This window comes from Atheta coriaria, unplaced genomic scaffold (assembly GCF_025399875.1).
Source record: "Atheta coriaria isolate IRGN ID8LTWV9N9 unplaced genomic scaffold, Caltech_Dcor_3.1 hic_scaffold_10_pilon, whole genome shotgun sequence".
Classification (NCBI taxonomy): domain Eukaryota; kingdom Metazoa; phylum Arthropoda; class Insecta; order Coleoptera; family Staphylinidae; genus Dalotia; species Dalotia coriaria.
The window spans coordinates 2,156,989-2,289,329 of NW_027045452.1; the positions used below are offsets into that span (position 1 = coordinate 2,156,989).

General features: G+C 38.7%; 7 protein-coding genes, 3 long non-coding RNA genes and 1 other non-coding gene across 16 annotated transcripts; 8 read left to right on the plus strand and 3 right to left on the minus strand.

Annotated features, from left to right (window-relative positions):
• The first annotated feature begins 552 nt into the window (after positions 1-552).
• On the plus strand, positions 553-659 carry LOC135801555 (U6 spliceosomal RNA). Its single transcript, XR_010550399.1, has one exon. It is a non-coding gene; the product is annotated as a U6 spliceosomal RNA (small nuclear RNA).
• Positions 660-743: 84 nt separating this feature from the next.
• LOC135801064 (uncharacterized) lies at positions 744-12,857 on the minus strand. Of its 4 annotated transcripts, none has more exons than XR_010550281.1 (4): positions 12,782-12,857; positions 9,476-9,738; positions 7,274-7,583; positions 744-7,222 (listed from the first exon to the last, which is right to left on the minus strand). It is a non-coding gene; the product is annotated as an uncharacterized lncRNA (long non-coding RNA). The 4 variants fall into 4 exon arrangements; XR_010550283.1 differs by having other exon boundaries at positions 744-6,342; positions 6,946-7,583; XR_010550282.1 differs by having other exon boundaries at positions 744-5,615; positions 5,704-7,583.
• A 3,401-nt stretch (positions 12,858-16,258) lies between these two features.
• On the plus strand, positions 16,259-19,482 carry Ktl (BTB/POZ domain-containing protein Ktl). Its single transcript, XM_065314272.1, has one exon. The coding sequence runs from the start codon at positions 16,311-16,313 to the stop codon at positions 17,013-17,015; it is 705 nt and encodes a 234-aa protein (XP_065170344.1). The 5' UTR covers positions 16,259-16,310; the 3' UTR covers positions 17,016-19,482.
• Positions 19,483-21,054: 1,572 nt separating this feature from the next.
• Positions 21,055-22,754, plus strand: mms4 (Methyl methanesulfonate sensitivity 4). Its single transcript, XM_065313917.1, has 4 exons — positions 21,055-21,643; positions 21,710-22,218; positions 22,281-22,476; positions 22,543-22,754. Exons 1-4 carry the CDS (start codon positions 21,191-21,193, stop codon positions 22,705-22,707), a joined length of 1,323 nt encoding a protein of 440 aa, XP_065169989.1. The 5' UTR covers positions 21,055-21,190; the 3' UTR covers positions 22,708-22,754.
• Positions 22,220-26,174, minus strand: Rcd1 (Reduction in Cnn dots 1). 3 transcript variants are annotated; one of them, XM_065313916.1, is made up of 10 exons: positions 25,998-26,174; positions 25,468-25,928; positions 25,143-25,404; positions 24,493-25,082; positions 24,089-24,438; positions 23,830-24,024; positions 23,653-23,754; positions 23,371-23,592; positions 22,729-23,307; positions 22,220-22,498 (listed from the first exon to the last, which is right to left on the minus strand). In XM_065313916.1, exons 1-9 carry the CDS (start codon positions 26,052-26,054, stop codon positions 22,775-22,777), a joined length of 2,772 nt encoding a protein of 923 aa, XP_065169988.1. In that variant the 5' UTR covers positions 26,055-26,174; the 3' UTR covers positions 22,220-22,498; positions 22,729-22,774. The 3 variants fall into 3 exon arrangements, with proteins under 3 accessions (XP_065169988.1, XP_065169987.1, XP_065169986.1); XM_065313915.1 differs by lacking the exon at positions 22,220-22,498 and adding an exon at positions 22,508-22,670; XM_065313914.1 differs by lacking the exon at positions 22,220-22,498 and having other exon boundaries at positions 22,508-23,307.
• Positions 26,175-26,466: 292 nt separating this feature from the next.
• Positions 26,467-27,376, plus strand: LOC135800930 (uncharacterized). The gene is made up of 3 exons (XR_010550251.1): positions 26,467-27,036; positions 27,097-27,150; positions 27,208-27,376. It is a non-coding gene; the product is annotated as an uncharacterized lncRNA (long non-coding RNA).
• LOC135800929 (very-long-chain (3R)-3-hydroxyacyl-CoA dehydratase-like) lies at positions 27,374-29,224 on the minus strand. The gene is given in 5 exon segments (XM_065314264.1): positions 27,374-28,332; positions 28,388-28,625; positions 28,690-28,806; positions 28,895-28,923; positions 28,926-29,224. Coding segments are annotated over 5 exon segments (1,119 nt in total). The 5' UTR covers positions 28,984-29,224; the 3' UTR covers positions 27,374-27,655.
• Positions 29,225-30,672: 1,448 nt separating this feature from the next.
• On the plus strand, positions 30,673-52,443 carry LOC135801449 (nose resistant to fluoxetine protein 6). Its single transcript, XM_065314950.1, has 8 exons — positions 30,673-31,260; positions 48,961-49,073; positions 49,232-49,590; positions 50,177-50,433; positions 50,504-50,894; positions 50,948-51,113; positions 51,171-51,651; positions 51,713-52,443. The coding sequence occupies exons 1-8, from the start codon at positions 31,008-31,010 to the stop codon at positions 51,997-51,999; spliced, it is 2,307 nt and encodes a 768-aa protein (XP_065171022.1). The 5' UTR covers positions 30,673-31,007; the 3' UTR covers positions 52,000-52,443.
• Positions 35,127-36,049, plus strand: LOC135801450 (uncharacterized). Its single transcript, XR_010550371.1, has 3 exons — positions 35,127-35,526; positions 35,591-35,702; positions 35,760-36,049. It is a non-coding gene; the product is annotated as an uncharacterized lncRNA (long non-coding RNA).
• Positions 52,444-52,993: 550 nt separating the features above from the next.
• On the plus strand, positions 52,994-65,597 carry LOC135801448 (unconventional myosin-IXa-like). The gene is given in 9 exon segments (XM_065314949.1): positions 52,994-53,267; positions 54,188-56,143; positions 56,942-57,346; positions 57,872-58,156; positions 58,932-59,374; positions 59,377-59,768; positions 59,826-59,872; positions 60,072-60,230; positions 60,842-65,597. Coding segments are annotated over 8 exon segments (6,255 nt in total). The 5' UTR covers positions 52,994-53,267; positions 54,188-54,374; the 3' UTR covers positions 63,597-65,597.
• Positions 65,598-71,608: 6,011 nt separating this feature from the next.
• LOC135800256 (RNA-binding protein MEX3B) lies at positions 71,609-96,836 on the plus strand. The gene is made up of 2 exons (XM_065313425.1): positions 71,609-72,434; positions 91,976-96,836. The coding sequence occupies exons 1-2, from the start codon at positions 72,173-72,175 to the stop codon at positions 93,010-93,012; spliced, it is 1,299 nt and encodes a 432-aa protein (XP_065169497.1). The 5' UTR covers positions 71,609-72,172; the 3' UTR covers positions 93,013-96,836.
• The last annotated feature ends 35,505 nt before the right edge of the window (positions 96,837-132,341 follow it).

Below are 132,341 nucleotides of genomic sequence, written 5' to 3' on the forward strand. Positions count from 1 at the left end.
GTCGTAAAACTTTTTGCACGACGCGGTCACATCCTCTTTCAACAATTTTCACAATGGCCACAGACTTTATTTTCATTAGTTTATTAAGTCAACAAAAATTTCGTGTCACTAAATTAGTTTAAGTATTTCTTAATTGAAAACTGTATAGATAGATGGCGCAATACATCAATTTAAGAAATTTTACCAAAATAAAATATTTTTTAATTATTTTGGTATACCGTGATTATTTATTTTAAATTTTATTGCGTCTACTGACGGTTTCTAACCGTTAGGTAACTTGGAGTAGTGTATAAAATAACCGTTAGGTGGCGCTACACGACTCGTTGCATTTAGTCCAATGATAATTTACTTTTAATTTTTACTGCATTAGTGAATAATAAAATAGTATTACAATACAAGTAATGCTTTAATGCTTATATTTGGTGTAAGATTGCAGAGTAGTTTTGCAAAAATAAGATTGCATATAAAGATATATTGACACAAACTTACAACTTCTAATTGTGCCTCTTACGTTAGTAAGGTATATAAACCCTATTTTGTCCGTTTGCTGTCGTACTCGCTTCGGCGGTACATATACTAAAATTGGAACGATACAGAGAAGATTAGCATGGCCCCTGCGCAAGGATGACACGCAAAATCGTGAAGCGTTCCACATTTTTTGGCAACTATGAAATTTTTACTTCAATTTCGATTTTAACAGGTCAATTCCTTAAAAATCACAAATTCACAATTCAAGTGCACCTATCCTATTAAATCCCGAAAGAACATCGCATTATCTGAATGTGTGCCTCTGTCATTACGTACAGATATAAACGCGTAGCATTTTTATTCAATAGAAGGTTTTAGCCGTCATACAGAAAGCTCTGCTGAAGGAAAAGAACTTAAGAAAAGCGACGGAATAATGAATTCCTTATCGTCTTCTATTCGTCTCTGTACGCGAGCGGCACGCCACTAACTCCGCCTCGGTGACTATCAGACTCTCGGATTCGTATTCCACAATGCTATATAGATTCAGGATACCAGCATGTTTGCCGAGCGCAAAAATTTTCTATTTTTTTCTTTCTGATTCGATAGTTCAGCCGTCAGATGCAAACGGCGTGTTTCCAAACCGCCGTGCACTTGCACTGCCACCCCGGGGGGCTCCACATAGTCATAGAATTGGCGCATACAAAGGCTTCCGATATTCGTATTTCGCATGAGCATAAATTGTGCGCGCCGCTCGGTTTTCCGCCTGTCGTGGTCTTCGTTTTCGACACTTGGCCGAATTTTGATACCGATCCACCGCGAGCACACTTCAGAGGCGTCTCTTAATCCGGAAAAATTTCAACTCTTTTTTAAAAATACACTTGAAAACCCGGATCTGATCACAAAGCGCAAGCTGAATGGTGAGAGGATGGGGTAGGGATGCTGTGTGTGTACCTTGCGCTCCTCTCAGCGGGCAACCAGTGCAAGATAATGGCATATTTCAGTCGGCGCGAACAAAGCGCACCCGGCGAACCTTCGTTGGCGAAATATTCAACTTATTCAACTTTGACATAACGAATCGCCATGGCATGCAAATACCGAAAACCCGAAATGTCCATTGTTAACTTTAAAAATGTGAATCAAGGAATAAAAAAATGATTTTTAACATTTTCAAAAAATCTTAAGAAATGAGTTTAATTCAATGCGTGCGGTGTAAAAACGCGCGATGCAATTCAATTTCACAAATTCTGTACGCGCTTTGTTTCGTACGCTTTTTGTGCGCCCGAGCTCAATTTCCATTTCCTTCCCTCATCGCTCGACTTTTTCGTCGACGCGCGTTCTTTGTGAATTCCAATTGAGCGTTTTAAAAATGCAAATAGAGCGTACCGGTATAGTTAAAAGAATGTGCCTTCGACGGCTAAAAGGGGTGGGGGTAGCTTTAAAGCACCCGCAATACTGCGCCGCAATTTTCGCCCACTTTCATCAGGCATTTCACTCAAATGTAAAACTTGTGCCGAATGGAACGCCAAATAATGAATGCATTTGATCAAGTAGTTTGTTTTGCGTTCAAAATGGCCGACAGCAACCGTCAACTTCGTTTCCATATTTTTTGTATGGAAACTATCGTTGTTGGTTGTTTGGTTTCCGGTCAAAACGACAGCCGCTTTTTTTGCCGCCTGAAAGCGTAAAAAGCGCATTTTACATTTCGTTCACCGACGTTTTTCCGCACGGCTGGCACAAGCCACTACCTTTTCGAAGTCTATTGTTCGCCTCTCGAACGCTGAACACACGTGCGCCGCGAAACGACCGGCCATCAACGCGACAACTCACTCGACGCCGCCGCCGCCGCAGTTTTGACGAGTCGACGGAGCGGTTTGCTTTTGACGCTGGCATGGCCTCCAGCCGTGTATAAAACATTCACGGCGTGCAAACAATTCCGATGGCCCGCTTTGGCTGCGGTTTGTAAACAAGCATTTTTCACGTTTGGACAACGCAAAACAACCAACTTAACGTTTTATTCTACAAGACAACCGAAAATAAAAAATTTTAAAATTTATTGCATCACTTGGTATGTTATCACCTGCTATTCTATCTATCATTCAACCACGCATCAGTCATCAAACACATCGGATCGATTACCCACCCAGCTGCCTGGGGAAACAATCAATCTTTATAAAATCAAATATGGTTAGCAGTGGGTAGCACTATCGGACATCATAAAAAATACAACCCTTGTGTCGATGGCCGGCAAATGATTTGTTACACTTTTAGTGTTTCGAACGGATGTGCGAATATTTCATCCATTGTTCTAAACTTGTAAACGTATGTCATGTCAAAATGTATAACTGGTTGCCTAGCATAAAATTTTGACATTTTTTTCATGTCAAATCGTTGATTTTCACATTTCATGGTCTTTTTATTCTCTGGACGCAACACGAAACGCTTTCCCATACATTTATGTATGACAGCACAAACGCTGAGGAAGAAAAAAAACTTACGCAGTTTGCGTCCGCAGGGAGAACAACGCATGCGGCAGGAAATGAAAAGTCAACGTCAACCTGCCGACATGACAATGTATTATTATACTCAACAAGTTAAATAACTTATATATAAAAATCAACGAAAAGTGAAAGGTGTCCAAAGTGGCGCAAAACAAACAAAACTCAAAGTAAGCAAACAAAGTTACCAAAGTATTACGATGCCGACGACGACGGTAGGTGAGTCAAAAAGTTAAATCGAATTTCATTTCGTGTTCATTTGTTTGCCATGTTCGATACGCCGGAACGTGATGAAACTCTATTGCGTTGATTGCAACATTAGCCGTGGTGCCATCATGGCGCGCATGAGATAAGCCCTTTGTGATCAGCCAGCCCGTCGGCCATAAAGTAGTTATATACGCCGTCGGCGTTCGAGAAACAAACGCGGCGTAACGAGCGAGGTAAGGCCATTGCGAGCCGAGGTTCGAGGCTTAATTAGCGCGGCGAGCGTGACGTCCTATTAGCCCTTTGACCGGCGCCTCCACCACAGCTGGTACCTGTACGTGCGTCATAAACGCAAATAAATAACATTCACCCGGAATATTCATTAAATATAAAATTGAATTGATTCAATAATAACTCGTAATTAATTTCTATTGATTTTGGTTTAATTAACTAATATCAACTATTTGGTAATTTGCGATAATATTAACAGAATGCGCTTTGATGTATACGCATTCCGACTTTAATTAAACTCACACTGCCAATCAGCGTCGCAATACGCTTGAATTTGCATATTGATTAATTAACAGTTTTCACCGAATCGGCGCCTCGCTCGCCCGTTGATTAACGTGATTCATCAGTGTTTAGAAATTTCTATCCAAATGAAAATTTAATTTACGAAATTATCTTATCTAAACAGTTTAAGTTGATAAAACGTATAATAGAGGTAATGATAGTGATGAGGCACGATTAATGCACGATTACATGATTAGGACGGTGGCGGAAACACGCGCGATATGATATCTGGGTTTCCCTTTCGGGTGTGTGAATATTCGGAAATTTTGCAACGAAGAGCAGCCGGTTTACCAACGCAGACGTGTTGGAAACAAATTGATAATCTACTTAACGGCCCATTTACCACTTGCGTGATACCGGAATACCCGAATCACCTAACTTTCATTTAGTTATCTACGCGTACGAATAGAATTTGATATTTTTTATCCCCGGGATTATTCTATGCGAACTTTACTGAATTCTAAATCCGTATAGAAATTGTTATTGACATTTTTATTAGTACACTCTCCCGGAAAACGTATGGTGGTCATTATGGCATTATCGAATTCGGTCTTTTTAATGCCCTTGACCGCCCTTACAACTCTTTGTTTATCCCGAAAACGACGTGGATGAATACACGAGCCGGGAACACGTTTATTTTGGACAATTTCGTGTCTTTTCGAAGCTCCTTTCCGTCGGGCCAAGCTTTCACTCCATTTTCCTCCCGATGCTTCTCAATACGCATCAGCCCACAACGTTCGTTGCTTTTAGAATTCCATCCACTTTCGGGTACGTGGGTTGCGTGTATTTTATTTCGATGAAACGTTGAAAAAGATTTTCGTTTTATTTTTTCCATTGCATTTACTCAACTAATCTCGAAAGGCATTTCGGCAGCTTTTGAATTTAACGAAACGAAACTATTTTATAGAAGATTTTACGTAAAAACGTAATTCGTTGAATGTAAAAATAGTATATTAAGTATCAAGTGACTAAAGTGGAGTTTTTATCCACCACGTGACTAAAACCCGTGACTAAAGTACTTTAAGTCACGGTTTTAGCCGTCCGTATTTAAAGTACCCCTTTTTGTGTCACAAAACCGTGGAAAAAGTCGCAAAAGCCGAAAAAATTAAATTTTCTTTTCTTTTATCGATAGTTGATTAGTCATTATATATAATTTTAAATTAAACCTTTGTTAATGCTTCTCCCAAAGTATTTTTATGCTGAAACTTATACTTAAAGCTGTAGTAAGCAATTTTTATAAATTGCAAAGAACGCAATAAACAACCTCTTGGCTAGCGAAGTATTACGCTCCGAAAACTAAAGAAAAACGATGTAAAATATGCAATATCATCGGAATTTAATCAATTTTTTTCTTGTACCATACCTCACAAGCATCATATTGGCCTCGAAAGAATTTTACGACCTGGTTGAATATAGTGAATATGAACACAACGATTTTCATATTTTATACCTGCACATCGACAGAGTATCATAAAACTAAAACGCGTTATCGTTACATTACACTTTCGCCTGCTATACTCACCTTATAGGCAGGTTATTTCAATATTTGATGTAATCGAAACTGTCTTAGAACAAGTTTTCTACTTAGCGCTTTTTGTTCCTTGGTTTTACGAGTTTTGTTTAACTACACTGAAAATTAATCGTGTAATATTTTACTTGCGGGTGCAATATTTCATTTGGGAAGTGTGTATTTGCTTCTTGGTACTTTGTCGCAAGATGACGGATTAAACTCGGAGAACTCTGCTTTTTTTCGTTGGTACCATCCACGACGACACCGGTGAAAGCGGAAAAAGACATTTCCGCTCCTAAGCTGCTTCCGTTTCCGAAAGAATTAAAGTTTGTTTTTGTCAAGCTTTCCGACGATATTTATTCACTCTGTGAATTTGTAAAGCTTATTAAATTAAACTATTAACAATGATTTACGAGGCCTTTTTTAATTTGTAAATTAAATTTTTATACAAACCCCGCGGTAAGCGAGTTGTTGGTTTGCGTGTTGACCTGTCTCAAGACCCCGTGCTCCGTTTTGCGTCGACAAAATCCTCTTTCCGGCTTAGACCGCGTGACATTTATTATGGTCCGTTTTGGTCTTAGTGCTGAAGCAAAGCGGCTTTCATGCAAGGACAAACGACGTAAATTTCTAATGAACAAAATGTTTAAATATACAAAGTAGGTAGTATTCACGAAAGTATTTTCCAAGATCACTCTTTCACCTCTTAGGTAAAGTTATTAACTAAGTTGTTAATATCTTAACCAACAAAATTTTCAATTTTTTTCTTCTTCTCCTGTAAAATATCAAATTTTTACCTTATTTTACTTACAGACGTTGATGAAGTTAAACTAGTGCTGAGTAAATTACATCTAGAGTTGGTTTCCATTGTCACAATTCAATTAAACACATCTACATCTACATCTTCATTGACAAGGGCTTCATCCGGGAATAGTGGTAAATGTATAAATTGCCGATCTCAAAACGTCCCAATCTGTCCACACTGCTTGCAGCATGCACACTTGAGTCTGCCAACAGAAGCACCATTGATGGTGGTGCATCTGCCCTTGTACCACTTAATGAAACAGCGCATCTGGTGCACTTGATAATTGCAAACTAAGTAAAATATGGATTAATGCATAATACTACAAAGCATTTTTGATGAGGTGATGTTTATGCTGACAGTGTAACAAATATACTTTTCGTCGTCCTAAATATATAACAGAGACGCTTTGTTAAGCCAAAGTTAAAGTTAGTTCTTTAATTAGGTTTTAGCTTTTCGCACGTACGATGCGTGCACGCGGGCCTGGCTCATGTGAGCTCCAGTCAAGTCCCGGATCCTTCTCGCGCTCGACTGAGCCCCGTCCAATTAGCAGGACGTACGCGGAGATCCTCGTGGTTTCTCGCTGTTTCTGTCTCGCTTGAATGCTTTATTAATCGAGCAAACGATCTCTCGGTGTTAATGCGGTTCTCGCCTCTTTCAGCTGCTACTGTAACTGCGCCAACCGTACTCATCCCAAAAACAGGTCTCCAGGCAGGGAAAAATTTCGTATTCAAGGAGCGTGCACGCCCGCCGCGCACACGAACGTGCAGCTTTAACAAAGTGCTTTATCTCTGGCTTTTTTACCACACATGTTGATTAAACTTCATTCATAAGTGACAACAAAGCAGTGAAAAAAAAATATTTACATGACTTACAAATACAAAGGTCATACTTACAAAGGTTCAAAAGTTCACAATGTCAATGATGACGACAACTGGCGATGAACTCATAGGTAGTGCCTATTGTTACCTCTCACAGCGTGTTAGTTTGCAACTCCAACACGGCGCCTAGGGTCAAACATTTGTAGTTGAAAACGTACCCATTGTTACCTTTTGTCCCTCCGATTGTGTTACCATGTCGTTCGGTATCAATGCTAACGTGGTTAACACAACTCCAGCGACACGGAAGGACTGTTTCAAAAGCAGTTACCTTGTCGGATGCTGCACTCTCGCCCTGTCGTACATTTCTCTAATCACATTCGAAACTAACTCGGACAAACTTTACCTTTCGAGTTGGCGCATCTTCTTTCGCTTGAATGTCGTCTGCCCACACATACCTGGACGGAACAAAAAGTGATTTTAAGTACTTTCCAGTTCACTCGAGTTTTTCGATGTTGCGGCTGGTGACCGAAAAGTTTCCCGGGAAAAACGGCCTGCAAAGTCCACGTGGGATTTTAGTTGGTTCTTCTTTGGTTGAGATTGAACACGAGTGGCGTGGTGTGAGGTGAAGAGAGGTTTTAGGTTGCCGGCGTGACAAAACTTTAATGACCATCGACTGAGAGTGCCAAAGAGTCCCTGAAGAGGTCGCTGTTAAACTTTAAACAAAATTGACATTTAAAAACCTCAATAAACAAATTTTCTAGTTAAAAATAACTTATTCAAAGATATTTAAAAAAAATTGGAGATAAAAACATGCAGTATAATCCGTATTAAAGCGTTTCACAACTTTGTGGGTTGAAAATAGGTGAAAATCGCGAACAAATGAGTTTAATTTACTCACTCACTTGAACAAAGGACTCTCCAAACTACAATTCAACATCTCGCTCACAGCGAGTGAAACAGAAAGATCGAAATTGTAATTTATATGCATGAGAATCGCCTGATAAGAAGCGAACACTCCCGAAGTGCAACCTGCTAAAAGCTTTTTAATTAAAACGAACGAACATTGTGTTTTCGCGACACTGTGACACACTCCGCTTCAGAAGTTTGCAAACTTCCAGCGTCACACGATCTTCCCGAGTACATTTTCACTCTAATCTATCTCCTAACAACTGGCTTAACGTGCGTTTGTTCATTTGTTAATGCGCGCGCATTGATCGCGCCTGTTATTGGCGTAATTCGAGTTGTCATATCCGTTTGCTACTTGACTGCGCCGTCGCGTCGACGAGTTGAATTGTAGCTGAATTATGATTAATACACACACATACCACCCCTGCATGTGATAATTAGCACCATTGTCGACGCTCACAATCGAACAAATCAATATTTGAACACAATTACGTATTAGGCGCGCGTGGAAATGTTTGTTACTACAAATTATAATAATGTTTATTTAGGATTATATTTAATCCTATTAATTTCGATTGTTAAGCAAATTTGCAATTATATTGAATTGTTATGCTTTTTTCAAATGAAGGCAAACGAGTCGAGTAATTTTCAAATTATCGGTGAGCACAATAAGTTATCTACATCAAAGAGGAAGTTTATAACTTTATCAATTACGCGGTATGCACAGAGTTTAAATTACATGAATTAAGCATCACTCGTGTACCTCAACGTGTTGTACAAGTACTAGACCGCCGCGTGTGCTGTGTGTTGCATGCATTCGAGTTTGATTGATAGTCGGAAATTTACTTGAGGGAGGTTGAGTTTCTGACATGCTTGCATAGGATCAGCGTCAGACCAAACAACGAAAACGAAAACCACACAGTCTCCTCGGCTAAACTCTAATGTTAGGCCTTTTATTGTTTTTTCTTGTTTCGTGTGTGTATGCGTAACTGGAACCACCATCAACGCAGTTATTAAGGGTTAAAGTTTGACAACATGTGTGTTGAGTGTTGTGTGTATTATGGCACTCTCAGAACTTTGCTTATTGCTTCGAAAATAGTTTTCGGAGTTTCTAAGACAGTGTTGACATACGCGAGGGCGGGTTGTGTGCCCCGATAGAGGGGGTAGTTTATCCTAAAGCCTGGTTGTTGGTTCCGTGGTTCATTATCGTCTCGAGTTGAGCGCAGGACAAACATAAGACAAAGCGCAAATAATTTCGGTCGTCAAGCGTGGGTGGAATATAACTGATAAATGTGTGTGTAGGCTGGAGTGAAATACATTCCAAATGGTTATTGCGATTGTTTTACCTCTACACATGTTCAAACACAAACGTATGCAACCAGTTTAACAATGTTTCATCTGTATCTGTAATTAAAGAATGCAAATTGAGTAATGCACATCATCAATGATTGGAATTCATTCTGTAAACTTGCATGTGCGGAATGTATTGCCGTGAATTCGCTCCGGATTCGTAACAAAAGAGCAAATATTCGACCAGCGGCCAGCCACAGGATAACAATAGAACAACACCAGAATGACGGCAATGTTGACAGACATGTCAGCAAACAAACGTTAATTATCTATCGTTAGCGAACGGAAAACTAAACTACAACTAAACTGTAATGACTATTTCGCAGTAATAGTGGTGTTATCTACTTACCATTTTGACGTTTGGCTTGTTTGATCTTCTCGGCTTGGCTACGCGCACATTTGATGCCGCATGTAATGAGATGTGACGAGATCGGATGACGCCACCGCCAGGTTTCTGTGGTTAGTTGGTTAGTTTGCGTCGTCGCCGCTGCCGTGCGTGAGTAACGCGCGGGCGGGCGAAAATTAGCCGCCAAATTGAGCTCGCAAATTGCCCAATTCGCGAACCAATGAGCCTCCTACCCACGCATGACTGGGCAGCAAACGCTTTCCACACTATAACAACACGAAAACAAACAAAAATCAAATATTAAAAACTACAAAAGCAGTGATTTAAGTTGCCTATATTAAGTGTGAAAGAGAATTAAAGTTGCCTATATTAAAACAGATGAATTTTTCAAAGTTAATTAACTTTTCTAGACAATAAAGCATTATTTTTTGCATACTCAACGCGGAAAACGTAAATTAAAGTGCTGTGCAACTCCAATTTCTACCATTGCGTGATTTATTATTAAAGTTTTAATTAAAACTTTTAATTGGTGCGAGTCGTAGGTATTTTTTTGTTTTCGCGCCCATGAGGTTTAATTTATTCTTCGACAATTCACGCAGAGAAAAAAAACACGAACTTGTTTTAGGACACTTTGCGTCTCGTGAAAGGTCGACATGAAAAAAATTTACGAATTGATAAAGATCTCCCCTTTTTGCGACCTTCAACCCCTCTCGGCGCACTCAAGTCGCGCCATCGTAACTGATTAGAACTCTCTTGTCCTCCGCAGCATAATCCAGCCATCCCAACTTGTTCGCTATACACACCCTTAAACTGATCTTTTCGTTGGCGGCCGAATCCTCCGATGTTTCCTTCGCGCGACATTGTGCGACAACGACGACCGTGAGCGCTGAATGTTGGATATCTGGATAAATTTTCAATGTTTTGTTCGTTTTATGCGCATGGCAGACGGCCAAACATTTTTACATTCCTCGCAGGCGAGACGCAAATTTATGCGCTACTATATTCAATGATATTCGACACGATTGTGGACTGTTTCCGTTCCTTTATCATCCCTTTAGTTCGTCCCGTCGAATGGAAAATTGAAACGAATACGTTTACATGACCTCGCCATGTACGAACAAAAGAAAAAACGTGAAAAAACGTCAACTTAATTTAATTTACGCGTAAAAATCGAAGAGAATCGAATTTATTGACGACTGCAACTTGATTAACTGCATCGTGGGAAGCCTAGCTAAAAATATATTGTAGGTTATCCAAATTAGTTTTATATGCACTTACTGCCCTTGTTCTTGTTTTATTTCATTGATGATACACGATGACAATGTAATAACTTTTGTAATAAATAAGCGGCTCTTATAACATACACTTTGTTCGGGTTAACGACTAATTACGCCTATAATATCAGAAGTAAATCTTATTGAGCCATTACAGCGTCTCTAATACGACCGAACATGGTTTGCGGATGGCCGGAGATGAAACCGTCGGATTTATGGTGACGCATTACTCCATCCAGAGATTGCCGCGATCGTAAGACAAAAGGTTCGGATTTCGACGTTGACGAGCGCAGATTATCGCCGACATAAAGTCACCAAAGTCATTCGAAACTCTTCAGCTATATTACATGCATATTTACGAGCCGAGAATAAAATAAAATCGAACTTTTGATTAACTTTAACCTTAAATTAAATTTAGTGTATACTTGGTTGCCTAGCATGTATGCAACTATATTAAAATCGTAATAAAGTTAGCGGGAGCATTAATGAGTTAAACAGAAACTAGTGACGAGAAAATCTGGAGGCGGCAGCTGGTTGTTGGTAATCATAGTGTTTTAATTGAATGAATCGGATCGATAGAACTGGCGTGGTGTGAGAACCGGCGCCCGCCATCCATTAATTATATTCGTCGATGTTGGGGCGCGACTTAACTGGCTGCGCGCTGGGCAAATGTTATGCACAACAGATTTAGTTTGCAAACGCCCCGAAGTGTCAACATCAACATCACCGTCACAACCACCCCCAAGGGGGCCAAGTTATTACAATACTGCATTATTAAACTTTAACTTTTGATCATGATTATGATCATTATTCTGCTTTAATAAAAAAAAAGAAGAAATTTTTATGCTGCAGTTTCGTATCAAATTCATGAACTCAATTCTTTTCTATTGTTGGGTACACGTGCACTCATGGCATGTTTGTATCGCAAGAGTTCAATTTATATTTATTTCTCAAGCGTCCGACGGCGTATTTTCTAAGAATTTCCTCCCGGCGGACGTCGCCCGGCGAAGAATAACTTTTAAATGAATAAAATTTTATTAAAAAGTCAACCGGCGAGGATATTACATCGCATTCCTGTTGGACATGTCATCATTTATCATTCAACATGAAAAGAATTTAAAAAAAACCTAAAATGATGTCCGAAATCTAAGTTTTTCCGATAAATGCATCAAGAGTATTTTTAAGTAAACGAAAAAATAGTTAATGTTATGCTTAAACTTGTTGATTGAAGCACTTTTTACAATTCGCGGTAAACAATCTATTTTTATACTAAACGACCATTAAAACAAAAATTCAATTAAAACCAAAACTCGTTATTTCCCAATGTTTATGTTTAAACTCGTTTGAAAAATCTGAAAATACTGTAGTGAGTTGATTTCGACAGTAAACAACTAAAAAAATCAAGTATAACAACTCGCATCAATTTGAAACCAGTAAAACTAATCATTGCACATCGAAATTGTTTTGGCACGCATGTGTGCGTGAAGCGATAAAATTGCAATCGTGTGCAATCGCATGAAAATGGGTTTGCACGTTAGCCGCACATGTTTCTATTAATAGCGCGCAATTTCGGCGCTGCATTGATTTCGCGTTTTGGGATGGACGCCGTTCCGTGGTGGTGCGCCCGGGTGCATTAAACATATGTTTAATTAATTGCGCCCGCATACGTGCAGCTACAATGCCCGGAACGACCACTTAATAATATAGAGTGCGCTTTGGGTTCGCAAACAAAGCCGGAAGCGGAAATTTGCAGCTTATATCGGACGCCAGCCGGTCAAGGTATACACACCAATTGGTTTACAGTGCTTTAATTTTGACATAATATTTGCCGTCAATATTTGTGCATGCAAAGTTGCATATGGTTTCTTCATCGGCGAGTTTTGGAATTTGAATACAACTTCAAGATGCGCATGCGTAAAACGCAAGGAACTAATATATAGAACTAATGTTCGTTTTTTTGTGTTCCAGTATTATACTTAACACATTTTTAAGCGTAAAATTGTTTATTCATTGAATATAACTTTGTTTTACTTACATTCGCACTGATTAACAGCAACAAAACGTTTATAACCTGCAACCGACGCAAAAACGCACGACGTGCACGATTCACACATTCACTCTGTCAAATGTCAGTTTTGTTTTCTGCCGCGCATGCGCATCACAAAAAATATTCAAATTTTACATTTAATATCTATTTTATACTAAAATGCGTTTCTAGAATAAAACATAAAATAATAAATGATAGAAAAATATCGTGCGTCGTTGCTTGAACGCAAAACAAACGAACTAAATGAACAGGAAACATTTCTCGGCCGTATTCGAGACGAGGTTTTGTTTGCGTGTTTGCGCAGCTATTTGATATCGTAAAACGCTGCAAATTGGTTTATTAACTCTCCATTCTCCGTTGTTGCGTTTTTATTTTACGTTCCAAGAATAACAAATTAAAAGGTATTCTTCTTCGGTGTTTACGTTCAATTTATCTTTGTTTTCACACTCAGGTTATGCGCAAACGCAAACATCTTGCGTGATGCACGGTGTGTTGCCTAGCACAACAAGAATAAAGAAAAACAGAGAAAAAAATCATAAAAGACATGGAGCGAAACGTTTTGTTTTATGTTTTATTCGTAAATGGTGTTAGCGTTACAAATTGACGGCATTTGTATTTGTTATTTCGTTATTGCAAGCGCACGTGCGTTATGAGTTTCCCAGCTCGAAGACGTGCAGACTTATTCTTCTACCCTGAACGCGATTTTCAACAATTTGTAAGTAAATACTCGTAAATCTATAAAATATAGAAATATTTCATTGCACTAGGCATTAAAATAATATTTTACGCCTGAGTTATGAAGCGAATGCTTTTAAATGTGTTTACACCGTCGAAAAATTGCAATTTCCAAATCCACTTTGCTGGAAGCGGTAGAATGTGCAATTTCGTATACTACCCGTTGATATTGTATCACTCCCCGAGCACTTAACGAGATTTCCGCGAATCGCTTTATTTCCAGATCTTTCGATTCGTCCGCGCAACGAAGCGTACCATTGCAATTATGGGCATTCGCTAGTCACCACTTTTCGCATGTATCTTCCGCACCCTCTCTGCACTTTTCTTTGAGCATGACGAATTCGCTGAAAATTCTGATCATGACGAATGAACTCGGCTTATTTCATTCCGAATTTTCCAATATTCACTGCGAACTTCACAAAATTGTCCTTTTACGCATTTCAGAGCTTTTAAACTGAAAGTCCACTAATGATGCGATATTGGATCCAATCGACACAGGACCGGCTCAAAAAACATTTTAAAAATTAAGAAAATTTTTTTTAAAAAAAATTAAAATTAATGATTTAATTATTAAAGCATTAATTGTAATTTTTTTATTATATAATAGTGGGTTATAATACGGTCCTGTAAACTGGTTTTCCGCTTAATAAATGCAAAACTGCGCTTCATCCAATTTCCCACCGAGTAGATTTGAACCGTATGAAATCGAATTTTATTGAAGTCGACTCATGTGTGCGCTTTATTTTTATCCGCGCTACTGTGATGAATTAAACCTTGCAGAAAACAACTGTTTGTTGCATATTCTGTATCGTTTGAATCATTTGAAACTCGCCGCGCTCGATCGATCGGAATTAAATATAGAAACTGTTTCCGCTTACAAAATGAAACCCTTTCATTTGCTGTCGCGGCTGGTTAAAATGCATAATGCACAATTCTTGTAACGCCAGTAGCAACAATGACGTATTACTCGGCGCGATGGGTAATTGGCCGCAAGCTAAACACGTAATAATGCCGATATTTATTCACACGGCATGTAGGGGCGTGCAGGGAAAGTTATGAAATATTCACAACGGAGTCTAGGAAGTTTTTCAGACCCAAACAAATTGTTGCCGCATGTTGAGCATTGCTTCTGAAATACTTGATGCTTGAATATACGTTGTTAGTGTTAATGAAATATTCACTCCGGCAACTTTTGCTTATTTTTTAACTTTTTTTCGGGGTGCCGAAGGCGTTAAAAGCTCGAATTTAACGTCGCTGAGTCGTGAGTAAATTGCAAAGATTGCAGATTGCAGAATGGCGGAAATTTCTTGCTGCTGGCGATGCTTTACTTTGGCAGCGTGGATTTAAAACATGCTTTAATTAAGGATTGAATTGTCTCGCATTAACTTTGAGGCAAATGAATGTTACAACTTTGTGCAGCAGTCTTTTCTTATTTCAAATGCAATTGCAAATTTTGAGTCAAGTTTCTGTCATTTTAAGCTTTTGAACATAAATGTAAGTTTTTAATTGTATTTTATTGTCTTATATTAATTAAAAAATTATAAAAACTGAATTTTAGCTAAATTGAAACAAAATATTGTTCTATTTCTTAAAAAAACTTGCTTTTTCGACTTCCGCTTTTGAAAACCAGATTTTTCACGGTTTTTATACACAAAAAGTGAAAGTTTATAACGGACAGACAAAACCTTACTTTAGTCACGGGTTTTAGTCACAGGGTGGAGTTTGCGCCTGCGCAGTGGCCTACGGTACAGGACAAGACGCTGACTATGCTCGCTCTTAACTCTCTCGTGATTAAAACTCTCATTTAGCCACTTGATGTTTAATATACTATTATTTTGTTTATTAACACCCAGTATAAAATGTTTTATGTTTTAACTTATTCTGACTGTAAAAGCTGAATTAAATGTAATGTTTCATTTATATTTTTTCTCCTTCCTAACATAAATTACCTTTGTTTTTTCGTGAAAACCTCCAGACCACCGAACCTGTTGCTAATATTCGAGCACTTTTGTAAACAACTCGCGCTCCCAACTGCGCGCGATTGATAAAACGATGCGAAATCGCGTGGAAAAACGATCTCTACCTGTTTTTCTACTCCACGACTTTGCTTTCATTCCAAATGGTCATTACAACTTCAACTCTCGGCGGCTTCATGAAAGAAAATTAAGTTCAAACTGTGCGATAATTTCAGCTAAAGTGTTTCGTTGTAAATTACTTCCAAAAGTGTTTTTTTGTGTTTATAGCCCTGGAGTGAGGTTATGATGTTAAAGGTTTGTGAGATATTTGACGTCGTCAACTGCAATCGTCAGATTTACGCAAAAATCTCTTTGCCGCTGTGCGGTAGCATGCGTTACAGGTTATTTATAGTGCATTTTGGGAAGCAGCTGCGCGCGCTGTGGAGCAGCGAGATGTTGTATTGATCACACAGCCCGCTTTCCCGTTTTCCCGCTTTCCACGTTGTGTCAAGATCACCATCCGCCCGAACCGCGACCGTAGTGAATTGGCGCGTCGGCCGTGCGGCCTTCCTCGTGCGTGCGTACGTGCTGGCCAAGAGGGGGCGGCAAAGAATGCGCTGCATCTCGCGTGGCCGCGACGCGTGTCAGCCGCCCGCCGCTGCACGCGGTATCGGTCGTCGTGAGCGTAAGATAAAGAGTGTAATTAATCGGATGCTGATATCGGGAGAGGGAGAGATGCGCGCGCGCGTCTGGCGCTAGACTCGGCGGCGGCGGCGGCGGCGGCAGCAGCAGGCAGTCAGTGTAGGCCAGTCAGGCGAGCGCGCGAGATGTCGGGCTCCACACCAGGCGGCCTCGGCGTCGTCGAATTAAACGTCGGTGGCGTGGCGTACGCGGCCTCCCTGGCGACGCTCACCAGTCAACCGAATTCACAACTACACGCGTGGTTCGCACCTGGAGGAGACGGCGTACCTAAGGATGCCAAAGGTAGACACTTCCTGGACCGCGACGGCGTGCTCTTCCGCTACGTGTTGGACTTCCTACGCGATGGCACACTCGCACTGCCTGAGTGCTTCCGGGAGCGTGAAAGATTACGACGTGAAGCGGAGCGTTACCGCCTCCAGGGGCTGGTGGACCTCATCGCCGAAGACTCACGTCGTGTACCCGGTTGTATCACTGTCGGATATCGTGGCAGTTTTCAATTTGGGAAGGACGGCCTCGCCGACGTCAAGTTCCGTAAACTGTCGCGTATTCTCGTCTGCGGGCGCGTCTCATTGATGCGCGACGTCTTCGGCGAGACACTCAACGAGAGCCGTGATCCTGATCATGGTCTAGCTGAACGCTACACATCACGCTTCTTCCTCAAGCACTCGTTCCTCGAGCAGGCGTTCGACATGCTCTTCGAGCAGGGATTCAAACTGGTGGGTAGCGCTGGCAGTGGTACAGCTGGAAGTGCCACCGAGCTGAAGCCCGGCGTCGACGTCGAGGAGAACCGCTGGAATCACTATAACGAATTTGTGTTTGTGCGCGAGTAGAACCGCTGCCATCCACTTGTTGTATTTGTATCATAACTTCGACCAAAGAGGCACGGAAGCAAAAATAGAAGAAAGAGGGAGGAAAGGAACTTAGCAACTTAGTACGTAAACTTAGCCAATGAAATCAACACGCGATGCCAACCAACAACAACAACACACACACACACACACACCTATTGTCTCGCATCACGAGGCGAAACGAGTAAAACTAGTCATAGTTTCATAGACATTACTCTAAAGCTAAATAGACGTTAACGGCAACCTGTAGCAAAGGATAATCACATCATTCCAGGTGTTCCACGAAACCGCCGCCCAACAAATTAAACAAGGTTCGTTTCGCTCACATTAATCCTTGATAATCAAAAATTAAAAAAAAAAAAAAAAAAACAGAAGCGCTGAAATCTAGGATTAATGAGAACCTTATTAAATTTTAAGTCGGTGGGTTTACGTTGAGAACACCCTGTATATCAATAGTAGCGCGTATTTGAACCACTTTGATTTACAACTACATTCCGTGCACAATTATTTGCCCGTCTGTCTCTCCGCCGCCACACTCACACCTCCATCACACATCGACGTCTTCCTGAATTATATCGATCAAGCCGTAACTATCGGCGTGTGCTAATGAAAGATTAATTATCATTTATCATTCTGGTGGAGGCGCCGGGCAACAACGCAACACACAAAGCGCAGTCGGCATATTCATCAATATGCGTGTCATAAATAATCGACTGCCGGGTATTGTGCGCTGGTGATGAATAACGCAGGCAGGCAGGTTGAACAATTTTAAATTCATGTTTTGGCTTTGATTGTACACGCGAGAAGTAAAAATTCAATCGGCGAGTGAGTTTTGAAAGAAAATTTAATTTAAACTTCTTCGATGTTGAGCAACAAGTAAAGAATAAAGAACGCGGGACGTGGAGTGTTATTATAATCATAATAACAGTAATGTGAAAATGAAAAGAAATTCAAGACGATATTAATTTGAGTTTGCGTCGAATGCAAATTTAAAATAAAAAAGTTTTCCACTTCAATAGCGCACGCAAAATGATTGAAAATGTAGAAATATATCAGGGTCGTCTTAAAATTAATAAAAAAATATACGAGTTAATATAGCGTGAAGAAATATTAGCGATGACCTCGACTCTCCAAGCTCTCACGTGTGGCGTTATTAAGATGATACATCATTCTTACCCCGCGAGCCGGAAAAACAGACGCGCGATGCTTTTGTTTCGTTTTGCTTGCCTTTCCTCTTGCTCCTTCATCGGGCCAGACGATATTAAACTAACTGGGTGTAACGAAACACATTCTTCAACTTCATATAAAATAATAATAATAATAATAATAAACTATGTCTAACGTATATAAGCAACAAGGTATCAAGTATAAGTATTAGCCCTGTATGATGGAAAAAACACAAAAAAATCACACAAAAATAAAAGCGCCAAAAAAAAACTAATAAAAACCACTGTAGCAACCAAAAGAAGCAAAAAAAACATGGAACAAAACATATTTTTCATTATAATACTTACCTACGTACCTACTTATGACAAGTATTAAGATACACTATATATGAGAAACTGACGACAAAACAAAATGGGTGCTGAAACATTTAATATGATATTCGCTCGGTTATCGTTATCTATAATGATTTTGTGTACATTATTAAACGCAGGAATTGTAATAATTTGTACTATAACTAAACAATGCGTGTAATGCGTGGAGATTTAAATTGCGAGTCAAGAGTACTAAAAACAAACTAATAATATAGAGAAACCACAAATAAAATATACGAATAAATGAAAGTTTTTCTATAAGAAAACCAATAAATCCAATGAAATAAAATGTTCGAATGCATTTTTTGCATTGTACTTTTTAGATAAACATCTAATTTTGTTAACAAAATGTTTCTCTATTACAAATGTTTTTGTTAAACACCTAATTGAATTTATTGAATCATTTAATTAGTTGGTAAGACAATATTTGTTAAAGATTCTTATCGAGTCGTAATTTGTTGAAGTAAATTGTAGTAGTTTACTATATGCAACCAAATATACACATTTTCTTCGACTCGATGGAATGCTGTGCATCATTTGCTAAATGATGACAATGTTGTAACATGTTGTGAGCATGTAAATTCTGTACTGTAACAAACACAAACGATTTACTAGTGGTAATCATTGTATATTATGCTATCTAGTAATGATGAGACCGTAACAGCAACACACTTCTGACCAAAGTAAGCAAAAAGTAATGAATACAAAGAAAAACTATTTAGTGATCTGTATATTATATTCAACGGTTACGAATTTATTGTCAAACAATGTTCATAATCAAATATTGTATTGTTATGTTCAAGAGGTATGCATTTTACTGTCTGAAATCAAAGTGGTAACAATGTATATTATGCATTATACAGATTTAAAGATGATATTATTGTAAATTAATAAAATGATTTTAAATTTCAGTGTTTTTTATAGAAAACATCATTATATATGTATCTCTGGGGAGTCAGAGTTGGAATTTCGTATAAAACGATCCGGATTTCGTTGTCGAAATGTCTCCCGGGTGCGAGGACACGCAAAAAAAAAGAAATCGAAAGAATGTGTCCTTTATTGGAATCAGATTTGAACGGTTTTGCGCCTCACGACGCGACTGGCCGTGATCCAAAGAAGTTTCCCATTGAGATGGAAATCAGGCCGTCCGGGGACTTTGGGATTTGCTACAATTTGCTATTTTGTTATTCACGCGCGCGATCTTATTGCGCGATTTACGTGCATGCCTTCCGACGTTTAAGTCCGACGTGGAAACTTTGGGTTTATCGTCGTTTTCACGTCGGAATTTCGCAATGAATTCAACGAAACTTCAGCGCAAACATATATGCAACACGGGTTGCCTATGTGCTGCACGGGTGGCATAGATCAATTTAAATTATCTCGTTAATGTGCCGTGGCTGTTTCGCCTCGATGTAATTTAGGAATTCGTTTATGTCGGCGTGTGCGCGCGCCCGCCCGCGTTAAAACAAGTTGAAACTTTTACTATCTACGTTAGATGCGCGCGGTTGAGCGGCGAGTACGAGGGCTAAATTGAGCGAACTAAATTACGCCGTGGATTGCACGCGGATTAATCATTTAGTGCTGCGGCGTGGGCATGAGCACGGACGCGTTTGATTCGCTTGCATGCATGGAAAATATCGCGCGGCGATTGCGGTGGTGTCGGCAAACACATGATTGTGTCAGATAACTTGCTTTATATTTTATGGTTCATCCTCCTGCTGTGCGTAATCAAAACTTTGCGAAACTTTCGACGATATTTTCGTTGGAACGTTGGAAATTTTAATAAAATCGCTGTGGAAAGATTTAGTATTAGCTGTGTAGCTTTTGTTTTGATCTTTGGCATATTTATGATGTGTTTACATCAAATGAACATTATTTTCAATTTATTGCCGAGTTTGGTGTTTTACAAGTTTGTATTTCAATTTAATTGTGGTTTTTTTGATGAAATCAAATTTTTACGGCCTTTTTATTTTCGGCTATAAAGATAATAAGGTTTTATTTCTGGCGTATTAAAATTACGGCAAATTTAACAAATAATAAAATATATTTTGAACAACTTTAAACATTTTTGATTAAAAAGTGTTTAATAGTTTATTTTTGATGATGAATTAAGTGTATAAAGAGTTGCCTATACAATTCCGAAAGTTAGAACTTTTTTTAAAGAAATTGTTTCTACTTTCAGGACCAGAGAAATTAATTCTTCATAAAAAGAGTATAGTGATTTTTACAGCTTCCACTGTTTATATGTTTCAATGTTTTACACAAGTAATTCTTTGAAACGCGATCGTAAAATGGAAAACTTACTTTTAGACTTTTAAAGAATTCAGCACAGTAAAAATAACAATAATAGAAAGTGAACTTGACGATCAATTCTATTTGAATTTTTGTTTATTTATAAAACATCTACTAATTAGAATGCGTTCATCGTATTGTAAAACTTCCGAAGAAACACCATTTAGTAAACTTCACTAAATTCATAACTACATACTTGACGTTAGGCAACTTTCATTACACGTAACCTCCTATGTATTTAACGGTTATATTCACAGCTGATACATGTAAACAAATTTGAAACTGAAATCTTAACTTCAAATCAACAATATTTACACATTGATAATTATGGAAGATCCAGACGCTACAATTTTACAAACGAGTGTGGATTTCAACGTAGATGACATTCTTTTGAAATACGGCATTGGGACAACCACTGAAATTGAATCAAACACAAGAAAAACCAAAACATCACCAAAAATTAGCAAAGACAGGCCAAAACTTAAAGTCTATGAACTCTCTTCATCTGAAAGTGAAGATGAATTAAAGTCTCCAATTAAAAAGAATTCGAAGAAGGCAAATCTTAATAACAGTCCTCATTCACCAAACAAAACAAACAAAATTACTAAAAAGAAATCACCTAATAAAGTTGATCCAGCTAGAAAAGCATTGCTTGCCCTAGAAAGGGCACAAAGAAAACAAGATGCTGAAAACAAAAAATTGGAAGCTGCTAAGCACAAAGAGATTAAAAAGATGATGAGTGAGGCCAACAAACAACTAAAACCAGAAGAATGTTTAAAGGTAGCCAAGAATTTCTTACTTTTTCAAGATTTTCTCATACACATGTCAAACTTTCTTCTGTTTCAGTTTGTTACTGCAATTATAGATGAAAACATAACAAACAAAAATACTATAGATCTAACCAGTGCATTCAAAGAATTGGGAAGCAATTACCAGCTGCAATCACAAATAATTCCCAATACAATTACATGGACAAGAAAACTGCACACACATCAAATCAATGATGATTGTGGCACATTAAAACCCATTGTAACAGTTGAAGAACTCCCCGATTTATTGCTCATCCTAACATCTCAGGAGTTATTTGAGTTTATCAAACAAGATAAACTCATGCAGCACATAAAAACAATTGAGTCTATTTTCGTAAACAAATCAGTATCCTTAGGTGTACTTGGACTTGACAAAGAAGTGAAGAACCTAAAAGGCAAACAAGGTTTATCCTACACTGATGTAATGACTGCACTCACTGAAATTCAGATATTTTGCAATTGTTGCTATAGAAATTTAAATGGCCCAGCAGATCTTCTGGCTTTACTTTGTCAGTTTACTAAAGCCATCGCCCAACGACCTTATAAGTAAATATTCATAATCTATTTGTTATAAATTATAACAATTCTTGTTTTTATACTTTATACAGATTGCAACAGCAGGAAAAGTACGCGGCAACAAATTGGTACATGAAGGGCGATAACAAAGACTGCGTGAAAGTCGACAAAAAAGGTAATGGATTGAAACGCCTCTGGCAGCAACAGATAACGGCATTTCCATTAGCACGGTTGGAAACAGCCGAATCAATAATTGAAAAGTATCCCACACTTCCAAGTCTAATGGAGGTACGTTGACTTGAAAATATTCCTATGTACATAAAATTGAAACAATTTATTATTATTATTATGCAGGCGTATGACTTTTCCATCAATAAAGAAAGAGAAAACTTATTAGCTGATATTGAAGTTCGTCGTCATGCTGGTCCGATGACGTCGAGTCGCCGTATTGGTAAAGAAATGAGCAAGAAACTCAATATTTTCTACAATTCCTTAGATGGAGATGCCACCATCAGTTAAACAACTATGTCAAATACTTACATTTATAATAAACATATAAACGATTATTGTCTCTTCTAAAAGCAAATTACAACTGAGAATCGCCGCTCGTGCCGTCAGTTTTCTCAATCGCCTGCTTGATTTTCGTCGTGATCAAGTCCGAAGACATCAGATCTGTTTTGTACCCTGTGGAATCAACCGCTTTACGCATAGTAAACGTCGGCATCTTCTTATGAATTGTATTCGCATCCAACTGGCCTTCGATATCAATATCCATCCTAATTGTTGAAGGCATTGTGGAATATTTAATAGCGGATGCAGCGCCAGGTGGTAGTTTTTTAGTAAGCGGGCGTTTATGTATCGTTGTCTGATGCCGCACGACAGGCGTACCCTGTTTGTTCACAAGTACCAACTTAGGCTGCCCGCCTGACAATCGAATCGGCGGCGGTTGGACATCAGTCAGTAATTGATTATCATCAGCGAAGATAATCGGCAAGTTTAGGATGTCTTGCGATGTTAAATTCGCAGGTGGAGGGAGTTGGGCATACGGTGGGTTTTTCTTTATAATTCTTGGAGTATTTCCCTGTAGTTGTTTCTTGGATGTGATAAATTTGGTTAAACCTGTTACGAAATATTTGGAATTCATGTTTTAGAGTGTAAATTGTGTGAAAAAGTGAAACTTACTAGCACGTGCTGTAGAACTGGTTGCAGATTGTGGCCCAGCAGTCATAACTTGTCCGCTAGTTAAAAGCTTGGAAAGTTGCGAAGTGGCACTACCACGAATAACCGGAGGTGGTGGCGCTGTTTTGTATCGGCCGTCAGGCATCAACACCATATTGGTACCATAACTTGTTTTTATCACTTCAGGACGAGGTCCTGATTTCGGTATAATAATACTATCAAGGACTAGAAATAAAAATTCCATGAAGCATGTCAATTAATTAAAAATTAAATTAATTTTTTTACCTTTCAGTTTCTGGGTATTAGGCGGGATGATTTTCAAGCCTCCAGCTTGTTTTACATGTGGTAACATTCCCGGTGACTGTGAATAGATCCCTTGAAGTTTAGCTATTAAAAATTAAAAAATTAAAAGTTTTAATCACAATTCTAAACCATAAACAGAAAAAAAATGTGTTATAATACCATTTATAACAGTATCCATTGCAGGTGTTTTATTGTGATGGAAATCACCGTCCATAAAACTCTCTGGTGTGCTAGGTGGATTCGGAGGTGTGATAGAATTCGAAGAGGGCGAACTTGGCACGTAATTACCCTCAAACTTGGAGTAGTACTTTGCATCTAATTTACGAATTGTTTTAGCCGTCAGATTTCGACCGACTAGTAACAAAAGAAACAAAAATTTAATTACGAAAGTAAATATAAATATTAAACAATGACTAACCTGGTGCTGGACGAGCAGCTCGAGGTGTAGGTGAAGGTGGTTCACTATCCAGAGAACTACCGTTAGAATTATTGCGTTTACGTTCAGTTTTCTGGCGTTTTGCACCAATTTCCGGTGCGTTTGCATTCGCGTTTTTATGTTTGCGCATCTGAGGTGGAAATGGCGACAGGAGCAAACCACTAACAAAATCATACACCTCCTCAATGATGTATCTGTCAACGATGTGCTGAGTGATGCCTTCAGCGCGTTTCACACGTTTATTTACACGGAGGTAATCGTCAGCGCCTCCAACGACAAGCAGACCTGTTTCCACATTCATACGCTCACGAATATCTTCGAGATTCTCCTGCCTAACAAAAATACCCATAATAAAACATATAGAAAATTGAAATAGAAAAACTTACAATGATGTATGAGCAACTTGTCCAATAACAAACAACACTGGCGCAATTAAATCCAAAAGTTTATCATCAGGTTCCCCACGTCTACCCGCCGATGTATTCACAGAGAAACCAAGGCATATCACACCCAAGACTGCTTCAACATGCGCAACTTGAAGTGCAATCGCCGAACCTGAATGCAGACCAACCAAGAAAATCGCTCGGCCAGTGTATTCTTGTTGCACATCTTGTAATTTCGCACGAGTGGCAAGCATAGCTTGATCGGCGCAATGCACCATGCTCATATTCTTACTGCTAGGATTATTTAACGTCACTGGAACAACAGTGCCTATTTTTGATAAGAAACCCATCCATCTAAGCATTCGCTTTGACTGTGTGTTGGTAGCTAAAGCAATGGCGCTGGGAATGACAACTAACACTGGATCTCCCGGGATTAGTTTCAGTCGCTCTGAATGGGGGACTACCCCAACCGGATCCCAAACGCGTTTCATGATTTTTTGGAGATTTTCTGAGTTTAGACAACTGTGGCGACTGTGGGTATTTGGATCACCCATTAGTTTTTCAACAAAAGTCGGTAGTTTATGACTGAGTGTCTGTAGATGATTTGGTGTTATTAAATTAATAATTAAATAAATATTTAAATGTATTAATACCTGTAAAATGTCTAGGTATGCACCCAGAAGCCATGCGTTGAGATATTCCATGAGGACTGAGTGTAGCCACTGAATTAACTTGACATCCCACATGTATTGAGCCATCAAACGACGAAAACGTTTCACTGATTTCTCAATCACCGATCGACGAAGCGCTGGTTCCGTTGCGTTATCAGTGAATGCAAGACGTGATAATCTATCAGAGTTTAATATCTCAACAATGCTACTGAACATGTTGTGTTGGATTTTTGACCAATTTATCCTAAATTGAAGTGAGAAATAATTCTTTTTAAACTTTCCTTTTAATTGGTGTATAAATACTTACTTAGGTACTTTTACTTCCCAATCTTCAAACTCTTCAGTATCCCTAACACCAACTACATGTTTGTCACACTCATCCATCAGCCCCCTAGCTGCTTCTACATCATAATGTGGAAGTTTGGTATCATCAACATCACAAACATCAATTGTATCCTCCTGGTCTGCAACCAACTTGTCTTTGTTTTCTGCATCATCAATAAATAATGTATTTGCGGGTCGTAGAAAGTGTGAATCTGGTCTCCAATTCCCCGGCCGAGCATAGCAATGCTCCATAAGAATGCTTTTCAACTGAAATGGTGATATTGGTTTTGATACAGGGCGTTTTGGTGGAAACGAAAGAATCACAGGTGTTGATGTTATAACATCGCCATGGTCGTTGTATGCGTTTCGCATCAATTCAGCGGGTGTCGAATTTGCAGGGAGACTAAGCACTACGTCCAGAATTCCTTTCTGAGACGAATTATCCTTAAATAATTCATTTAAACCTAAATTTGGGGAAAATCCTTTGGGGTTATATGAGTGCAAATGGTTTACCTTTAATTTCGCCGGCATATCTTGCGCGGGAGGCACGTTTGATGTGTTAGATATCATGTTTGAAGCTTATTCTTCGATTCTCATTAGTTTTATGAAGGTAACTATGTCGACACTGTTATTTTCGTGATTATTTTAGGAATTTCCTAAGGACGCTTGTTTATATGATGTGTTTTTCTATTAATCAGGTGGGCAACCCACTTTACACCATAGCAACGTTTGTTGTTTGACAGAAAAAACTTAAAATTACAAAAATTAATTCAAAACTTGTTTTACAAGAAATGTCTATGCTCAAAATACATTGTAATTCAATTTATGCATTTCATTTTATTTGATAAAAGTTATTTAGGATTAATTAATTCATTTTTATCAATAATAGTTTTTCTTTCGGATTTATAGAAATTGATTGAATGTTAATGATTGATTCTGTTATTCCACCAACACATGACAGAATCTATTTGCTTGTTTAAATTATGTCAAACTCTCAAGCCTCGATACAACCAATAATTGAACTCATATTTCATGCGTCAAAAGAAAAAACACAATAAACGTTTTCTGTCCTTCAATCCTCGATCCTCGATTAAATCCAAATGTTTATATCGCATTGTAGGTAATCATGCATTAAATCAGAATAATCTTGGCACGCGCAATTTGTTAGTTAACATCAATAAGTAATTGAATAAAAGCGAAATCAATTACAAAACGCATGTACTAATTTCATGCAAATCAAAACTTAAAACTCTGCCAGCTTTTAAAGAATGTATATAAACAAGATCGAATTATGTTATTATTCACATTGTGCATCATCGTGCATTGCAGTGGCACCACTAACCAAAAACAGTTTTAAAATAATCAAAGATGAAGAAATTTGTGCTCATTTTTGTTCTGGCGGTTCATGCCGTTAGATGCATAAGCATGTATCAGTATGTTAACGAGCAAGGAGAACAATGCGTCTGTGCCACAACAGGAGATCCCGACATGTATGATAATCCATCCATTGATCTGCCATCTTCAGAAAGAACTGTTGATTCCTGCGAATATCGTAAATATCTTCACTTATCATCAATATTATTGTACAAACATTTACCAAATGAATAAATAGGTCCAGGGAATGCGGAACACGCATACAATCCGATGATGGAACCCGATGCTGATGGTAAATATTAATATATTTCATTCTTCTGCTTATTGTTTATAATTTTTAATTGTTTAGCATATGCACCACCATCTCGTGGTTCACAATATCGCCGTGGAATGCCGCTTCAACGACGTCAATTTAAGGCTCGCTTTTGAAAATGCATCATTTATTATCTTAAACCTATCTGCTTATCATAAAAATGTTGTGCACAAACATTAAATAAAGCTTTCATTACACGAACTAATCTCCAATCGTTTTACTCGTAATTAATATACAAAATTTATTGAAAATCAATGTTGAACTATTTAACCACATAATTATTACGACAATAGAAAGATTTAAGAATACGCTGCAACTTTATGTGCATGAAATTTTCAATAATTCAAACGTCATGGTTCCTAATTGATTAAATCTTAAAGCGATTTTGCCTGTTTGCAACTCCGAATAGCTGCAACAAGTGACTATAAGGTTTACTGGCGGGATATCTACTGACTGTTACGATTGACTCTTGTTCCAAGTATATTTACTTGACCTTCCGCGATTTCTGCCACTTATTCGGCCCCAACTTCTTCACGCGCATCTTGTACATGTGCGACATTAACGTGTAAATACCAGGCAAAAGCAAGAACAATAAATAACAACGAATTATCAGCGGCAGGCTGAATGCAAAGTTGTAACTGTTAGGCAAGGAAAGCGAAAATTTGCCTGTCTCCTCAAAGTAAGGAATACTGCGCAGCATAATAACACCTTCGCAGACAAAACCCAGCGGATACAATGGAATCCAAATGGTATAACGCAGCCAAGTGATCAAACCGTTCTCTCTGTTGTAGATCTGCGTGATATAGTACGGATAGCGCGTGATTTCGATAACAGACCACACGAAAAACAAGTAGAAGATAACCGGCTTGGTTTGCATGCGTGGCTCGGGGTCAATGAGAATGCAAATCACCATAAATCGGCCGAAAACCTGCATGAATGCCATTATTATGTTGGTTTTGGTGTATCCAAATATTGGATGCAGGACCTCCATGAATTGCAATAATTGGAGGGTAACCATGATGTAACCGACGGCGGCGTAGGTACCCTCGTAAGAGTCGACGCCATCTTTAAGGAAGCGCATGCCTATCACAACTAACACGTACAGGAAGCCAATGTACATGCCGAAATTGTAGAAAGCTAAGTAGACCTTTTTCCAATCCTCTGTGGATGAAAATTATTGTCATTAAATTAAATTAATAGAAATATTGATTATTACCTTTCGAATAACCTTTTTCTTCTTGCTGCAACTTTTTATACACATCAGGATAGTCTTCCCTCACATCTCTAACATCCTCATCTTCATCATTAAGGTCTTCCTCAGATTGCCATTTATCAAAGTCAATTTTAAGCCAAGCAGGCTTGGATGGCTGTGAGGTCAACCTGTTCCACCATGCTTTTGTTGTCTTCTGGATTGTAAACTCCACTTTACGATCCAGTATTTTATAATTGCTTGCCTATAACACAAAACAAAATAATTTCATATTATTGTTCAAAGTATTAATAAAAAGTATTTATTACCTCTGGATTGACATAGTCATTAAAATCTAGACTGAAACCATATTTATGCAGGCCTTTTGCACCTAAACCAGTTGAAAGAAAGGTGATCTTCCTGTCTTCCAGGGAAATGTCAGGGTTCTACACACATACAAACAAATATTATGAAAAGTATTGCGGAATTTACATACTAAATTTAATGTGAATATATTATAGCTATTATTATTACCTTTACATCTGTAAGTTCAATTTTAAAAAGATGTTTTCTTCATTTTGTGCCCAATAAACAAAAGGGCTGAGAGGACTGAAATCCGGCATCGCAGTTTATTCGATAATCAAGCTTTTATTCTCCTGAGCTCTGAGATCACACTGAGACCCGCAACGTAAATTGAAAATATGGCTGTTTTCAATAGCTTGTATTGAAACACGTAGGTATTAATTCTCAACTGTGTACATTAGATAAAAGATTGAATTTGATTGCACTCCACGGACGAAACTGAATGATTTTGTTTTCAGAGGTTAGTTGGCTTATGAGAAACCGTAGAAACAGTAAAACTAGGAAACTTGACGTACGTCAGACATTTTAATAAAAAAGTGCAAAAGTTTATATTTTGTTAAAATAACAATTACGTTTGAATCTGGTGATAATGGTGTAATTTTTAACAGGTAACTGTAAATTAAACTTATTTTTTGTTGAACAAATTTGAGCTTTGAACGTCTGGAATCCTTTTATTATAAAAATATGAATGAAATTATTGAATTTACATATAATTCCAACATTTTATCCATTTATTAATTGAAACATCCAATAGTTTTAAATAAATAAACAAATTCAAATGAATTATAAACTAAATTGGTGTATTGTGGGTTGCCTACTATAAATACTAAGTGAAATTAAAATATACAACGTGAAAATTGTTTATTATTGTAAGTTCTGCAAAATTCTACTCATTTAATTAAATTTCACAATCATTATAATTATTATTATTAATTTCAGGTCAATAATACAATTAATTTTAACGATTTTAACCAAAAATTACATTTTTCACTTACAAATTCTAAGAAAAAAAAAGATTTTCTATTTTATTGTCATTCAAAAAGTATTTTCATCCTTGAAACAATTTCTGCATATTACTTATTATTATAATAATTAATTCTTTCAATAAAAGTGCCCACTGCGTTGAAGGTGAAAAAGTGATCGTGCCCATTTGAATAATGAACGTGCACAGAAAAGTAAGAATAAATATGAAAATTAGTACCGAATGTCTAATTGTTAGTACATATTCACGTGTACAACGTGGCACAAGACACGGCTGAACGATTGCCAAACACCGGAAATCTTAAGCATTGGTTATTGCGTCTGGTGCCAGCACGAAACGCACGAGAGTTGTTCTTACAAATATGAACAAACTCAACGTTGACCAAAGACTAGATATTAAAATGTATGTGGCAACAAATTGCGACAAAACGTATTATGGAATAAGAATTAAAATTAAATATGGGAAGTATGGAAGATATTATTATTATTATGTCATTTCTTGGAAATTTTATGCAAAAATATTTATATTTTAAGTTATTTAACGTTTTTTGACGTTTTTTCACAATTTTAAGCTTTTTCTTGGCATATTTTGCTCAATAATCAACTTCATCTCAAAACACGATGAAAATATTAAAGCTAAACATAAAAATCAATGATTAAGTTAATAAAACCCAAAATAAAACAAATTTATCTTCAGTAAAACGTAAAAAAAATGTTGTTGTTTTTTGATTTGATTTTTATTCTATTTCAATAAATTCGTACCTGAAACATTAATTTGAAACCTCTGACCGTCATTTACTTAAAATCTGCTTGAAAGCGAAAGATGCTTCACCGCAAACGCCACAAACTTTCAATCCGATTACATAAACACGTCTCGCGCCTCGCGATCGAGTCGAAATCGAAAAGGTATGTATTCCTGCGGGGACAAACGCGCAGATAACTCACTGCCTTCTGCCGTGTAAGTATTACCAGAGTATTACGAACGCTCGTATCGCCGAATAAATCGAGAGAGAAAGTAATCGGCCCCACCTGGTCAGGGAACCTCACGCGCCGAAGTGCGACGTGCGCCCGAACACCAACCAGCCACCGCAATTCACAAGAAAACGCGCTTCGACACCAACAGCACACTTCAAACAACGACCGCGTGCTGATAACAACGAATTTTTGATTTTTATTTTATTTTATTCCACAATGTTTTATTTCTGACGGTTGGGAACATTTTAAATATTAGTGAATAATCAGATTAAATCAGTGATTAAATTAAGGTAATAATTTTAAGGGGTGAAAAATTATTTATTTGAAAATGGCGCGGATAACAGCGTGGCTGTTCGTGATAGCATGCGTGTATAGACATGTTGGTGTGTTCGCGAGTGAAGATATTGATAACGCGCCGAGCGATAAAGCGCAAAGTTTGGCGAAAGCCTTGGATTTTTATAATACGGAACTCCTCGCTCAGAATTTCCCGAATATCATCAAGGGTTTGACTGGTGGATGTGTTGAAGATGTGGAAAAATACATTAAAGGATTGAAGAGTACTGAAAGCTGGGCTTTAAAAAGTAAGTTTTTCATTTTTAATTATTTTAAAATTTTTTAAATTGCGTTTTATTGCCTTGGAATTAAAGCAAAAAGAAAATTTTATGCATTTTTTAGTATTTTTTGTCTCTTAAAAATTGCTTATTCTTTTATTTCAAGTAAAAAATTAGTTGTTTACGATTTCGAAGCGTTTCAAGACCGAAAAATTAGTGTCAATATGAGCTGTTGATCATTTCAGCCAGTTAGCGCGGAGAAATCGGGCACCAGAACAATTTTAAACAAATATTAAATAAAAGAAACGCCAAAAGTCAACAAAACGTTGTTCTGTGGTGTTCTTAATGTTCTTCTTTCGCTTCTGCAAGCGCGCGAAGCGCTAATAAATGCTTAACGTTTAAGTTATTCACAAAATAAAAGATTTTACATTTTCGAATGATACATTCATTCATACGATAGAATGCATAACACGAAATCTATTAATGATTATATAAAAGTGTACGCCTTGTGGCCAGGTGCGTAACTCGTAACACTTTATGTTACGCGTATGCCAATTGGATTTACATTTCTGTGTTTTTGTATTTTATATTGTCTATGGTTTATGGTTTATGTTTTACTTTCATTTGTTTTAAATATTTTAATCTTTTATTTAAAATTTACAAATTTTTGTAATTGATAAATATTGTGGATTCTGGTGTTTGTTCTGAGTTTTTAAAGTGCAAGTTGTGAAGTGTGTCGGGTGTTACGTGCGCGTTATTTTAATTATTTTCAAATATAATTTTTAACGCTGTTTGATTAGAAAGCGAAGCGTCACACATGTTTTTCTGTATTGCGATGTGAGCACATAATATTATTAGGTGCGTTTATGTTGGATTCAACTTATTATTGCATGTGTGGGTTTATAAGGAAGAAAAATTAAAATTAAAATTAAAATGGCCTCAGTTATGAGCATGAAGCTTGAGGAAAACAATAATTTTAGCTAGTTTTATAATAATTGAAAAAATAAATGTGGTTAAAAATTACAGATAGGTTTAAAGTACTTTAGTCACGGGTTTTGTGAATTCATAACAAAAACGGTTCCTGAGGAAAAAACTAGAGTACTTTAGTCACGAGCTTTAGTCACGGAGTGGAGCTTGCGCGTTGGAACTTGGCGATTTGTTATGAAATTAATTTCTTTGAATGGCAATTTTGTGAATTCATATCAAAAACGGTTCCAGAGGAAAAAACTAGAGTACTTTAGTCACGAGCTTTAGTCACGGAGTGATGCTTGCATGTTGGAACTTGCCGATTTGCTTTGAAATTAATTTCTTTGAATTGTAATTTTGTGAATTCTTAGCAAAAACGGTTCCTGAGGAAAACAATTAAAGTCCTTTAGTCACCGCCTTTGTTTTGTGCCTCAAAACCGTAAAAAGCAAGCGCTTTAAATGTAGAAGTAGAAAAAATACGAATTTTTGCAAGTTTTTCTCTCTCTGCCCAAATATTCATCAATTCAGTTATATTTTTTAAACAAAATACCCCTAATGTTAATAATATAACCCAACTAATAACATAAAAGTATTGTGAATGAAAATTAACGAATTATTAAATTCAGGCAGCTTGTTATTACTTAACATTTCGTTGACGTTACAGTCGCATTAATGAAATGTTCGTGCCTGTCGGCATTATCTTTGCCCGCTATAATAATGCCCATAAACGACAGTTGTGCTTGTCTACAACTTTATGTAAGTGTTTTAATTGCATTATGTAGGTATTACTTACAATGATAGGCATGCAATGCGGTCTAGTTGTAATTAAAAGTGAAATGGACTATGCCAACACATCATTACATACGAGACATTACACATAGAGTTCAAAGCTTTGATTAAAGCGACAATAAATTAATCAAGGAGTTCAAAACATTTGTTTATAAAAAGAAAGTAAAATGGTGGGTAATTTTGAATAATTTAGTAATTGATTTATCCATTTTAATAATGGATAATTTTATTAACTGATAGTACATATTTTCATTCGCTTTATTAATATTTTTTCGGTAATTATATTATATTGATACATTAGTGACTAACGAATATAAAAGGATTATTAATATATATTGAATAAAACAGTCAAAAAGTGTGTTTAATGGAATTTATTTTTATGTGATCGAAATTATTTACCACCAGAATATTTCTAATTGACAAAAGATTAAATTTTAAACATTTGCGAGCGTTTTTGTCAAAAAATTTTTTTAATTTTTATCCTACAATTATGAATATTATGATTTAGAAAGAAACCTCGCTCGAAACCTTGAGAGCAAATTACATATTTGCAATTACCGGTATGAACTTTCAATGCAACTTGTTACCATTATTGCATTTTATTGAAAGTTGCTTCACATTTACACCACTTCACACCCACTTCAACATTTTAAAATAAAAAAAAATATCGTAAACATCACGTGGCTAAACATTGTTAAACACCCGATTGATTAAACGCTCGCTATGCTTGCTTTCAATCAATCTCGTTATAAACACTTCCGTTTTGCCGATTAATACTTATTATACTATTGCCATCAATACTAATACGGTTGAAGACATTTTATCTTTTATTTGCGGGGATATTCAAAATTTGGACAAATTTTATGCTTTATTGTTGGGTTTTTTTAATAAAATTGCATTAATTTGAACGATTTCAACGATCTAAAATGCTTGAAAATTATTATTATAGCAAAACAGCACGTTTTGAGCTTAAAAAACTTTTTATGTTAATTGTGCTTATTTTTTTTGCTAATTTAACTGAGTTAGAACAACCCTACCCTCTTAAAATCAGCTCAATTATCATTTGGACACTGAAGTGCCGATCAAGCATATTTATTCCAATTACCCAAAACGCCTAAAACTGGTGCTTAACTAAATTTATTCCTATTTTACTGACACCAAAACATTCACATCGCTGACAACAATATCATATTTACATTATACATATTTAGAAATACAAATTTCCTATATTCTCAGTACCTTCCCAACTAACACACAAAATGTTGTTGCAAATCGAACTGTCCCTGAATCTTCTCGTGAGTGTAATAACATCAAAACATTTCCAACCAGACCAATGCATAGCCTACTACACCCCACATAAATACATAAACCTACAAATATCTCCAATGGCGGATAAATATCCAGTCATATTAAACGACTTCACATGCAGTCATGGCTGCCGACAATTCATCGTAGAAGATCCTCCTTTACTCTTAATATTTAAACAATTTTCACCATACCATTCATGTATGATCCAAAATAGAAACACCGACATTAAAGCCATCATAATACTAAAAGAAACAAATATTTATCTACATCAACTTCAACCTTACAATTATGGTCTGAATGTTGTTATAATTGACGCCGTAACAGCACAGGATCATTTTGATATACTTGTATATTCTAATTTGGATCAAAATGTATTTGCGACATTAAACAGCTGGGATGTTAAATCTAAAAAATTTATTTATAACAGTCCAGAGAATAGCATTGATCGATTTTTTGATAATTACTGGAGTAAATATCCTGGTACTATTATAAATATAGAAGTGAATTTGGATTATCCATTATTACACATACACATAATTAATAATAATGTGAATTTTGTTGCGTTGGATATTATTTTCATAAATCTATTTGCTAAGTATCTTAATATATCAACGATTGTTCTGGCAAAAAATGAGTCTATTATACATGCATCTTTTGTTAAACCATCGTTCTTTTTGGCAGCGAGAAGTTCAATTCAAGCTTATAATCCGCAGACTTATGCTGCGACACATTACATTCTAGTGTATTATGTGCCTAAACCAAAGTAATTCCAGTGGTATGCAACACATTTAACACTTCTGTATTAATATAAATATTTTTAGGTTAGAAAATCATTGGTTGCAGTTGGTGAGAGTGTTTGAAGGTCCTTTATGGGTATTAATATTACTTTCAGGTTTATCTGTGGCTGTGTATTATCAGTTCGAAAAGTTTTTATGGAAAAATAGTACGATTGTTTCACCGTTTTGGGCTGTTTTTGGTTTGTTTTTATTGCAACCGATAAGAGTGGAAGAAATTCCGCTGCATTTTCGTTCTCGATCGATTTTTGCACTTGCGATTATCTTGGTGGTTTTGTTTTCTTCTTTATTTGCATCTGGTGTTGTTACTCAAATGATTTCTCCGCAATATGAGCCAGAAATTAAAAATGACGAGGATATTGCAAATCATGGTCTGATTAAATTGACACTTGATGATGGAGTCTTTGCATTGTATGATAGAGATGTCTCTTTATTTGATGTAATATTATCAGTATATTCATACATTCGTATCTTGGCTAAAAATATTTTTTTAATTTTATTAGCGAATGGACGAAATCAACAATTTGTTTAAACTTCAAGACAAAGTCATGGACAAAGTAAAAAAAGGAGAAGAAGGAACTATAATATTTCCTAGTTTTGTGACAAGCAGTGGACGTAAATTTTTTTTGCAAATCTAATAAATTACAGAATTTATACTTTTAATTATTTCAGTTTGTAAAAGTGCTCATATATTCTATAATATGGATTTTCAGCCCATGAAAACCAGAGACAGATCAGGTTATACACATATTCTGGCGAGAAATAGTGCGTATGCGTCTCTAATTCCACAATTCAACATTTATATGCAGAGGGTTTTTGAGAATGGATTGGTTAACGCTTGGGAATTGCAAATATACAGAATTTATTATAAAGTATTTGCAACTTTAGCCTATTTGGACAACAAGCCCCCGCCAAATATACCAAAAGCGTTAAATCTGGAACATTTGCAGGCGCCATTTTGGTTTTTAATTTTTGGTTATATTTTAGCAATTTGTGTTTTTGTCTTGGAAAAAATGTTTGCGTTTTATGTACGTTTGAATAGTTTAATTAATATTACATTTTAGATTTAAATAGTATGCTTTACTTTAGTCACCTACTTTAGTCACGGTTTTGTCCTTACCTGTATGAAAAACAACTTTTTGTGTCTCATAATACAATTACAGTTTTGTAAAATTTTATATGCTCCAACCTCCAACCCGTGACTAAAGCCCGTGGCGAAAGTACTTTACTCGCGCTTTTGGTCATCCGTGTTTAAAATACCACTTTTTATGCTTGAAAACCGTGGAAAAACTTATGGAAGTAGAAAAAAGTTGTTTAAATCAATAACAACAAATTATTAGCAATGTTCAATACGCAATTTCAATTACAATTGCATTTTATTGAAAGTTGTTCTACCTTAACACCCAACAAGTTGTTTGAATTACCTTCGTAATAAATTATATTGTTTAATTGTGATTGTGATTGAATTCTTTCTCCTGCTTAGGTTCTTGCAGCTATTGGAACACGACTTGCGCCAACTTAAAACCAGATTAAAATACTACCACAATCACAATAGTTACTTGTAATTGTTTCATGAATCACATTTAAATGTCTACAATAATTTTCATTTTTTTTCTAAATTAGTTCAAGGTAACACAAATACAAAACGTTTTTCTTTGCTTATGCTGTAATAACAAATTCGCAACTAAATCAGATATTCTAAAGAAAACAAATAGCAAAGGCATATAAATAAATAGAGAGAGTTTGTGTTGCAACGTTTAACATTTAAAATCAGGAAATGCAACTTGCGTAGACGCGAAGGTTGAAAAGTCATTAAACGTACAACATTTATGCAAATAATGCGCAACTTTTTGTCAAACTGTTGTTAGTTGTTCCTAAATAAAAATTCTCCAATTTTCCCACTTCCTTGATCATATATGATGCATGTGATTGCAGTAATTACAAGCAGTGGTGATTAGCGATGCATTTATGCGCAAATTATACGTTTCCATACGCTGCTGCCTCAGTGCTCCGCCGGTATAATTTCCAGTGCAGCGGCTGGTGCACTTGATGTGTCGTTAGCATGTCAGGTCGTCAAGCTGGCTTAAACCTAAGTCAGACTTAAGTTAAGTTTACATGCGTTTGCGGACAAATTCGCCGGCGATGGGCGCTTTCGTTCCTGCTTCGCTCGTTTCACCGACTTGCAGTTGCAACACGATTTTATGCAATTTGCTACTTGACTTCCAACTTCTAACGCTTTTCCCTGACATTTAACTTTATTTCAAGTGTGGGTTTATGCGCAAAGACAATTTTTGCGTTTTTGAAGAAAACTATGAAGAAATTTTAACTAATAAAATTTTTTAGTCGAATATTTTGACTTTTAGAAAAATTTTTTTTTATAAAAAAATATTTTTATTTAAATTTTTTATGTAAAATTAAATTTTCGATTTAAAAATTGTTTTTCTACTTATACCACCTTTTTTCACTGTTTTGAGACATATAAAGTGGTAATTTCAACACAGACGGCCAAGGCAGTGACTAAAGTACTTTATCTACGGGTTTTAGTCACGAGGTGGAGTTTGCGTCTGTGTACAACGCAAAAAAACAAAAAAATCCACTATTTCTTTTGTCTGTTGTAAAAAATCGAAAATAATTTGCATTGTAAATTATCCTGAAGAATACAACAACTTAATTCCACCTTTCTCGAAACCAGAATGCATTTATAACATTTAACTCTCGTATTCTATTTCTAACCGGCCGACAAACGACTACAACTACGTGTTTATGCAGGTATTATGCGACCAGACTACTGGTTCTACTTCTTGTTTGAATCATTCGATTTCATTTTCGTTTGAGCATTGAACCATTTTATTCGTATTCTTGCTTTCTGCCGCATTCTAAGCCGCGCATCGTTATAAAAGTATTAATGGCATTATAAACGTGTATGTAATATTCTTATTATGTCATGTGAAAGTATATTTTATTAAAATATTAATTTAGTAGTATTTCCATTTTAATTTTGATTAATTATTTATTTAATTAATTAATTAATTAATTACTAAGGCTAAGGTCGTAGCAATTGTCGATGTGGTCGAACGAAAGTTTAATTGCCCAATCACAGGACAAAAGATGTGTAGAAATAGTAGAAATACACACGGCTAAACACACAATTGAGCAATTTGGTGGGTTTATTATTCAATTATTTATACACAGTTGCCGCGTGTACCCATTACATCAAATTAATACTACCAAAATAATGGGCTATTATTCGTTGCCAAATAATTCACTCAAGAACTGCTAAATTCTTTGGTTGTAATTAAGGAACGTTGTTGTGGTCATTGTCATTTGCGGTATTCAATTTTATAGATTTTTTCTTTCTTCGTTTTTTAAAACAAATATTTTATTATCAATTTTGCAATTTTGAGAATAATTTCATCGTCGATTTTTGGATTTGGAAAAATGTTTATACTTCCACCATTAAAACCTCAGTTTTTTTTACGAATCTGAGGCACAAGAAGTGATACTTTTAACACGAAGGTCAAACCCGTGACTAAAGAACTTTAGTCACGGACTTTAGTCACGGGGTGGAGCTTGCGCCTGCGCATTTGCAGATAATAATTCAGATGTAGGTAATGCAGAATTCAACCACTAAAACTACTTTAAAAAATTTTGGTATAAAAATCTTTGTGACAAAAAAAAATTAAATAAACTTCATTGTGAGTCAAATGTCAAACAGTGTTATAATATATATGAATTTTGCATTAATTAATTTGAAATATAATAAATTATAAAAAATAAATTGATTGGTTTCGAAAACTGAACCATTAAACCGTGTGATAAATAATGAAAAAAGAAAGTTATCGATATTAATTAATAATTCTTGCAACGTTAGAAGTTCGACTGCACCAAGTCTACTAGAAGCATTTGTGCACTAATGAGAAGACCGGTAAAAAAGTAAAATTTCACTTTTCAAGGACAATGCCGCATGTAATCCTGCATATAAAAAGCACTTTAACATCAACATAAAAAATATATTTACGTTCATCTAAACATCATCTTAATATCGTCTTACTTCATATTAAGCAAGATGATAAATATCAGTTAAGCGAGCTTTAAAAAAACGAAGATTATGAAAATAGAATAGTATTCTATTTTACATTCAAAAAATTACCATTTTATTTCTACATACTTTAGTAGAGGCAGACTAAAAGAAGAAAAAGAAGAAAAAACGTTTATGTAGCAAGAGATACCAGTATAGTAGACACAAGATAAAGTTCAACAACTCAAGTTGAAATAAAAAGTGAAAAGGAAATGTTATAATCATATTAATATTAAAATAAGTATAGATTTAAAGTGTGTCGTGGTGTGCCGGATGGCATGACATTAATACGACTTATACGGGATGTAATCGAACATTGACAATTGTTGAAACATCAATATTTGTAATTACGTTTGGAAAACTATGTTATCGGAAGAGTTCAAACACGTAAAGTTGCGATTAATGATCATTTGCATGATACAATGTCTATTTTATTATTTCATGATTAATTATTGGTTAATGACAATATGGATCATGATTTCTAAATTTAAATAAATCATTGATTTCCACGGTTTTTAAATACATAATGTGGTAATTTAAACACCGACGGCCAAGGCTGTGATTAAAATACTTTAGTCACGAGTTTTAGTCGCGGGGTGAAGCTTGCGCCTGCGCACAACGGAAAAAAATCCATTATTTCTTCTGTCTGTTGTAATAAAATCGAAGTTTTACAACATTCTTAAAAATACTTATTTAACTGCTGTTTTCGAGTTATAAATGTTCAAAAAGTGGCACTTTAAACACGGATAGCCAAGTTTGTGACTAGCTGTGAGGTTGTTTTATAGCTGAATCAGAATCTGGAGCAACAATGTTGCACAATTCATTTTCGATTAATAACTTTTATCTTTAATTGAATTAAATGTAGTAAAATAATTAATAGGATACGACGTTTGCCGGTGCAGCCTGTGCCTAAAGACTGAAATTCAATTTTATTGGATATAAATATAATCAATTATTTCAATTTGTTCTGTATTTCTAGAAAAAAACTAAATTAACAAAGTTTTTCTAAAATTTTAACATAAAACACAAAAAAATAAGTTTTGTCCAAATATAACATTATAACAACTTAACTTGTAACTTTTATTGTTAAGCAATGTTTCTGTAATCACCACCAATTTCAATCTATTGATGGAATTCGATAGTCTGCGACCTTAACACAATTAACACATTTTCATATTGTCGGTTATTCGGTTGTGACACCACCTGACCAAAACTAAACAGCCTGCACCGTCATATTTTTTATTGCAATGATACTAATCCAAGTAAACACTCTTTGCAAATTATATGTCATCACCATACTATTTGTTTATACATTAGTACATATATTATATAAAGCAGAAAGTAACAAGTGTGTCAAAACGAATCACCGAAAGTTAAAAACAAAGCGCAAAAAATAAATGCAGGTCAAACGAAACTGGGACGCAGTGCATAATAAACATAATCGGCGAATATTCCCGATATAGTGCTCGTAGACGAGTGCAATATTCGCATGACTTAAAAGTAATTGAGATTATATAATTTTTAATGTGTGTTGTTGTTGTTGTTGTTGCTTACGCAGGTCAGGCACATGCTTATGCGATCAATTATTTATTGCAGTGATATATTTTTTTAATTTGTTAAAAATATGAAGAAAAAGTAGAGCTTAACTCACTAGGTGTTGAATTTGTATTATAAATAATTACTGCTATCACTATTGCCACACTTCTTCATTAAATGAATGATTATGTACTCGAAGGTAGATGTAAGAGTGAGGAGTTTCTGTAACAAGTTGCTTTTACTATAATTATTTACAACATTACAAATTACGCGTGGAGTGTTATGTGCGTTTCTTTTCATTTTCAAATTGGTAGAGGTTATATAATTTTATTGATTGTAATTAATGATTCAACAAAATTTACTACAACAGGATTTCAATACTGTATTTTAATCACTTGTACAGAATAAAATATTAAGTATCAAGTGATTAAATATGAGTTTTAGTCACGAGATTGATTAAAAACAAGCGTTTAATCAATCAAGTGTTTAATATTGTTTAGTCACGTGATGCATACGCTATTTTTTCTACTTGAAATTTTTGTATTTTAAATCTTTGAAATTTGCTCGGAATTTCACCCCGTGACTAAAGGCCGTGATTAAAGTACTTTAGTCACGGCTTTGGTTGTCTGTGGTTAAAGTACCACTTTTTGCGTCTCAAAACCGTGGAAAAATTGGCAAAATAAAGGTAGAAGTAAAAATTCTTTGTTTTAAGTGAATATTTCTTTAATAAGTAAAATTCTCACTGAGATTACCGTGGCTAAATTAATTACTCATTGAATTATATAATGTATAAAATTCGCGCTGCACAAATTGTGCACAGAGTGCATAACAGAGACCATAATGAAGTGTGACTTGCACGATGCATCTTTACTCTTTCTTTCACTTTCAACGCGGTTTAATCGTGGTAATCCTGTTGTTGTTTTCTTCATTCTGCACATGCAACAAATTCTGTTTGCATCTACTATCAAATGAGAAATCAAAGATTTATTGTGTAGCACTTTTTTGATATTCACGACTTGCATTTTCAAAAAGTCGTCGGTGTATACCATAAATGTCCATAATTTATTGAGCATTGTTCTTGAAATAAAAGATAAAATAAATCACGAAATAAGAAAATATTTTCGTCAATGGTAGAAATCGAAAGCCAGTAGATGGGGGCTGAAATAGCCCTGGTTGTTTACTTATTGCACAATTTACTTGTGGAATTTCGATTGTTGGCATTTATTGGAAGCAATTACGCATAAAATTTTGGAAAGTTTTCGGACGCTTATTTGCGCGTTCCGTGCGAAATCTTCGTCATACTCGAAAGCGTTGGACTGTTGTTGGCTTTCCGGGCGTTGAAATCGCTCACAACATCCTTTCACTTGCACTGTCTGCAATTTTCGCTCGTTTAAACCCGAATTAATTCCATTTCACATCAGCAACTCAATCAATGCAAATCATTTTTTATTGTTAAGGAAAATCGTACTTTGAATGATTCAATCATTAAATAATTAACTGAAAAAGTAATCAACTTTTTGTATTGCTTTCTGAGTATTAAAATCTTGAAAAGCATATTTTATCAGAATTTACAGGATAATTAAAATTAAAATTTGATTTTATTGAGTTCATTACATTATTATTTGATTCTTTAAATAATTTTATCGTAAGCCTCAGTTTTTACAAGGTTTTGAGACACAAAAAGTGGTACTTTAAGCACAGACGGGCAAAGTCGTGACTAAAGTACTTTAGTCACGGGTTTTAGTCACGGGATGTATTTTCCATTAGTATGCAAACGAATTTCAAAGATTTAAAAATGTAAATTGTTTTCAAGTAGTTTGTTAATAACTTTAATAGATTAATTCATAATTTTCTTTCTATCTAAGGGCACCGTGACTTTATATAAATCATTACATTATTAGTTTATACTATGAGATATTAGATTTCCTATAGCAATAAACAAGAAACTCAATAGATGCTTGGTCATGCCACTTTTACTACCTTCCCAACCAATTTAATCGGTTTACTCGTATTTCTTGACGATATAACGCAGTGTGCTTCTGGGCAGTGAAGTTTAATGCGTGTAAACCGAGATAACTCAAGTTTAGCTGATTGTGGCAATACGTACGTGGACTTGCAGACGTTGAAGGCCAATTATCGTGCGTGCTCACCTGTGCGTAAAGTGGCTTTTCAGTCTTTTAATTTCGCAATTATTTGTCATGAGCTTTATGAATGAGTCGCCATGACGCGCGGAAGAAAAAAGTTTCTCTCGTTGTTTCTTGCCACTGTCACTTTTATTATCTACTTGCGAATGTGCTGAGTAACACGATGATTGCGTTAATATTTTGCATTTTAAGGTATGTCTTAAATACATAAAAAAGTGAAAATTATTGTTTAGTTTTTTTGGGAATGGATATTGAATTATTACTGCTTAACATATGCAACACATATGGCAAGAACACTATCTAACTAACCTCAAAATTAATTTTTAATTATATTATCAACATGAATGTTTTAACTTTTATGTAAATGTTTATTAAAAATCTGTAGCTATAAAAAACCAGTTGTGTTAGTTACAACATTTATAACTCTAGAACGACTTGACAGATTTTGATGATCTATGATTTATTGGATTTGTCTCCATCCCGACTAGCAGAATAATTATTAAAATATTGGAAATTGTAATTTAAACAGTGTTAAATAGTAAATAAAAATTTATATAGACATTCAATCATAATTTTAGTTAAATAATTCACTCAGAGATGGCGCTAAAGTGCATTATTGTCATTTCTCATTTATTTACAATAAAATAGCGGATTTTATTGATGAAATTAGCACATACTAGGTCCAAAAAACCAAAAAATAAAAATTAATTACATTTTTACTAAAAACCACGCAAACTAAGTTCCCAACAAGAATTTAATTACATTTTTAAAATGTCTTGCACTTTATTTAATAAATTATCATCGTAATAAGGCCAAATGGCACCAGCATGTACTCGTAAGCATAGCTTTACGTCACAAATCACCTGGTATATCACAGAGAGACCAACACAAAGTCTAGAGTTACATCAATTTGCATGCGTGTGAGTGCATAGTGTATGTATATTTATTAGAATCTCTAGTCGCGTGTTTTACTTTCTTGGCGCGGAGAGCTAGAGCGTAATCACGGCATCGTGTTGTATTATTCCATCTGTTACGAGTTGCGATCTTAACAAGACGAGGCACTCGTAACAGTGATCGCTGAATTCGATAACTGCAAGTACGAGTACGAGTACTCAAAGAAGCAAATTGAAATCGCGGAATTCAAATGAAATCAAATTGTACAATATTATTATTATTATGTAGATATTTTAATCAAATTATATATAAATTATTGGTATTATATAGCAAGTGTAAATATTTATTCAATTTTAAATGTCATTCCTGCTTTTTAAATAATTTTTGTTTTAAATAATATGAAAATGCAGATTTGATCGTTACGTTTTTTATTGTTCATTGGCTTTCCTTATAAAATGTACGCAAAATTACAAAAGAAATTTTTTTAATGTTAAATTGACTAATTTACAGTTTATTGCTTCGTCAGTGCCACCTACCGATGAAAACTAAAACATTAAATATATTTTGAGGTTAGTTTTATCTAAGTTTTGCGTCAAAAGCTAAAAATAACAAAATAAGAAAAATGTAAAACAATGTAAGATAGTATTTTTTACACTAGTGTGAAATCAATTCCCAAATTACACCACACGTTAATACTGAATATTATTACCTACATATTTAAATAATTTCATAACTTGAAGAACACATAAGTGTAAATTAAATATAATTATAATTAGCACAGGAATTAATGAAATACAATGGAATTCAGGTGTGATTTAAAAGCTATTAATTTAAAAACTACTAACTCAAACAATACTTGTAGTTTTGGTTGCATAATGTAATTAATTTGCTTCTGTAATTACTTAATAATTACACCCAAATTATGAGGTTGATATAATATAGTAAAAATTAAATTTAACACTGATAATTAGGTGATATTTAATATTAACTGTAATACTTTCTTACTCTACTCGCACGTTATATCACATAATATTTAATGATGAATGTGTAACCACTGACCAATGTACCGTACTGTAATGTAATGTAATGTAATGTCGAAAAAAATTAAAGAGTTATATTGAGGTTAGGATTATGTTGAGTGTAGACGATTATGTGTATTGAGCATCGTCATATCATCCGCATCGAACGCAATAAATTACACATTACGAAACATTACATATTACGATTCACTAATTTGCGTCAATTAATTAATTAATATCACTTGTTACATGATAGGTACATAATGATAATTAGTATTATGAGATGTGTTCAATTACAAGAGTATATTAAGTATCAAATGGCTAAACGGAAGTTTTTGTTTAATAACGTTTAGCTACATAATGCGCAGGCGCAAGCTGCTCCCCGTGATTAAAGCCCGTGACTAAAGTACTTCCGTCAATAAAATCACCAAATTTTGTGGTTATGGTTTTACCTATTTTGCCTATTGAAGGAAATCACAAATAAACAAATAAAATTATTGGCGTCTTTTCTACGTAGAATATCCTCATACTACGATAAATTATTTAATGACTGTTTAACAAACATATTAGAACCTTATAAAGTGTTTAAGTGCGCAGTAACATTTGCTAGTTGTGCAGATATACGAATATTTGCACACATAAACAAACAAAAACCACATTGTACAATAATTGACAATAACAACAATTTGATTGATTGTTTATCTTGTTGAGTTTCAAAAGAAAAAATACTTAAGACATTTGTTTGTTTGTATGATTTTAATGTTTTTCTATTTCCACCTTTAAAGCGCCAGTTTTTCTACCGCTTTGAGACACCAAAAGTGATATTTTATACACAGATGACCAAAGCCGTGACTAAAGTACTCAAACTAAAGTACGATTCAATTTTAATAGTTCTAAGTAGTTGAAAAAGATTTAAAAAAATCATATTTGAAGAATTATATTAGAATAATTTGACAAAAAAATTATTTTAAGTGAAATTAGTAGAATAAAACGTGAATTTTTACCAAGAATGATTTTAATTGTTTTTGCATATTGCACAATTTTTAAATCCAGCGATAAATAACCAATAACTGTTGTAAACAATAATTACCAACTGTTGGGTGCATGTAGCAACCAATATAGCAACCAAGTGTCATTAACAATTGCATTTCAAATACGTGTTTGGCCTCTTGAGAGCTGACTTCGAGAACGATTGTCTTTCAGCGCAAGGTAAACAAGTTGCTAATGTGCGGTCGAAAATTTTGAAACTCTCAATTTCTACTATATAGTTCAGCTCCCAGTCACTTTAATTAAATCTCGATCACACTCACAACAAATTCAATCAGACTAATCTAATTAGTAATTTGTAATTTGTAATAATAATTTGTTATTAACAACAACAACACGCTGTTACTTTGTTGTTAACAGGTAATTTACGTTTTACAAGCTTGTGGAATTCACAGCGAAGCACAAATCGTAAAATTTACAATTTTTGATGATGAAATTCTGCTTGTGTTATGCAAGACGTGGAAAATTGATTAGACATAAAGTGACGCTTTGAAGTCAAATGAATATGGTATAAAATGTTTATGGCAGCGTAAAGTTCATTAGTGCAAGAGATACAAGAAGTTTTAATTCCACAAATTTATAGGTCACATTAGGTTTGGTTAGGCAACCCATTTAACCGCATCGCAAAAAAGAAGTGATTTCTGAAACAAAACAATAATTAAACTCAAAATAATCATAAAAAACAATCAAAATATAGTTTTTATACAGTTTGCAATAAAAATCATTGATTTGACAAATTATTACGATTAATTATCCATAAAATAAACCACAAAACCACATTAGTGCAAGCAATACAAGAAACATAGTTTTAATTCCACTTTTATGTCACATTAGGTTTGGTTAGGCAACCCATTTAACTACAACGCAAAAGAAGTGATTTCTGAAACAAAACAATTATTAAACTTCATAAAACCATTAAAAATCATCAAAATATAGTAAGTATTCAGTTTGCAATAAAAATTATTGATCTGGCTAATAGTTACCATTAATTATCCATAAAATAAAACAAAAAACTTCATTAGTGCAAGCGACACGAGAAACATAGTTTTAATTCCACTAAATTTATGTCACATTGGGTTTGGTTAGGCAACCCATTTAACAGCAACGCAAAAAGAAGTGATTTCTGAAACAAAACAATAATTAAACTCAAAATAATCATAAAAAATCATCAAAATATAGTAATTATTCAGTTTGCAATAAAAATTATTGATTTTACTAATTGTTATAATTAATTATCCATAAAATCAACCACAAACGCCATAAAACTGCAAGTTGCACTTCGTAAATAATTAAAACGAATACAGACATCATAAATATGATAAACACACTCATCTACAACAGGGTGTAATTACTTTTAGCAATTTTATCGGTACCACAGCGACGTAACACCCGGACATGTTGAATTCTACAACACAAACACATTGCATTTAATGCGTTCAATATTTTAAGTGCATTTACAGATTCCTTCAATTAAGCCTCACATAAAACACACATGAGTCACAAAGTGAGAGGCAATTGTTTAGAATTAAAGTGTTTTTTTAAACATACAAGGAAGATATTATTCTCGTGTAGAAGCAAGTCGATCTACTTGTAAACACATAAGTTTACTTACTTTACTCGTACTCGAAACTTTCTGTCGAAGTAACCGAACTCGATTCGCGACACCGACAGTCGATATATTACGTAAGACTTTCATCTCACGGGAGAAACACTTTCACCGTGTCCTTCGCACTCGCGGTTCAGAATGTGAAATAAATTAAGTTTAACTTGTCTGGACAACAATGTCACAAAGTAAATTTAGGGTGTGGAATAATTTTAAAATGTTTAAATTAATGTTTTAGTCTGTATAACCTGTGTTGCATCATGGTAGGCAACCAACTATACACAAAATCTGTCAATTTAAAACATTTGTATTGTGTAGGTAGTGAAACGTTGTTATTAATCGTTTTTTTGTGACAATTCTGAACGCTTTTTGAACTTGTTGCAACGTGAATGCAATTTGTATGCTCTCAAAGTCTATTGTGTTGGAGAAATTGCTTTTTATTAACAGTCGCATGCCAATCGGTAATAAATACTCGCTTCCTACAAGTATAAATCAACTCTCCTTGCAATGCAATAGAATTCCTTATTTAGCATACAAGATACATGTACATGTTATAAGATGGTACAATATACTGTACTATCACGCAACACGTTTATCATAATGAGTATTATAAACAAATATTCACACATAACATCGTCGAAACAATCGATACGCACTTTTTACGTAAGTAAAATACACTTGAAGTTTATATAAGTAGAATTATTGACGCATTGTAAAAATTATCACTACATTGAGTAAGAAAAAAAAACAAGCATCAATATACACATTTTCTAACCTTACATTTCATAACATAACCTAACTCGTCAATAATTTAAAATGTGGTTGTTTCCTTGAACTTACCGCATATCACAATAAGAATAATAAAGTAAAGTATTGTTTTTATTAAAAGTGTGCGGATAAAACCGAGATCATGTCAATAACCTACTATTAGACGCAGCAGACTGCACCGTTCGTAAAAGCGATTGAGTTGTCTTTTCCGCAGTTTTCATCATCGCAAAGAAGCGGAGCGAACTCGCGGAACATACGCGAAACGAAGTCACGCGTAAACGACCGAGGTGTGGATTCGTTCATCGCGAACGGAGAAAGTGATCCAGCAATTACCGCATTATCGGATTATATATCGATTACCGGCTAAATCTTCAAATACTCGTAACAATTTGTTTTAATATCTGTGTTAAAAAAGCTTTTTATCTGTAGTTTTTACTAAAAATTCAATTTTTTCATTCTGTATCTTGAATTTTATTTTTAAAAAAGTGAGAAATGCTAATAATGCACTTCAGCGCCCTCTGGAGTTCAATTATTTAACTATAACTATGCTTGAATCTCTCTATAAATTTTAATTGCATATTTAACACTGTTTAAATAATAGTATTTGATATTTTAATAATTATTCTGCTATTTGGGTCTAAGACAAATCCAATAAATCATAGATCATCAAAATCTATCCATGCGTTCTTGAGTTATAATCGTTGTAACTAACGCAACTATTTTTTATGTATACTTATGCATTTCATTTAATATTTTCTTAATTTTTGTTGTTATTTTGTTTTAGTGGACGATGCAAGTGGCAGATATTCCACTGGTTGGTTCTGGGGCAATCACTTCTGGACAGGTTCCCAATCCCTGTGTGAAAACATCGCGCCCAAAGGCGGCAGTTTCATTACTGTAAGTTCATCAAAAAACGTTTTCTTTTACCATGCCTTCCGGCTGCATAAGTAAAAGTATTACTTACGGTGAAAGTATCGTATGTACATATTTGTAAAAATCAAGTACAATACGAGTATGTGACATCCTTGACATTGAGTTTTCCGTTTCTTCCGTAGGCGAACGATACAACCGCACGTGTCCAACGCAATGTCGACGGTAAACCCACCACAACGAAATTAAACAATCCCAGTGCGGGATCAGGCTACACACCCGGAAAACTACTTTATACTTCAATTCCGCCATTCAGCGTGTCCTTCTTTATGTTGAGGGTTAATTTAAACTCTAGCTTTACTTCTGAGGAGCGGATTTTACATGTTGGGCTGTGTATGCCTGAAACTTGTAATGATGATGATGTTAAGTTTATTCTCGAGGAGACTTCGAAATTGTCGAAGACGATTACGCTTAAAGTGGAAGCCGTGAGATCACCACTGCATCATTATTCATTGTGGAATGATACAACGTTTAAAATTTTATGGTACGTATGGTAAATTTAGGAATTAGTGATAAGAAAATATTGATTTTGAGTTAAAAAGTGGAAAATAATTCATTGTGGTGTAATTTTTCTTTGGTAATTTAAAAATAGTAATGTAGGCAACTTTATCTGCGTCGATATTAATAAAAAATAGCGTAACTAATTTCTTCTTTAATTTTTTGGACGTATTATGTGCCAATTCTGTCAGTAAAACTCTAAATTTTAATTTAAACAAAAGAAAAATGCGAATAAAGCACTTTAACGCCATCTAGATTCAAATTTTACAACAATAACTAAAATTAAATTTCTACATCAACTTTCATCCCTTATTTTATACCGTATAAGTTATATTTTTGAAACAAAAAATAGCCTATTTTATTTTCCTTAGTCTAAACTACCTCTATACCAAAATTTATCAAAATTGGTTCAGTGGTTTTTGCTTGAAAGCGTCACAAACATACAAACAAACGCAAATTACAATTTAAAACATTCATTTAGATATAATTTTACTATAGATTATATTTTTTTCAATTCTGGTTATAAATTTATGCATACGAAAGCATAAATAATATTTTTTTTCTGTTTTTAGTGCTGTGACTGCATTTGTAATAATGATGCTAACAGTAGGCACATCCTACGACCTCTACCTCAAACACATCGAAGACTCCAAACGTGTGCTCACCATCAACTGCACCACATACACCAACCCCAACAAAATGAACGACAGGATCCTGGACATGCATATCCAAGACAAAACGAAAAACAAGTGCAATCTGTACGTTGTTAATAATAATAACGGACCTGAACCAATGGAGTCTATGCCATTGGGAGAAGAACATCTTTGTTGTACGATATTACTTATCATCTTAAACTTAAACTTTCACATTATATATAATTTCTTATTTGTTTCTTTTAGTGTCTATTTTAAAGGACTTAATTCTTTCATTTTCCGTGCGGATTAACATGAAACACATCTGTGACCGTAGTGTTGGCAGCGATACAATTTCAGTCATCCACGGTTTGAAATCCATCAGTATGGCCTGGGTTATTTTGGGTCATACATGTCTAGTTGCATTCAAATACTCAGATAATATGGAATACCGCAAAGTGGTACAGAAAGAGTTCCTCTTTCAGACTGTTACCAATGGCGCCTTCAGTGTGGACACATTTTTCTTTACAAGTGGATTATTAGTGTCGTTTTTGTACTTTAGGACTAATGCGAAAGGCAAATTGGATACTTTGGGACAGAAAGGATTGTTATCCGGAATCTTTCATTTCTTTGGTTTAATTTTCTATCGTTTTGCGAGGTAAATACTTTTTTAGGTTATAATTCTTTACATAACCATTTCTCTGTGTTTAGATTGACAGGGCCTTATCTATATGTCCTTGGCGTTGTTGAAGTTACCATGAAATGGTTCAATTACAACTCTATCTTTGAACCACCAACAATGGATCACGAAAATTGCCCGCAGTACTGGTGGAGAAACATTTTATACATCAACACGTTATTCCCTGTTGATCAAATGGTAAATTATTAAATTTTAATTCAAAATATTGATTAATTTTTATTATTAATGTTTTAGTGTATGTTATGGAGTTGGTACCTCTCTGACGATACGCAATTCTATGTTGTTGGAGCAATAATGCTCATCTTAGCAACCAGCCATTTTAAAAGTGCTGCAACCCTATTAGCAGTCTTCATGTTCAGTTCCTGGGGCACCACTGCTTACGTCGCTTTCATCAACAGTCATCTTCCATCCACAGATGATCCTCTAGCTCTATTTGATAAAATCTACGATAAACCTTATACTCGCCTGGGTCCATATTTAATCGGGATGTGTGCTGGATGGATTCTGTTCAAAACCAACTGTCGTATCAAGATGTCACGCTGGGTCGTCGCCATTGGATGGACATTAGCATCTGCGTGTTTGTTGTCTTTGGTTTATGGATTATATGAAGCTGATTTATCACCTGTTGCCGGCGCTGCTTACAGTAGTTTGAGTCATTCTGCGTGGGCACTTGGTTTGGCATGGATTGTAATTGCTTGCACTACAGGTTATGGAGGTTAGTACATATTTTAACATAGGCAACTTATTATACATCTAAATATTGTGTGTGATTCTAGGAGTTGCGAATTCAATTCTATCAGCAACAATTCTCTACCCATTCAGTAGAGTTACTTACTGCGCTTATCTCTTACATCCGATTGTGATAAGAATGATGGCGATGAACATGGACAGCCCTCTGCATCTTGGCAAAGAAGTAGTGGTAATTCTGTACCTGGGACAACTTGTCGCTTCCTACGCGTTGGGTTTCATCGTTTCGGTGTCCTTCGAAGCGCCGGTTGTTTCGATGCTTCGTATTCTTTCACGCATCCAGCCGAAACGTAAAACCAACTTGCAAACCACGTAGAAGTTGAAGCAGATTCCCCAACGAGGGAATTTAACACATTGTGATGACAAAGAAACTTTGTAACTTTAAGAAACTAGTGTCTAGCGTTAAACGTTTACCCTTTTTACCTTACATGACTGCGTTTGCTGTATGTTGTATGTATTTAAGTTATTATTACTAATCGTTTATCCTGTTGTTGCATCTTCAAAAAATGTCTTGTAGATAAGAAAACTAGGCGTTGATAAGTTGAATTAAACATAAGAAAAATGACAAAAAGCAAATAAGACAAAAACGAAGCAAATAAAAGAATGTTAGACAAATATTAGACTTTAAAATAGCTCAAAATGTTATATATTTAAGTATTTCGATGATGTAAGATGTAAATGTTACGATAATTGAAGTAGATAATATTTTTGTACGGATATGTTTGCACGATTATAAATAAATGCCAAAATTATGCTGTAATCAAGTGTGAATCAAGTCTGGCTAGTCACAATACCCATTCAATTGAGAGAAAATGTTTATCTCAGTATTTATCAACCACTCGACTATTTTATAAAACTTGAAAACAAAAGGCGTACGTTGGGTTGCCTATATCATGACATATAAAATTATTGTTCCATTGTTTTTCAGTTTTTAATAATTATGCGGATTTACTTTACTACTTTTATCCTTAATTATTAATAACAAACAAAAACTTAATTAAACGCTTGATGATTTATCAATTCAACGAATGTATGACTTGTAAATCGAATGAAACAATCCGCACTTGTTTGCGGACTTGAAATTATAATATATATGTACTTACTCGATGATTATGCACATGCGATCCGATTAAAACATTCAATGTTCACAATCTAACATTACTCATCTAATTTTTCGACTGCAACGCAAGTTTTTGCAACTTGTTTGTGGATTTGCGATCGGAAGTGATTCATAGTTGGCGCGCGCAGGCCCCACCGCAATCAGTCGCACTCGACGTGGATTCGCCCGGCGCCAAGCAAGCGCCCGCAGCGCCCCCGCCCGTCGAAGTCAGTCGCATCGAAAACACGACACGAACGAGAACGAGAGACCCAGCGACATGTAAAAATGGAGATGTGCCCGAAGTGCTCTTCCGATATCGTGTCAACGGGCGGCGGAAAATCAGTGCGTCGATCCGGCGAGGGCGCGAACTAGCGCGCGCGCGATACAGGTACGTCCGGCGGTGGCGCGCCGCGTGTGCAACTTGTGCGGACTGGCGAGGCGGGCGAGCGAGCATCTCGATTGGGCGGATACTGAATATACACACGGTGTGCGAATAGGATAAGTGCGTGGACGAAGACACCGAGAGTCGCAATCGGACGCCGTGAAGATGATGTATTGAAAAGTATACATCATCTTCGCTGGTGGTGTGGTTGGCGGCGAGCGCATCGGCGGCGGACCGTGTACGATCGGTCGTTGTTTATGTGGAGCATGCGAGCGCAGCACGGCGGGCAGTGTCGGCAGGTCGCGGTTTGACATGGCCATTGAAGCAACATGTGACCCAAATAATGACGATTTGACAAGCTTTGAGTTTCAATTCGCTGGCGAGGGTTGCTTTGCCCGGTATCACCACCGATACTGCCCTTGCCCTTGACGTGCCGTTTCGCCCGGTGCGCCCAGTGCTTGGCCCAGCCGTCCACGCAACTTGTTGAACATGCCCACATCAAATGCATAAGTGTAGTGTCGCGGTCTGAAACAGACAGAAACAAGTTATTTATTAATTACTCCAAACGCAACCAGCTAAACTAAGAATTATTTATACATCTTCCAGAGGAATTTGTATTGTAAATCATTGTGATTCCGAGAAGTTAATTAAAAACTAATTCTGAGACACTGTCTGAAGTAGAGAAAAATCATATTATTCCAGTTATCAATTAATTATTACTCATAGACGCGTTAAATTTACAACCACAGACTGTACTATGTGTTTTAGAATTAAATCTACGTTTGACTAGATTGTTTACAATAATATATTTATTAGCTGTTTGCGTAAGTCTGATAATAACAATTTTCAAAAGTATGCAACTTGTGCAACACAAATTTTTATACAAAATGAAAAAAATTGTGTTTGGAGTGAATAATATTAATACTTAGTGCTTGTTTCAGTCACGTGTACTACACTTATGAATTTTGTTTGTGTTTTATATAGAAACAGGCTTCTTAACGTTTGCTTTTGTTTCATTTGCAGGTGGAAGTGTAGTCATGCAGAAATAGTCATGCCAACATAGCATTTCTTCCACTAAAACAAGAAAAAATGTCCAGGCACAAGGTGATAACCAGTGACAAACTACAAGTAAAGACAATTTTTAAATTAAGTGACTGATATATCTAAAAAAATCTCCACAAACACACGCAACCTGCACACAACCTACAAGATGTCCGACAACACAAGGCACATCGTGCAGGTGTACGTGGGGTCGCTGTCCGACCTCTACGAGGCGCTCTCCGTGGAGGCGAGCAAGCAGACGTCCGCCGAGGAGATCGTCACCTGCATCGTGGAGCGGCTCTCGCTCACCGAAAGCCCCACGGCGTACGAATTGGCGGAGGTGATCGGCGACGATGTGGGCGAGGAGTGCAAGGTGCGCAGTCTCGGCCCGCAGGAAAGCCCCGTCCAGCTGAAGCTATTGTGGCCGAAAAACCTCGCCACCGAGAGCCAGTACAAGTTCTACTTGCGCGAGAAGGCCAACGACTACATGTGGCCGGACAACTTCGTCATGGACACCCAGCTAGTGAAAGACTACTTTCATCGCTTTCTCTATCAGCCGAAAGATCGGGAGTATCCTGACCTGTGCCAACTGCCCGACTTGAACGAAACCACGCTGCTGGAGAACCTGCGGAATCGTTTCGAAGCGGGGCATATATACACCTATGTGGGGAGTATTTTAATATCTGTCAACCCGTTCAAGTTTTACCCGATCTACAATCCCAAGTACGTGAAACTGTATCAAAATCGCCGCTTGGGGCCGAATTTACCGCCGCATATTTTCGCGGTGGCGGATACAGCGTATCAGTGCATGCTGAAAGATAACAAGAATCAGTGTATTGTTATCAGCGGCGAGAGCGGCTCGGGGAAGACTGAGAGCACCAACTTTTTGCTACATCACTTGACCGCGCTCAGTCAGAAAGGGTCGTATGGTAGTGGCGTGGAGCAGACGATACTCAGCGCTGGGCCAGTGCTGGAGGCATTCGGCAACGCCAAAACAGCACATAATAACAATTCAAGTAGATTCGGCAAGTTTATTCAGGTGAATTATAAAGGCAATGGTATGGTTCACGGCGCCGTCGTGCAGAAATACCTCCTGGAAAAGTCAAGGATATGTATGCAAGGGCGCAACGAGCGTAATTATCATGTTTTCTATCATCTGTTGGAAGGCGCCAGTGAGCAGGAACGTTCACAGTTGTACCTCAAGAAGGCACACGAATACAACTACCTGAATCGTAGCGGATGTTCCACTTTGGAGAACGTGGATGAAAGCTACGAATTCTCCCGGTTGAAACAATCGATGGAAATGGTCGGTTTCACAGTGGAGAAACAACGCCGCCTGTTTTCCGTACTCAGCGCTGTTTTACTCCTCGGTAATGTTGAATTTCAACCGCGGAAATCAGCGTACCATCATGATGAGGCTGTCGGAATCAAAAATCCCGAAGTGGTTGCACTCATCTCCGACCTGTTGCGCGTGAAACAGGAGACATTGATGCAGGCGTTGACGGCGAAACGCGCGCGTGCTTCCGGCGAGACGCTTGTGATCAATTATCGCCTGCCGGAGGCGATTGCGAGTCGCGACGCGATGGCGAAGTGTCTCTACGGCGCACTGTTCGATTGGATTGTGCTGCAGGTGAATCACGCGCTGCTGTCGAAGAAGGACACGCTGCGAGAGCATCAGGGCTATTCGATTGGTGTGCTGGATATTTTCGGGTTTGAGGACTTTGGGCTGTGCAATAGTTTCGAGCAACTTTGTATAAACTACGCCAATGAGCATCTGCAGCACTATTTTAATCAGCATGTGTTCAAGTATGAGCAGGAGGAGTACAGGAAGGAGGGCATCAAATGGAAGAATATCGATTTTATGGATAACACTGGATGCCTGCAGCTCATTGAAGGCAAAGTCAATGGTTTATTGTGCATCCTAGATGATCAATGCAAGTAAGTGTCAGAGTTTTTATTTTGAAAATGTTTAGTTTGGATTTTATTCGAGTTTTTAGGTTATGTTTTATGAATCCTTTGATTTTTATCTCTCAGGACTGTTCTTGGAACATTTTCTTATGAAATAGATTAAAATAGATATCCAGGAGTTAAATTTCCTATAAAATATAAAACTTTCGTAGTTGTTCCAAGAAATCTTCATCAATATGATATAAAACGTTTTTCTTTTTTTCTTTAGCAGGAATATGTCTCCTGGTTTATTTGAATTAGAATAGAACCTGTACGTTTTATGAGAAAAGTTCTTATCGTTTAGACTTCATCTGAATTTTTGTCGGTGCTTTCAAATCCATTACTCTTCTTGTATTCCAATTTCCGGTACTTGTTCATTATAGCCATATGCACTTCGCAGAAAATTACTTAATATTTTTACAAAGAATAATCCTTTTTATTTATTCAAATAATTAATAAAAATATTAACAGCATATTTTTTAAGCCATTTTAGTGAAATATTATTAATTTCTACGAATTTTATTTTAAAAAAATTCGATTTATGTCAAACAAATATGTATACGGTTGATAATGCAATTTGTATTTCCTTTCCGTGTTCATATAGACTTTTCTCCGACATACCTGTTGATATTCTTGTGTAATTAGCTCATTTCTTCAATATTGATTTATTTACTCACGCCTACAACCTGCAACAGTCACGCTGTCGACCTGTTAAACTGCATTCGCAGTCGAAACAATAGCACGCGCCACATTATATTCAATGCATCTAATCTGGTTGCCTATTTTTAGTTTTCCGGGCGCAACCAACGAGACGCTCCTGCAGAAATTCAATAGCGTGCACAAAGACAATGAGTTCTATCAGAAGCCGCAGAAGAAGGAGGCGGCGTTTATTATTGTGCACTACGCCGGCACCGTCAAGTACCAGGTGACGGAGATGCGCGAGAAGAATCTGGACATGATGCGCCAGGACATTGTCGGCGTGCTCAAAAACAGCTCGATGGCGTTTGTGCGCGAGCTGGTAGGCGCCGATCCTGTCGCCGTGTTTCGCTGGGCCATCGTGCGTGCGTTCTTTCGCGCGTACTTTGCCTTCCAGGAGGCTGGACGTCGGCATCGACAAGGGCGCGTCGATGGCAACAAGAACAACATCCAGCAGAGATACCAAAGGAATCATGTGCCCAACGACAATATCATTAGGTATGTATGGACTTTGTTGTTGTATCAGAATGAATATTAACTTAATTTAATATTAACATGAGCACCATCGCTATTAACAACTTGAGACGATTATAAGATGGCTGACGATTTTCTTTGATATTCTCTAGCCATCTTGTGACAGTTTCCGCTGTGAACCTCACTATAAATCGAATCGCGTAAGTTTGAAGTTGGCCCGCAAGTCGGTTTGGACGAGTTTCGTTAGACTCCTCACACATCTCATCTGTCTATTTATGTTGGCGGACATTTATCGCTGCATGTCGAAAATAATGATATAAATAGCCTTTGCGAGATCTATCGCAATAATTATTTATTTATTCATTTGCATTTGGCCCGTTTGTGAATGCGTTTGTCGCATGCATTTTACAAGCAATATTATTTTATTGGTTATGTCTGTTAATGTGCTCTATTTTCCATCGTATTTGTTTTGTTATAGCGTCAATTATCGCTGATGTGTGTTCTGTTTCGTTTCGTTTGTTATAATTGTTTTACGTTTGTCCCATACAGCAAGCAGCGCAACACGATAGCGTTGAATCGTTTGAGTCGCAACAGCGGCAGCGATGCGGACGCACCGAACAATCACAACCGGCTCTCGTGGCCGCAGTTTTACAATCGCGGCAAGGCGAGCACGGCGAGCAAAGCCGGCGGCAACGATGAGGGGCGCACGCGAAAGGACGCTGCCGTAGGCGGTGGCGGTGGCGGTGGTGGCGGAGGGCCGCACGCGGCCGCCTTCGAGCGCGTGATGTGTCCCGATCAGGCGCGCGTCATGCAGCGAGCCAATCAGATCGTTATGTATGTACTCAACGTTTCTTTAACGCGCGTCGGGCTGCCGGCGGCGGCGGCGGCGGTGGTTGTAGCTGGTAGACACTGGGTGCTGGTCGTGGGTGGCGGATATTTGACGCACTTTGATCTGTTTTCTTGAATCTATTACACGGGTAAAATATAGCTTCGCTTGTGGAGCGCGCAGCGGAGAATAGCTGATAATTTTATGACATTGCACATTTACCTTTCTCACCAGGAATTTTGTGTTTGATGACGTCAAGTTTCCAGTAGGAGATCAAACGGTTTTGGGAATATTTTGATTACGCCTGCCCGAATTATTACATCAATATATCATTTTATAGATTATTTTCTTTGCGCGTGTTTAGAAAATGTGCAGTCATAATAATTCGCAGTTGTTTTTCCTGCGCACACACATTCAATTTTTTTGTGAATTAATTTTGACCGCCCATTCGTTAACAATTCGCATCAGAAGCTCTGTGTACAATGTCTTATGATATTTAGGTGATGCTTCAAGGACATAAAAGCCTTCTTGGAAACGGTGGCGGTTCATCACCTCTTTACTGCTTTGTAATCACATTTATACATAGAATCATCGTTAACTGGTTTTCTTGGTGAATGGTTGTTGTTTTTCTTGCTGGATTGACTTTGTGTGCTAATAAATCTCTCTCTCTGTAAAGGCATGTAAACCATGCATGTAACATTTTCCAGCGTGGTTTTAACTGGGATTTTACTTTGTGATGCAAAATTCTTTGAATCGTTGATCTAAAGTGATTTATTTTCGCAGGAAAAACAAATCGTTTCGACCGCGAGAGCGTGGCCGCAAGGGGCTGAAAAACCTGCAGTCGGTGAAGACGCTTGCCGGTAAAACAGGCATCACCGCTGCCAATCAGGGCCAGCTGGGCAAAGCGCGCAAACAACCGATGACTGTCACCGCTCAGTTCCAGCAATCGCTGCATTCACTCATGGATACTCTCAATCAAGCGAATCCTTTCTTTATTCGCTGCATCAAATCAAATAGTCGGAAGGTCGCAAATGATTTCGACGAGGAAACCGTGCAGAGGCAGTTGCGGTACACCGGTATGTTGGAAACTGTCCGCATTCGCCAGGCTGGATTCAATGTTCGATTAACCTACGACGAGTTTATTCAACTATATCGGATCCTACTGCCGAAGGGGTTGTTGAGTTCGCAGAATGACGTGCATGATTTTCTCGCCACGTTGAATTTAGATAGGAAAACTACCAGCTGGGAAGCAGTAAAGTGTTTCTGCGCGATTCCGTCAAGGGTAAACTCGACAGTCGACTGCATCAGCAGATTATGGCTAGCATCGTGCGGCTGCAGCGGTGGTTTCGGGCATGCCTGGAACGCCGGCGATTCTTGCGGATGCAGCATGCAGCGATTACGATTCAGTCGTACTGTCGCATGTTTTTGAGTCAGCGCAATTTTCGAAATGCTGTCGCGGCGGCCATTAAAATTCAAAAGCAATGGCGGGCGTACGCTGTGAGATCGTGGTATCAGCGCGAAATGAAATGCATCGTGAGGATACAGGCGCAATGCAGAGGCTACTTTGCGCGGAAGGCCTTCGAGGATAGGAAGGAACAGGCGTTATTGCATCGGAAACATGTAATTTTTGTGGATTTATATCGTATTTCACGATTATTCATTTTACTCTTCTTTCAGAGTAATAATATATCAAACATCAAATTGGCATATGGTGATTCAAATGAGTACGTAGTTCTTTTTCTTTTCATAATTTTATATCTATAAAAATTGGTTCATTACATACTTTTCTTGCTGGCAGTGGGTACAAGTCGAAATTAGATATATTAAATGATCAGCCTCACGCCAAAAATAAGTATGTTTTGATACGATTTGGAACGAATTTGTTTTGTTTTCCGGCGAGTTTATTGTGATAACATTTTGCAGAAAGAGTCGAATTCATTCGATGGAATTCGTTTCGGATGAAGATGACGAAGAGGACGATCACAATTTCACGCAGAAGGCGGCATTACGCTCCACTCAGTCATTGCCGAGCGTGACGACCACCAGACAACCTGCACCTTTCAATATTTATAATCACAATAGGTCAGTAAACCATTATTCCACCATTATAAACCGTATTATTCGTTAGTGTCATGGATGCTCGACAGATGGCGCCACCAAAGCAGATTTAATAATTATAATATTTGTTGCTTGACGGATCAAGATTTAAGATTTTAGCACATATTTTAATATACCGCGGGGGATATGGAATCGTTCTCGAAAAGAACCATTTGGTTATTTTAGTTTATGCCGGAGTTTTAAGTTATTTGAATAATACTTCTCTGCCAAGTTCTGATAAAGCACATGAGTATATAAGCAAATCGAAATGCTTAACCGGTTGGAGGTGTGTGTCTGTGATGGCACAGCTGAACATTGATCGCTTTAGTTTGGCAGATCTGCTCAGTGGGTGGCGTCACGTGGTCGATCTAGGAGCCATTGGACTCTACCGATGCCGCAGTTCGGTGCTGTGCTCGCACGGAAGGCATCCAAGACTTCTCGAACGTCCGCCATTTCCAAATTTGGGGGGTTAACGGATAGATTGAATATTTAAGACACCTCCATATACAGGCACTGCAGTTTAGCAGTCTGCCATTTTTTCGTTAAAACAACCCCCAATCATGATTATGTATGAATATGAATTTCTTGTTTTACAGACTTGAAGATATCAAACAGGAAGGTACTGTTTTAGAACAGCCCGCGAAACGGAAATTGGTGAAAAGCGTTGATATTAGCGAAGCTTTTTCATTGGCTCCGCGAAGGGGCAGCGGGAATTCATTAAATACCGCGCATCATACGCGTACATCGCCCTATCAAGACATGAATGTGCGTGACTTGTCGTACATGATGACACGTACGAAAAGCGAAACTGATTCAGACCCGCCTACAACGCCACCCTATTTAGAATATAATTATTTGAAGCACATGCCCGAACGACCCATCAAACATATTGGTGTCATTGTCAATGTCAAACGAGAACCGCGCACCGATTCGAAACTGGTCAGTTTTCCACCCATCCGCCGAAGCAGGGATGATTTGGTGCGAATAGAAAAGGCTACCGAGATTTTGGATAGATACGCGGATTTAGAATTGGAATTGGCACCGGATAAGGCGAAGCAAATACTGGTCGAGACCACGCACATACCAAAACCACCCTCACGCAACGCCCGCACTCAACGGCGGTCGCAAATCGTGCGAAGTTTAGGCGACGACATCTGCGATCCAGCAAGTGTCGATCGGAATCCAAATCTGGGCACCATTGTCGAGTGCCAACAACATAGTAAGATTCTACATGCCAGCAACAAGCTCACCAAGTCCGAGACGGACTTTAGCTACCCGCACACCGCATCACCGAAGCGCACGCGCCCCGGTGAACAATTTCCACAGATACGGCGACGAAATTCCGACCCGGCAACCAAAACGACGATAATCGAAAACCCCAACGGTACGCCCTGGGTTGAATCGAAGACTATCAATGTGGGCGATCATTCCTTCCGGTTGTCACACACGTCCAAGTCGAAGCCGACGGACGACAACTGTTTCTCGTGCAATAAGAATCTGTATCCGGATCCGGGCCACAAATGTCTCGTGTGCAAGAAGACTTTTCACGTTAAATGCATTCAGAATCAGTTGGTTAATAAGATTCCTTGTATAGCGGACAACCAGAAACCGCGGCGGAAACAACGGAAGTCTTCGCGTGCGCCACAGGACTTTGCGAAACACAACAGCAATTTTAAGAAAACCGGCACCTCTGAATTCACCGACCGTACCGATCAGATTATTTCGGACGCTAAAGAACTGGAAGATATGCAGAACTTTATCTCCAGTAAAATCGTCAAAATTGAGAAGCAAGCTGGTGAAAAACCCAGCGAAGTCGACAGACTGTTCAAGCAAGCACTGAGAGAGTTTAAAGATAATCTGGTGCAACTCTACAGCACGGCGAATAAGAACGGAGCCAGCTTTGATGCGTACAGTGTGAAATACAAGGATCTTATTGCGAATTTCATGCAAGCGATGGATACAGTCTGTCAGCGCGAGCAGACGGACAAAGATTTTCCAGTCACAATGGGAGTGAATGCTTTCAGGGGTTTCATGAATGAGTTTATGAACTCACGTGCGGATCAAGAGAAACCCAGCAAGAGTAAGAAAAAGAAAGAGAAGAAGCGAAAACAGGAGGAGCGCACGCTTTTCCACGGACATACCTTCCAGTTGACAATCTTGCAGATTCAAACCGTGTGTGAGATCTGCTCGCAGAGACTGATGTGGCCCATTGAACGCGGGCTAGTGTGCCAATCGTGTAAGCTAACTTGTCATAGAAAATGCTACCTGCGGTGTCAGCGTTGCGTGAAAGATAACGCATCGATTGATGCCGATTCCAATAAACTGTTCGCTGTTCCTCTCGAGTCTTTGCTCGGCGACGATGATAAAATACCCGTTGTGATTGAGCGATTGTTGGCGACGATAGAGAAGTTCTTCCTGTACACTGAAGGTTTGTATCGAAAACCCGGCGTTAGTTCCAAGGTCAAAGAGTTGAAGCAGAAAATGGAAGAGGAGAAAGAAGAGGTTAACTTTGCACAATATCAAGTTCATGTACTAGGCTCGGTATTGAAATGCTTCCTGCGTGAAATGCCCGAACCACTTTTGACTTTTGAGTGCTACGAGAACTTCATACGCGTTGCGGGTATGACCGATGCGCAGGAAAGAGTGTCGACGTTGTATGATATGTTGAAGAAGCTCCCAACCGCCAACTACGACCTCATGGAGCGTTTGATCTTCCATCTTGCACGTGTAGCGCTCCACGAGGAGGTAAACCGAATGAGCGCTGCTTCCTTGGCGATTGTTTTCGCTCCTTGTATTCTACGGACAAACAAGATTGTACCTGCACAGGACCATCTCCATGACATCAGCAGCCAGACGCAGTGCATAGAGACGATAATCTCGGAGAAGATTCGAAAAATTCGTAGCACTTTGGATGATATCGACACGTTGGACACCGCTTGTCAAGCAGCGACAAATCGTCTGTCATCTCTGCGAAGTTCGAAGGTTTTCAGTCCGGATGAATTGTTGCCGACGCAGTCATCACTTGGCCAAGCCGGGAATCTTGTCGACGAGGAGGAGAACCTCTTGCAGAACCACATTCATGACATTCTGAAAGAGAAGGAACATCTCACGTCGACGCTGCCGATGTTGGCGCATGCTACCTCTGATGATGACATGCTGTCGACGGACGGTAGCTTCGACGACATCTTTAGCGGTAGTTCCGTAGGCGCTAGTGAGCAGAAAAGACTGAAGGGCCCCGTAATACGCACCCTCTCCGCCGGGCAATCCATTCCGCCGAAACACCTCGGGTACATGATTGATCAGGCAAAGATTGTTGACGATTGCACTGAGGACGCCCCAATAATGGTGTGAATCCCACGACGCATGCGAATCGCACTCGAAGGTAAACTATTTTCAAATTTGAATAAAAGACCAGCGAACGAACGAACAAGTACTATTTGAGGATTGTAGTGTTGTACATATTTAAATGAGAAACAGTAAAACTAGATATGAACTAAGTGTAAGACTACTGAACAAGATGTGTTTATATAGTATTGTCTATTTTTATGTATAAACACTCAACGTTGTTATTTCACAAGTGAAACACTTTTGGGTGGCGACAACTAATCTATGTGTGATATTTTATTTGCACACTGGAAACAAACATTTACGTTTTTCCTAACAAATACAACAACCATAACCTTTGTATTTCTTGTAAAAATTTATTTTTTCATGACTTTCTACTGTAAAGTGATACATATATTTAAATAGCACTTATATATTATATAAATGGATATATATTTATAAATTCAGCCAGGAATACGCGCGCGGAATGTTTGAGGTCCGTTCGCGTATGGTTTAATTGCAAGAAACGTGTCAAAGTTTTGCGAAATGCGGACTGATTTGAATGGAGAACGCGGTACTTTGTTGTTATTGTTATTAAATGTGATTTTCCCTTCTTATGCTTGTGTTTCGTAAGCAGGGTATTGAATGAAAAAAACTAACACAAAAAATCTTATGACTATTGAACTATGAATATTCTCGCAATATTATTGAAAAAGTACGAGACATAACTAAACTTAAATGAATTAAACGTTGTTAATCAATATATTGTTAAGACACAGGCAAAGCACCGACAAGCAATCGCTACGGAATGGACGTTTCTATTACATAGGTATTTATTAAACATGATCGGGAGTCTTTCTTTTTTGTAACTGGAAGTCACTGTAAACGATGTGTGAGGATTGAAAACATACTGTTATAATACTCAAGAAAACCCAATAATGTATAAACGATCATTTTCCCTCTCTTCATTAGCAATATGCATTCTTCTTCTCCATCATCACAAAACAATGCGACTTGTTTCGGTTGGAAAACGTGTTCATGCTATCAATTTTTCCACTCAGACAAGCTTGCGCCGCAGAAATCAATCAATATGTTTAAAAGTGTATCATTAAATTTAAAGAAAAAAACACGTAGCATTTAAGTTTGACGAGAAGGAATTATTAAGTAAGCGTTATTTATTATATTACATATATTAACTCTAATTTGTTTAACTGTTATTTGCTCACACGGTTCAAGACGACGACGACGATGCGAGGAGGAGGTGGCGAGATGATTGTAAATTGTAATTTATAGTTTTTAAGTCGGAGCAAAATTCGTTTGAGCGTGTTAGATGCCGATTATGTTTACTTTAGAGAATGATACTTAAGTTTTTACACGATACACATTATTTTACCTGCTAACTAACCCGCTACGAATAATCGAATTACTAATTGAACTGACAATGTTACATTAACAACAAATCGTTTTTAATTTGCATTTTTTGTTTGTATAATTTTCAACACACATTCGACGCTTGCACGAGATATATATTTATTGTTGCGTTAATGTTAACGTTTGAATATTAACAACTATTATAAAACACATTATTACATTACGGATATAATATTACTGTGAACTTTAATATTTTGACTGACTGGCGCGACGTGGAGCGGACATGACGTGTTTATTTCGTTTTTATCGTATTATCACTTGTAATAAGCGCGGAAGCACACACGCGAATTATGAATACATCATATGAAAGTGAATCAACTAAAAATCGATATAAACAAACTTATTGAATGTTTAACTTTAGACTTTATTGTTGTGCGATGACTATGATGAAGGGCGCGCTCGCGCGTGCACCCGGGCAAATTTTGAATGAAATCTAAATTTAAAAAGCAAACAAATATAAACTTGAGTATATTATGAAGAAAATAAAAATGAAAATATCTATTATACCAAATGTTAAGCGATAATTAAATTGTTTATATTATTATAAATGAATATGAATGTAATTCAAGACCTTTGTAAATATACTTTTTTCATTTATTGAAGAATTTTACTATTACCTTTATGGTAGAGCAGGATTTAGTGCAAAAAAGTTTCTCTACGGCTTGTTTTTCATTGCTTACACCTAATTAAATGTAAGCATTTAAGTTGAAATAAATTAGAATCAAATTTAAGGGTTTTTAAACATTAATTTGGAGTTTTTAGCGTAATTTTGACTAATTTTTTTGCACCGAAAACATTAATTAAGTGTGTTGCCTACATTAATGTTTAAACCGAGCTGAATATTAAGGACAAATCAGAAAACAAAGCATTGAGATTGATTCTCATAATTATTTATAATTATATTTTTGATTGGAATGGCGCATATTACAAAATTAATTTTCTTTTTAATTTATTTTTTGAAATACATAACAGAAATTCAAATTTAGTTGTATAATATATGTGTAGATGGCGCTGCATGCACCAATGCCACATTAATTCGCGAGGAACCACAACACACGTTGCATATATTGATAGGTATTTCATTTCATTAAATTTTTACTTACATGTTACAATTAATCATGTCTTAAGTAAATTGTGCGCCGTCTGTAACTTGTTACACATCAATCTAATACCGTTAATCATCCTGGCGTCGCGAATATTACAACATCAACCGTAAATACGGAAGGCGCCGTCTTCAGAGCGCCAGGAAGAACGGTAAGCAGATAAACTAAAAGAATTACTCAATAATAATTCGTTCTGGTTAAGTTACCAAAATTCATTTAAAATTAATTTCTTGATTACAAATACTTTCGCCGTGTGCATTTTTTAATATACTGAATAATAAATAACTGTATCTTGTTAGGTCAAGATTGACATTCAACATTCGTGCGAACCACGTGATTTTTGTTCTAGATTTGCATTGCTATTGTAATAAACTTGATCGTTTTTCAATGTTAGCTTGTGTGCAAATTTATTGCAACGATTGCGCAAATATTTGCAAATGTGCGGTAGAAATGAGCGAACGCGTCAAATGTACCCGCGTATTTGTTTTCGCATAGATTCTTGGGCAATATTCAATATAAACACAGGAAATGGGTTTTTTGTTGTTGAATATGGTTATTATAATGTCGCGTCGTACGTCGCACATTACGTTATTACCTCGTGTTGGATAAAAACGACTGGCACGAGGTCGCTACGAGTAGAATGCTGGAAGTCGTGAAATACACCAATTATTGACATTTTAAAATGTAATTGATTATTAATTAGTATTAAGTAGGCATTAAATTAAATTTCTATCATTTTTATTTGGTCCATGATGTTTTATTTAAGTTCTGGGTTATCTTAACAATAACTTAAATATATTTATTTACTTTTGTAATAATTTAATGTTCTAGCGCAGAGTATGCAAAATAATTTCATTGTACTTCACTTTTTATTCAAAAATCTAATTTGTTTTATTGCTAATATAACAAGACCGCTAACATTCGTTGAAGAGTTGTAAATATTCACAAAAGAGAAATTTATAGTTTTGCAGGTAAAAGTGGTACTTTTAGCCCTTTACCTGCCAAAATAAAATTTTAAATATTAAATACTTACCTATAGTAAACCAAGGACGCATGAAAGACTTAAAGGGAAAAGAAGTTTTGAGGTTGTGAATATTTTGCATAGAAACAAGTTGGGTCTGAATGACGATGCATTTGCTTAGTGATATATTGACGATTTGTCACGGTAATACGCATTTGAAGCTTCTCTATAAGTTGTAAAATTTAAACTGTCCTTTAAATCTACACTTTCCTTCCAAAAAGTTTTTAAATACGTAAATTTTTACAAATGTTTTTGCTAAAAATGCTCATTTGCTATGCTGATAGCTGTAAACTGAAAAAAACTGTTAACTTGATTTAAATTTCCATGTAAATGTCAAATTTTCAACTTTAATTTAAATTTAATTATTTTTACGTAATGCTGAAAATGTATGTTTTGTATCAAAAATTTCTCACACTTTTCACACATGATTAACACCACACACCGCGTAATTTAATCCCCTTTTCATATCCTGCCGGTTTGGCAGCTTCACATTCACCAGATTTTAAAATTTCGTACTCGCAATTTTTTTTCTTTATACACACAAAAAAGATACGTGGACAAAGCAATCGATTAACGAAATTAAAGAAGAATCTACCAAAACGTCTGCAGCCGCTTTGTTTGGTCCTCAGTGGCCGAAAAAACACATTCCATAATCGGGCGGAATTAAATTCAGCCAGCAGAGCACACAGAGTACACAGCAATTTCAATTACAAGCGAAAATTCGGGTCGTCCTTTTCTTCGTTTTCATTCTGTGTGCTGGGTGCTGGGCCTTTGATGTTGGCAGCATAAATGGCGATTCGATTCATTGCACCGGAGAACCGGACTCATCCGATTCATCGAAATCGCTTTCAATCTTTTGCTCTGCTCGCAAATCTTTAACTATTTTCCTGTGTTTAGTTAACTGGGCTATTTATGTGTTACTTATGGAGGGTTTCTGATTCTACCTAGATCTTGCTCTAGTGTTGTTTGGGGACCAGGTGTTCAACTATTGGTGTGATTGTCAAATGTGGAGAAATTTCTAGAAATAAGTGAATTTTGAGGCAGAAAAAAATTATATTTTTTTGTTTCCAAGTTCCTATAACGTTTTATTTTAATTATTAAAGTAAAAATGTTTTCTTTATTATATTTTCTTATACAATTCACATATTCTGTTTATAAATTGAATACTTTTGATAAAATTTCTTAATTTTACTCCTCGTTTCATGTCATGTTACCATCTTCACTCTACGCCAACAAAATGTGCTTACTGATCGAACATGCACGCTCTTTACATTTTTCGCTGCGTACTTTACCTTACCTGGAACCTTCAGTTTGCTTTGGAGCCTCGGGTGTCACACAGGTATTCAACGCGGTTTGAATGAGGTGATACCTCTCGCAAGTCTTCGGCCCGTTCGGGGTCTCCCTACGGGCCGCCAGCAACCAGGGGGACAAAAGACGTTTTGCATTACTCCGAGAATATGAGAATTGACGCTATTCCGTTGCGGGCCCGCACCTGGCCTAGCTATTTAACATAACACTGAGGCGCTGCGCACAGAGGCGCGCGTTGTTGTAATCGTCATAATGAAAACGTTCAAAGCGGATCGGCGCGGGAAGAAATGAATAGGAAGCGAGTGGAAAGCTGCGGAAACGAGCAGACACAAGATGTGAAATCACGAAAACAAAAATCATGTTTTTAGGCAGTTTAACGGTGTAATTTTAATGTAGACAACCCAAAACACAAAATAACACAATTTAATAGCTCAAAATCTACTTTAAACAATATTTTTCCATTTCAATCATGGACTTTGTCTTTACCATATTGAACAAAATCGCAATTGCGATGGTTATAAATATAGTTAGAAGTGTTTTGTGTTTACACACCTTCAACGTGTAAAAATCCCAACTAACAAGTTGTCGCACTCATTCGCAGCAAAACGTGTAAAATGACTACAACGCAATAACTACATTCCAGTTGTACGTTGACGAATATAATATTTAAAAAAAATCATTGATAAGTTTAATAGAATCAACATTTTTTACTCGATAAGGAAATATTTGAGAAAAATGATCCACCGCGTTGCGTAAGTAGTTTATCTGAAAGTTTGCAATGTTTACACACGATTTCCGTGTTTGCGACCCACAAGTCCTCAGCTGGCGAAAAGCGAAAAGCATCCGTTCGCGCGAGAACAGATTAGAGGTGCACGTGGTTTCTTGTGCAAACAATACTCGTGGATCGCTGAACGTAAACACTGCCAACTTGAGGTAATAGTTAAAAACTATCATAAACTACAAAATTATGTATGTAATAGATTGTTGGGTGTAGTATAGTATGGTGTTCGACTAGGTAGTGCAAACAAAACGTTCATTTACAACTACATTGTGCGAACTGTTAACGAACTTAAAATTATTCACCGCCAAGGAATGAGGTTTTGCGTTGATTCTTTTGCGCTACACGAGCTCATGTGATAGCAAACAAAAATTGCACAGCTGTTATGAATGAATTGTTCAAATGTTGGAATGTAGTTAAGTAAAAATAGGAAAAATTCCGGAAAACTCGGAATTTACGTAATTACTTTTCCAAAAACAGAATTTTAATGACATCATGTGCTCATGCACTTTATTTTTATTAATTATTATACCTAGTATTGTTGAAACTTTTTAAGTTATTGCATAAAAATCGTATAATAAAATAATTGTTAATTGAATCTACGCACTAGGCACGTCAGACGCATTTGTTTTATGTAGTAGTTTTAAGTATAAATAATTTTTGAAGTTTTTGACTTTGGTGCTCACCAAGCGTGCCCAAAGGTCGACCAACGCGAAGACTATTCATGGTGCAACTCACTTGAACACTCACGCATTCGAGTCGTATAATCAAAGATGTTTCTAATTCTAATTAAACGCCGAGGCGCAAATGCGAAGTAATTAGGCAACCAACTAAACACAAACCTTTGAACTTCATCATTCATAGACAAATTTCAAGATTTTTTTTATAAAAAATACAATATTAATATGAAACAAAATGTTTATGGACTTTGTTTCTGTGAGTTACTTTCGCTGATGACAAATTTTGTAATTAATATTACAACTAATCAGGATATTGGAGAAGTTGTAACAAATACGAGTACAACCAACCGGAATTTGTTTATTTGTTAGTCAAGAGCAGATGTTAACACAACCGTTTAATCTCGAAATTGATATAATTCAAGGTGCAATGTGCGCCAACGATTGAGCATACTGCCTAGGCATTAAAAAAAATGCTTATTTGATCCAACAAATACTTATTATGCGTCACATGTGTTTGAGTCAGCAATATTAAAGATTTCGTTACATCCTGACAAATAACATGAACATTCACACAATAGTCATCATTGCAAAAACAATAATTTAACTTCTTTTGATGAATTTGACTCGTATATTTTGATTGAAAACTATATTAATGATTACACAAATTCTGGCTGACAAAACGACAAAAATGAAGCAATTCCATGGTGATAGTAATCACCACAAATCGTCCTCGTAGCGCAGTATTTGATTATGATATGAGCTGGAATTCATATCTCAACTGAACCGAATTGTGGGTTACCTAAAACGCAGAAAGCAATGATAATCGCACCGAAGTGATAACGCCACACAACGAAAACAGTCTATACGATGTGAAATTGTGGCTTCTTGTTTATTCCTGTGATTACAATTATTTATTGCGTAGAAAGTGACAAGTTAAACATTTATCAACACTCTCTGATGCACAAAACGTGTAAAACACGTTTAAATCTATGAATAAGTTTAGGTTATCGCTCAATTTTTAGTTAAAAACTATAAAAATACGCTTTTAAAACAAATACGCTTATAAATTAATATTTAGAGGTTATGATGGTAATCAACACGCACACAAATGAGTCAATAGTGACGAAAATTTTGTTTTAATTGATAAAATCGTGGCTTTTGTTTGATCAGACGCGCCTTGAGGGGACCTCTGGCATGGCCTCCACAAACGGAACCTTGTTATGCGTGTGAACCTTTGTGAAATTGTGTGAATTATGTGAAAATGTCGCAATAGATTGTTACAACGTTATGAGTAGGTAATATTGGGGAGAGTTTATTAATAGTTGATTGTAAATAATAATTTCGTTTAATTTTTGTTTAGTTTTAAATGTTTAGTGGCTGTTTGTTGGTGTTTTCCTTATTAACGAATCGGAAGTAATCCTAACTGGCGCACCGCCGGCGATTACCTAGAGCACGTGTTCGGCGAGTTCGCGCCGAGTTCACCGCCACAGTGCCCCCCAAAATTCGCGCCGCGCAGCACGGCGTCAGGCCGGTCGACGGCCGCGCCGGAAACGGTAGGGGAAACAAGGCGCGAACGCCGCAGCCGCAGGCCGCGCGCGCGCTGGATCCCCACCCGTCAGGCGTGCCAACCCGCGCGCGCCGATTCAAACTTCCCGGGCCGGCTTTCCGCACTGGACGCGCATGCGCGCGCCGGCCCGGCGCGCCGTATCGCCGTGCACATGGCATACCGGCGGCGTTCACGCACGCCGAAATTCAGTCAGATACAGGCGGGCAGGCTGAGCGCATCTGCTTTGCAACCACTACACAATAAACACTTAGTAACCCTTATAAGATATATTAAAATACTTACGATTAGAAGAAGAAGCAAATATTTATAATATATTTTTGTACCAGTGAACCGTTTTTAATACTTAAACGTCGTTTTTATGTATTTATAAACCACATTATAATACGCATAAAAGTACATCAAACATCCGAGCGTGAAAAAAAAAACCACCGCATTGGAGAATACGCAATCATTGAATGAAAAAGCAGCCGTGTGCGCACCGGAGTGTCGAGAAGCAGGCAGGATAATCACGTATCGCGGACAGTTGTTGTGTGCATCTCCTTCGAGTATTCCGGGCACCTCGTGCGCGTGTGTGACAATTGACAAAAACGTAAAATCAAACAATTTTTCTAACTCTAACCTAGCCATCGCAGTGTGCCGCGCCGCGCCGATTCCACAAACAGCTGAACGTCGCACCGACGCGTTGAAAAAGAAGCACGTTGCAGTTCATCGCAGCATGCCTGGCAGCACGTTCACCGACATGGTCATCGGCGACGACCGCGCGCTCCAGCTCGCCCTCGAGCTGACGATGATGGGCTTAAACGACCCGCTCGCGAACGTCACCGAACCGGAGAGTCCCACCGACCCGCTGGGGAACTTCGTCAATCCGCTCACCAACCTCGGCCTCGACGAGGTCCGCTCCAAGAAGTCGCAGAACATGACCGAATGCGTGCCGGTGCCCAGCTCTGAGCATGTGGCTGAGATCGTCGGCAGACAAGGTGAGTGATAAGAAAACGTTTTTGTATTTTAATCAAGTGCAGTCGAATCACATCGAAAATACGACGTGATCACACTTGTTTTGTTTGTTATTGGCTTGCATTAAAACAATTGCAATATGTCCATCATCGGCAAGGTTGCTTATAATAACTCATTATTGATTGCAATTACGAACGCGTAATGCAAATGCATTTTGTATCGTTCCAGGCGCCCTTAGTAATAATAATTAATTATTCGAAATTAGAATTTTTCATTTAACGAAATCGTTGGAGTGAATGACATAGGAAAAACAATTTCCAGGTTTTTTTTCTCACCGACACTTATTATCCTAGCTGGCTGGTTGTGCGTGTAACATAATAGAGACGGCACAGGACGAGACGCGGGTACATTTGATATTTGCGTTCGTTATTTGATCTCGTATGCGGTGTGTGGTTGTGTGTGAGTTTTGCGTGAATTGCACCGGCGAATGGTGTGTAATGTGCGAACTAAGTGCATGTAAAGGACATTTGATATCAATCATCCGCAGGATGTGCGCAACAATGGCATAACTTTGCGAAATTTGTAAATTATTTATTATTATTAAAGATGTTGTTATTTTTATTTTTCGCATAAAAACAAATGGTTGAATGTCCGCTGCGGAGTTCGGAAGCGCAAAAAGATAATTTAAAAAGTTAATTTGCGCTTGTCTACGAATTCTACGACAATAACAATACACACAGCGCGCTCGTAATTATTGCGAAGTAATTATTGTAGAGTTTACTGTCCGTGAATTATTTGCCTTTATGATGATTATTATTATGCGGCCATTATATGCGTGCATTACTACGAACGTTACGACATATTTATCACGCTTTTGTTGCGTTTATTTCATTGCCAATCGGTTGTAGGTACACGCTGCTATTGTTTTAGTTTGAAGTCGTCGTAGTGGAGTTTGTGAAGAGGAAAAAATGTTTTACTTGTTGTAGGGTTATTTATAGGATGGCACCGGTTTTGAGCGCGCGCGCGCGAGTCGGTTGGAGAGAAATGTGAGGCGCAATCATTTCGATAATAGTTTCGGTGCATCATCATCAACAACATCATCATAGTCGGCAAAAATGCGCGCAAAATTATAAATGCAAAACGTGCATCGATGCTCTCTGTGTGTGTGTGTGTGTTTGTTGGTTCGGTTTGTACGCGCGCGCGCGTGGAAAGGAGCAAAAAACTCGGCTTGCACTACTAGCGTGAGTTCAAGGCTATATGCGCTCCTTACACTTACAATTCGCGGTGGTGTGCACCTTCTCCTCGGGGCCTCTGGGGCTACGAAAACACACGTAAATGAGGAATAACAATAATCATCTATGCGACATTGTATCACTAGAAACTTTCTTCTCTTTTTTTTTTTGGCGAAAATTTCATTTTTATTGATTGATGATTAATTCGTAATTCAAGATTAAGATGTGGCACGTGCTCTGTGTGGATGTCTTCGTCGGAGGATTTGTTATTCCCGTGCCAACCGTTTTTATCTATAGCCCACCTTGGTCCTTTTTTTCTTCTTCTTCGCTTTACGTTCTTGTAGTTTGGTCGTTCGCATTCGGAAAGTGCATTGTTCTCGTAATGTAATCTCGTGTTTTACGAGCTTAGCGCGCTGCGCTCACGCTCACGGCTCGCGATGAAGAAAAGGGGGATTCCCTTTTCAACGTTTCGGCTTTTCAGCGTTTGTAACTGCCAAAAAGGCGTTGTCAACCGACGAAATTAAGCCCTCGTCCTGGCGCTACACTCACACACACATATACACACACTCGACTGGATCAAAGCAATAACAAAACAAGCCTACCAACATGCACGTTGGTAAGTTGTTGGTGTTTTGGTCTAGGCGAGTGACTCAGTATGCGGATATTCAATGGGGGACGCGATGTGTGTGTGTGTGTGTGTAGTCAAAGAAAAGTTTTAAGCTGCACGCACGATAGTGAAGAACACGCTGCTGGCAGGAGGCGAGATTAGTGGTCAGGGAAATTAATACATACTTGAGAGAGATGTGTATAAAAGGTGTATATAAATAAAGTTGGGGTACCTGATGAATTTTTATGAATGAGGGTCGCTCAACTGCGCACGCAAGTCGTTATGAAGTTATTTCTGAACGTTATTTATTTGATTATTTAGTAATTTCCATTAAAGCGATAAAGTTTAAAAGTTATCGCTCTCGAAATTAACACTAGTGTCTTTTTTTTCTCTCTGACTCCTTTCGCTTCTTCTTAATATCGCTTTTTATGGTGCGGATTGCTCAATTCGATCTGCATCAGTTTCGATTTCGTTTCGTTTTGAGGGCATCTATCTGATGAGCAGGCAATTTGGTTATCGCTTGCCTTCGTTTTTTCGCCTGGCGTTTCTTCATCGCCTAATTAATATTCGCATCCGAAGCCCCAGTGCTCGAGGCTCTTTGCGCGCACGCTTGCTCAATTTATTAGCGCGCCAGCGGGCGACATTCAAACGAATGACTGACTGAAGGCAAGGCCATGCGAGTATTTAGCAAATTAACGCGTTATACTTGATGAATTCATTAATAGATTAAGTAAATTTTAAGTTTTTTGTTTTTAGTTTTTGTGTGTGGAAGTGAATTAATCACTCGGTTTACTACGAGGATGGAGCTGCGGTGCGTAAAAGTCAATGTTTTCATTGTTTATTTCGTGAATACCAAGTGTTTAGGCGCGTATGTGAGTTTGGTATGATTATCACTTTCGCTGCCGGCTTGAAACGAAACGCATTGTAGTGTTTGCAAACGATGTAAATTTGATTCGCACGCCTGGATGCCTGGCCCCCTGGTTCTGGCCACCATGTGATGATGACGCTAGACGATGACGAAGAAGACGCGCGCGCGATGTGAACATAGCGTAACAGTTTCCTTGACCTTGCCTACTAGTACACTACGCGCGCACAATGAGTACCACCATGCTCTATGAGTTCGTGCTTCACTGCCGAGTGTGTCGGCATTCGCTTCTCGCCATCGAGAATGAACTTAAAAGTGAGCTTTTCAAGGCCTATTGCCATGCTTGGTGGAGTATGGAACGCGCCAGTATGCAGACATCGCGCAGGAAAACAAAGCTTCAACAAGAGCGGAATGTCTGACTGGAGCTATGTCTGGCTGTCTGTTTCTCCATGGGTTGGTAACTGTGGAAGTCTAAATTTTCAATAGGTCGAAATGATTCGATTGATGATGGACACACTGTTTAAACAGGCAAACACGGGACGACGCATCCCGCCGGCTTGTGAATGTAAAGTTGAGCTTACAAATGTAATGCAGTTAGTGAACTAGCGGAGGATGTGTGATGCTTTTAAACTGGTTCTTTAAAAGTTATTTTATGGTTGGTTCTCATCACGAAATGAATGTGCGCGCTGGTCTCTATGAGGAGCGATGATATAAAAAGCCATACAATGGGGGTCCACGGTGGTACCCTTTTTTTTTCTGCTGCTTCTTCTTGGTTTTCTTCTTGTTGTGTTTTGTTGTTGGCTGCTTGCTGGCGTTGGTTTTCACCTGCTTCGACTTTTGTTCGACATTCGGCGCGCGCGTTTAATCTGAATGCCCGCGATTGTTATTTTATAGTTTATAGGTTTTCGATGAGTCGCGATGATAAAGCTGCAAGCATCTCGCGAAAAAGCGAGCAAAACATCCTAGGCTCTGCGCTGGGGTTTGGATATTGGGTATACAGCACACATACACAAGCGCGCAGAACCAAAATGAGATTGTTTGTCGGTTTGGTGCATCTTTGTCGCTGCTGATGGTTTGTAGGAAACTTTTAAAAGATTCTGGGCGGTCCCCACGGCGGCGTGTTTTGCGAAGCCCGATGAGGCATCTCCTCGCCCCGATGCTGATGAACCCGAAAACCGCTTTGTTTTTCGTGTCGATGCACCGCGCGCGCAGTGCAGTGTGCCATCTTTCTTCTATTCCAGTGAACCCGTTGTGCCGTGTGCTAAATATATGGGTATTCTCTATATATTTATTATAATATAGAAGTAAAATGCGCCTGGGGGCCGGTCGCCACTGACCGCGCTGCTTGCACGCGCTGAGCTGGTGTATGTGTGGTATATTTGTGGTCGAGTTTCGTCTCTGCGTCTCCGATTCTCATGGTCTGCGAATGCGGTCCATGAAGGAAGGTGCATGCAAGATGTTGTTTTGTTTTGTTGCTCGCAGAGCGGCTGCGTCTTTTGTTACACCAATTTCGTCGGTCGATTGGGCATCCTTAAAGATGTAAATTATTGCCGCGCAAAATTCCTAAATTAACTTGCGGGGAAATGCGAGCAAAAAATTGCCGACCAGACGGACAACAGACATAATCAGACGCCGGCTGGTTTGCTGCGCGGTCTCGGCCGCCCCGCGTTTCGGAGAGGTGAGCGATGTAAAAAGCGTCAGGCTAGTCAGGTAGTAACTAAGTACGTGGCGGCTGCGGCTACCTCCCGCATATAAGCGGCGGTAAGCGCAGAAGCGATGCGAGACAAAGGTGGAGGTGAGGCCTGTCGGAGATAAGAAATTGTGAGATCGTAAATAAGTGTGGTTCCCGGCCACCGAACGTATTTAACGAAAGCTGTCTAGCAAAAGCGACCAAATTGTTTCAGCAGAAAGACATTCGGCGACAATACTGCGATTTGCATTTTATTCTGCTGGCCGAGTCCATTGGCACAGGCATATTGAAAATTGAAACATTAATTGTAACTTTCCCTTTTGTTGTTGCTGTTTGCAGTGCTATTTACATTTTTCCACCGATTGAAACGAGAGCAAGGCGTATCGGGCTTAGTCACAACCCAGCACACAATAACATATTTACATTTTGTCAATAATCTCTTCTAACTTGTTGAGATGTTGAGGCCGCGCGTAATATAATTGTCCTACATTCGGCGACACCAAACGGTGTCACCTTAAATTCTACTGATATTTAAAAATCTCGTGCGGTGGCCTCACCGACCAAAACTTACATAATTACACACGATATATACACATGTAACATGTGCGAAGAATGTTAAAGTTCACTTCTTGCGTTAGTTTTTTTCGACACTGAGAGGTAGGTAATAGTAATAAATTTTGATTTGATGCAACGGTGCTTCAAAATGCGATGTAATTGCTTTGCGAATGATATGCATGCGCTGTGCAGCCAGGAAGTACCTCAACGTGGTTGAAAAAGTAAAATAAAGCGGTGCATCCAGACGACGTAACGGCTCAAACAGACGTCGATTAATCCCAATCCAAACGCACTGCTGGGTATCTCCAAGTGTATACCTATGAGATGAATGACTAGGTGAAGATTTTACTCTGTCTGCTACCGCATTGGACAGTGGGTCTCGGTCTCGCCGGCGAGACGACGCGCTTCTTCTCTTCCTGCTGCATATGCCGTGTGGCGTTTATGTGTATTAACTATTAAGTGTCGGTAATAAAGTTGACTCGCGTGGAAAAAGTGTGGATTAAACATTGAAAGCTGTTCACACACACACACACACACACACACACCGGACATGAACGGAAGACATTATCATTCATCAGACAAAGTAATGCCATCGAAATAATGGACATTGTTTACACGTTCGACTTAAGTTGACTAAAAAACACTTACTTGGAGAGGTTGTATAAGATAATCGTGCTTAAGACACATTGACATTTGGAATAATTACAAATTGGTCAAACTTTTAGGTAGTAGAATAGGTGTGTGCGGCTGGTGCTACCATTTTTTCTTAAATGTCATCAAGTAGTTGCACAAAAATTAACCAGTAACACAACACAACAATGTGGGTTATGCTGTATGTGGTATAAGAGAGCTTCAAGAACGTGTTGAATTTTTCGACGATTTCAAAATTAACCCATATTTTATCGCGCCGAATGCAGTAAGCAAACATGCGCTGGCTAAACAAACAGAGATGTCTTTTTTTCGGGGACATTTGTGAAGATATTACATAAATGCAGACACCGAGCGAGCTCTTCGCGTCATTTATGTAATATCGCTTTTAAAGAGAAGTCAAAACCAGCATAAAGACGGTTTGTTTGCCTACGAAACTGGATTTTTTTCTCTCGTTTGTTTACAAAACTTTTTTTTTGTATTAAATCCGAATTCTTTAATTTTACGTGCAGCTGCGGTATATTCTCAAGTTTACATGCTCATTACTCGAAAGTTTTATTAATTTTTTTTCTGTTTTTGCTTGACGATTGTTTCGAATCGTGTTGGATTTTGTTTTGTGGGGGTTTGTGATGGTATCTGGTTATGAATTTCACGTTTCTCTTTGCGTTTGACGCGCGCTGAGCTGAATGTTGGAAATGTTTGTTTGCGTTGAATGGATGCGCCTTGAACTTCCGGCGCGCGTCCTCGACAAGTCGACAACGACAACGACGACGTACGATGAGCGTTTTTGTGATGATGCGCGCCTTCGATGCGAAGTTTGTGTGCTGTTGCCGTTTTGTGGAGTTTGTGTGTTGTGTGCGACTCCTGCCCGCCCGCCTGTCATGACACATTCATGCAAACAACGGACGACAAGTTGCAGCAGCAGCAGCACGCAAAGCTGCTGCTGAAAAAGTTCCCACCGGCGAAATTCATTCATTCCGGCTCGTTTATCATTTCGATAAATGTATATATCTGCATATATTTTTTATTTGTACAGCAGCGCGTTTTTTGTTTAATTTCAATGCAGCTCTGAATGTGTGGTGGACGTTGACAAGTTGACGTTTACAATCAATGCATTTTTCAATAATAATAAAAAAAAAATCACAATTTGCATCAACTGCAAGTTTATCTCTTGCATGCAACAGCAGCACAGCTTGTGCAACGTTTTAAAAATCAAGATTGAAGATTGAAGATGCAAGATTACGCATTGAATAATCACCGTAGTTTTTATTTGTCGACATTGTCGACTTTATCTGTCTGCCGGTGCACTCCTGCTGCTGACTTCAACATATTTAATTTTATGTGTGCGCTACACGTGTATCATTTTTAAAGACATTTATAAAGCAGAGCGCGACACCGACACCACACACACTACTCTCTTGGTCGGTTGGCGCATTCTTATGCGCATAGATAAGCCTCAACACGACGACTTCAGCAACTTGCGTCGCGCAGATGAAGATGAAAACGTGGACGAAAATAAAAACCTCTCTGCGCGACGACACCGCGACACCAGAAACCGTACAGAGCCAATGTTGTCTCGTCGCCTAGGCTCCTCTGTGATGCACCAGCACATGTAAAACGAGCACGCTGCACTCGTTAATTGCCCACCGCACAGATTTCCACACACAGACTCGTCATAAATATAACTAGTGCGCGTATAGGAAAAAATATCTAGCAACATGTGAGTTGGATTTTTTTTGTGCGCGCTATGCACAACGTGATGCATCTGAGGTCTAATTTCTCTCCTATAAATAATTTCTTGATTGTGTAAAGGAAATTGATAACTTTTGCGCGGTATTGTTTTAATAATGCTGCCACCCACTTGGTTTCCAGCAATGAAATGGCACAAAATTACGTGTGCAATAATATACAATGTGTACCAAGCTCTTTTTATCTCTTTCTCTCTACGTTTGCTAAACTAGGCGATTAATTTTTAATTTGGCCGCTTTTTAATTACCTTCTGCGTCTGCCTACTATGCCTAAAACACGAGCATGACTCAACAGTTGATAAAATGTGATAATGCACCAATTGCCGATTGTTGTTCTTGTTGATATTTACGGCGTGGCTGGCAGTCTACCGTATTGGCAAATGTTTGTCTGCATGCAGATCGCGCCGACTTTCGCTCATTAATTATTATAAGCACGAAATTATGTAACAGCGCGTTTGATATTTTGCGTGGTCACTGGTTGGACTCTTCCAAGTATGAATGAGTGTGTTGTATCGAAACCCTTGAATTTAAAAACATTTAAATTTACACGTGGTGTATGCGTGGATTAACCAACGTTAAAAAAATTAGCATTCAGCGTCAACGGCGGCGTCTTTCAGTGGTCGTTGGTAATAACCGACTTTTTTTTTAACTTGGCTATTAGGACAAGGTGTCTATTACTTAAATGGGTCTGCGTAACTAAATTGTGCTCTTTTTGTGGGTATATAATCAAAAACATGCTGTTGGTGGGTGCGGTGCACTTGTGGTCGTATTTTGCGAAGTTGTCTCTTCAACGCATCATCATCATCATTATCTGTCTGTTGTGCGAGTGAAAACGGTGCGCATGGTGGTTTTATAATGTTGCCCTCTGAAGTGGAGGGTAACATACCGCCAAAACGGCAGCTGTTATCCAGACCGACTGCCAACCGACGACGAGTGCTTAAGAATTTTTTCCTACATGCGTTGTGCAAACGTGTGTATGTATGTGTGTGTGTAGTTAGCCTACTTGTGGTGTAGTGTGTGTGTGTGTGTGTATGTAGGTGCAAGCGCGTTAACTTAATGCCTGTGTTGGTGGTGGTGGTTGGTAACGAAACGCCAACCATCCACATGGCATTCTTCCGGCCAGCTGCTCTCGGCGGTTCTGGAACGGTCTAGAATTCGTCATGTGTGTATGTGTGTTGCTGAATGTCGGCCGGACGGCGGTGCATCATTATAATTCTGAAAAGTCGGCAACTGTTGAGTTTTTGTTTCCAATTTTTTTCTGCTTCTTTTTCTTAATTTTGAGAATAAAATTTAATATAAAATTGATTTATTTTGGGCCAGACATTAAATTTATATTCGGCAAAATTAACTTTTTTTGGATATTTGAGATTGTGGCCAAATTGAATTTTCTCCAAATAAAGTAGGGTGGCGAGCGTTTTTCGAAATCATATGCGCATGCCGCGGCATTGTGTACTTTAGCCTAAATAAATGCGAGTGTTTAAAGCCGCGCGCTACACTGGTAGGTACTGGTGGTGGTGTTTGCATTTCGGTAGTGCATGCATTCAGACATTTTCCAGCGCCTTGACGCTTTGCGTTTCGTGTTTTCACCGCGTGGTCGCGAGATGTGGCGAAGGTAGTAGTAGTAATACCACAGCGACGACGACCAACCAGCCAAATATTTACTCTTTCGGATTACATTATGTTTTGAGGCACACTGTGCACGATGCTCTGCTGCTCGGAGGAGAGTTGCTTCACTTGACGAAATCTCTGACATAGATGTGCTCTACAAGGTTTACGAAAAATATAAATTATATAAACACACACACACCCGCCATGGAAGACACGGCAAATTCTCTAGTTCTCGACGTGTTTCTAGTCTTGTATTGGACATTGATGCAACTGCTGCATGTGCGATGTTACACATTTCTTGTAAATTGTGATATTTAGGACACGACCGACACCGCTCGCTTCTGCGCTGCTGCTGCTGCTGGTAACTAACACCTAGTTATCACAGTTGGCAGTTAGTTAGACTGTTATTGACCAGTTCATTAGTACCATCGCGAGTGCGAGCCGACGGGTATTAACGCAATTTGGAAACGTATCGGACTCGATTCATGTTTTTGCTTCTATGAGAGGCGCTTGCATCCTCTGAAGCACTAACTGCCTTTTACTCTCTGTTGCTTCTCGCGTTGTGGTTCTGCCAATTACTACATCGCACGTTACGTTTGCGATAATTACAAATCTAATATTTACTCAACCAATCGATATGCTTTAAAATGGACTTATTTACTGGATGTTTTTCATACGTGCTGGACGATAATAAATAATTTCGTAATATTGTGATGTTTAGTGCTTGATGAAATGTTTGCACGAGATTTACGTGATTTAGCTGAGACTTGCATTGTTGCCGCCTTTGATGCACTTTTTTTGATTTTTAACAAGTTGAAGACCCATACAAAGATTTTACCTGCAACGCGTTTTTGTGTTGGAATTCTGTGAAGAATAACCTAGTCTATGCCTTACACTACCTGGTTTCTTGGGTAATGCGAAGTTGTCAAAAATGTTCTCAGAAGATAAGATAATAATGTTGGCAAGAAATCTCGCCCGCCGACACCGTTATATTCTACCTGCCTTCTAACGCACAAGTCCTTAGTAAGCAATTGATTGATATTACCGAAAGTCCAATAGGCTGCGCGTATTTAGCTAGGTTTCGAGCTGATCAGCGAGATTCACTTTGAGGCTGGTGGGCGTTTCGGTACAGCTTTGGTTCGCCGCTCTGTGGCTTGCGCGTTGTGTAAGGTCACGGTTTGTTTTCGATTTTGTTTTTCTCCGCCGCCGTGAGTATTAAGTAGGTGCGCGAGAACCTGTAGTCCATCTTCTCGGCGCGCTCGCGCGCTCACGAAGAAGAGCGTGCGGTAATAATGATGTGTGTGGATAAAAGCGGTGATTGAATGAAAGTGAAATGAGTGAAACTGGCCCCGAAGAATACGTAAGTACGAGGAGTCTGCGCGCTGCTCCGCTTGAGTTTTCGGTGAGTGTGTGTGGTGGCATGTTGGTCATGCTGGCTGGCTGGCTGGCTGGCAGGTCGAGGCGCGCGGATGTTGAACTAGGTCCGTCTCAAGGTCCCCGGCAGGATGGAGAGAGAACAGCCGAGGCACCGAGACATCGCGAGCGCACCGAGAGCGCACATTGCGCACATATTCGATCGGGGACCGTTTCGCGGCGCACATCGCACGCTGCTGCTGCAGATGCTGGAATGCCGTTTTTGCGAACAAAGAGGCTTCCCCGACGCGATGGGAAAAAATCGCTGCAATGTCGGGAACAATATGAACGAAAACAAACACAACCTGCTGGTTTTCTATCAACTTGCATCTTACTAAACGTATTGTGACAAATATTAATTTATTGCCCGATATTAATTCCGGCAGTTTAGGCGCGAATGGTGCGCTGCGGTGTGGCGCAAATTGATTTTAATAAGCATGCCAAGAATCCCGCGCCGTGTAATCTTGGCACTTTTGGCACTTGCGATACGGAAATGTAAAAATAATTCCACAACGAAGTGCGGCGCTCGCACAGCCTAGAAAAAAGGACCTAGAAACATATCCATTGTGTCTCTTGTATCTCTACGCACATCTCTTACAATAAAATAAAGTTTTAATATAATAAAAGACGCTGAGTACAAGGTTGAGCTTTGAATTGTTTTGCGTATTCAAATTTATGGCGCGCCGCGAAACGACGTCGGCGACATTGAAAGCGAGGCGAAAATCGAAAATCCAAAAGATATGACGTTTGTCATAATAAGCGCATCGGTGTTTTCGCCGGTTGGGTTTGCTGAATGAGCAGTGCACGTGTTGACAGCGGCCGCGATATGTGCCGCCACAGCACATGTCATAAAAACGATTGTCCCACGCTGGGCTGGAAAAATAAAATCTGAGGAGGATGCGCGCGCGAGACACGTCGTGGGGAATAATAAAAATAATAATAATGTGTCGCACTTGCATTCCCAGTTGGTTGCGCGATCTCAAGTTGGCTTTTATTTTATTGTCGATTCGTCGAAATGTAACATTAAACGCTTTCCGAGGAGTCGCTTGGTGGTATGCACAAGTGCACATCATGCGTGTATGAGTGAATATGTGTGTGCACGAAGAGAGCTTGCAAGTGAAAACATTGAAAATGTCGCGAACCCTGAAAGTGCTCGTCTCGGTGTGTTTTTATTGTCGTTTATTGTCGGTTTGCGACCGATGAATCATATAACTATCACATCAACAAGGTCTCTTAATCAAGTCTTCGTTTTTCTTTTATTTTCTTGAAGGAAACAAAGCTCAAGTTAAATGAATGTTTTAAAATTGTTCTAATTATTGTAGAAATAAAACTAACTTATCGCTATGATAATCATCAAAGTTTTACGTCAAGTTCGTGTTCGCCTGGCATTGTTTCACCGGCTGAATAATTTCTTTTCTATTAACTATGAATATGAATATCGTACTATCTCCGGAAGTTGCCGCGTTCGTTTGTTGTAAACTCGCGACGACGACGTGTGCGATGCGTAGAACATGAACAAACACTTTGATAAAAATAAAATATAAAAAACGCTGCTGCGTTGCTTTTTATTGCCTTTAGCTTTGAGCGCGAGGCATGTTAATAAGGTATCCTCACTGAATACTTATGAATCTTGTTAATGTTACACGATGTTTTTAATTTATTCCACAACTTGATGCCCTAAATGGAAGGCGAAAAAACTAATTGTGTGTTATTTTTGTTTGTTTCAGGTGAGCGTACGCACTTTTTCCATTTCTGCGCTGGTGGTGGTGGTGAATGGTGCCTTACTCTTATTTAATATACATACATAGTTTAAAAAAATGCAAGGCTTGGATTTCAAGGTAATGTGCAAATATGTTTTTGTTTCAATCGCGGGGTGGTCTCTCGATGCATCGCCATGGTAACGCACGCACGTTCGTTGTTTAAATGAACTGCGGGACGAGGTCGCGTTTGCTTATTTATTATTGCGATTCCGGGAATTTTTAATGTTCGCGCATACCTTTGGCCTACGCGGTGGTTACTTACCGACATGCAGTGGCCGATACGATACCAGTCGATATTTTTAATTCGCACAGCCTGCGTCGGAGGCTTATATATTGTGGTACCTTCTTTGCTTGTTTCTGCAACAGTACACCTTTTTAAATATCATAAAGTTAATAATTTCTGAGGTATGGAGTCTGAGCACCTCGCTCTGGACGCGGACAAAGAGAAGAATCAGAAATAATTTATCTGACGAAAGTTTGTTGATTTTGATGATTTGATCTTCTTTTTATTGAAAATATTTGATCATGACATGATTGCTTTCTGAGTAGTGGCTATCTGAATATCGCTTCACTTATCATTAATTTGTCACATTCCTGAATCAGCACTTTTGCGTATAATTGATAAGTGAATTGATGAGTTTAATAATTTTTGTGTGGGTGGTGATAATGTGAAGTCTTGGATAAATCTTTATCCCGTCAGAAGACGGTGGTTATCTTGCTCAAAGCTTTTTGTTTATGTATGAAAATTGTATTTTGACACGCATTCCTCTTTCCGCTTTCGCATTTCAATCCGTGCGCGCTGCGCGAAATAACGAACTTCATTAAAAATTCACGCGTAATCAAAGGGTGCCCGCCGCGGAGTGAGCTCGTGCAGGCTAACGAGGGCGCGTGCCCGATCCATTCTCGGGACGTGAAATGCGTTTGCGTAAACGCAGGGTACGTTTATATGCAAATGCGAAAACGTTGCGCGCTATGCCGTATATAAAAGGCCGCCCGGAATTGAATGATTGGCGCTTTTTTGTGTGTGCACATGTTATTTCAAACTATCAACGAGTCTGTTTAAAATACTGGCCTAGGAAACGAATATTTTATGTGTATGTGTGTATGTGTGTGATTTCAAGTGTTATTTTCAGTCAGGAAATGCCTACTTTTTGAAGGAGCTGTTTGAGGGTCGCCGATGGTAGTAATTTTGTAATTTAAGTGTCTCCCGGGGCCTTGAGAAATAAAGAAACTAGGGGTCGGTTTCACATTTCAAATTTCCTCTCCTAATCGATTTACCGCGCTTAGGGACGGATATCGGTAGCATTTTTCAAAAATTACTTTCATCACTTTTCGTTTTTTTTTTCGTTATGAGGACTTCAATTGCTTGCTCTCAAAGAAAGGGTAGTGTTAGATTTCTTCGCCAAACCGGGGGTATGCTTTATAAAGGTGTTGAGAATATGACTTCCGGGATATATGATCTTAGTCGTGCATGAAATTATGCTAATATTCACGCCAACCAAACCGCAGGCAGTTTCAAGACGTAAACGATATTAATATACAGGAGAGGGGAATAATGTCAGCCCCGTTTCCATTCCGACACTCGGAGGAACTCATCGTGAGTGCACACGAAATTGATATGAATGTGCCGTGCACAGAAGCGCATATTAATAAAGTCGCTTTGGGGAACTTGCGAATGTTCGCGTCGTGTGAGTTTGCGGAAGTATCAAAATTTGTCGTGTTGTCCTAGAATCCTAGATTGTATTTGATTAGGCGGCGTGTCGGGGAGAGGTGTAGGTGGTGTGGTGCTACATAGAATGTTATGATTATAAACGGGGAGGAAATGCAGTAATAAAATTTACGTTCTCTCGTCTGGGGCGGCGTTGCCCGGGCGACCGCCGCCGTTGCAGTCGCGGTGTGTGCCAGAGCCGGCGGCGGCGGTGGGGGGCCGCTGCAGACAGTCACGTGACGCACCGCTTTTGCCGGTGCAGCGATAGGAGCAGCAGCAGCATCATCGCCGGCGCTGGAGGCAAGAGAGAGGAAGGGAGGAGGAGGTTTCTGTTGTTGGTGCGTGAGTTTGGTGCGCGGATGCTGCAAGCCCCGCGCCGCCACCATCCGGCTTTCTTCGTAGTACTACGCGTATACCCGTGACCGCTATCGAGGTCTCTGCGCCCCGTCGACCCCGGCAGTTCAATACGAGTCATTGCCATTGTCCTGGCGCGGCGCAGCCGGGATCAGGGATGGAGGCAAACAGTGGAGTGGGGGTTGACGCTGCAGACTGCTGCACCGGCGACGTCCTGCTAACCTGACTCTACTCCCATGCTAACGACTAGCTCTGGTCTGGAGGATACCAAAATTATTTCAAATTTTGATTCAAATTTATAAACATTGCGCGCCAATGTTTAACCACCAATGATTAGACCAGAAGGGAGAGGTGTACGTTACGCACACTGCAGATATTAGATAGCAACCCAACTCGTTGGATTGTATGGCCGAGGGTAGTGGTGGAAAATGCGGTTCAGGCGTTCACCGGGACTGAGGGGATGGACGCGTTCGGCGTGCCGCCAGAGAGCAGGCTAAACGAGGAAAGCGCGAGGAAGGGACAACGACCTCGGTGTGCCCGTGTCGGGCGCGCCCTGTTTGTATAAGTGTGCGATGCGGAAAATTCGAGAAAATCGTTATATGCGTTTCACCCAGCAGCGTACACACACTCACACGCGCGAACACCAACAAGCCGGCCGCAGCAATTTGTAGCAATGTCCTTTTCCTTCTCCTGCAGCGATTACGGACTGCTCCTGGTGGCTTCTTGCATGTGTACTGGTTTACTAAGTTGGGCATACACGATGCGCCGGTTCGTCGACATAGCGACACAGCGTTCGATATAACACTGAACAAGTGAACTAAAAACATGTTCTTGGCGATTTTCTGCCGGCGGACATTTTTATACGCGCAGCGCGCGCTTATAACTTAATATATCATTAAATGTTTACGCGTCTATTTGGGTACGCATAAAATGTTTGAATGCGAAAAAGTCGTAGGCGACAACATTCGAATCTATTTATTTATTTGAGTGGATATTTTTTACGCGGACCTAACCTTGACTCGCGAGACCAATGCGCGACACTTTTTTATATTTTAATAATCATAAAATAAATTTTGATTCTAATTTTATTGAAAACTCAATGTCTCACAATTGGCTAGATAATCACCGGATGGATATTGAATATTATTTCTTGATTTGTAATTGGTTGTTTGTACAGAGGACACTTGTTACGACACGAGTCAAATTAGAGAAGAAAAAGAGTAATCAAAGTGTGCATGTGACACCGGAAATTGTTAAAGTAACTGAATAATTGCAAGCAAATTGATTTTGACATCGAGAGTAAACTTTGCTCACATTAGTAACATACCAATCAATTAGGTATTTTGAAATCCGTTGTACGCGTACTACAAATTGCAATTTCATCAGTAGGTAAACTTGACTTATTGAAATATTGAAATCCAGTGAGTGCCACTTGAGCGCGTTTCGCTCTCTAGCAGTCGTAATTGTTATATAAACTTGACTTGATTTGATTTAAATGTTATTAGGTGAGTTTTGTACACATTTCACAACGGTGCGTAAATTTTGGCTGTGCAGTTGATAAATAATAATCAAGGCTACCTTGTAACATTTAAATTGAAATCGAACATAATAAATTAATCCGGATTTCATAATGCTCATTGCGACTACGATAAACATTGGAACTTGAAAAATGTTTCGGTGCACTAAATTTTCTATTTTCGACAAACGAAAGGCGTAATGGCTGTGCGTTCGTCTACCTTTTGAAGATGACACGAATATTTGAGTCACTAACTGTGTGTGTCTCTCTGTGCTGTCGCAGTGTAGCAATTTGTGCAAGCTTCCGGGCTCTATTTTCATCGTGTGCGCGCACACACGTCGCCGCGCAGAGGCAGGAGCCATTAGTCGAAATAAATTTCAAAAGTGCCACCACACCAAGATATGGCTGCGCGTTTTTCCTATGATCGGGCGCGTTGCAAATGCTAAATGAATTAAATGTCGCCGCCGTTGTGCGCTGCTGCCGGGTTCGCGTTCAATTATCGATTCATAGGACGCCCGCCCGCCGGACGGTTGGCTGGAAGCGCATCCGTTTCCCATGTTGGCACTGCGACACTGCAATAACTCGCTGGGAAGTAAACAAATACACAAATTGCATTACGCACTAATAAGTATCAACATAATCGAATTTTCACACTTTTTTTTCGGCACAGCGCCAATTATACGTGTAATAAATGTATAACTTGATCAAAAATTCTAATTGATGTTGAGTATGAAATTGTACTAACACCTAGTCTAAATAAATTAGTAGGTTTAAAATTAAACGTCGTGTCTAGCTGTGCTGCAAGCCAGTGGGTAGTCAAACAGTCGTATAAAAACACTTAGCAAGCGCGCGCGCGCCTCGCGCTCGCGGTGTGTGTCTATTATTACGTGGTGGCATTTACCCGCCGCGCGGATATTTCGAGACGCCGGCGAAGACGCTCCCGAGACTCTGGTGACTCTATGACAACTACTCACACTCACACTTGGTCGCAACTATTTCGACTAGGCATGTACTTTTATTTGGTACGCCACGCTGCGGTGCGGCGCTAGTGTTTTTCGTTTTTATTGTGCTGCGGCGACGATGCCGCAGCCTGGAGCGCGGCCAGCTCGTTGACATTTCCAAGGCGTACGGACGCGCGTCGCCGGGTGCATTCCCCGCAAGTTCCAGTTTCGTTTGGGTCTCTTTCCTTGCCTATTCCTACTAGTCTCGTTTTCAATTTCCTTCTACTCTGTTGTCAATTGGCAATTTTCATCGTATCGATATTCCATTCGCAACCAGCTACCACTATTATATTTTGATGTATGTCATTAGTTGACTGGCGTTTCCAATCAGAAGTCATGCATACAAAAACAAAAATATAATTTAAAAAAATAAAAAAAAAAGCGTTTAAGAACTCAACAAAAAAAATTGTTCAGAAGTTTCGCCCGGTGAATGACTGTATTGTTTTAATTAAGTCTTGGGTTTTATAGGCTTTTAACTAACCGAAATGTAAAATGCATGTTTATAGGTGAGGTGAAGTCGGTGTAGGTGTTTGGTGGAAGTGAACACTTTGAGCAAAAGGTGGCATCGAGCGCGCGCGCGTGTTGCTCTTTCGTGTTGTGCTCGTTGGGTTTTTGATTGCTTTGCTTCACTTTGGTTTGTTTGCGTCGTCGGGGCTTTTGTTTCTTCAACGCCGCGAGACGATGGAGTGGTCGGGGTGTTAGCATTGAGATGGAGATGTAGTGGACCATTGGAGATTTAATTATCGAGTGACCACATCCCACGTCCAACTTGTCTGCAATGCAAAGCGACGCGCTTGGAAAAATATTTCGAATACAATCATCATTGCATTAACCAACCGTGTGTGTACGTATGATGTCTTTGGATGAAATGTGAATGTCTAATTTCTATAATAATACTGCGGGTATTTATACATTTGAATGCACGTAAACAAACGAAAAGGAAATGTGCGCAGCCGGCCTACGCAAAAGTCATTAGAACCTGAGTGAAATGGGAACGTTGACTATCTCTATGTCTATTCCTATTTCAAGATAAATCATTGCTCACAGTGGCTATAGGATTGTAATTGGAGCGTCGCATCTTTAAATCACAACCAGCTTCATCCAACAATACAAATATATTTTATTTATTTTCATCTGTTTATATTTATATTACGAGTTAATTAATTTGTCTACACGCCTATGTCGATGATGTCAGGAAGCACGTTGAGCTCGTTGCATTGCGGGTCACAGAAACGACGACGATGCACATCGCTTGTAATTAACAATTACAATTACGCTTCCCATGCATGCGCCGCGCGTTAATAGTTAATGGACTAGGCTGGATCGTCGCGATCAGGAAATCGAGCGCGTCCTGTACAGCAGCAGCAGCGCACTGGGTTTAGTAAATATGCAATTCACAGACTAGTCTAGACACACACTCGCTGTGTGGTGATGTGACACTAGTAATTTTCATATTCTAGATTGGATTGTAAAATAAATCACTTTGGCGAAGGAAAGTGAATGAAGTTATAAATCCACCTGCGATTTATGCAAGCAAGCGCGCGCGCATTGGCATTAATTTGCATCGGACGCTGCTGAAGGAGAAGATGAGTGAGACGCGCCGAAGAATGTGCCTATTTAGAAGTGTGCGCAATGCTGGCTATGACGACGATGTCGTCTTAAATATAGACGTGGACTCTCCCGGAGTTTGGCGTTGACCTCCGCCGTGAGTACGATCATGAGCGGCGATAAAGACATGCCTATGTCTAAGAATAAAATCTGTCGGTTTTTTTTTATTCTTCTCTATTTTGATGTCTTCTCTGAGGATTCGAATGTTTAATCATTTTATTTAAATTGGTCTAATAGTGCACTAAAAATATGGGATGTGTGAGGTTGAAGATGAGAAACATAAAAGCGGCCTTTTCACATTTTACAACCTTGAAAATGTGCGTATTTTTCTGTGCGCGCTTTTTTGCATACCGAAAACCAAATAAAACGCAGCACAAAGGACAAAAACCATGGTGAATTGTAGTACGAATGGTGTACAAATGAAACCTGTCCTCTTGGTCTCTTGGTCGTCGTCGTCGTCTATAGAACCAGCAGTGTACATACCGTCTCGCGAGAACAGAAGAGCCGTGAGTGGAACCGCGCGGTGTGAGTATGAAGAGTGGTCTATAATAAATCCCGACCTTACCTGCTTTCTGGTCGCGCTGGTCGGTCGGTAGGTTCGTCTCAGCGGCGTCGTGTGTTTGCGCCTCGCTCGCGCTATTCTCTTCGCTTGCGCGGCCGCATCGGGGCTTGGTCTCGGTCTGGGTTGTGTGCTGTCGGGTCGATTCTCTCTCCGATTCTTGAGAACCGAGCCACCGCGAAGCCGTCGCGCACCAAGGTTATTGTAATAACGTAAATGCGAGCGCACTTGATAATGCAATGTCTCCGAGCGCAATGCCGCGATCATAATGGCGCTTAATGCTCGTTTTGTCCATGGGTTATGGATGCTGGGAACAGTGGGAAACTGAAACGTCGAATGATGATTGAAATTTCGGGTTTGACGAGTGGAGTGGTTAACAATCCAATTCCTGGTAACGTTTTTTTATTTTTCGTCGTTTGTTTTGGATTCAGCATGATTGGGGCGAGGAAAAAAAAGAGTGCCTATGTGCGAAGGTTGTCCGGATGAGAATTCGCACGCAGTCAGCGCCCGCACACAAGGTGAATGCCGCGATGACCTGCCGCGCACAGGTTGAAGGGCGGTTCGAAACACACACCGATATGCACGCTTAATGCATTTGCTACTTCACCAGCTTCTCCAGCTTAGACTAGTTGTAGAAATAAGTTGGTGGATGATTATTGTGTTTCTTGACCGAAATTTCCGTTTTGTTTCAGGATGCAAGATCAAGGCGCTGCGCGCAAAGACAAACACGTACATCAAGACGCCCGTTCGCGGCGAGGAGCCCGTGTTTGTTGTGACGGGGCGCAAGGAGGACGTCGCCAAGGCAAAACGTGAGATCCTCTCTGCCGCCGAGCACTTCTCGCAGATTCGCGCGTCGCGCAAAAACAACCTCGCCGGCCTCGGCTCGGGCACGAGCACCCCGCCCGGCCCGCCGGCCAACATTCCCGGCCATATCACCATCCAAGTGCGCGTGCCGTACCGCGTCGTTGGGCTGGTGGTCGGGCCTAAGGGCGCCACTATCAAGCGTATCCAGCATCAAACGCACACGTACATTGTGACACCCAGCCGCGACAAGGAGCCCGTCTTTGAGGTGACCGGCCTTCCCGAAAGCGTCGACACGGCGCGCCGCGAAATCGAAGCGCACATTGCGATGCGCACCGGTAATGGCGCCTCCATCAACGGCAACGGCATCAACTCGCTCGGCGGCAACATTGATGACGCCAGCGAGATTCTCAGCAATCTGTACAAGAACGGCTTCAATTCGTTGTTTAACTACATGGAACCGCAGGCGGATGCGTTTCCCAACATGACTTCATCCACTGGCAGCACGGGCGCCTTCTCCAGCTCCGGCTCGTGCTCATCGTCGTCTTCGAGCTCGGGCGGACGTGGTGATCTCGGCGCGATTTGGAGCTCGAATGAGCGCGATGAAGGGCTTGGCGATTCGCCCAGCTTTGACTCCTCCACAGCACTGAGCAGCATCTGGTCGTATCCCAATCCGGCCGCCGCCGCTTCATCGGTGCCGTCGCGCCCATCGCCGGCGAACAGCACCAGTCCCGCTGATTCACTACTCAGCTCAGCAAAGTGTTTGGTCTGCAGCGAGGGTAAAGTCACGCACGCGCTTGTGCCGTGCGGCCACAACTTCTTCTGCATGGAGTGCGCCAACCGCGTGTGCGAAGGCAGCGAGGCGCAGTGCCCGTTCTGTTCGCTGCCCGCGCTGCAGGCGATCCGCATCTATTCGCCGAATCCTTAAATTGCATCAAATCGACTGTTGAGCGACCGCGCGCGACTCCAACCACCAGATCGATCTCGTTCAAGAAATCCTCTATACACGTAATTCATTATTAGTGCTATCACCACATTAAATGCGCCCATACACACACACGTACATACACATATTTTCCGGGCGGCTGAAAATCCAAACTTTAATCGAAATCATCCAGCGTCGCACGATCCACACAACGAAACTTTATGAAAAAAGTATTGAAACGTATAATATATTTGAATATTTAATTATTTTTTGTTATTTGTTTATTTATGGTTTGTTGATATCTATATTTGTAACTAGATATTAAAACGGTGCGGACTGGATCATTTCGATTGCGATTCGGATTTTGCACGCGGTGGAGGCGCCGGGCACCGCCCGGGAACTCAGTCATTTATATTGCCAGTGACCCACACACACACACACATGCATACACACAAAACACGAACTTATAAACAACTCATTCTTGAAGAGCAGCGGCAGTACGCCCACAAGAGTGCTGCTTGCTGGCGCAACTCTGGGGAGATGAAGATGAACATTTGATATTTTCTTATGTATTGTATGATCACACATTTTTATAGTATTAGAGAGTTTTTATTGAAAAGAAAATGGAAAAAATCAAATAATGTCGGTATAACTATATTATATATTTTTTGTTTGTTTACATAATGATAATTAGAAGAATTTGATAATTTTTATATTAAAGCCAGAAACGACGGAAGAATTAATCAAAGCGCACTCGTGGCGCGCGCGCATTTAAACCAGTGCTCTCTTATCTCAGAAGATTGTTGTTGTAAAAAAAAGAAGATTCTACACACACACGTATACATACACGCAATACTTTTAGTTTTTGTTTTAATTTTTTTTTTTAAATTTACTTTTAACGTTTGTTCCTTCGGGCGCTCGACATAAGCAAATATAAGACAAGAAAAGACAAGCCACATTTGAATTTACAAAATGCAAATCAATAGAGAGATGTTTATATTATGCCGTTGCATACAGACAGCAAAAAAAAAACAGAACGTATATTAGAGGTATTTATTACTAAGTGTTTATCGTTATTTTTTATTAATATTATGATATAATTATTATTTTGATGATTACGCAGAGTATGCGACTAAGCGACGATATTTTGCGGTGGGTGATGAAAATGGAAAACGTATATTTTTTTATTTTTTCGCCATGTGATTTGCCACCACACGAACGAATACGAAGCAAGAAAAAAACACAAAGTAAACACAAAAAACGCGAGTGACTCGTACGTCACACAAGTGTAAACACTCACACACACTAAAAAAAAAACGTAAGCAAGCAGGAAGAAAGCATATGCTGTGCGGTGAATGAAAGATAAAAGTAATAAAATATGAAAACACAAAAATATGGAAATAATTACAAGTCTGATTCAGCAATTCTCAATATTGTTTAAGAAGAAAAATGAAGTATAATATGAAATAAATTAACTATTATTATTATATTCTACTAAGCTAAATATTAATATAACAATTGAAGTTTAACTAATATATTATTGTAAAAAAATATATCTAATATCTATCGTACGAGAAGCAAACGGAAGCAGACGGGGAGCGTTTGGGAGATGGAAAAGTGTCGCGGGACATTTTTCGGTTTTCGGCTGTTTTTTCCGCCACCATCCTCCTCTTGCAACTCTTGCAAAACAGACAGATGAAGAACATCAATATTCGTGCGCTATTTTGAATGTTTCGCGTCTTCGATTATATGTAATCTTAGAATGTAACAACTTTGCTTAAGGATTTAAATATGCTAATGAAAGGTGAAATTTGAACACGCGCTGAATACAAACAAAAAAAAAATCATACCAGACACGAGACGAAAAACGTTAACTAGGATTATTCAGAAACTGGGTGACGAAAACAGGGGCCTGGCTGTGATCCGAACTGCCACACTGGTCGCGTCCGCCGCACAATTCAAACGCACGCCGGTTGATTGAGAACAACTAAAAAAGCTACACGATGTTTCGCACTCCTAATAAACGACATACATATCCCTTAATTGTTAGTTGAATCGAAAATAACTCACAAATAACGATTGTTACTATTGTTCTGTTATTATGTGTCATTGTGATGTGTGATAAACATATATTTCTTATATAGCCGATAAGTTAAAGAGTATTTTATAGTGAAAGACGACGGATAAAGTCAGTTCGCGCTGCAAAACGTGTGTGGCGAGTATAATAAACTAATACAAAACACACAACTCACACACAAGCAAAAACACGTGAATAAATTGTTTATGAATGATGAATGATAATAAATACCGCGGACTCGTGTAGCTACTGCGCATGCGCGCACGTGGCGCGAATTGTGGCGGGCGCGATCGCGAGCGTTGCGCAACCAAAACACACACCTGAGTAAAACAAATGAGACAACATCGTTTTGTGGCAAGACGCAACCCTATAATTATAATTAAATTAGTCGTAGCTTTGCGCGGCCCCAGATCCCAGTGGAAAAACGTATTGGAATCCGAACACTCTCGGACTACGTTCGACAATCTCTGTGGCTCGAGGAGCGAGGTCACTCTTGATCATATATAGATACATAACATAACCACACTCGACGTACGCCATCTTGTCATCGGGTTTCATTCATATCGGCGCATTTACACACGAATTCGTTTCGGAAATACGTACAATAGAGCGGGGGAAAAAAGAAAAGATTAAAACAGAAACCTAACCTAAACAGACACATTATGATTGTATATAAGTTGTTGTTTTATAGCTATTAATACCATTTATTATTATTATTATCTATTATTATTTTATTTTTTTACATATTTTTGTGAAGATATATTTAATATTATGAATGTTAGTACAAGTACACATGTCCACAAAGTTTATATTTGATGAATACCCTTATTAATATTATTATTATATTACACTATTATTATTATTGAAAAAGAAAGAAGAAAAACAAACGAAATCATCCTCTCGATTGTGTGCAGCGTGACTGTTTTTTTTATTATTATTATTATTATTATTTTTATTTTGGATATATGTTTCAATTGGATAGATTTTTGGATTTATTATTATATGATATATTTATATTTGGTAAAATATTCGAGAAAACGATTTGATGATGATAATTTTTGCATTGCACATTAGCAGCAAGCAGATGATTTTTTTTTTTGAGTTTGAAATTCTGTTGTACAGGTGTGTTTTATTTAATTTTAGTAGCAAAGTGTGAAAATTTCATTCATCAGTCGAGACACGACGCTTATATCACTAGAGTTAATATTTAATATATTTTTGATTGAATTTATTTGATCGCCATCGGATCATTTGCGAGATGATGATGGGGTGAAGGTGGGTGGTATGTGAGTTTTTGCGTCAGTCCATTTTTTTCTATGTGCTGAATTTAATTAAACTCGCAGGACATCGCGGATCTTTATTAATTACTAGTTTTGATTGTGTTGTGAATTTATTATGAAAGACTATATGGATCCGTGTGGGATGTCTTGCGGGGCACCTAAACCTAATAAACTAAATGAAAACGTGTGCTAAAGACTACGACGCTGAACTCACTCGCCGCCCCCCGAACGCTCCGAATCACTCTCGCGGAATTTTAGAGCAAATTTAATTTTGATTGTAACCGAATAAGAAGTTTGAAATTCTGTTCAGAGGTTAAACTATGAGAGCAAAGATGGGATCGGAAGTTTACAGATACCCCCAACTAGCCAGAATATTTTTAAGATTTTTTTATTATTAATATGATAAATTTAATTGCTACCAAATATTGTCATATATGATATATATTTAATAATAAATTTCTTGATTACAATCGTTTATTTTATGTTTTTTTAATTTATTTTTTTTTTTTGTTTTGTGTTTGTTTGCATGTATTTTATTTTTGTAGGTTATGTCTTATGCACACGATGAAGATGGCGCCACACGAACGGTAAAATGGCGTATACACTAACAAACTAACATTCCACCGTTAAGATTAATCTATTCTAAGCTCTGAAACAGCGAAAACTATTCATCCACATATTAGCGCATCACTAAAAAAGAAGAAAAACATTATTTAATATTCTATTAATTATATTGACAAGAAAATGAAGAGAAACGATGTTATTATTATGCATTTAAACTTTATACTAATAAATACCTAATAAAAAATAAATAATATATATTATTATAAATATATATATATATCTATAGACATTTGAAATAAAACAATATAAAATGCAAAAAAAAACACAAAAAAATTGTATCTCGTGAAATGTGTGAAATACATTTATTATATTATATATTACATATAAAATTTTTAACATATTTCTGCTCAAACAAACAAAGAAAACAAAAGATATAGGTGAAAAAGAATACAATATTATATTATAAGTGATTATGATAAATTATGATAAAATAATTTAATTTCATAGGATTGGCTATAAAGTGGCGCAGAAATGGACAAGGAATGTGGTCCCCCCTTGATGGGTTAGCACGGGATGATTATCTCTTGAAAAATTAAAATAAATCGCAAACGAAAATTTGAATAATTAGGCAATTATACGATATAACTAAATTTTACAATACAAATTAAAACTTAGACGTTTTTCGGCTTGATGGAACTCGGTTAGGGTATAATTATTAGGCAATATGTATGCATGCACGCGATGGCAGCCATCTTACGTCTACGTCAAGATGACGCCTCGGCTAGCATGAATACAATGTAGGATTCGTACGTTAGGAATCGTTTTCGATTTGATTAGAATGATTAAATATGTTGTGTGCTGTGCAAAAAAAAATTAAAACGTAGGAAAATTTTCACTCTTTGATTCATTGGTAATTGAGAGAACATTAAGGGGGTGCAGACCGAAATGAAACGAAATGAACGATGGAAAAAATGCTGACGTTGGAATAATATTTTGATTTCATTGCGAATTTAAAATGAATATTTGAAGAATAAAAAAATGAAAAGTCTTCCCGCCCGTAAATTTCTAACGTTGAAAGAAATTGATGACACTAACCAAAACCATCATGGGTTTCTCATCAGATCAATCATCATTCATTATATTGTTCATTCATTTTCATTAAATATTAACCATTAACAAATGGAGAACAAAAATAAAGACACACTTATATCATTCGATGCAATAAACATGTTTGCTTGAGATTTATTTAGAGCACAATATTGGCAGTTAAGCAATTGATTATCTACGGATTATTTGATGAATTTTTATTATCACGAGCTACGTATAAACATTGCATGTGTTTTTCGGTGTTTCCTTCTCGTTTTTATCGAATGTAAGATATACAAATATATATAAATATTTAGTGTTTGTTACTTTATATTACTCACATTCAGCTATCATTTGATGATGTGAATTTTTATTAATAAGCCTTTAATTATCAAAGGAATCGAGAGGCTGAAAGATTGCAATACATTCAAACATTTCAACACACAAAGATGAAGAAGAAGAAGACAAAAAGTTTGGAAATCTTATATTAAGAGGACGACTTTTGATGTGCATACAAACATTTACTCGTCATTTATATCGATGTGAAACCAAAACTCATGTATCATCGTTCGAAACTCAACTCGCATGTGTACTACTTAATCCTAATTAATGGAATTTACTGCGTTTTTCTCGTGAACATAATAACGTAAATAAAACTAACTAAAGCGTGTACCTATAAGCAAATGAAAGAAGAAATTAAGTGGAAAACAAACCCATCAAAGTCAATCGCGCATGCGCGGTTGATATATATTTGATATTCGTTGTCGTTTCTGCCCTTGTCATATAAACATACACATATACACACACCCACGCCTACACATCAGCATAAAGCGGCATCATCCTGAACAATCATTCGGATGCCATGTATCAACGATTCATCTTGACACATACACATTGTACCATCACGAAGATACCAAAACGTTTGGGCTTCAAATTTAACAAAGAAAAAAATCACAAAAATAACAAATTTGAACAAAGAGAAGAGAATAATCTGTATATTACAGCATATTTTTAAACACTTAATATACAGGCCTAAATAAACTAATACTATTATAATACGGATATAAAATTGATAAGGCAAAGGTAAAATGAAAACTTCTATTAACATTAAAAATATATTACAATATATATATAAATATATTTCATATATAAATATAATATACATATATACCTATATATTGATTAAGGGATGAATAAGACAACAAATGATTCATGGCGCTTTTGATTTTCTATGCAAATTCTGAGCACAATTACTCTAAACATCATGCAAAGCAAAAAGCAAAACAAAAACTAATATCAATCGTTAAAAGTGTAAGATGGCTTCCAAGCGTGTGACAAAATGGCCGCCGTGTTGGGGCCGACATTTTTACTGTTGACGTATGCGCGCGGATTTTCGTTTAAATTTGAATGTCTATTCGCATTTCTAGAACAACAAGCAAATGCTTCTTATTAATCTAAAAAACGCGTAGGAAACCAGTAGCGAATTTGTAGTTGGAAACAAAAAGGCGTAACATCAATATATTGCTATACCTAATTAATAACATAGATTGAACACTGAATAATACGTGTGTTGGACATTTATCTGCGTTCCTAATCGCATGCAGAGCAAAAACAAGAAAACTCTTAACGAACATTGACGAATATTATAACCGACTGAAATTAACAAATACCTTACAGAGGAGTTGAATGCAACACAACATTCAGTAAATAGATAATAATTAATCCAAATCAACCACACATTAACACACACTTCAAGAATTAAACGAAAAAAAAAAAACTGTTGACTTTTAACGCATAATAGCCTAAGATAAATAGAACTCTACTCAATATATTGATATATCAAAATTTCGTCTTCTAATCGTAACCGAAAGCAATAAGATAACGGACACAGTTATTTTAAATGAAAATTTTTAATGAAAAACTTCTAGAAACTGTAGAATTTGTTTGACAGAGGACATTTTTCGATGAAGCATTTGAATTCAAATACCGTCACCAACACACACTTAACACATTTTGCAGTAAAACTTAATCAAGCATCGTAATGAGTAATATGAATAAAAATATATGAAAAAAATCTTACAAAAAAAATTGAACAAAAGAGTAGTGTTTGTAATACGAGAACAATATTTAACTATATTTATCTACTACTTTTTGAAAAACGATAATCTTAGTGTTACGATTTTCTACATGTAATCCCAGAAAAACACATACACATGAACGACGCAGCGCTACAATTCAGTAAATTAATTAGCGTATAGTAGTGGAGAAACAAATAAGTAACGTAAAGTCTAGAATGCGCAGCACAGTTAAAACGCACTTAAAACGCAGTTTTGGTTACGAAGCAGACGCAAGCCACAAAATGGCGTACGCAGATGGCGCTGTTCATCACGAAAGTGGATCTAAATTTGTGCTGGACAAGTTCACGTTTTGTTACGTCGGTGCAGTCAACAGGAAGTAAAAGCGGCTCAAATTTCTGTATTTTCACTGGTTCCTGTATGGCTGCGCCGATGTTTTGCTGTGGTACTAATATTCGGCAAATTCCCAATTGATTTCATGCAGTTCTGATTAATCATTCATTGCACACACGCTGCACGTCGAACATCAACACTCAATCAATGTCTCTTGGACGTCTTCGGATGTCATTCCAATAGATATAGTCAGCGTAATCTTAATTAATATTAAGCAGTAACCACAAAACGAGGATTTAAGAGCAAACTAAAATTTCTAAAAATAAAAACGAAAAAAAGAGACCACAACGTCTATAACGTTTATAAAAGAATGAAAACACTATAACAGCAGTTAAGTAACCGAGCACAATAATTTGATCATATCAAAGCTTCACTGTGATTCGTAAGACTGACTTAAATGTTATTTCGGAATATTATAGACGACGAAGATGATAATGAACAAAAACATTTTAATATAACAATAACAACAATATTATGACGTTTGTCTTTGATTTGTTTGTTGGTTTACATTGTTTATTGTGTTATACGGGTTCAATAGATATGATTTGAGGTTATGTCAAGTCACGAGTCACAAATTTACGAAGCTTTTGATGAACACTGCCATCTCGCCGTACGCCGCCGATGTCGGAAACAATCATTGCAGCGGAAATACGTATACTGATACTGTTACATGTTTAGATTTTAGCCAAGATGGCGCAGGTTGCTGGATGCGAGTTGCTTTCGCGCAATAAATGTACTAATGTAATATTAATCGTGTCGTCATTTTGTTGCTATATAACCGGGGATCAGTCACTGAAAACGAAACATCGACATTTACTTACTAATCAATTTGTTGCACTTACCAAAAGAAATTTGCAACAAGAGGTGCCAAAGAAACACAACACATTCACACTTAAACACAGAATAACGCTATGCGCTTAAAAGTTTGCATAAAATGAACCGAATTTGAAAAAACTCCATAAAGCAATATTTAGATGAAGAGAAATTGGCAACAACCGGGCACAAATTGGCGGATTTGTAAACACAAAAGACTTAAATCAATGACGACGAAGATTTTTAAACGTATGTAAGAAGTACAAAAGTAACCATTTTTATAGCTGTAGACAAGTTGAACATACACGCATACATATATACACATTCATGCAACCAACAATACACGTGTTTAATATTTCTTAAGCTAAAAACTAGATTGGCAAATGTAAGCGAGCCTTACACGTAAGTAAGTTTAAATTATCAAATAAGAATCAGCAGTCCGCCAATTCGTCAGCCAATCAAACGTGGAAAGATCCGAGAATAATAAGAAAGCGCACGTAAAAATCGTCAGACATCATAGACACCAACAATTTAAGGTTATGAGAACAATTGGAAGCCCTAGAAGCTGCATTTCTTGAATGTGTAAAGAAGACCCAAACAGACATTGCATGAAGTGAAAATATTGTCTATTTTCATATTTAAATTGTGTATTTTAAAATTGAGAGAAAAAGTGCGTCAAGATAATCCAAACAAAATGCATTATTTAACAAATTTGCAGCAAAACAACGTAAAATTTAACCTAAAAAACAAGAAATTTGAGGAACGAGGAACATGAGTGAGACATACTTTTTAACTAAACGCAATATATAGAGTCAGAACATAATATATTAAAAACCTATACCTAATCAAAGTCAGTTGCAATAATTAACCGAAGATGGGTTATGCAGAACATCCCCAAGGTGTTTAAATTGGATATTAATATCGTATACCATGAAATATACCTAGAAAAGTAATGAGAGAGAGAAATGAAAGAAAAAGTGTTTTTAAATTTAATTGTAATTCCTTTATGAATATCATTGTATTATTGTATTATTACTATTTGAATGTTTAATGTTTATATCTAATGCTTATAAGAAATATAAATCTAATATAAAAACTAACAAACAAACAAAACTGAAACTTATTATAGCATAATTTGATTGTATCGGTTTGTTTCTGTTGGCCTATCATTATGATAAAAACTAAGTTGAGAACATAATACACACAAGCGCGCCATGTTTGCATCATCAACATAACCACATTTCTAGGTTAGAAGTTGGGTGCTGTGGCATGGCGCGCGTACCGTTTATTTCGTTGACATTTTTTGGAGTTCCACTGAAACGTGTTCTCGATGTGAAATATGTACTCAAACGTAATAATCAATCAGCTGAATCGATAACCCATGTTTGTGTAATCAATGCGAATTTCCTGTATGAGTTGCAAACACAGAAAATATGACGCATTAAAGTGACCGTTGTGGTGCGACGACGTCAATAATGTTTAGCGTCGCATTGATTAATCGTAAACCCTCCAAAAGTCCCTCTCTGTCAGACGCCGAGCTGAGCGGAATTAAGATTTTCTTACAATTGTGTCGTATTCGGTTCTGAGCTACTGGACAACATGTAAGAATCTATGAAAACGTGCAAAAAAACGCTAAATACTCAAAATAAACAAAACATACCAAAAACTATTTCCTAAAACGAACAAAACACAAATTAATTAATATTGCCGATTACTACTTACTAGATAACTGATATTTATTATATTTTCAAATATATTAAAAGCGAGATAAACCAGATGAAGCATAAGAAAAATAAGATGGTATATGAAATTTTAAAATAAAAGGTATATTATATATATTCGTAGCATATATGAAATACTATATTTAATAATTATACACTGGACTAATTGAGACGGATGATGTGAAAACTAAATGATGAATAATGAGACGGTCGGGTTAAATAATACGCGGTCAGTATTTTGTACGAGTACACGTTTTTTCGGAGAAATAAGAAAAATGAAATAAAAATTATACCCATACTCATTAATAAAGTCTTTGTCGAACATCGTCATTCAATATATGTATTGTAGGCGACGAACTAAAAACTGTGCAATGAGATGAAGGATGCAGAACTAAACTAAAACACATACAAAACACACACACACAAACAAAAGAAAAACAAGTGAAAATTATATTATGAAACAAAAATATTATATTCTCTACTTAATATTATATTATATTATCTTTCTACATAACTATAAAATACATATATTATGAATGTTGCTATACCATTATATTACTTATTTATTTTATCACACACATAAGAAAATATACATTATATTATATATAATAGGGATTATATATAAATATATTATATCTAGTGAAATATATTATTATAACAATAAAATGTATTTGTACTGGAAAATTGAGTGTTTTTCTCTTATTAGGTGAAAAATTATTGATTTTTTCTTCTTCCAGTTTTAAAGCGACAGTTTTTATTTGGTTTTGAGACAGAAAAAGTGACTGAAATACTTTAGTCACGGGTTTTAGTCACGGGGCGGAGCTTGCGCCTGCGCATTTGCGCAACTTCAACGTGGAAATAGAGTGGAAGTAGAAAAAAATAGCGTAAGCATCACGTGGCTAAACTTTGTTAAACACTCGATTGATTAAACGCTCGCTCTTAATCTATCTCGTGACAAAAACTTTCATTTGGCCACTTTCTTTTTCCCTATTACAAATTGTGTTATTTTCAATGATATTCAGAATTATTTGGATTAGGATTTTTTTATTGCACAGGTAGTAGCTTAATTTAAACCTACCCTGTACCTCCTCTACCTGATTTACAATTTGAATGCTCCGAGGTGACATTGCTATAAATTAAAACCTCGACGAGCACGCGCCGTTCCAAAGGGGGAGCTTCCATAATATCAGCGTTATAAATTATAACAAGATTTATTCACGAAGAGGCTTTATCTTTTTAGGGTGTGCTGCGCCATTCGATTTTATGCTTTTTATTTATTCGTCGACTTAAAATTATCCTAAAACTTAAGTGACTTCAGATGGCACGAGTTGTTTTTTCCTCTTTGCCTAAGTCCTATTCAGCATAACCTAAATCTATTGAAATATTGAAATATTTGTACAATTCACGGATTTGACTCTATGACATTCTTGACAAAAGACGTTTGTTGCCCTGCGCCTTACTTACCCATACTTTCTTGCATGTAGGTAGTTGTATAATGCATATCGAATGCAAAAGGTAGAAGGTAAAGGTAGGTACTTAATACACAGGGCTTGCGTGTGCATTCTGTGCGTGTTTGCTGACATCCCTGGAGCGCTTTCGACTCCTCCGGCTCTTCCGCACTCCCGGTCATTCATTATTCGCACGCTCGGCTTGCACAATGCGCTTTCGATGACAATGCAGCCACCGATACACAATGCATGCGCGACTTTTGTGTCGCCAGGGCTCGTATCATCTGTGGATGTCTTTCCTGGGGGTTTTGCCGCCTATTGAACCATGCGGGCAAACTTGCGATGATGCATTGCGCGCGGCGCTTCCTTTTTCCTTCTTGCTATGTGCTGGTTATTATTATCATTCGCGGAATGGTATGGCTGGTGAAAAGGAAATGCATTCAATGCACTACATACAGAGCTTCTTTTAACTGCTAGCCACAGAACTGCACTTTAAATTTTTAATCATGAATGTTGCTTTCTTTTTTAAACGATTTCTTGTACTGCAGTACTTTATTTACCACAGTGGACTCATTTTTTACATTTTAGAAACAAGTCATTTAATAGAATATTAAGTATCAAGTGAATAAACAAACATTTTGTCTGATTTTGTTTGACTGACGACGTTTGACATTTCATTATGGTATTGTACTGCATTGTAGGCAAATGCGCAGTCGCAAGCTCCACCCCGTGACTAAAGCCCGTGACTAAAGTACTTTATTCATGTATTTTTAGTTTAAAATGTTTGAACTGAATTTTGATCAAAACAAAAATTTAATAGATTCAGATCAATAGCAATTTGTATTGATTTAGAAGCTCCATTTGCTTGGTATGAAAGCTGAAGGGTTGAAAGTTATAGATACTCTGGCAGCTATATAAACTTTTCGCTTTCGGGGAGCGCTCGTGAGCGTTATTAGTGTCGGTACAAAATGAATCTATGAACGAGGGTTCTCACCTTCTCACCCTTTCCTTCGAAAGATACATTTTCTTTTCGCGCCCTTATTTCTTGAGAAATCGTTTTGGTTGCTTGTCTCATAACTTCCCGACCATATCCATATCGTAAAAATATTTCATTTTGTTGTTCAAAATATAAATAATAAAAGATCTCGATGTTTACGCCTGCAATAATAATTATTTACGTCGAATGTTTTTTCGATACTACATTTTGCAAACGAGACCACTCTAATAGTAATAATTTTGTTATTATCACACAACGTTTTATTTTATTACGCGTTATGAGAGGGCTGTGTGACTTTTTGTCGGGCATGTAAATAAAACCCATTTATGTTATTATTACGCTCAGCGAGTCCTTCCAGCCGATGTGACGTGAAGCAGACATCGAATATCAAAGTCTGATGAATTATTGATCAGCGAAGTAATGTAATCGCACGTCTGGCTTACTAAAAGCTTCAACTTCTAAAATATGCCTACACGGCCACATTTACCGACTCAGCCATATCAGAAGTAATGAAAACATAACCTTAAATTGAAAGTATCGACGGATCTGTGAATTGCAACGGCAAGGAACTGCGAGCGACTGGGCGACAACAAAACATCGGCACCTGCTGCAAAAGTTATTGCCCGTTATTTGCGCATGGGGTGGCTCGGTGGCTGCCTGCGCCAGACAGACTTGCCAAAGCAAAACGAACGAGCCGACGCACGAACGCAGCCGGGGACTCCGGGAGTTCGGGCTGGGCTCCCTCCACATGTACGTGTGAGTCTCCGAGTTGCACCCCGGAACAAGATCTAGGGAGAGCGCTGCATCGCGCGTCGCCATGGGAACGACCACCGCACCCTCGCCGGCTCTGTTTGCATGCGCGCCACGAGTCCGTCTACCCTTCGGCGAACTCCAGACCCGTCTAGGAACCGGCAGCCAGGCAGCGAGGAAGTTGCACGCGTATTTTTAGCTCGCGCTGCAGGCCTGCAGGACGCTCAGTCTTTTCATTAAGGCACTTGCAACTTTCAACTGTGTTTACACAACAACTCTTTAACTTTAAAGTTAAAAAATTCCAGTTCTGATTAATCAAATATTGAAACGCACGTAACACTTTTATTAACGCATAGACCGAATTCATGCATAATTAAAACCAAAGGGCGCAAAAGAATTATGCATGCACACACGGACGTGATTTCCAAGCGTTTTTTTATATTTAACGTATAGAGATAAAACATCCAGATGAAACAGATGACACACACATATAAATATATATACAGTATGTATAAAAGCGAATGATTTTGCTTTTAATGCTTGAACAGTGGTGGTTCTTGAGCATTCGCCCGCGAAAACGGGGTTTCCATGGTCACGACGCACAATAGTCGGCGGGCACGTCTACGAAACGGCATTAACCGTTAACTCCTCGTTGTGTGAATCCCCGAACGTTTATTTCTTATCCTTACGCAGGAGGAAACCCACTTAAACCAATTTATAACAGCGCAAGTGCAAATTTTTGAGCTTTTTGAGGTTAAGTTTATGAATACCCCTACCTTGAGACAGTCTACATGCCGTGGAACACAATGTGCATTCATGAATAGCATTTATATAGGCATATCTCGTCGCTTGATGTTGGAAGTAGCAAGAGAGGAAAAAAAACGCGTCCAGATCCGATTCGATATTCATGTATTCACCGCGTTCGCGTCGTTGCCGGCCGGGCTGCACAATCGGGCGATATTGTCTCGCGATATTGCCGCAGGAGGCAGGACGCAAAGGTTCAAAAGGGCTGGCGACCTTCACCATGGAGCGCGCGGAAATTGGATTGTAGCCGGAGCAAAGAAGGACGCGCACAAATCACACGCACGTGATGCTATTTCGTTATATTAGAGAACTTTTTTTGCAGTTTTACGGGCAAATTATTACTTTGGCACAAAGTACAAGTAGACTCAAGGACATTAAAAAAACTAGAAACAGAAAATATTGTTTAATATTAGTGTCATGACATAAATAATTTTGTTGATGATTCACCAGCTTATCTAAACATTAATTCAATGATTTAAAGATTTAGCACGCTCGACTAGTGTCCTTGAAAGTTTTGCTTGATGCTGTAATTGTCACAGTCTAAGCTTTTTAAGACATGGATTTTAATGGAAGCGCTTGCGCTGCTGTCCTTGAGCTCTGTGCTTTGCCCGGCGCCTCCGCAAGACGCGTCAATTAACTGTCAGTGTCACAAATGTACATCAAGGTCAAAATTATTTTAAAATTTTTTTATTTTTATTTTTAAAACATTAATCAAGTGTTTTGATGTTAGTTTTGATGGTCATTTAATTTTCGCTGGTTCAAGGGCGAGGACGATTTTTAGACAAACGCCCCAACTTTCCTGCGCGCGTTCTCACAGAGTACTCTCTGGAGGATTCAACTTCAAACCCCGACTTCAGATCCTCAATGTTGCGGTACGATGAATTATTCCACGCGTTATGTACATTTTTGCGCGTTTTTTACTCACTTTTCTTTTATACTGCTGGCGCAGAAATCGCGCGCGCGTTAGTAGCAAGTTTTCGGGTGAGTTTTTGTGTCTCGTTGCGAGGGTGACCGACATCTCCCTCGCTTGGGTCGGCTCGCTTTGATCAATTCGGGCGCCGGCGCGCACGTACAAAAGGCACGAACGCCCGCGCACGACGAGGAAAAGCACTACAACAAGGGCGGCACGTTCGCGCGCGAGCTGCGGAGGCAGGAGGAGTAATTTCGGATGAGAGCCGGAGCATATTGTGTGCTCGGGCGGCGAGTGTGATACACTCGAAACAAGGGGTGCACGCGTACACGGCGACGAGGCAATATCAACGCCGTTTCCCCGCATTTTATTATCAATCGTGCATTATTTAGCCGCGGCGGATTGCGTGATCGATGATGGCAGAACACATTAGACGCACGCATACTGCTAAATCACGCTGAAACACACGGAAATTCAACATTAGCTATTTTTACTATCATTACACTAAAATTTTTTGAGTAATTCTATTAATAAACAAAAATTGATATATTTATTAAATCAAGATTTTTAGTATACATAAAATTGGTAAAAAAGTCATCTGCGCATATTTTGATTAACGATTCTGTGATTCGCGCGCCTCCACCAGAATTAATCCGTAAAATAACACCGTCAGACAATTCGTCGCGGCATTTGCATATTCAAATTATTCGTATTAAACCGGATATGGCGAAAAGTGGCGCTGAGCTAAAGCACAATTACTTATGCAAAGCCTTTCTACAAAGTCACAAACAATGCCACTGTTTCTCTCTGACTTTCGCTCAAATTTCCGCAAGAAAAACAAAATATTACCGATTTGTTTCTAACACATTTTAAACCACCTTGTTTTAGTAGACTTTGAACTTTTGGAATGCAATGCAAACTGCTCAGGTACTTTACCGTCCAGTAAAACTTGAATGAATTGTGCACCATAGCTGCGAGTTCATGAGAGTTCTTTCATTGAGCGCGCTGCGAGCCAGACATGTTCCAGACTGACGAGTGACACACAAAACTCCAAATACCCTTACGAGATTTCCATCCAGTGCGGACGGGAACAATGGATTCCACGTTTCCCATACGATCATTTCCATCTTAAATGTCAAGGACAAATCCAATTAATAAAAACTTTTCTCTCCACCTTGGGCCCGCTTTTTTCTCTTCTTTGCTCTGTGTAAAAACTTTGCAGACGTTTACGAAGTGTTGAGTGCTTGCTGAATACACAGCACGCCATTCCAGCCTAAATAAAGTTGTTTTCTCAACGAATCAAAGCAGCTATCGATTAAACAACTTCAACATACATACACCAAGTCAAAACGGTGTCTATTGTGTGTGTGTATTAAATGTATTTCGTCGCCATTTTATTTTCCACCATTTTGTTAGCGTAGATAAGCGCATCATTTCTGTCGCGTCACGTTCGAGGCGAATGCATCACTCAAATCAAATGTGCAAACAAACTGCAAACGAATAAAAGAATGTGTGGATGTATGTTGGCAATAATGTCTAGGTTGTTGTGTCGACCTGACAAAATCTCTGGAAGTGGAATTCCTGCTAAATAAGCAGGCGAAGCGTGTGTGCCGTGATCGTGATCTATTATATGCTTCTTGTTCTTATTGTATCGCTTCGAGCGCCTCCAGCGAAACGTACATAATTTGTTATGTCGCTCACAACGCGCGTATTTTTGGCACGACAGCTTGCATTCTACCTGTGTCTATACATTTTTAGATTTTTCATCTACCTGCACCAAAAATGATTTGATATTTTGCTTATCCATGGCGGATAAACAACTATTTGTTTTGACTGTGCTCATTTGTAAATATTAGATATTTAATTACTGTAGTTAATTAACACGTCGTTGTGTTTTTTTATTCGTTTAAATTTAATTAATCTTTGATTCTTGTGCAAATGATCAGTAATATACAATGTGTTTGTAGTGATTTCAATGCAGTAAAAATGTTGGCAAGTAGCGCCCTCTGAATAAGTGTCACCTGTCAAATTGTACATAGTGAATCATTCTGAGACGAAACGAACGCGATTTTTAACGATTGTCGCCCGATTGCGTACGCGAGTGATTAATTATCGTCGCGGGTGTGCGAGGACATTAATTTCGACGTGTTTGCCGCCAACCTGCGCACGCGCACGCGTAGGTTCCTAACGCAGTAACGCACAAAACGGCCGCCGGTGCGAAAATGATTAATCGTCCGTTGGACGCGTTTGAATCGAGAAAACGTGCGAGCGCCTTTTTGGTTCCTCTGTCGCTCTTTGACTGCGGAATACGCACACGTGCTACGCGCACTTTATTTCCCTGCAGACACCTTTCAATACAGCAGCCGGAATATTAACGATATTTTTTGGTGAAATTTTATTTTTTTCGGAAAAATATCAATTGTGTACAACTGGTGCCGTTGTCGTTATACTTTTGTTGTTGTTGTTGTTGTTGTTGTTGCACTTGATGCACGACCGGGCGAGCATTTAATGGTGCATTGATGCATTGCGAATTCAAGGCTCTTGCGGTTGCTTCTTTCGGAACCGGCGACGTATATAATTTTGCGCGCGGAATCGTAAAACCACGCCGGGCCAATAATTAAAGGTTGGAAGGGAAACACAGCAGCCGCAGTCGCCAGACGATCAGCGACCGAAGAAATGATGAAAGGAATCATACAAAAGGCGTGCATTTGTGGAAACCGACCAACAAAAGATATTAAAAACACTTATAAACTTCAAAATATCCACACAACATTCAAGTGAATACCCGCCATCGCCATTTTGTAAGTAATGATGGCAATACGGTTTTATTTTTTGCAGGTTTGTTTTTTCGGCTTAACATCGTATTTCAACGCAAGTAACACACCGAACAAGATGTCGAACATGAAATATCCGAGATGTAAATGCGGGCGAGTGCAAGATGCACAACTCACACCGCCATGGCCATCGTTGACCGGGCGCGTCGGCGAAAACAATTCCACCGCGCGCGCCGGCCAACGAATGAATCAACCGGCGAGACGCTGCGCGCTGCTATATTCGGTTGCTTCGTGGCTTTTGTTTGCCTGCGCGCACAATGCACAATGCACAAGGCACAAGGTTTCTTCCAAGCCGATCTCATTATTTTCTTAATTTAGATGTTACGCTATTAATTGCAAGCCCAACCGAATGAAATCAAGAATGAAGAAATTTACGCGGTGTGCATTTTCATTCGATTTTTTTTCTTTTCTTCAAATTGAACTTTTAAAGAATTGCACAATTTCAGATTCCTAGGGTGTGGACTTTTGTTCCGGTGCTCCTAAAAGGCGGTGATTTTAAATCCGCATTGTCTGGAAATGTCTTCGTCGTTAAAGCAAACGAAATTCGTCTAATTGCCTATTTTATTTCCCACCGAAACTTTTCGCTTCCGAGGGTCGACAACGTCCCGGTCGTTAAAACCATAACATTCGTAACGATTAACTTTTAATGCGTCGCCCTTTTCGTTTGACGTCCCCCACGAGCATTCAGGTTTGAAAAACTTTCATTTTATCGATTCGGTGCATTCCGAGGAACATTTTATTAACCTGACGACGTGTCAAAACATAATTAAGTTTATCGAGATTGTGAGTGAGGTCTACAATTTAAATTCACACACTTACAAAATAAATGTGAAATTAATTTTCGTGTTATTTACCGCATTTGAACTCAGTAAATCACTGAATAAAAGGGTTAAATCATTGGAATGATGTTATTCGCCAGTTCCAGACGACCTTCGCGCACCGCTTGAAAGCCTAAATGCAGCCTCAGACGAAGGTTCGGCGTATTGTGCGCCCCAAAGAAAAGCGTCGTCGGCCTCGTCCTCGACGACATCTGCGCCCGTTACTTCTTCGCTTGGTCCACATCTTTGCCTTTCATTCCAAGCCTCGCTTGCCACTGCTTCTTGCTCTTGGGGTACGCGCATTGTTTGCGACAATACGTCTCGAACGTCTCCTGCTCGTCTACATCCACATCCACACACACGCATCGAAACTCATTTGCACACAAATTCATGTTTACCGGCGTGTACGTACCGGTGTTACAAGTGAGAGTCATTTGGAGGCCCAGGAGGCCAAAGAGAAAGGTGTTTAGAGAAGGCGCGACCGATGAATCAACCCTTATTTGTGTTTGGTGTGCGGAATGAACGAAAACGAGCTGGTTAATTATTAGCTTTTTCGTCACATCATGTGGTGTATGCTTGGGAGGTTTATAAATAGCAATTACGGCGAGATGCAGTTGGCTGATAAGCTTTTCATGTGTTGTAACGATTTTTGGAGCAAACTGTAGCACACATTTGTTCTGCTTTGATGGTACTCAAGTGATTATGAAAACGAGGTAACGTAAATGAAAATCTACACTTGGCAATTGCAGAATATTGATTAAAGTCATCCTTGTGAAGAAGAAATAGTACATAACTTTCTGTTTATGTTTTCTTTAATGGATTTATGATAAAACAGTTTTAAATCTTCGAAATTTGTTCGCGCACTGCTGGAGAATGTAAGGTTATAACTGTCGTACCACAAATACGCAGGCGCAAGCTCCACCCCGTGACTAAAGCCCGTGACTAAAGTATTTTAGTCAAAAGTTGAAGTAAAAATAATGAAATTGTTGATATTTGAGTGTTTACATTGACTAAAAAATAAAATAAAAAATTTTATTTTCAGTTTTGCATAAATAACCAAATTTAACACCAAAAATAATTTGTAATATGAATATAATGTGTATTGTGCTTTAACGCTCCACACAAAATAATGAATAAGTATTAAAAAGTTTCATAATGGTGAAAGCGACGAGATGGTTTTGTTTTGTCGATATGTTACGTGCATATTTATTTATATATGTGCCAAGAAAGAGCTTTGCATGTATTGTAAGCCACAATTTTATGCTTACTACTTACGTCCTTGATCGTGTTAATCGTGCGGGAAAATAGTAAACGTAATAGAATGGAAAACAAAAGTCGGAAACAGAATCGAAAATAAAGTCGAGTGAAAACGAAAAACAGGGCAAACACACGAAATGAGGGGTGAGGCATAACCAGAAATGAGAAACATGGCGTTGGGACACGAAGAAGCACACGCTTTCGTGCGTTTTCTTCGCTTTTCACGATAAATCTAAACGTCGAGCGCTGTGGGAAAATCTAAAAAGTAAACGTAAGCGCAAAGTAAACGAATGTGTTCCGTTTTGATTAACGAACTTTATAAAGGTTTATCCATACTATCCTGCAAATCGTTATTTTAAGGGGACAGGCGTAGAGACAGAATAAACTCTAGATTAAAAACATTGATATCATAACCTATAAATCTATAGAGTACGAGTATAATGTGATTAATTTAGAATGGTGTAAGGAAGCAAACGACAAATATTGTAATCAAATTGATGGTCACATCGAATGCGTTGCAATCAAAGAAATGAATACGTTATTTACGACTGTCTTGCGCACACACACAAGAACGGTATTGTACGCGCAGCGTTCATTATTTAATTATGTTCGGATGTTATTGACATGTCGATGGCATCATAAAAATGTAATACATCACCGCCGTTGCCTGCCGCGCGCCCTCCGGGTGGAAATGCATAATAATAAAAAGGGGCCAATAACCCTCTGAGTCAGCATTTGAAGGAGTACTACAACACTACAACAATACCTACGTAAACTTGCACTTAACATACAGGATGATAAAAAGTAGCAGTGTGTAATATTTCAAGTCCTATTTTTGAACACTTTGTATAATTTTATTGGATTCGTAGATCGTGAGCCCTTCAGGTAATAACTTATTGCACGCATTGCGTTTTCCTAGTTTCGGTGTATTTCGGGGGGTTGGTAACGACTGCCGAGGTAAACTTAAACACCCCCAGCGGCCGTGAGTCTCATAGCTCTAGGAGTCGAAGTCGTAGTCCTTCGGAATCGCTCCCCGGATGGAAATTTGCCATCCGAGATGCGCACACATTCCGATATTCTAATCCTGGCCAATCGGCCATTTGCACTTGGCGTTTCGGAGGCTCGGAGGGTAAACTTCCATTCGCATGCGTAACGCTGATGTAAAATCTTTCTAATGTCTCAGGAGACATCTCCAATGCGACTTGGGCTTGAAATCATATTAGTATCATCTATACATTTGGATTTTAAATAAATCTAACCTATTTTTTTTGAAAAAAAACCGGTTTTGAGTTATTTTTAGGTTATGTTTATTTTTATATAATAACCTAGTAAAACCTGCTCATTATTTACCGTCAGTATGTATTTTATTACATTTTATTCCCTCCTGCTGAATTAAGGCTGAAGCAAACCTAATGCAGTCGAGCCTAGCCGGCTTTCCGACCAGGAATGCGTTGCGGGCCGAAAAGCCTTTTGTTTATGTCCGCTTGTTAAACGCACGCGCGTTTGCTTGGCTAAGCAAATGTTTAACAATATATCACCGCCATCGCCGTTGCGGTCGCGCTATCATGTTGTGCGTCTGTGTGTTTGTGTGTTTGTTTTCCGTTCTGTTGTGTCGGCAGCCGAGTATGGTGAAGGACACGTCAGGAAACTAGTCCTGAACTGAGCCTATCGTTTTGCGAATAGCTCTCGACCAAACCTAGCGTACGGGAAGGGAGGATAACCCATTAATATTGCACGTCAGAGACGCACAGAGCCCAGGCTCGTAGTTCTTGTGTTCCACATGTGAAATATTTATCCTGATACAACAGTCGACCTGCATTTGAAGGACTAAGCATCTCTATAGTCTAGTCTTTATACTAGTTTCCTAGGTTTTTTATTGTTTTCTAATCAAATATACTCAGACCCGTATTCTCAATTCTTTGATTTCATCTCATATCAATTCAGGTAGAAGGTAGGAGGTAGGATATTCCAGCAGGGCGTAAGGTTCATCAACGCACTTCAATTGTTTCTGTTTGGATGATGTTGCCAGTGCAGCGTTCGATTGTGCTGGGGTTCGACCCCTAGATGTGCAAACCGTTACCAAAGGACTAAAGCGAGAGATAAATCGTAAATCGCTGGAGCTAGTCTCGCACACATCCGCAAACAGGCACCACACAGCTGAGGCGGCTTGCAGGATGAAGCTGCAAGCTGGATGTTGGCGGAGGGTTGTCTGCTGTGCGGGCGACGCGGTTCAACGAACCCACCCGGCCCCGAGAGCCGTCCTGCTCGCTTCCGCACTGCGCACAACTTGCAACTCGCTGTTGCCAGGGGTGGCAGCGCCGGGCCCCGTCACATCCCCAACGTTTTCGCATTATAATATTTATTAAAACGTCGAGTTCTCTGCGTCTAGTCGTGCGTACCTCGTGTATTTATTTTTATTTACAGTATTATTTAGTATTATAACAAAACACAACTAAAAACTGAAATTTTGGTCTGAATTACGTAATAATGATAATAAATTAAGTTTTTAGTTCTTTGGGTTGGGCCACAAAACATATTGTGATAGTTAGAAATTGTCAAGCGACAAAAAGCGAACCCAGGATTTGCGAATCTTGTCTAAATGTCTGAATATCTATACAGATCCATCTTTCGCAGACAATACTCAGTTTATGTGCTTAAAGCCCCTGGGTGTGCGTCTAATCCCAAGCCCAATAGGCAATACGCAATATAGCATTTCGTAATGCGGTAGCTGTAATCCCAACAGCCCAAATCTACGAATGTGTGCACACCGAGTGACACGCTGCCGCAGTGGGAAGACATCGCTCGTCTTCCAGCTTCAGCGCTGCGTTTTGTTTGCTTAGCCAGCGGCTAGCCCGCTAACCGACCACTGGAGGAGCTGCCTCATGAGATTTTGCAAATCCCTAAGATTAAACTATTAGAAGCAAACTCACAACGCATGCAGAAGTAAGAAAAGACTTTAAATAGAAAGTAAAAAGTTTAAAGTGCTTTTTTTTTAAATTTAGTATCACATGTTGATTAATATTACATTTTTTATAAGATTTTATTAAGAACTAGCTAAACCCGCGGCTTCGCTCGCGAATATCTAAAATAATGAAGTTGCTTCCGTACGCGTCTGTAGTCACAGAAGAAGTAACAATGAAGTAGAATGGCGGGAAGTTTAAAATGGCTGAAAGTATAGTCTATGGAAGTATAGTGTACAGTCTCCATAGTGTAGTCAATTGGATTTGATGTTGACGTAGCTGTCGGTAATACAGTGTGATGGTACTATAGTACTTTGGTTTGAGCTTCATTGCTGGAATGCTAGATGGCGTTAAAGTAGTCAAATAGCCAGTTGCAAAGGTATTATTGGCTAAACAATTTCTTTATTTTATTTAAAAATAATTTTTTATTAAATAAAAATTAGCCTATAACATTCGGGGATCACCTAGAATATGTGTACAAATTTTCATGATGATCGGTTAAGTAGTTTTTGCGTGAAAGTGTAACAAACATCAGGACTTTCGCATTTATAATATTAGTAGGGATATGGTGTGTCTTACATAACCTAACATTTTTGCATATGTCGATTCCTCCAATGAAACCCTTCAAATGCAACCACCACGATGCAAAATGATATGATACCAAAACAAAAACAGACAATGCACTCACATGAGCTCACATTTTTACCAAGGACACCGAACAGATGCCACCAGTGGCTACCAGCATAACGCCAGATGCAAGACACCAAAAGACACGCATCACCTGTACCTGTACCCGCGCCCAAACACATTTGTTTACAATTTTACACGCGATGAGCTTAATTGAAAGCAGGTGCTCTGAGACACCGCGTACACCTGATCCTCATCAGAGAGCTACTATTACTAGATCATCGGATGCGAGTATTAGTTAATCCCAATAGTCTGCTGGTTGACATTCGCAAGTCTTCATCTCTGATTAAGCCGCCCGAACATTTTCCCATGAAGCATGCATTAGCTGTGCTCGTTTAACGCTTATTTACCACCAAATCGCACCTGATTGATATGCCATTGATGATATTCCAGGCGGCATTGTTTCGTTGATGGAGCGAAATTGAAACGTACGCAATTGCAGCAGTCTTTTATTTGCTCGATTTTTGCAGCGTTTTCTTTTCATCATACAATAAACTTCTTTTCGCTGCATACATGTGACTGCAGCGTACATTTAATAAAATGCTTTTCAAGTGCGGCAAGACGCGATTGTTTCGTCCGCGCAGGTTGCCACGGTGCGTTTCGTTCGAATGACCAAAACAAATGGACGAAATGAGTTTATCGGGTTCGTCGTAGGGCATAAACGCCGCTTGTGCGTTTATTTATACGCGCATGCATTATTTGTTTGACAATACGTGACCGTAGCCCATATGCTGCGCGAGAAACGCAAACCTTGCGGCCCTTGTGCGGCTTTTGTTGCCGGTGCGCATGCGTGCGTCGCTTAAATTCTCCGCCATGTGTCCTGCGAGCGCAGCTTTTGTTTCGCCACCAGTGCACGTACGCTGAGCACATAATAAAAATTATTAACAATTACGGCGTATTTGGGTCAGCGGCGCAATCTGCCTCCCTGTAGACGCGCACAGACCACAGTATGCAACAACCGAGACAGTTGGAAAGACATAAAAGCGCCGAAACCGCTGAGCTGTAAATCAGCGTTGCCGGTGCGCCGTTCGTAATTAAGATTCGCGAAGAGGCGCTGCGCAGATTTTATTGTTTGGAAAAAATCGCTGAGATGAGCCCGTAAAAGTCGCGCTTGCGCATCTCGCTGCCTGCCAGCGAAGGGTTTCAACTTTTATTGCGTATTTACGTTGTACAACGAGGGGGTTTTAAAATTTTAATGACCATACACTCATAATTTCACTTGATAGTCAATAACCAATCATCGAAAGAATTTAGGTTATGTAACGAGGCCAGAAGTGCAATTGTGGGTGCATAAATGCCATCATTGGACATTTGGCAATATAAAATAACTTGCATAAAACAAAGTTGTAGTTTAAAGCGTAAAAACAAAGCTTTTTAAAAGCTATTTCAGAATATAGGCCACACACAATACACGTGCATAAGAAAATCAATAACTATCATTCAAATATGAATATTTATGAGCGCATTTCAAAACATGGATAGTGAAATTAAATATTACGCTCACAAAATTGACAAAATTGGAATGTTAATAACAATTAGCCAGCACACAACCCTTGTTAATTGTTATTTGTTTCACAGCACAATCAATAAATGGAAATCGGCGCAGCTTTAAATTAAATTTCAATAAATCCGTGCGGCGTGCGCGCGCTGTTTGATCTCTCATTAAATCGCTGAGCTTTATCTCCGGCAGTGTCGAGAGGCGCCCATCGACCCATCGTCCATTAATGACGGGTTGTTCGTTAGTCATGCGATCGGACGGCTTGTGCCCGAATGCATTAAACCACCACCGAAAAAAGACCCATGTGCGCATAATTGGTGGACGGGTGGGCATTTAGGACCCAGAGCAGCATCTCTTTAAGATGTTTAAAAGTTGAAGACGTTTGTGGAGAATTTTGATGTCGATGCCTTGTGATGTTCATCATGCTGATTTGGGTGTTTTTTCGAGTTAGTTTTGTTTTGTTTCCCTGAGCGAGATGCATTTCGGAATGGTTTGCGGACGTCCGCGGCGCAGCACACATCTCGTGGCGTGTTTTTCGGCGAAGTGCAGCCGAGAGGTTTGAAGCGGTCGTAAAAAATGGCAGGTGCGGTCTCGGTCAGCGACTACCTAACTCACCTGGCGTTTTCGGCTGTGCAGCGACGTGCAGCTTGCGTCTTTTTATCCTTGTCCGACGGCGACGACGGCGACAAGGCGCTTCGATTCGAAATCCCACATGTATCTTCCAAGATTCAGGTCAAAACAAAATACAATCTACATCTTGATTCCGCCACAATCAAGCACAGAAAATAATTATATGATCATAGGTTTTATTAGCCACTAAATTAATTAAGCTAATATATTTGCTTGCGTTAGTTTTGACACTTTGTATCAATACCAAGTCGAAATGTTAATTCCTAATAAAAATGTTGTTAACATTGATCTTTAGCTGTGTTGCAATCTGCTCTCGTTTTCGGCGTATTTTGATTATTCAAGAGCAAAACTTTGTTTACAGCCGACGTTTCGATATCTCCTTTCAAGCGTATCGCATTTAACCCTGTAGGTGCGTACAAGTTGCAGATTTGCATATAAAACACATAAAAACAAAACATTTGGTGTAGATATGTTAATTATCAATTATAATGTGGTAACAATTGACATTTAAATCTTGTGCAATGCGTTACCGTTATGCAAATCGATTACAAGTGGAAAAGTTTTTGTTGCGATTTACAAATTTTGATTTTATTGCAATTAGCAGCTGAATGTAAACAGCGTGTGAAGAATGTAGACCATCTTTCTACCCCTAATCTTTTATGTGCGGGTTTTTGTTGTTTGGGAAACGATCGAGTTTGCTTCGCAGCCTGCGTAGGCTTCGATTGTGGAGGCAAATAAAAGAAGATTCCATTCTATTCTGCTCTATACGCGTTAACTGTAAACAATTTTTTTGTACACGCACGTTTTCTACCTGCAAAAAGTGCTCTTCACCCTCGCCATCGGCGGGAATTTCTCAGACAATGTGCTTTGAAAGATTCCACAGCAAATTGTAGCACATGCAATGCAGGAAACTGTAGTAAATTGAAATTAATATAAAACATAACCTAAAACCACTTCCGGTCCGAAAATAAGATAATTTAAGATTTTGTTGCTCTGATGGTGCGAAAAATTGACCAAATTCAACTTTCATTTTTGTGATTTAGAGATTGGCGGAAATGTAACTCAATCAGTAGGTATAAGTACATTCCGTAAACACTTTGGGTATTTAAGTGCGCGAAAGGTGCGTTTAAAAGAAAGAGGACCTGTTCGAAGGTAGGCACACCAGCACACACACACCGCCTGCATCTTGATGGCGGGCATGTGCCGCGCAGCTGCCTCAACTTATTACGTGCAATACACACCTGGCTCCTACGCCATCAATTACTTGGAGGTGCGCGACGCGCCAGCCACCGGCACCTGGGTGAGCAATGAGAAGCAAAACACATCAGCCTACACCCGGTGGTGTGAATAAAAAGTTGTTAATGGGATCAACGTCATAATTGAAGAATATTAGTTTTTCAACCCAAAAAATATGATTTTGGTTGGTGAAATTTGAAGAAGAAATATATTCCCATGGAATGAAACTCTCATGAGGGTGTTGAAGTTGTTGCCCGCCTGACACACCACTCTAGAATTCAAGTTCAGAAGATGCTGGCAATTCCCTCGCAAGCTCTCGTAGGTAATATTCGTAACATTTGTGTGGCGCGCACACACAAAAAGGGTCAGATAAGGTCCTCGGGGTCTGGTTGTCGAACCCTTTCGAGCTTGTTTGGCCATCGCATTGCCATCTGCTGTCGACGTCACAACCACCTCTCGCCCGGTTCGGCCGTAACGATCAGCTGTCGCGCGTGCGAGTTGGTAAAGTCTTTTTTCTCGCTCTCCGTTCAAGAGCACTTTTTTTCACCCGCTCAAACGATAATCGTATCATCATGCTCGTGCGCTGAGCGGCATGTGCTTCATTTTTTAATCAGAATCAGAAGCTGGCTAATTAGCTCGACTTTTTGCGAATTTTACGGCCGCTTTGACCGGGGATGAGAGCGCACCCCAAATGTAGCACAGCGCAATGACGTTCGAAGGGGAAACTTTAACCATTCAGGCTAAATGAAACAAAAAAGACGAAAAGAAGAAATATTCATCTTGGGCTAACTTTGGCGCATGAAACGCAACTTTGCAAAGTTTGCATAACTTTTTCCACTGGTGGAGGAGGGTGTTGCAGTTGTTGCAAAATATCAGGAGATAAATTATTTGACAGTCGTTGAACCTGGAAACGCTGCAAAACATCCATCAGACAACCCAAGTCGGTTTGGTGAGAAATATTCGACAAATCGAAATTCCAAAACGTTTTCTTGACTTTTTTTCCCTTTCCGAGCGATAAAACCAATTTTAACTTTTTCCGCTCCATGGGTCTAGGTGTGAGAAAAGTTGGAAGTAGTAGCAGCGTTTTCCATGGTATAGAAGTGTCGGAACCTACTCCCATTTGAATATGTTTGTAAATTTATGCGTTGTTATGGTAATACGAGCTGGGGCTGAGGGGATTGTGGCTGAAATGACAGAACGCTCATTCAATGTGGATTTTTGACATTGGAAAGCCGAACAGGTTGTTCTACGTCCCTCATTTTGAGGTCGAATTAACATGCACATTTTAATTCTAATTTTATAATCAATGCCGGTAGTGTTTAATAAAAATGTAATTCGTTTTTACTCTCTTGTTCAAGACATAGTATGTGTAATTCTATCAATAAGATTCGCAATTTTATTTTAAAGAAATTAATTTTATAAAGAATTGCAATAATGCATTTCAGAGCGCCCTCTCGGATTCAACTATTTAACTATAACTATGATTGAATCTCAATGCCAACTTTTATCCTATAGAAAAGGGCTGTCTTTAGGGTTTTCCCGGCAATTATTTGAATTTTTCCCGCCATATAAACCATCCTTGAACTTTAGCAAACATTTTAAAAAAAGAATTGGCCAAATTGGTGAAGGGGTTGTGGAGTTATGCGCTTACCAACAGATTTAGCAATTCATTTTTATATTATAGATCTAATGCAAACATGGCAAATCTTTGAAAATCCAAAAACGTTGTCTTTGTTTTGGTGACTGGATTTTATTCTCGTCTATATCCTTCTTCTATATCCTGTTATTTCGTCGATGAAATTGAGTATAACCTAGTAAAGTGCGCCGTTTGGAAATCCTCTAGCTCCACACGAAACATGGCAAAAAGCAAAACGTTAATCAATCAGTGGTTGAACGAACGGGCGGTAATCGACGTGCCGTAATCACCGTCGATCGTTCAATTGATAGAAACCCTTTACTAGCACTACGTTCGTCAATATGTTTACATGTGCACTTCGAAGTAATAATATCTAATAGCAAATGTTATGTACCTACATGACAACATTAAGTATATAACACTAAAGGTGGACAACAAGCAATTAAATATTACTCTATGCGCAAATGTAAATTGAATTTAATTCTGGAGGCTATTGTCGAGTTTGTATCCAAACGTCCGAAAGTTGTCCTGTTAAACTGGCTTAGCTTTCCGGCGTTTTGGCATATTGCAGTTTGAATATTGCGCTTTCCCGGTCGCCGCTCGAAATTAAGCTTGACTCAGTCATTCGTATTACATTCGAATTAGAATTAGTTCTACTACTGTCGTTGTAGAACAACTGCTACGCTGGTTTCGTGCGGTGGATAGTGTGGTTATATTGTGGAATTTCTAACAAATTTACACAGATACAGATACAAACAAACATGGAAAATGTTAGCAAAATAATTAAGCGAAAAGTTTGAAATTTGCAAATAAATTTATTTCAATATGTTTTTGACTTTATATTGCGGAAAGGCTCCGATGCACTTGCAAGTAGAGGGGATTGTCCAACGAGACGCAAGCGGAGGCGGCGGACACAAAAGCCGTAATGGAATTTCATTACTGCGGTCTAATTACATTCTATAACGCGCGCTGAGTGAGGACGAATTCCCGCGTCGCAATCGCAATTCGTGTTGAAACGCGTGTTAAGCGCCACGCACCACCAACTAAAACGTGTACGCAAACACATTACACTTACGAGTACAACGCAGTTGTAATGAAGAGCAATAAGTGTTATTGGCGTCTTTGGGCTATTTAACACCTTTGTTCAAGTTTTACTTAAGTATCTATTGTAAAAATTATCTGAGAATTTTAAAATTTGTGCATTGCATCCGGAAAAGTTGTATTTTCATGTTTTTCCGCGCATCTGAGTTTTTCCAGCGACTGTTTCAGTGTTTAGAAAGAATTATACGACTGGCTGGTGTATATATTATGTGTGTGTAATGTAGGGAAGAGTGCCTGGTCGATATACGCCATCGCCACCCATCCCATTTGTATGGGAGCAATAGAGCAGCGACGGCGGCAGCGGCGGCGGCGGCAAGCAGAGGGTGGCCGCGCCGTTTGCGCCGTTGCCAAAGCGTCGGCCGCTTCACGGAGAACACTCCCGAGTTTCTTGTTCCCCCGCTCGCCCGCCCCCGCGCGGCGGATGTTCGAATACTCGGTTTGTTTTGTTGTTGCGCGTTCTTGAAACGACGAACCGTAAACGCCAGACTCTTCGAGACTTGAATTCTAATATTTCTCAGCGCATATCACAATAAAAGGTACACGGACAAATTCAGTAAAGTACAATTACTATCGTTTGTGGTTGAGGATTTTCCGCAGGCGAAGTAAAGTGAGTAAGTGTGGTAATGCGAGGCAATGAGGCGGTATATCATCATGAAAATCTCGGTAACATGTCGGTTATCAGGCGATCGCCTCGCGTGGCACCCGGTTATTCGATGTCAAGGCTACCCGCTTTCGTAAATCTGTGAAGTCGCAATGCTGCCGCCCCCAAAACACCAGCGAATAAATGCCTATCAATATTTAAATTTGTTATTTCATCTACACTCCTACGCACCCTCCAAAAAACACACAGAAATTCCTCGAAAGATTGAATAATTTATCCGCGCCACCCACTTAGCTCACCGGAGGTAAATATTGAAGCGCCCTGTACGTGTACGGAGCGTTATTATGCTATTATGCATTGACCGGCAGTGGAAAGTCGGAACTTTATTATTATTCCACTTCGTGGCGTGATCCAGATCTGATTGCTGCGTGCATGCAAAGCTTAGCGTTTGAGCAGTGAACATTTGTAAACTTTTAATAAATATTTGCACGATTTATTTTCGGTTTGATTATTAATAATGTATAAGGTATCAGCTTGATTGGATGGGATCAACGGATGGTGGCATTTATTGAATATGTGGAAAATCGCGCGCCGGTTACCGGTTGCCATGGCGCCCTGCCGGGACGCGAGCACATTCTCCCGCAGGCATTGCCGCCCTTTTCATCCTGCCGCCGAGCCGGCTCGTTGGGAATCCCCCGCCGACGCAAATTACTAAAAAAACAACAAGCGGGCGCTCGCATGCTTACGAACGCCTGTATTTAGGCAACACACAACACACCGCCGCCGCCGACGCCATTTTCGTGCGTGCAAGTTGAATCGTGGGGTCGTTTGTTGTCCATTAGCCGCGCACCGGATGAATATTTCTTGCAAGGGATTTTCTTTTCTGCGTTCGGCTGTGACTGTAATGCTCGCCGTAAACAATTCCACGCTGCGCGCACAAATGTGAGGCAATTTCGTCGGCTGCAACAGCAGGTGGAAAACATTCGTCGTTCATTTGGGTTCGATGTGTGTTTGTATGGACTTGGGAGTGTGGAAAAATATCTTGCTGATCCAGTTTCTTTTTCTATAGAAAACACCTTTAGACACGCAGATAGAAAGGACCAAACGTAGGATTTTCTTCAATATATATAGGGTATTCGTAAAAAGAAAAAAAACTAACAAAATGCAAACTAGGTTTAAATAAAATTTCCTAAGCTACTGTATATCTAAACAAAGTAGCAGGATGTTTGCCAAGGCATTGGATTTAAAAGCGAGGCGGTAGAGACCATTAAAAGCCCAAATTGGATTTCGTCTGCATTCTAGATATTTGCTCACTGCTATTCAAGGATGGGTAAGATTTCCAGTAGAGTTCAAGGGTGTGTTTTGGTTTATATCTCAATTTTTTCTTTAAAAATCTAAAAAAAATCTAATTTCTGCCTCTTCCGCCATTTTACAGCTTACCAAAGCAATTAAATAATATTAACCAAATATTTGCCCAACCGGCCGCCATGTTTATTCCATCTCATTAGCCTTTCCTTGATTTTGCTTCCCCTGTAATTGGTGTAAATGAAACCACGAATTAATCAATCAATATAACGTTTTGTTGTCGATGTTGTTGCGTCTCTTTGTGTGAATGCGCGCCCCGGATTGAATATAAATTCTCGTTACGAGCGCTAACAATCTGTTCGCGAAATGCTGACAGCTTCGAACACATCGATTCTCATTAAACAAATCAGCCACCACCGCCCAGCCTCGGTTCATAACTTAGATTATAGCTTCTGCTTGCCGCGGCGATGGCGTGTGCTTAATTAATCTTCTCGCCAAGATAAAATTAAAAGGATTTTAGTAACTCACCTACATTCACTGAACATAACCTTACTTAGCGCAATAATTCATTACGATGAAACTAGCAAAAAGTGTAACGAAAACACTTTTTTCAAGAGAAAATGAAATTGTTGTGATGGATCTGTATCGTCGCCAGCGCGCCATTCTCGTTATTTATTCATACTATTGATCCGGAACGCTGTGAGCCCCTGTTTTCAAAGTTGAAAGCTCCATTACTGTATTAGCTGCGTCCGTGTCGAAGTGTCGGGAAAATATTTGCGGAATAATAAACAAGCGTTTTTGTGCAAATACACATTGGAAACCGATGATATAATGAGTCGGATAGCTATTAAATATTACGCATAGTGAAATGTAGATGCCGCTGGCGGCGGACATTTTATAAAATTTTTGTACCAAGACTGGGGCGTGAGGCAATCCACTCCGAATAGAGTGCAAAGTGCTTTTCGAGATTTTCCATGTTCCTGTCTCGCTCGCTGCTGCCGACATTGATGGATGAGTAATGCGCCATAGTAATTTACCCGGGACTCCAGCGTAGGTCCTGTACACCGAGCAAAATATTATTTTGCAACTATATAAGCAAGCACAATGCGATGTAAATAAACTACTGCCATTGTAGCTGCCTGTTTTTTGCTTTGTCGAGCAAAGTGTGTTGCCTAATGTGATAATGAAGATTCCATAATAACATAGTAGCTTCTGCTTGTTTGGCACGATTAAAGTATTAAAGTTTACGAGTTGACTATCATCTCGTGCCGAGCTTTTCCAGTTTTGGAGATCCACCCTCTTTGAAATGCTTTGAAACACTTGGTGCCTGGCTTGTCTCATACTTTACACACGTATCGCTCTAATTGCTTCACTTAATGATGGCGCATAGTGTAATTAAGCAGGCAGGGTTGTTGCCCCCGCCTACAACGCCGCCGCTTGTTGGAAAACAAAGCCGGAAGGCTGGGCTGCTCCGGTTTTCGGAAACGCGCGTGCCATCCTGAGTGAAATATCGTATTATGGCACCTGGTGCGCCCGGTTTAAACGCTGTTTAAGGGATGAGCCCTTCATCGGACTAGGAAAATATTGAAACGCTTCAAACTATTGCTTACAGCGTAATAGCGCGCCATCTTTGTTTATCGTATATATCCGCTTGTTTATGCAACACAAAGTGCTTTGTCTTTGAGCCCATGGATTTCAAGCCTGAGTGCATAGAATTTGATTATAACCTGCGATGCAATTAAGTTGATGTAAATGCAATAGTCAAACATAACCTCACTTCAAACCAGGTGAGGGTGAAGGAAATGAAGAAAGTTTGATCTTTTCGCTTTCTAGGCGTTTGCTATGCAGCCAGTGAAGCAGAGCTTTTAATATATAGAAGGGCTGCCTATATTAGACGCATAGTAGCACAATATTGCCGGGAATCAGGGAATCAGGGAAGAAAGAAGAGAATTTATGGGAAAAGTTTTGATCAGCCAGTGAATACGAGCTTTTAAGTGCCGACCAACTAAAGTATTTGACTTTCAAAAGGTAACTTGGTTAACATTCTTCGGTTTAAAACAAAAAGGCTAATATTAATCATAAACATTAATAAAAAATTGACCTTTTGAAGATGAATGTTTTACGGCGTATTATTTTGTACAGATATAAACTGATTGCGAAGCGGATCACATTTCGGCAATAAATTAAGATATGTTGCGGATACTTTGCGGACTTGTACAAATCTGTTATCCCTGAAATGCGGTCAGATTACTGCGTGATTGGGGTGCGGTATTTCGGTGACTCGTTTTCCGGCCTTTTTCGGGATTTATTGACAGTTGGATTTTTTCGACTAAATTTAACACCATCATATTTCAATTCTTAGCGTTTATTAATATGATGGATAAAAACAAGCGCGTGTCAGAAAGGAAATTATGTTTTGTGCGCGTTTGCAGATGAAAACTTGGCCGGGTGCAATAGCACAGTTGTGCTGTCACTACCGCCGCCAGCATTGCCGCCTCACGAGACTAGCGCATCGCATCCCTGGCACGCTTGTTGTAAAAGCCGGTTGGGCGTTTTTCGCACCGCGCGCACGCCGGCCGGTTTTTCGGGCTGCGCTTTGCCGGCAGCAGGACGACGAAGAGGTTACTACCCTATAGCCTTGCCCGGGCCGCTGCCGCCACCACCGCAGCGCACCACACTAGCGCCAAGCACTACTTTCACAGCGTGTGTGTGGATGTGGTGGTGTGCTACGCCAAGGATAAACAGTCGAACGTGTCCTTGAGCGCGCGCCGTTTCCTGCAGTGCAGCAAAACTCGAGCGTATTTTATGGCCGTCACCGCTGCCTCCCGTTTGCCACCACATACCCACATACCGCATGAACTAAAAATCGAAAAACTTAAATTTTGCAATGTTTTTTAAAAATAAATTATCTTTTAATGACGTAGAGTAGCATTAGACATGTAAAAATATAATAATTAATATTTTATATATAAAAAGTTGTTTTGCTTTTTAAAGTACTTTAGTCACTGGTTTTAGTCACGGGGTGGAGCTTGCGCCTGCGCAGTGTAGAACAGTGTCACTATCTGCTTTTTAAGTTAAATTGAATAACTATACATAGAATACTTGCAAAACACAAAATACGCCATCTTTTACCAAAATGCTCAAAATACTGTATACATAACCTCAATTTTTAAGATTTGATAAATAGCCAACTCGGTGTGTTTTGTTTTAATCTCCCAACGCAAACAATTAGCATTTTGCACGCGCAATAATAACGATATAAATTACCTCCTGCGCATACATAATTTGACGATAGGCATCGTCCGAATAATTAAATTTCGAGTGGAAAAGCCTAATTATTCGTCCGGTTCGCGCCTATAATCGCCTTCGATGGTAATACACCAGAGGCCTTGGAATATAATTACGCGTTTTGCGCTTCTTGCACATCACGCTCTGCACTTGTTTAGCGCGATAATAAACGGCGTTGTTCCTCAAAATTGCGCATCGCGAAATTATGGCAACACCCCGTAATAACTGTAACAGTAACTGGTAATGTTTCCCCACAACCCAAAAAAAAAATCATCAACTTGGATTTAATTAAATTTCTATTAAACGTGCTTCAATTTTCTACGGAACGATTTAAACAAGTAAAGAGTAATTTTAAAGCATTATGAACGATTTATAAGAAGCAGAACGTGCCGGGTCGGCTGCAATTTTTCTTTGGGGGGACAAAAGCGTAAAAAAATCAATTTTGAACCCACTTATCGGACTATCCGGCGCGTCGCTTTCAGAATCGCCATAAATAATGCCATTATGTTACTGAATATAGATTGTTGGTAAATATTGTGCTTCTATTATTAGTTCTAAGTGCAGTTGTGTGTTGAAGCGGCCACTGCCGGTGTGATGGTGGTTGGCGTTATTGGGGGTGGCATGCGAGTTTGTATTTTGGATTACAATATCGCTCAGGTAATACTCGTATACAAAATATGAATTTGTGCGCGTGTGTGTACGTATACTCCACAATGGCGGCCGGCATTTCCTGCTCGTATTGTATAATTGGCTGCTCATGCACGCGTACACTCTCTGCAATAATGTCAAACTAAGCCGATGAATAGACGGGGTGGTAATTTTGCTATCGTATTGTTTGTGGTTTGCATGACTAACATAAAATTACCAAACGTTGGTAAATTAAAAGTATATTAATACAATTTATGCTCAATAGAGGGCAGAATTGTTGAAAATTTAATTCCAAATTGTTTTGGATGTTTATTTATGTCATTAGGAAATTATATCAATGATAAAGTAATAATATTGATGAAATTTTGATTTCTGAGCAAAGCAATAGATTAAATGAAGTTCTGAATAATTTATTAATGATTCCAACTTGCAATTCGAGGAAATTCCAAATAATTGTCCATAATTCGCTTCTTTCAACAACTCACACACCATACAACCGCAATCAATCGATACAGACAATAGGGGAGCACTCCTAATGCCAACGTTCGGTCGTTTGCACGCGGAACAAAAAGGGCAAAAAGTTCCCAGTTTCCTATGCATAGAAAAACGATCACCCAACGCACACACACATGATTGTGGCACTCAACCGTGCGCACACCGCGCATGCATCGTTCAATCCATCGGGAAAATTACGCTCCACTTCGAGGCGTAACACACAAAGGAAAACCACGGAATTATCGAATTAAATGACACGCGTGCCACGTGCCGGCCGACGACCCACGTCGCTTACCAGTGCGTTTCGATCTCGTTTTTTGTTTACGCGTTTTTGCATGTCATTACCGACCCGCCGTGAAATGCGTTCATGCGCGAAAGGGTTGCTGCAACCCTGTCGGACGCTTTGCTTTTCAATATCGTTGCTTGGAATCGGTTCAAAATGGCCACATCACGATTTATACACTCTATGTTATGATATTGACTGTTGAGATATCTTGGTACAACTTTCGTAGGCAACTGTTTAAGCACTTTTAGTTTGTGAATGTGGTTCAAGTTCAAGTCCGCTCTGCGCAATCATTATTGCATTGCACTATTGCATCGGCTATTAAATTGCATAAATTACGGCGCGCGCCGGCACCGGTGGTAATGAAATGGTGTGTTAATTAAACGCAGACGAGGTCCGTCCAAACCCAACGCGACACCGAAACGGCGGTTAATTGTCATTTTATAGTGTCGTTAAATGTTGCTAGTGTATGGCGATGCAATGTGACGTTTAAGCTTCTGTAAAGTAGGCAACTTGTACGACATAAATTATTTGCGGGTCAGGATCATCATTGGTTGCCTGTACTGTACCTATACTAGTAAAAAATAAAATAAAATACTTTTGTTTGTATTTGTAGCAAATTTAAAACAGATAACTTGGTTTACGATGTGTAGTACGCCTCTATTTACGGAGGCCTGGAACACACCGCCACGCGGAAACAAAACGAAAAGGGGGCCGGCGTGTTGGTGGTGGTGGTGCGGTAGTGGCGGTGGCGACGTACGTGCATTGCCGGCTCCGCTGCAAACCAGGGTTGGGTGAACGACCGAGAGCGACCCAGACCGACGGCGGCAGGAATCGATCCTTACTCCCTTCCTACTCGAGTGCAGGTGGCGGCGGCGGTGGCAGTGGAGGGGTTCCGCGAGTCCGGAGGGTGGCAGCAGCCGGCGGGAGGACGAGACGAATGCACCCGGCCGGCGAGGGATGATGCCAGCGTGCGCATTGCCGGATAACCCGGCCGGCGGATTTTCCAACGATTTTCCGAGGGGATGTTGCCACCGCTGCCGCCTGCATTCGTGTTTTTGCAACGTCTGGCTACGACTTTATTTAATACTTTAATATATGCGCACATCAAACGGTAAAATTGAAACTCTGAAACACTAATTTAAATTTCTCCTCCCTACGAACGCGCTGTTTCATTATTCTCTGTTTTTTACACCTTTTGTTTTATTTCGCGTGGAGCATCTTATTTCCGTAATTTCGACTGCTTGTTAGCTTTCTTCTTTAGTCAGAGGGATTTGCTGAGCTTCGATTTTTTTGCTTTTTTTGTTTGATCTATTCATTCGTATTTCTCGCACGAGTTTCTCGTTTTGTTTACATATAATTACAAGAGGTGCGCAAATTTCAAATCAAATTCGTCAAAAAATTGCTACGTTTGACTAAAAATAAATTTTGCTAATTGCATCATCATTTTTTGAAAATTTATTTCAATACTTAAATAAATCACCCTGAAATTTACTCAGGTTAAGTTTGGACAGTTAATTAATAATTTGTTTTACTTCCAATGCGTGCACATTTAATCTAATTCAAATGCGTTAACATTGGCCAACATGCTAATGAAGATCGACGCAACGTCTGCCCGAATGACAAACGGGGAATAACAGAGTGTTAAGGTACCAAAGCACCGGCAGAGCGTAGATTACATTAGTCAGGTTGGCACGTACACTCGGAAGTTAAGTGTATCTATGATGCCGGGGTCCTACAGGGTAGTTGTAGTTGGTGTCGGTGACGTTATCATGCATTTTGTATGTCGTCCCATCGCCCTGCAGCGCGCTATATCATATTATATTGCGATGCACATCCGCATATCGCGTCGGGTTGGAAATGGGGGGTGGTGGACTGCAGACGGCAGGGGGCGGGCATGCACCACCACCACGCCAGACCAGACGCTTGCGGGAAATTGGAAAACCGCCGGCGTCGGCTGCGATTGCGAGTGCGAGTGCAGCAGTGTTTGGCCCCGAACCAGACTACCCTAGACTAGACTAGACCAGACGGGGGTAGAGCTGCATACGCTGCACCATGCCGCCGCCGCCGCCGGAACCCCGACCCGGGTGAACAGCGACCGAGCGAACTACCGAACTGGCCGGGTGAGGAGACAGGCAAAACGAGCAAAAACCCGACACGACTCGACTCGCCTCGAAACTCGACCTTTACTCGTTTCATAAGTCACGAGGAAAATTGATACCGTAAAAAGGCGCATCGTAAAAGCATCCTTGAACCGTTTTTATATATCAAAATATTTCACCTCCGCCACAATAACAAAATATTGATTCCGAGTTGATTAAATTCAGCAACAAATCAAACTGATACAGATGCGGAATTTCGTTCAAGGAGACTGCAATGGCCGCCATTTTGTGCAATGTGCACCATTCCAACACAAGTCTATTGATGTATCTAGATACATACATACATTTCAAAACGGGGCATTTACATTTACATGGGATGGGTATTTGTTGGTGTTTTTGCGCGATCCCTTGCGAGCTGGCGGCGGACGTGCTGGAATGGGTATTACCACATTCAGCATTCATGTGTGCGCCCGCCCGGACGTCCAAATGTTAACCCAACAGCAAAACATTGTGCGCTCAACATCCGACTGCAAGCCTCCAGTATGTCCACCACCCCATCATTGAATTGACGTTATGATTTATTTATGCGTGGCGAGTTAATACTAAAAACCGGGTGCACTCCGGAATGATTTGATTTGTAACTGGATAAAATTGCATTTTTGCAAAACATTTTAATTTTACTAAAATGCCCTATTTCGTTGGCGAGTTGAATCTTTTTTTTATTCCATACAATATATTTCTGTTGGCATGATAACTTATCATTTTTTTAACACCCTCGGCGTTTTCATGCATTGTTAATGAAACCATTTTGATTTTGTACGCTACGCAGCACTCGCTGAATGGCGCATCATTTAAATGATGCGTCAAGCCGCGCAATTCGCCACAAGCCGATTTGCCGCGCGGATATTTTTCAACAAAGTTGAAACTTGGGTTTTTTAACTTTCAAATGATTTGTTTCATATTTTTCTTATTTTTAGCATTAGCAGAAGGTAATTTGCTGTATCTTATAAAATTTTTGATTTTTTCTTGTTTTGG

Coding starts and splice junctions, on each gene's coding strand:
- Ktl (XM_065314272.1), top strand. CDS start 16,311: ATGTCGGGCTCCACACCAGGCGGCCTCGGCGTCGTCGAATTAAACGTC.
- mms4 (XM_065313917.1), top strand. CDS start 21,191: ATGGAAGATCCAGACGCTACAATTTTACAAACGAGTGTGGATTTCAAC. Junction 22,219..22,280: donor ATCGCCCAACGACCTTATAA/GTAAATATTCAT, acceptor TACTTTATACAG/ATTGCAACAGCAGGAAAAGT. Junction 22,477..22,542: donor CACTTCCAAGTCTAATGGAG/GTACGTTGACTT, acceptor ATTATTATGCAG/GCGTATGACTTTTCCATCAA.
- Rcd1 (XM_065313916.1), bottom strand. CDS start 26,054: ATGATATCTAACACATCAAACGTGCCTCCCGCGCAAGATATGCCGGCG. Junction 24,025..24,088: donor AGCTGCTCGTCCAGCACCAG/GTTAGTCATTGT, acceptor TTTTGTTACTAG/TCGGTCGAAATCTGACGGCT. Junction 23,593..23,652: donor TAATACCCAGAAACTGAAAG/GTAAAAAAATTA, acceptor TTTTATTTCTAG/TCCTTGATAGTATTATTATA.
- LOC135801449 (XM_065314950.1), top strand. CDS start 31,008: ATGGCGCGGATAACAGCGTGGCTGTTCGTGATAGCATGCGTGTATAGA. Junction 31,261..48,960: donor TGAAAGCTGGGCTTTAAAAA/GTAAGTTTTTCA, acceptor ATTTTGTTTTAG/TGGACGATGCAAGTGGCAGA. Junction 49,074..49,231: donor AAGGCGGCAGTTTCATTACT/GTAAGTTCATCA, acceptor TTTCTTCCGTAG/GCGAACGATACAACCGCACG.
- LOC135800256 (XM_065313425.1), top strand. CDS start 72,173: ATGCCTGGCAGCACGTTCACCGACATGGTCATCGGCGACGACCGCGCG. Junction 72,435..91,975: donor TGAGATCGTCGGCAGACAAG/GTGAGTGATAAG, acceptor GTTTTGTTTCAG/GATGCAAGATCAAGGCGCTG.